General features: G+C 44.3%; 2 protein-coding genes across 2 annotated transcripts; one reads left to right on the forward strand and one right to left on the reverse strand.

The window, feature by feature from the left end:
- Positions 1-12,624: 12,624 nt before the first annotated feature.
- Positions 12,625-68,194, reverse strand: LOC120023115 (BTB/POZ domain-containing protein 7-like). The gene is made up of 11 exons (XM_038967088.1): positions 67,841-68,194; positions 36,817-37,049; positions 34,061-35,197; positions 18,679-18,887; positions 18,025-18,100; positions 17,617-17,777; positions 17,311-17,454; positions 16,992-17,181; positions 16,712-16,890; positions 16,181-16,582; positions 12,625-16,052 (listed from the first exon to the last, which is right to left on the reverse strand). Exons 2-11 carry the CDS (start codon positions 36,896-36,898, stop codon positions 15,306-15,308), a joined length of 3,327 nt encoding a protein of 1,108 aa, XP_038823016.1. The 5' UTR covers positions 36,899-37,049; positions 67,841-68,194; the 3' UTR covers positions 12,625-15,305.
- An 8,194-nt stretch (positions 68,195-76,388) lies between these two features.
- Positions 76,389-119,648, forward strand: LOC120023279 (protein unc-79 homolog). Its single transcript, XM_038967314.1, is given in 52 exon segments — positions 76,389-76,410; positions 77,952-78,072; positions 82,467-82,780; positions 85,463-85,633; positions 85,878-85,973; positions 86,113-86,168; positions 86,473-86,602; positions 87,024-87,088; positions 87,956-88,044; positions 88,242-88,282; positions 88,490-88,518; positions 90,995-91,224; positions 91,636-91,807; positions 92,007-92,237; positions 92,469-92,659; positions 92,932-93,055; positions 94,261-94,404; positions 95,954-96,169; positions 96,483-96,710; positions 96,841-96,991; positions 97,297-97,376; positions 97,540-97,688; positions 97,929-98,086; positions 99,145-99,326; positions 99,661-99,862; positions 100,085-100,264; positions 100,751-100,819; positions 101,408-101,697; positions 101,966-102,148; positions 102,354-102,516; positions 105,452-105,601; positions 105,748-106,408; positions 106,514-107,118; positions 107,857-107,958; positions 110,821-110,995; positions 111,055-111,159; positions 111,277-111,417; positions 111,548-111,586; positions 111,765-111,877; positions 111,975-112,060; positions 112,847-113,020; positions 113,122-113,190; positions 113,887-113,997; positions 116,931-117,035; positions 117,145-117,222; positions 117,345-117,434; positions 117,670-117,845; positions 118,083-118,266; positions 118,423-118,626; positions 119,123-119,200; positions 119,312-119,353; positions 119,460-119,648. Coding segments are annotated over 52 exon segments (8,154 nt in total).
- The last annotated feature ends 15,227 nt before the right edge of the window (positions 119,649-134,875 follow it).

Raw genomic sequence — 134,875 nt, forward strand, 5'->3', positions numbered from 1 at the left:
GGCTCCTTAGTGCCTACTCCTTAGTGCCTACGGAGATGTCTTCTCTACTGGACCCACTGATCTTGGTTGCGCTAGTCTTGTACAACATGACATTCAGACGTTGCCTGGGCTTCCTGTGAAGCAGCACCTGCGCCGGATGGCATTCGAAAAGCAGCTCAATGCAGATCAGCAGATCCAGCAATGTCTTGAAACTGGAGTAGCCTCTCCAAGCCACAGCAGCTGGACTTCACCAATAGTCATGGTACGCAAAAAGGACCAGACATACCGTCTATGTGTGGACTACAGGGCTCTAAATGAGCGTAGTGTTAAGGATGCATATCCTCTTCCTCGTATCCAAGACACTCTAGATACCCTGTCGACGCCAAATGGTTTACCACTTTGGACTTAGCGTCAGGCTACTGGCAGGTAGAGCTTACTCCCAGAGCCCGTAAGGCGGCCGCTTTCTGCAGCAAGAAGGGCCTCTTTGAGTGGAATGTGATGTCTTTTGGGCTCTGCAACGCACCGGCGACGTTTCAACGTCTAATGGACCGCGTCCTGGCTGGAATGCAATGGGAGATGACATGTAGATGACATCATCATCCTGGGAAGGGATGACATGGAGATGCTCCAACGCCTCGCACAAGTGTTCGATTGGTTACGCCAAGCCAACCTGAAATTGAAACCCTCCATGTGCTGTCTCTTCCGCCGACAGGTAACCTACCTTGGACACATCGTTTCCGATCACGGCATTGCCACAGATCACCAGAAAATTCTGAAAGTCCAAGAATGGCCCCAGCCTACCTGTGTTTCAGAAGTCCGTCAGTTCGTCGGCCTGGCCTCGTACTACCGACGATTTGTCAAAGATTTTGCTGCTGTAGCCAAGCGCCTTCATGAGCTTACAAAGAAGCATGCTCGTTTCCGGTGGACGCAAGAGTGCCAAGACGCGTTCAAAGAATGAAAGAAGCTACTCACCACCGCGCCCGTCTTGGGCTATCCACTCGACAGCAGCAACTTCGGCTTTGGAGCCGTCTTGTCCCAAATGCAGGATGGTGAGGAACGCGTACTAGCATAGCGGAAGTGCAGCGTGACTTAGCTGATTATGCTGTGGAAGCTACTTCTCTGGAGCTCTGTTCAGTGGGGGTAGGGGAAGACCCCAGCATACAGCCTGTACTCCATGGAGCTTCTGGAGCTGCCGTCGACGTGGAGTCGGGTCATCGGGAGAGTGAAGGTAACACGCCGGACGTGGAAAAGATTTGCCTCACCAACGCAAGTAACACTGTTCCATTGATGGACTACTGAGAAATTATGTCAAGCTCAGATGGCTGACTGATATAGGCCCCGTCAAGAGATGGCTCGAGGAAGGACAGGAATGCCCATCGTGGGGAGATGTGTCGCCTTTCGGGCCAGCGACTAAGGCCTATTGGAGCCAGTGGAAGAGACTGTATGTCAAGGACGGCATTCTTTTACAGCGCTTCTACTGTACCGAAGGCGCAGTGTTTTACCCACAGATACTCCTACCTCTTGTGTTCCGGACGGACATCATGAAGCAGATGCATGACGGCCCAGTAGGCAGTCACTTTGGTGTAGAACGCACACTTGCCCGGCTGCAGACAAGATACTACCGGCACCGAATGAGAGAGGTTGTCACACTATGGTGTCATACATGTACCAGCTGTGCCGCTAATGTCAGACCTCCGAGGAAGCCCCAAGCACCTATGGGCACTGACCGCGTGGGAGTAACCATGGAGAGGATCGCCATTGATCTCATGGGCCCCATGAACGAGACAGAACGCTACAATCGCTACATATTGGTGGTTCAAGACTATTTCACAAAGTGGGTGGAAGCCTACCCTCTGCCAAACGATCAAGCCGTGACAGTGGCTGAAGTTCTGACAGCTGAATGGGACACTCCACAGCGATCAAGGCTCCAAATTCGAGTCTGAAGTCTTCCAAAGAATGTGAACTGTTAGGAATCTAACAGATGGTCGCACAACCGCTTTCAGACCGCAATCAGACGGGCAAGTCGAAAGATTTAATGCCACTCTGTAGAAGATCTTAGCCATCACCACAGAAAGTTGTCATTGGGACTGGGACCTCATGATTCCATTCGCCGTGATGGCCTATACTTGTTTACTTCAAATCAAATCAAAGTTTATTTGTCACGTGCGCTGAATACAACAGGTGTTGACCTTACAGTGAAATGCTTACTTACAGGCTCTAACCAATGGGTCAAAAAAAAGGTATTAGGTGAACAATAGGTGGGTGAAGAAATAAAACAACAGTAAAAAGACAGGCTATATACAGTAGCGAGGCTATAAAAGTAGCGAGGCTACATACAGACACCGGTTAGTCAGGCTGATTGAGGTAGTATGTACATGTCGATATGGTTAAAGTGACTATGCATTTATGATGAACAGAGAGTAGCAGTAGTGCGAAAGAGGGCGCTGACAGAGATGGCCGCCTCGCTTCGCGTATTACATTTACATTTACATTTAAGTCATTTAGCAGACGCTCTTATCCAGAGCGACTTACAAATTGGAAAGTTCATACATATTCATCCTGGTCCCCCCGTGGGAATTGAACCCTGGTCCCCCCGTGGGAATTGAACCCACAACTCTGGCGTTGCAAGCGCCATGCTCTACCAACTGAGCCACACGGGACCACGTATCTTAGGAAACTATGCAGTAATTTGTTTTTTTCTGTATTATTTCTTACACTGTTACCCCAGGAAATCTTAAGTCTTATTACATACAGCCGGTAGGAACTATTGGATATAAGAGCAACGTGAACTTACCAACATTATGACCAGGAATACGACTTTCTCAAAGCGGATCCTCTGTTTGATCCCAGCAGGCCCAAAACAACGAGAAGAGTATACTACTTGCCAATGTCCAGTCTCTTGACAACAAGGTAGACAAAATCCGAGCAAGGGTTGCCTTCCAGAGAAACATCAGAGATTGTAAAATTCTCTGTTTCACGGAAACATGGCTCACTCGGGATACGTTATCAGAGTCGGTACAACCACCTGGTTTCTTCACGCATCACGCCGACAGAAACAAACATCTCTCTGGTAAGAATAAGGGCGGGGGTGTATGCCTTATGATTAACGAGTCATGTGTGATCATAACATACAGGAACTCAATTCCTTTTATTCACCTGACCTAGAATTCCTTACAATCAAATGCCGAACGCATTATCTACCAAGAGAATTCTCTTCAATTATTATCACAGTCGTGTATATCCCCCCCCAAGCAGACACCTCGAAGACCCTGAAAGAACTTCATTGGACTCTATGTAAACTGTAAACCACATATCCTGAGGCTGCATTTATTGTAGCTGGAGATTTTAACAAGGCTAATCTGAAAACAAGGCTCCATAAATTTTATCAGCATATCGAATGCGCGACCCGGGCCGGCAAAATCCTGGATCATTGTTACTCTAACTTCCGCGACGCATACAAAGCCCTCCCTCGCCCTTCTTTCGGGCAAATCTGACCACGACTCTATTTTGTTGCTCCCAGCCTATAGACAGAAACTAAAACAGGAAACGCCCATGCTCAGGTCTGTTCAACGCTGGTCCGACCAATCTGATTCCACGCTTCAAGATTGCTTCGATCACGTGGACTGGGATATGTTCCGGATAGCGTCGAACAACAACATTGATGTATACGCTGATTCAGTGAGTTTATTAGCAAGTGCATCGGTGATGTTGTACCCACGGCGAATAATAAAACCTGCCCCAACCAGAAACCGTGGATTGATGGCAGCATCCGCGAAAAACTGAAAGCGCGAACCACTGCTTTTAATCAGGGCAAGGCGCCCGGAAACATGACCGAATACAAACAGTGTAGCTATTCCCTCCGCAAGGCAATCAAACAAGCTAAGCGTCAGTATAGAGACAAGGTAGAGTCGCAATTCGACGGCTCAGACACGAGAGGTATGTGGCAGGGTCTACAGTCAATCACGGACTACAAAAAGAAAACCAGCCCTGTTGCGGACCCTGATATCTTGCTCCCAGACAAACTAAACAACTTCTTTGCTCGCTTTGAGGACAATACAGTGCCATCGACACGGCCCGCTACCAAAACCTGCGGGCTCTCCTTAACCGCAGCCAACGTGAGTAAAACATTCAAACGTGTTAACCCTCGCATCCCTAGCCGTGTCCTCAGAGCATGCGCAGACCAGGTGGCTGGTGTGTTTACGGACATATTCAATCAATCCCTATCCCAGTCTGCTGTTCCCACATGCTTCAAGAGGGCCCCCATTGTTCCTGTTCCCAAGAAAGCTAAGGTAACTGAGCTAAACGACTATCGCCCTGTAGTACTCACTTCCGTCATCATGAAGTGCTTAGCAAAGGATCATATCACCTCCACCCTACCTGACACCCTAGACCCACTCCAATTTGCTTACCGCCCCAATAGGTCCACAGACGACGCAATCGCAATCACACTGCACGCTGCCCTAACCCATCTGGACAAGAGGAATTGTCACGTTCCTGACCTGTTTTCTCTTGTTTTTGTATGTGTTTAGTTGGTCAGGGCGTGAGTTGGGATGGGCATTCTATGTTTTGTGTTTCTATGTTTAGGTCAGTGGTAATTAGCCTTATATGGTTCTCAATCAGGGACAGGTGTTTGACGTTTCCTCTGATTGAGAACCATATAAAGGTAGGCTGTTCACACTGTTTGTTTGTGGGTGGTTGTCTTCCGTGTCCGTATGTCTACCACACGGGACTGTTTCGTTTGTCGTTCATGTATGTAGTCTGTTCCTGTTCGTGCGTTCTTCGTCTATTGTAAGTTCTCAAGTCAGGTCTGTCTACATCGTTTATTTGTTTTGTAGTCTGTTAAAGTGTTTGTGTTTCGTCTTACTTTATTAAAACTCATTATGTCAAACTATCACGCTGCGCATTGGTCCTCTGATCCTTCTCGCCTCTCCTCGTCTGAGGAGGAGGACGAAGTAGACGATCGTTACAGAACCACCCACCAAACAAGGATCAAGCAGCGGGGAAAAGGGCAGCGACAGCAACAGCAGAAATCCCAGGACTCCTGGACATGGGAGGAGATCTTGAACGGAGAAGGACCCTGGGCACAGGCTGGGGAGTATCGCCGCCCCAAAGCTGAGCTGGAGAAAGCGAAAGCTGAGCGGCGGCGATATGAGGAGGCAGCAAGGCAGCGCGACAGGTACGAGAGGCAGCCCCATAATTTTTTTGGGGGGGGCTAGAGAGGAGTGTGGCTAAGCCAGGTAGCAGACCTGAGCGCACTCCTCGTGCTTGTTATAAGCAACGCGTCACTGGTCAGGCACCGTGTTATGCGGTTAAGCGCACGGTGTCGCCAGTGCGTGCCCATAGCCCGGTGCGCTATAGGGCAGCCCCCCGAAAGTGTCGTGTGAGTGTGGGCATCCAGCCGGGGCGTATTGTGCCTGCTCAGCGCGTCTGGTCTCCGGTACGCAGTTTCGGTCCAGGGTATCCTGCGCCGGCTCTGCGTGCTGTGTCTCCGGGGCGCTGGGAGGGTGCAGTGCGTCCTATGCCTACGCTTCGCTCGTACCGGGCAAATGTGGGAGTGGAGCCTAAGGGAGAGGTGCGCGTAGTAGGCACTAGATCTCCAGTGCTCATCCACAGCCCGGTTCAACCTGTGCCTGCACTCTGGAGGGTACGGGCTGGAGTAGTACTCCAGCCTGGGGGAGTGGTGCCAAGGCTGCGCACCAGAGCTCCAGTGCTCCCTCACAGCCCGGTCCTTCAGGTGCCTTTTAACATCAAGCCTCCTGTAGGTCTCTCCAGCCTGGTGGGTCCTGTGGCAGCCCCACGCACCAGGCTGTCTCTCCGTCTCCTCCCTACAGGTGTGCCAGTCTGCCCAGAGCCGCCTGCACTGCCAGTCTGCCCAGAACTGCCCGTCTGTCCCGAGCTGTCAGAGCTGCCCGTTTGTCCCGAGCCGTCAGAGCTGGCCGTCTGCCCAGCGGCGCCTGAACTGCCCGTCTGCCCAACGCCGTCTGAACTGGCCGTCTGCCAAGCGCCACATGAACTGCCCGTCTGTACTGAGCCTTCAAAGCCGCCCGTCTGTACTGAGCCTGCAAAGCCGCCCGTCTGCCATGAGCCTTCAGAGCAGTCCGCCAGACAGGAGCCGCCAGAGCCTTCCGCCAGACAGGAGCCGCCAGAGCCTTCCGCCAGACAGGAGCAGCCAAAGCCTTCCGCCAGACAGGATCAGCCAGAGCCTTCCGCCAGACGGGATCAGCCAGAGCCGTCCGCCAGCTGGGATCCGCCAGAGCCAGCCAGCCGGGATCCGCCAGAGCCAGCCAGCCGGGAGCCGCCAGGGCCAGCCAGCCGGGATCCGCCAGAGCCAGCCAGCCGGGATCCGCCAGAGCCAGCCAGCCGGGATCCGCCAGAGCCAGCCAGCCGGGATCCGCCAGGGCCAGCCAGCCGGGATCCGCCAGGGCCAGCCAGCCGGGATCCGCCAGAGCCAGCCAGCCGGGATCCGCCAGAGCCAGCCAGCCGGGATCCGCCAGAGCCAGCCAGCCGGGATCCGCCAGAGCCAGCCAGCCGGGATCCGCCAGAGCCAGCCAGCCGGGATCCGCCAGAGCCAGCCAGCCGGGATCCGCCAGAGCCAGCCAGCCGGGATCCGCCAGAGCCAGCCAGCCGGGATCCGCCAGAGCCAGCCAGCCAGGATCCGCCATCCAGTCCGGAGCTGCCCCTCAGTCCGGAGCTGCCCCTCAGTCCGGAGCTGCCCCTCATTCCGGTATTGCCCCTTAGTCCGGTGCTGCCCCTTAATCCAGTGGGGTTAATTTGGAGGGTGGTCATTGGGAGGAGGCTAAAGAAGCGAGGATTGACTATGGTGGGATGGGGACCACGCCCAGAGCCTGAGCCGCCACCGTGGACAGATGCCCACCCAGACCCTCCCCTAGACTTTTGGTGGTGCGTCCGGAGTTCGCACCTTGAGGGGGGGGTTATGTCACGTTCCTGACCTGTTTTCTCTTGTTTTTGTATGTGTTTAGTTGGTCAGGGCGTGAGTTGGGGTGGGCATTCTATGTTTTGTGTTTCTATGTTTAGGTCAGTGGTAATTAGCCTTATATGGTTCTCAATCAGGGACAGGTGTTTGACGTTTCCTCTGATTGAGAACCATATAAAGGTAGGCTGTTCACACTGTTTGTTTGTGGGTGGTTGTCTTCCGTGTCCGTATGTCTACCACACGGGACTGTTTCGTTTGTCGTTCATGTATGTAGTCTGTTCCTGTTCGTGCGTTCTTCGTCTATTGTAAGTTCTCAAGTCAGGTCTGTCTACATCGTTTATTTGTTTTGTAGTCTGTTAAAGTGTTTGTGTTTCGTCTTACTTTATTAAAACTCATTATGTCAAACTATCACGCTGCGCATTGGTCCTCTGATCCTTCTCGCCTCTCCTCGTCTGAGGAGGAGGACGAAGTAGACGATCGTTACAGGAATACCTACAGTTGAAGTCGGAAGTTTACATACACTTAGGTTGGAGTCATTAAAACTCGTTTTTCAACCACTCCACACATTTCTTGTTAACAAACTACAGTTTTGCCAAGTCTGTGAGGACATCTACTTTGTAAAAAAGTAATTTTTCCAAAAATTGTTGACAGACAGATTATTTCACTTATAATTCACTGTATCACAATTCCAGTGGGTCAGAAGTTTACATACTCTAAGTTGACTTTGCCTTTAAATAGCTTGGAAAATTCCATAAAATTATGTCATGGCTTTAGAAGCTTCTGATAGGCTAATTGACATAATTTGAGTCAATTTGAGGTGTACCTGTGGATGTATTTCAAGGCCTACCTTCAAACTCAGTGCCTCTTTGCTTGACATCATGGGAAAATCAAAAGAAATTAGCCAAAAAAAAGAATGTGTAGACCTCCACAAGTCTGGTTCATCCTTGGGAGCAATTTCCAAATGCCTGAAGGTACCACGTTCATCTGTACAAACAATAGTAAGCAAGTATAAACACCATAGGGCCACGCAGCCGTCATACCGCTTAGGAAGGAAACGCCTTCTGTCTCCTAGGGATGAACGTACTTTGGTGCGAAAGGTGCAAATCAATCCCAGAACAACAGCAAAGGACCTTGTGAAGATGCTGGAGGAAACCGGTACAAAAGTGTCTATATCCACAGTAAAACGAGTCCTGTATCGACATAAAATGAAAGGCTGCTCAGCAAGGAAGAAGCCACTGCTGCAAAACCGCCATAAAAAAGCCAGACTACGGTTTGCAACTGTACATGGGGACAAAGATCGTACTTTTTGGTGAAATGTCCTCTGGTCTGATGAAACAAAAATAGAACTGTTTAGCCTTAATGACCCATTATGACCCGCAAAATTCACCCATTATGACCCACAAAATTCACCCATTATATTGTGGGAAGCTTGTGGAAGGCTACCTGAAATGTTTGACCCAAGTGAAACAATTTAGAGGCAATGCTACCAAATACTACAACATTTCACATTCTTAAAATAAAGTGGTGATCCTAATGGACCTAAGACAGGGAATTTTTGCTCGGATTAAATGTCAGGAATTGTGGAAAAACTGAGTTTAAATGTATTTGGCTAAACTTCCGACTTCAACTATATGTAAGAATGCTGTTCATCGACTACAGCTCAGAATTTAATGCCATAGTACCCTCCAAACTCGTTATTCAGCTTGAGACCCTGGGTCTCGACTCCGCCCTGTGCAACTGGTTCCTGGACTTTCTGATGGGACGCCCCCAGGTGGTGAGGGTAGGAAACAACATCTCCAACCCGCTGATCCTCAACACTGGGGCCCCACAAGGTTGCATTCTCAACCCTCTCCTGTACTCCCTGTTCACCCATGACTGCGTGGCCATGCACGCCTCCAATTCAATCATCAAGTTTGCAGACGACACTTGATTACCAACAACGTCGAGATGGCCTACAGGGAGGAGGTGAGGGCCCTCGGAGTGTGGTGTCAGTAAAATAACCTCACACTCAACATCACAACCATTTCGCTACACTCGCATTAACATTTGCTAACCATGTGTATGTGAAAAATAAAATTTTATTTGATTTAGAGCAACAAAGCACAGGTCAACAGGGTTCACTCCAAACATGATGCTCCTTGGAAGAGAAGTAACAGAACCCATTGCCCTGTGGCAGGTTTGCCACCTCATCATGAGCACGCCAAGACCCCTCCACAGTATGTGGCACAGCTACGAGACAGATTGGAACTTGCTCACAAGATTGCAAGGGAAGCGCTGGGTCAGTCTGTGGAGCGTGTCAAAAAACAGTATGACAAGTATATCGCAAGGACACACTACAACGTTGGTGACACAGTATAGTACTTAATTAAAGGAACAAGCGGGTGCGGGACAAAGTTAGTAAGTTCCTACCATCCTATGAGGGTCCTTACTTCATACTGGGACAGCTGGACGACTTGGTTTACCAGATTCAAAAGAGCCCGAGAACAAAGGTGAAGGTTATTCATCATGACAAACTCAAGCCGTACAACTCCCGCACGACTCTAGACAACAGTTGGGTGTTCACACACGCCGAAGCGTGGCAACCTGCAGAGGTCTTATCACCTGATCTGGATCCAGGCCTCCATGATTCTGATCTGGATCTACCCAACCTGTTCATGGACGAACAAAACAGTGACAATGGTAGTGAGAAGAACGCAGAGCTTGCTTCTGATACCACTTCTTTTGTGAGTGGGTCTGCGACACCAGATGGAGTTCAGTCAAGTGGGGTCAGTCAAGTAATGCAACAAGGCCAAACATGGACTGTTACTCACCCTGCTTTGGATCAGACTCCCACAGGGAGACCAGAGGAACAAGAAACCGGTTAGGTGATTGGGTGTTGATGATGAACTGAATGGTTCCATACAAACTGTTCTGGGAGGTAAAAAAGGGCATTTACTTATTGCTGCATTATTATTGTTAAAAAATTTAAAATTCAATATATTAAAAAAACACACTGAAGTAGGCGGGACTGTAAATTGTGACAGTTAGATATTCTATGCATTGAGCCGTGGGCCATTTATGCTTTGGGAACTATTTTATTTTGTATGGGAAGAAAGCCAGGTATTTTTGTAAACGGAAAGTAACATTCTTGAAATAGAACAGTGTTAACCTTTTGACTTTTTCAGGAGAGATAAATTGGGGTCCTGCATTCACACTGGAACTACACAATGTACTACTGCTAGGTACTGGAACCACTGACTTGCCTTTTTCTCTAGGTATCCTCCTCTTAAACCAACAGCCCTTGTATGCTGCTACCCACCGCTCCATGTGCTTTTTGGCAATTAGGGAATATGGACTGTATAGACTATTTGCTCCGTCAAGTGAAGTTATTACTGAACAGGACAAGTTCAGGGAACTTTGTGAACTGAAAAGAAGAAGAAGAAAAAAAATCAAGATCCCAAAGGGGTAACATGTCTAATGTCCATATAACTGAAATGAAAACCATTGGGTGTTGTGCCTTTGTATGAGTGTTGGAGTGGTGTTAGGTCTAATCACCATCCAGAGTGTGGGTAGTGTTGGTAAAGTGGGGGTATAGCTTTAAAACACCGACGTGCATTATGGGTAACGTAGTAAGTTCACTTTCGGTTTTGAATGCAATTGTGTGTGATATGGATATAGCCCGAACTGTGAGCCCACTATATTATTTTGTCTTTTGGACTACCTCAAATGATGGAAAAGTTTTAATAAAAGTTAACTACTTCAGTGGAATTCCAGACTAACTTGTCATTAGCAGCGGATAAGATCCCCAGATGTGACAATTACCCCAGAACATCTGTAAATTGCTCTGGCCCTGGAGCTAGCAAGTGAAGGCTCCCCTGAGCCGTACCGACTACGGTCTGGAGGAACAGCATGAAAGGTAACGCAGGTCTTCCTGTGAAGAGCCAGGTCAATATTGTGTACTGCAGGCTGAGGAAGCTGAAGGCCCACGGCTTGGAGAGCGCTAGGGAAGGGGCTGTGTTCTGGCCTAACCACTGGAGAGTCAAGCTGTGCACCTGCGTCAGTTGCAAGGTGGGCCAGTAAAGATGCTTCTCTCTTGAGATTGTGTGTTTTGCCATGATTTATTCAAAGCACAGTGCAGCCACTGTTGTTTTTAGCTATTTGATGTGGAACAGATTGCTGTAGCTAACCGTTTCATTGGGTTGTATGAGGTAGCAATAGACTACGGGCTCTTCAGCACATTGTAGTCTCAGCCCTTTGGATTGGATAAAGGTGGAGAGCTGTTTCCATTGAATATGTGTTGTCATTTCTGCTCAGAGGGCCTGCTGGATGAGTCAGACACTGTCCTGGCCTGTGAGAACCGAGGCACTATAGAGCAAGGAACTGCTAGTCTCAACAGTCTGCTTATGTCAGGCCTGAGTACTCTGGACAGCATTCAGCAACTGGAGATTGTTTAACTTAAGGATGGGGACCATCTTTTTCATTTATTTGTTTGGCAGCTATTAACTGTAGATGTACACAGGGTTTATACCATTTGATGAACCAGATTGATGAAAGTAATTGTTGTTCCTTCTATCTCTGAGTTTATTGAGATGGAGACTGAACTGATGGCTTTCCTACAGCAGATTGCTGATGAAGGAAAGGTGAGGTGCTGTATGTTTATTGTTTACTGAGGACAAAATGTCTGGTGATAGTTCCAGAATATTTCCAATAATTCTGAGAGCACATAAACACAGCATAAGAAACCAAAATCTATGAGCAGCAGTCCATACTGCAGGTTACTTGACACGTCAGCACTGAATGATTGAATGTATATAATTGATTTGCTTGGGCCCAAACAGTAGCTGAAAAGTAAAACAAGTACTGCAGACCTACTACTTTGGTCGTTCATCTCTAATCTCCATTGAACCACTCCTCCCCTCTCCCTCTCAGGTCATCACAGCAGAAGCCATCCACCAATTCTTTGGGGAGCTGATGAAGAGGCGACATATGAACAGCTGATGTCATTCTGCCCCACGGTGTCCTGTTGTTTACTTGTGCAATTTTGTAATGTTACTTTGGGTTCATAGCAAAACGGTTCTGTCCACCAAACACCTTCTGCTTTAAATAACAGTGCTGCTATAAAATATGCTGTTACTGAGGTTTATGAAGTTGAAAGTTTTGCCAAAAAAGTTGTTCTCGAATGGTTCTCCATGGATTTCAAATGGCGTTCCATGTCTTATGAGAAGCTGAAGTACCATGCAAGTAGCATTCTGTTAGCAGGCTTGGAGAGATGCTGATGGAATCTAGTCATTTTAGTCATGGACTTACTGTTATTTGGTCAATTATGTCCAAGTTGTCATTAGAATTTCATAATGTGACACCTGATGAGGATGCACTGCCATTCATATTGAAACAGATCCAGTATGTGTCCATTTAATGTTGTCACTAGCATTCCTGTTAATTAAACATTTGAATAGTTCATCCAGCATACTCCGTGATGTGATTATGTGGCTAGTGTAAAATACTTTTTACCCCTTTTTCTCGCTAATTTCGTGATATCCACTTGGTAGTTACAGTCTTGTCCCATCGCTGCAACTCCTGTACGGACTCAGGAGAGACGAAGGTCGAAAGCCATACGTCCTCCGAAACACGACCCCGCGAAGTCGCACTGCTTCTTGAACCAGAAAGTACTTCTTAGATGCCTGACTCATTGTTATTCTAGGTTGAACTCAATGACTTAACACAGTCTAGAATTATATTGAAGCAGTTTATTTCAAAGATGCCCAAGTTCATCACTGTTATGCACCTTTTGAGGTAACAGTAGAAAAATAGAACCAGTGAAACTAAATACAACTTAGTACAGGAATCTACAGAAGTGTTTATATAGATCAAACAAGTACAAAGTACCTGTTCAATTATAAAGTTCTCAACAAATAACTAATCACAGTTCCAGAGGGTTCAATTTCAAAGGTAGCAAAAAACCCACTATGTAAACAAATAATTAGCTATATGAGTTTCACAAAGGACTATTTGATGCAGGTTGGTAAGCTTGTAGAAAAGGCTTGCATAGGATATCAGTCACTTCTCCAACAAAAGCCCAGTTTCTGGCAGGGGAAGGCACTGACAGCAAAGAGCAAAAAGAGAATGTGGAGGCTTTTTATTCAAAGGGAACACTGTCCTGGAAAATAAAGCAACTAACCAACATGAACATGAGGAATCTGAAGTTTTGAATTTTTTCCCCAAAGCAAACTGGATGGAAAAAAACATGTTTCTGCCCTGCAACTTCATTACTACATGGCAGAGTGAATATCTACAGATCATCTACATGTTCCTGCGCTAATTTAAAAATCCTGTGCTAGATTTAAAAATAAAATGTATAAAATCTACACAATTGTGGTATTCTCACCAATAACAATATTAGACAATTTCCATAAAACAAAACATTTAAGAACAAAAATTTGAGACTGATTATTCTTTCTAGGTGAAATGTGGTTTTAAACAGCTTCACACTGTAGTCCTCCACAGCTACAAAACAGCTGAATAATTCATCTAAAGCCACTAAAATGTAATAACAAGGATTTCTGTTGTACAGTATATCAAATTATTATTTACAGGCAATGCTCAGGATTTCTGAATGGTAGAATGCAGGTGATGGAGGCCATACAATTTTATTTACTAAAGAATGATTTAGGTGTTCTGGATCCCTTTTGTTCTAAATTAATTTGTTCATATTCCCCCCTGCTCCCATGTGAAATGGATTGTTCCTACAGTGCAATGTTGCATCTTTATGTATCATGGGTTTGTCAGTTTGTCATAGGAGAGACAGGTGTGGCTGATCTTACAGGCTCTGATGTGTGCACTTTGGTTTCTGTAGCAACAGGCCCGATAGCTCTCATTCAGTATGCCATAATCTCTGATGGCAGAGAGAGAGAAAGAGCAGGTCTTTGCAGGTCCAGGATTGGCCAAAAGGTGGCGTGATGGTGGTCACGTAGTGCATGGGAACAACCAAAATGAACATTAGACAGAGTACATTGGAATGGAGTGTGTGTGTGTAGAGAGGGTGTACAGAAGAGTCACACTGACAACTAGGAGAGCCAGTGGTGGCATCACGCTTGTGATGAATCCCGTTTGGTCACTTCAAAATGTGGATTAAGGCTTCTAATTGTTAATTCCATTGAAAGAGCAAGGTGGTTTCAAGCATATTGGCCATACCATTCTATGGTCGGTCACTGGTTAATCATCTCAGAGCCTCGTGTTGATATGTAAATACAGACCTGATTAAAGATGGATACTGAGTCTACAGTACTGACACTGTTTAAACAGTTGCCTGGGAGTACGAAACCACACACACGTTCTGCTGAATACAAACATCTCCTGACTAGCGCGTTCAATCACACACCACTGTACAACAGTTGCCATGGCACCCTTATCTTTCCCAGTGTACCTCAGTCATCAACCTATGCACTCACCCTCCTCTCTCATTCTGAAAACCCTAGGCTCATGCTTTTGTGAGAATATAAAAGCCAGAGACTGTGCAGAAGCAGCACTGGTGAGTTCTGGACACAAACAATAACCCAGAAGACAACCGCGGTATCCAGAGAGAACAATGACAGCCTCCACAGACCTACTTCCCGTCTGATCCACTTCCTGCCTGATCCGAACCAGCCAGAGCCTAGTACTCATCACCAGGAAGGGGAAATCAAATGTAACCAATCAGGTGAGGTACGTACTGGAGGAATGCTACAGGAAGAGAGAGGAAATACAAATGAGAGGAGCAAGAAAATACAGACATGTTTTTACATAACTTTATCATGAAGATAACGCTGTTTTGAGCTATGTGCTGGTGTTCACTAGTTTATACTGAGATCCTATGTATATATCTCCCAGGTAAAGTATATGCTGATGACTACAGTCCTTATGTATATCACATGTCCTCAGCACATATTTCAGCTATATTACACAATTGTTACGATCATAACACATTGTTGTTATGATCGTAATGATATGATCTTCATTCCTGACTCCCACATCTAAGAGGTTACAACACACCTCTGTGTGCAACAAGGCTCAAGGAAAATAGGCAAAACCCCTCCTAAACAGTACTGCTGGAATGATATTGTAAAACTGCAGCACTGAGGTTGGCTTCGGCAAGCTTCAATTCAACAGTCTGACTGCAACACTACAGTCACTGCTGTTTCTCTAACCTACAGACTAGATGCCGCTAGTCTTTAACAATCAGAGGAGACGTGAGGTGAAGACAGTACTATGTCATAAAGGGAGGGCTGGAGGAGGTGGGATATTTACACACACAATATATAAATAGAAATCATTAGCCAACCCTTCACACACTCATTAGTGCTCTGATGTCCATGACTGGAGGTCATTTCCCCCACCTTTCCCTTTAGACAACTCAACCCCCACTCCTCCCCATGGGTTAAAGTGCTGACTTCTTGTAAGGGTAGTCAGGCTTGTTAGGCGACCTGCGGTCTCTGTTAGCCTCCTCGCTAACACTCTTTCTATGAGGCTGCTGGGCCCCTGACCCTGTGGACTCGCCAGTAATCTCCTGGGGTTCACTGTGGGCCGACGGCCTCTCCTCATACCCTTCTAGGTTTCCACTAGCGGAGCCCCACAAGTGGCCAAGGCCGTGAGTGAGGTCAGTCTCATTGTTTGATTGTCCTCTGGGGACATGTCCTGCCTTGGCATGGGAACCAGAGGGATTAGCCAGAGCTCCATCCTGCCGCTGGGGGGGCAGGCCCAGCACGTCCAAGTGCAGGGGGTCAGAGCGTGCCTCAACTGTCCATCCCTGAGTGTCAGACACGTAGGAGGGAGGGAGGCTGCTGGAGGGGCTGTGGCTGTAGAGGTCTGGCCCTGCGAAGGGAGGAGCCAGGGGGTGGCTGGAGGTCGGGGTGGCTGGTCGGCAGGAGAAGTCGTAGAGGTCAGGGAACTCTGCCTGGGCCTCCAGCTTTGGCTCTGGAGCGTGCCTCTTACAGGAGTGCGTGTGGCCATGACTGAGGCGAGTTGAGGGACAGGGTCCGGGGGGGAGGTGTGGGGTCAGGGTGGGGCCATGAGGGTGAGGGTTGTGACCGTCCCTGTTCCCCATACGGTGCTCCCTCAGGGTCATGACAGAGACGCCCAGAGCGATGTCAGGCATGAACTCCCTCATCACAGGCTCTATGCTCAGCTGGAGAAACAAAAAGAAGCACACAAACACAGCTAGTTAGAGCTATACATGACCACAGCACAATACACTTCTACAGCTACACTGACCAAATGCAATCCACACACACAGCATGACATGTGGACCTTCACCTGTGGTTCTGCGAGCAGGGCTCGACCCATGGCCTGGGGTTTGGTGCAGTCTGGAGGTGGAGGCCTGGGGGCAGAGGGGTAGTCAGGGCTACCATGCTTGGCTGAGGCGTGGAGCTGGAGCTGGGTGCGGTTACAGGGGTAGGAGAAGGAGCGGGTGGGGGGTGGGATGGGCACATGGGGCCTCCATGCCCCCTTCAGCTGGGCACGGCTGGGAGTGGCAGGGGGGTGGTATGGGGGTGGAGGGGGAGGCAGCGGGGGGTGAAACCCAGCCAGGCCCTCCAGGTCTGAGAACATGCTGTCCATCGCTGGGCTGCTGTTGACCCGACAATGTCCTGTCTGGCGCAGGGCCAGAACCGGACTCTCGTCTCCAAAACGCTCCTCTGGGAAGAACTTGAAGGGGTTCTGAGAATAAACAAAATAATTTGCATTGGCATCTAAATGGTCTACAACTACAATGCATACAAGTCATCAGCATAGTACACCAAGTCTATCAGTCTATAGCCTGGTTACTTTCTCAGACCTGGTCCTCACCTGCAGTAGCTCAGTAGCCCCGTCCGCCAGGCCAAACTCCCTCAATACACGCAGCTGCAGCTCATAGCTGACAGTGGCCCCCTCGCCACAGTTGAGGGCGTAGGCCCTCTGGACTTGGTCTGTGTGCCTCAGCTCCTGCAGCCTCCGGATCATCTCCTTCACCACCGCCAGATTGGGTACTGACAGGACACACACACACAGAGGATTAGTGGACCATGTCAATGTTACTAATATGTTATACAAAATGGCTTCCTTATTGGCACCAGTCTTCTCCTTTAACCTGGGATCTCATTTGCCACCACGGACGGGACGGTGGACTGGTTGTTGGCCATCTGCTGATGGTTGATCATGTGACAGCACTGTGGCACGGCATTGTTGACCATGTAGAGGGTGTCAGGCACGTTGGACATGCGCACCAAACGCAGACGCACCAGATCTGTCTGCTCCACCATCATCTCATCCAGCACAGACTGAGGGGAGAAGGAGACGGGTTAGGAGTCTGTACGACCTCGGCCTGACCCAAACCCTCAGAGATGAGATCGAACAGAGATAACCTGCACTGCTAATCGTCATTAACCCCTCGATGCTGAGTGTCCTACCTTGGCTTCCTCTACATAGGGAGAGAAAAGACGGGGCCGCACGTAGATGCCAGCGTTCTTCTGTCGCAACCAAGAATTGGCCTTGCCCCCATCTGTTGTGGGCAGCATGTCCGATGGAGGGGTGCTGATCAGACCCCTCTTCGTCTGTGGACGGGAAGATGAGGGGGGTGATTTAAAGAGAACACAAAAGAACACACCTAGAGGGACAGGTCAGTCAACATGATAGATAGATTGATTGCACTTTATGTATTGGCAGCAGAAACTGTATTGAAGCCAACATATGATGAATCATCCATGACTACTGACCGCGTCAGAGAGGACATCGCTGTTGGCAGGGAGGATGTGCTCGGTGCGGATGAAGGGCAGCAGCGGGGACAGGATCTCCTTCAGTTCTTCCACATCCAGGTCCTTCCTCTTCACCCCCCGCTTGTTCACACTGTGGGCCGTCCCACTCAGCACGTTGGGCTCTGGGAAAAGAAACCAGACGCAAAAAACACACAGTTCGTAGTTCATTCTATGGTTAGGACGGCCAACATACACACTACACTCATTATTGTTTTACGATACAGTATTTTCAGTCGGGTTCAGAGCTACACATAAACAAAATACTGCAATCTACAATTGAGGTGCTTCTTTTATAGCCTTTTAGAGCGTATTTTCCCAGAGCCATTAGGGGGCCTGCTCTGAGGGTAATTATGGAGTGTATTATCTTACCCCTGTCTGCCATTCTCTTAATAAGCTGCTGCTCGCCCCACTTAACAACGTACTTGAGAATGTCCTGCTCACTCGCCTGTGAAAGGGAGAGAGGAGGGCAGGGGTGAAAGAGAAGAAGATTGGGGGATGGTGATAGGAAAGGAAAAGAGTAAGGACAGGGTTAAACATTGCAGTGAGGATGCTTGCATATGTGGTTGATGTTGTGACATGGTGTAGTTGTGGCTGAGTGTTGTATTTGTCTGGTTGGATTACAGCGTTTCACCTCAGCCGTCCTGTGTGATACCCAGGGAGTTTGGCACAGCAGAGCAGAACAGAGCTCAGCTTCAATTAGAGTCCATCCTTGAAGGCAATGCCTCCAGGGAATGTTCTCACTCTGTCTGTGCTTATGCATCTGCGTGCGTGTTGCCACTTCACTAAATCATTTTATCAAACCAATCATACCCTAGCTGCCTCGCAAATTTACGTGAAAACTGGATGGTTGAAAATACATTAAAAAGTTGTTTCTTATTTTGTCAGCCATTATAATCAAAGCACTGACTACAAATGAGCCATTTGGACATTCAAATCAAAGCACAGTCTACAAATGGGTAATTTAGACAGGATAACATAATTGGTAAATGCATTCAGTCCAATCACACAGACAGCGGTGGTCACCTGCAGGTAGTCTGACTGGATGGCGGTGAGCAGGTGCTCCTTGCTAAGCTCGTAGAGAACGTCAGAGGTCACGACCTGGCTGAACTCCTCACACAGGAAGTGCAGGGCCTGGCGGTAGACCCACTTGGAGCCGTAAGGCTGAGAGCTCCACTTCAGGATGGGGACCAGAGAGTCCAGGGCCAGGCTCTCCACCACGATGTCCTCACAGCCTGGGAGAGGAGACAGGAACACACACCACAGTGGTTAGATACCTCAGTCTAACACTCATATCACTGAGTGAACAGCCTCTTTAATAGCCTGGTTGTCCAGTCAGTTTGTGCTTCAACCAACTCCTCTCTGTGGCTACAGCACGTACAATATGGGCCCAGGCTAAATGTTTTATATCTATTGTATGGGAAGTCATACTCTGTTAGAATGGTGGTAAGAGTTTTAATGGGTGATTTAATTGAACCATAAATATCCCGCAATACAGTCACACAGCGGTCACTTCTGGAGCCATTCAGATGGCTGCAGTAGTTCCCCTCCTATTTACCACCACGGGGAGCACTCCCCTTCCCCTCGGCTCCCTGCACCACAACCCCTCCCTGCGTTTTCTAAATCAGAGCACATACTAGAACAGCAGGCAGTGTTTTAACTCTGTTACACACAACCCCACAGAAATGCCTTTGATACCTTCATGTGTTTCAGTCACTCTACCTCCCATTCACCACACCAAGTAAACACAGCAGCCAGGGGGAAGAATGCTGCGCAGACACACACATCGTATACGCACACATGCATGTGTGCACATCCGCACACACAAAAAAAACATGGACAAACGCACACACACTCTCATGCACATGCAAACACACACAAATGAATCAAAAACTAATTAGAAGTCGCAGAAGGTTAATGAATTAGGTACCTGATATACTGTAGCTATTTGAACAAATCTGGGGTGAAATGGAATTTCAGAAATGGCTATAGTGGTAGTCATTGTAGCAATTGTAATCGAGATACAAGTAGAATAAACATCAAACAATCAAATTATATTAACGTAGATAGGAAACTAGTACATGTCCACAAGGGCACATCAATAATTTGGCTTTCTTTTTGACAGTCAACACAGTGGAAATGATACCAGGCAGTGTGATGTCAGTGATAGAGCCACACCGTGTGCCAGAGATACTGGTCTGCTTTAAAGTGGCCCTTGCCCAGCCCTGACCCTGCTGGCTGTGTATGGGGCTTGTGGAGCCGAGCAGCCTGCCCTGCCCTGGGAATAGCTGGGTTATGTAGTACCAGCTTTAGTACCAGCGCTCCTATGGGACTCTTATCTGTGGGCTGTGTGAGATCTTGGTGTCCATATCACCAACAAACTATTATGGTCCAAACACACCAAGACAGTTGTGAAGAGGGAACAATGACGCCTTTTCACCCTCAGGAGACTGAAAAAAATTTGGCATGGGTCCTTAGATCCTAAAAAAGTTCTACAGCTGCACCATCGAGAGCATCCTGACTGGTTGCATCACTGCCTGGTATGGCAACTGCTCAGCCTCTGACCGCAAGGCACTACAGAGGGTAGTGCGTACAGCCCAGTAAATCACTGGGGCCAAGCTTCCTGCCATCCAGGACCTCTAAACCAGGCGGCGTCAGAGGAAGGCCATAAAAATGGTCAAAGACTCCAGCCACCCTAGTCATAGACTGTTCTCTCCACTACCGCACAACAGCTTAACAGCTTCAACCTCTAAGCCATAAGACTCCTGAACAGCTAATCAAATGGCTACCCAGACTACTTGCATTGTCCCCCCCCCACCCCCATTTTTACACTGCTGCTACTCTGTTTATTATCCATGCAATCACTTTACCTTTACGTACATGTACATATTACCTCAACTAACCGGTGCCCCCGCACATTGAGTCTGTACCGGTACCCCCTGTATATAGCCTCCATACTGTTATTTTATTGTTGCTCCTTAACTTCTCTAGGGGAGGGGGCAGCATTCGGAATTTTGGATGAAATGCATGCCCAAATTAAACGGCCTGTTTCTCGGGCCCAGATGATATGATATGCATATAACTGGTAGATTTGGATAGAAAACACTCTAAAGTTTCCAAAACTGTTAAAATAGTGTCTGTGAGTTTAACAGAACTGATTTGGCAGGCGAAAACCTGAGAAGGTTTGTAGTTTTCTATTCAATGCCATTACAGTGTCCCTTGACTTAGGACTCAACTTGCAGTTTCTATGCCTTCCACTAGATGTCAACAGTCTTTAGAAAGTGTTTCAGTCTTGTATTCTGAAAAATGAGGAAGTAAGAGCAGTCTGAATGAGTGGACCCTAAAGTTTCATGGAGCTTTTTCTTGCTCACAACCGAGAGAGTGCGTTTCTTGTTTACATTTTATATTGACGACGTTATTGTCCGGTTGAAATAGTATTGATTATTTAGGCTAAAAACAACCTGAGGTTTGAATATAAACATCGTTTGACATGTTTCTATGAACTTTACGGATACAATTTAGATTTTTTTTTGTCTTCCTGTTTTGACTGCGTTTGAGCCTGTGGATTACTGAAGAAAACGCGAACAAAACTGAGGTTTTTGCGTATAAAGAGACTTTATCGAACAAGAGGAACATTTATTGAGTAAATGAATGTCTGCTGAGTGCAACCATATGAATATAATCAAAGGTAAGGGATTCATTTTATCTCTGTTTCTAAATTGTGTAACTGTTCTATCTGGCTGGCTACGGTTTGTAATGATTTGTCTTGTGGGCTATGTTCTCATAATCGTAATGTATGCTTTCGCCGTAAAGCATTTTTAAAAATCTGACACCGTGGTTGGATTCACAAGAAGTTAATCTTTAAACCTATGTAAAATATGTTTTGTTTTCTGAATTTTTATAATGAGTATTTCTGTATTTGAATTTGGCGCCCAGCAGTTTCACTGGCTGTTGAAGAGGTGGGACGCTACCGTCTCACGTGCCCAAGAGAGGTTAATTATTTGTTATTTTTCTATTTTAGTTATTTGTTATTATTTATTTTTTTACTACCGTTTATTTTAGTAAATACTTTAACACTTTTTTTTCAAAACGGCATTGTTGGTTATGGGCTTGTATGTAAGCATTTCACTATAAGGTCTACTACACCTGTTGTATTCGGCGCATGTGATAAATACAATTTGATTTGATCTGCTGCACTACCTTTCGCCTTTGAAACTGCTTTGAAAATGCACTCTGGGAAATTGACTCCTGCCCTCTTGCTTTGGCATTTAAAAGGTTTATTTCCCTTCAACTGTCACACACACTTAAACCTACATGTTCGGTCCCTTCCTTTACTTTTATTAGCTAGGCAGATATTCTAGCAGACCCCCAGTGTTTTAAATGCAGGATGGAAATCGTTAAGAGGACAGATTAAGTTGAAATGTGGACACAGGCATTTTTGCCTTTTTATCTCCCATAAACAGCCTAGAAGAGGGAATGGATTCCACACTTCTCCCTCCCTCCCTCCCTTCCACTCTCTGTATCCCTCAGTTGTCACTAGTTACCATAGCCACAAAGTAAAAATTGTCTATATTGTAAAAATTTATGAAAACAACAATTTGCTTTTGGTTTTAATTTAAGGTTAGAGTTAGGCATAAGGTTAGCAGTGTGGTTAAGGTCAAGATTAGGTTTGAAATCAGATTTTAAGAATAGAAATAGTAGAAATAGGCGGGGTTTAGACATAATTAAGACTTTGTGGCTGTGGTAACTAGTAACGACCGTATCCCTCTCATTTTGTCCTTATCTCTGCATATCTCTGCTCGCACTCTGACCAGGGGTAGACACATAGACAGACACACACACGTTCCTTTTGAAAGGTAAAGATTCCCAATTGGGGACCAGCAGCACATAAAAGCAGACGGCTCTGTTCTCTATTAGCCCATTAGAATTCACAGCACCATTCAGCCTTATAAAGAAAGCTTTGCACTTTTATTATGAGCCGGAGATTAGAATCAGCATTATATGTAATACTAAAGCCATTTCCCCCCTTCCTCCTTCCCCTCCTCTCTCCCTCCACGGGTGGCACTAAGCATTCACTGGAGCCTAGTAGACTGACAAGAATATCAATACAATGAGTGTTATGGCAACCACATCTTTGACACTGCAATAAATGAGGCATTTTGTCTTGCTCTTTTTATTTGGAGCTCTGTGTTTATGGAACACAACATTTCCAGACCCACTTAAACATCAGCCGCACTCAGGACCTGTAAACACTGTGCTGGACTTGAATCATGTCTGATTACTCAAGGACCTAGCTCTTTGCTGTCTCAAACAAAACAAAAAACAGAATGATGGGCTCTGCTCCGACCACCTGAGGTTTAAGTCCAACTTCTAAGTTAACCGATAAGCTGAAGTTCTGCCCAGGAGCAACTGGAAATCCCTCTCTGCTTGGAACACAAGTAGGCCCAAGGCTAACAAAAACACTACTGGACTGATATCTGTGGAGATTCAGTCTCTCTTGGTCCAATTGCATTAGGGTTCACTCACGTCATAGGTCAAGCTCTGCCTGTTAACCAGAGAAATGACTTGATCAGACAGCAATATCACAGACCAAGACTTATCCTTAAAACATAACACAACAGCTGACTGATTCTCTTAATGGAAGGCTGTTAGTCACACACAGGGCCGAGCAACAGCCTCGTAGATGCAACGCCAAGTTTAGATTTAAATTCATATCCCATTCACTACCACTCTTAACACTTTCATATCAGCAAGCAGCTCTGAAGACTAACTTACTAACGTTATTTATTTCCTCCCAAGGTGTGCGGCAGTGTGGTCATTAATCGTATTAATCAATGACTAAAAAAACTCACCGCACATGAATTATGATTGTAATGGGCCGTAGGTCTCCACAGATGAGTCATTACTCTCTCTCTCTGTGTGTGTGTGTGTGTGTGTGTGTGTGTGTGTGTGTGTGTGTGTGTGTGTGTGTGTGTGTGTGTGTGTGTGTAAAGAGAGAGAGGAAGTAGAGAGAAAATCTGCATTGTGTGCTGAGCCACTCATTATCATCACTCTCACTGTGCTTGAAAGGCTTTTAATGTCAGTTAAGTGAGAGTGTGTAAAAGAGTGAGTGATCTCCTCTGGCTAGGAGGCAGGTAGCCTAGTGGTTAGAGCGTTGGGCCAGTAACTGAAAGGTTGCTGGATCGAATCCCTGAGCTGACAAGGTAAAAATCTGTCGTTTTGCCACTGAGCAAGGCAGTTAACCAACCCACTGATCACCGGGCGCCGACGATGTTGTTTAAGGCAGCCCCCCGCATCTCTCTGATTCAGAAGGGTTGGGTTAAATGCGGAAGACACATTTCAGTTGAATGCATTCAGTTGTACAACTAACTAGCTATCCCCTTTTCCCTAATAAGGTTGATAATTGCTGATGGAGAAAGAGGCTGTCAGATTGACCCCTACCTCTAGTGAAAGTGTACCCTGGCCTCAACCAGACGAAGAGAAAGCAGTGAAGTCACATAGAGGAGGAGAAGGAAGAGACTGCCAGATGACAGTGCTCCACCTCAGCCCCTGACATCAGCATACCAAATGTCTCCTGAGATAGCTTGCAGCTACCCAGGTCTCTGACAGGCAGCTGAGGTCACTTAAGGTTGTCACATGGAAATTAAATCATGGGCCTTCCCAGCTGTTTTGACACTTGGGTGAGCATGCCTTTTTGCGTGTGTGTGCAATCATGTGTGTGTGTGTGTGTGCAATCATGTGTGTGTGCATGTTAAAAGGTTAGTCTGTCACTGAGAGGAGGATAACTAACACAGGAAAGAGAAAGAAAAAAAGGAATATGGAGCGATGAAAAGCAGGGAAGTAAATAGAGGGCTATAGCACAGACAAAATGAGAGGACCTTGATACTCAACATACACCACAGCCATTCCACACAACATGGGGTTTCATGGGAACTGATGTTGCTTCTCTGTGGGAGAGAGAGGAGATATAAATACCCTGGAGTAGGGGCTTGGAGTAGGGGGAGGGGAGGTTTGAAGGGATGACAGTTTGCCTGGTGCTAAAGCTGCTTTGGCGACCCTGAGAGTGACAACGCAGGGAGGGGGAAGGAGGATCTGGCCAGCTGTGTGTGGGATCCATCTCTTCCACTGTGCCTTCATAACCGGCAAACTGACTGCACTACTCCACTCCCCCAACCCCTTATCTATTCTCAAGTTTTCCACGTATTAGTGTTGTGTATTATGTGCAGTGACTTCATTTGTGCTCTATGTTCTTTTAACAGTCACTTTGGGATTTACATGAAAAGCTTTATAAAAATGTTATTGTTACTAACATAATGTGTTTGTTGTCTGACAGATTGAGGTTTTAATCATCCCATTGTCTCTGCCTCTATGGCCCAGTAGTGTCCTGCTTGTGATGCTGCTGGTGACAGTAGTGTGACAGAGACCATTTCCACAATACACTAATCCCTAAATGAATGTAAGACAATCGTTATTGAAATAAAAAAACAACTCATATTACAGAGCGGGCGGTAAAGCGTCATATGACACCATTTTATGCTTTGTAGCACCTACAGATGAAACCTTATAGAGTCTTAAAGGAGGTCTGGGTAAGGCCAAAATGTCACAAATGTTCCAACTTCAATTAATTATTTCTTAATTATGCTTTAAGATACAATGTTGTGAAAATCCCCAAAATCATGTTATTTTTTTCTAGTTTCGTGAGGAATCACCCTACACTTTGAGATTTTAATAAAGCGTTTTAGAAATAAAAATATGTTATTGTTAATATGAATAAATATTAACTAATAAATATGTTATTGTTAAAATGTTAACATTTTGTGTTTGTTGTCTGACAGATTGAGGTTTTAATCCTCTCCACGGCCCAGTAGTACATCGTTTCCTGTCTGTGATGCTGCCTAGTGACAGTAGTGTGACAGAGGCCACTTTCACAATACACTAATCCCTGTGCCTGTGTGATGGAGTGGGTGGGCAATGGCCATAATCAGGGACTTTACTACTGAATCTGTAACACAGTCAAAACCACACCGATCTCCAAGAGAGGTGGAATGTAGCTGTTGAAGACAGATGGGCAAATTGAATCTTTTCACCCTCAGTCCTCTATATCGATATTTCAAGGTGTATTTTGACACAAGTTTTTAAAATAATCCAACCTGTCACTCAGCTGTCAGAGAAAGGTGTGAGGGGTCTCTGTTAGCAGCACACCACACATCATCATGACCGCTGCCTAGCGGAGGTGAGAAACAACATACCTCCCATGTGTGACTTAATACATTTCTATTCAACTGAACCTCACAGTCATGAAGAGAGCAACCCCCCCTCAGGTTTAAAACACCATCTCTCATTGAAATGGGAGGCGATGGTAATAAACTGACAACAGCTCCGCTTTCGTCTCCATCTGACATTCTAGGGAGCTCTGGGGGTCAACTCAGAGTGCTGAGAGTGACAGCAGCCAGAGAGAGGGAGAGCAAAGGAGAGAGGGCAGCTGTCTTGTGATAAATAAAGGAGTGATGGAGCCCTGACAGCAGCGCTGGCTGGCTCTCTGCTCAGCAGAGCTGTGTATCAATAAGACTGTCTGTCACTGGAGACCTCTACAACCCCCTGCCTGGAGCAATCTGTTACTGGGACGGAGGGCAGAGAAACAGTCCTGTTTTTTTCCATTTAAACTGGCCTAACGTCTGCAAATGACAAAAACTTTACCAAAACAAGCAGGGAATTTGAGATGAGGATATATGGAGAATACAGCCATAGGAATTATAGTAGGGGTGGGGAACATATGGCTCTGGATCTGGGCCACGAGCCCATTCAATCTGGCCCGCGGGAGGTTTAAGAAAAAAAAACAAGTATACTATATATACAAACGTATGTGGACTCCCCTTCAAACTAGTTGATTCGGCTATTTCAGCCACACCTGTTGCTGACAGGTGTATAAAATTTTGCACACAGCCATGCGATCTCCATAGACAAACATTGGCAGTAGAATGGCCTTACTGAGGAGCTCAGTGACTTTCAACGTGGCACTGTCATAGGATGCCAACTTTCCAACAAGTCAGTTGTCAAGTATCTGCCATGCTAGAGTTGCCCCGATCAATTGTAAGGGCTGTTATTGTGAAGTAGAAACATCTAGGAGCAACAACGGCTCAGCCACACAAGCTCACAGAACGGGACTGCCGTGTAAAAATTGTCTGTCCTCGATTGCAACACTCACTACCGAGTTCCAAACTGCCTCTGGAAGCAGCGTCAGCACAATAACTGTTTGTCGGGAGCTTCATGAAATGGGTTTCCATGGCTGAGCAGCTGCACACAAGCCTAAGATTACCATGCGCAATGACAAGCGTCGGCTGGAGTGGTGTAAAGCTCACTGCCATTGGACTCTGGAGCAGTAGAAACGCGTTCTCTGGAGTGATGAATCACACTTCAACATCTGGCACGCCAACAGACAAATATGGGTTTGGCAGATGCCAGGAGAACGCTACCAGCCCAAATCCATAGTGCCAACTGTAAAGTTTGGTGGAGGATAAATAATGGTCTGGGGCTGTTTTTCATGGTTCGGGCTAGGCCCCTTAGTTCCAGTGAAGGGGAATCTTAACGCTACAGCATACAATGACATTCTAGACGATTCTGTGCTTCCAACTTTGTGGCAACAGTTTGGGGAAGGCCCTTTTCTGTTTCAGCATAACAATGCCCCTGTGCACAAAGCAAGGTCCATATAGAAATGGTTTGTTGAGATCGGTGGATGAACTTGACAGGCCTGCACAGAGCCCTGACCACAACCCCATCGAACACCTTTGGGATGAATTGGAACGCTAACAGTGAGCCAGGCCTAATTGCCCAACCTCACTAATGCTTATGTGGCTGAACGAAAGCAAGTCCTCGCAGCAATGTTCCAACATCTAGAGGAAAGCCTTCCCAGAAGAGTGGAGGATGTTATAGCAGCAAAGGGGAACCAACTCCATATTTATGCCCATGATTTTGGAATGAGATGTTCGATGAGCAGGTGTCCACATACTTTTCATCATGTAGTGTATATATATATACAGCCCTGTACCGTAAAACTTAAATTAAACGCTAAGTCTCAAATAGCTGCCTGTCCCTTTTAATAGCCGGGTAATGGCACACATTTCATCAAATAAATGCCAGTTTCAAATAAACGGCATGTCTAAATTAATTGTTTACGAGGCTACCATGAATTATCATGAATTATTTTATGAGGTTTAATGTTTTCACCAGTAGAAAACTGTTATCCATTATCCACAGCTGAGAAAAACTAGCTAACTGGCAAGCATAAAAACAGTCAACATCTTCGGAGTACAGGCCCTAGTTTGACTCGCAGTCCCCGTGGTTATATCTGCGGTGTGGGGGGGTTTAGGGTCATGATATATTGTCTGGAGGAAGGCAGGTGGGTGGAGGGTGGGGGGCGGGCGGGTTGAATAAAAGAGAAAACAATACCTTACAAAATCCATAAATGTATCATTCTTGTGCAATTTATATCTATAGGCTACATTAATGTTTTTCTTTCATTATCTTTGATTAGTGCATAAGCCTAAGCATTAAGACCTAACTGTACGCGTGCCAAATAGCCTACACGCCAATCGTCAAATGCTTTTGGGAACGGGCAGAAAAAGTCGATACACAGGGGCAATGTCGAAGTTCAATAAGAGAAAATCTGCAAAATGGAGAGTTGAAAATAAAGAGAAGGGACGGCCAGGAAAGTCATGTTTGGGAAAGATTTGGTAAAAGAGGATGATAGTAGTGCCGGCTGTGTTATATGTGATGATTGTGAGGCTCTATACAAATTCCACAGTCACAAGACGAGACTTCAAATAAGCCTATGGCATGTCAAGGGAACTGTAGCCTACTGTTCGGATGGGTTAAATGGAAACTGAAATCTGGACACTGACTGTAGGTCTATAACCTCTCACATAGCAGTAATATTAACTCCTACACAATTAAGCATTTCTTGCAGTAAAATTATAAACCAGATGTAGGTAAATTTTGACTTGGGAACAGGAGTGGAGAAATATGATTTCTTTCTTTCAGCATCTTGAGAGAATGTGAATGTGCAGTTAGATACAATCTGTGGGGGTGCTATCTTTATCAAAATCATACAAGCCGATTGTATTTCTACCACATAAAATAGGCATCCAAACCAAACTGAAATCTGATCAGTTTTCACAGCTTTCTATTTCCTTACAACCGGTCAAACTTATGTAATTTGGACATTTTTTTTGTTATTGCATTTCTCCGCGGTCCATAAACGTCTTTGCTCCGTGAAAGAAGCAGAGATGACAGAGACAACTTTACCAATGTCAACTAGATTAAAGCCTTCATTCTATAATTTATGACATTATTCTGGTGAGTAAGGGTTTATTTAGTCTTCTAAGGCAACAGATAATGACAGAGGAGAAGCTGCATGTATCTAATTAAAGACATGTTGACTAACAAATAGCCTACCAAAATGTCAGAAATTATATAACAGAAACATATCTAAAGGACCGTCCACACCAAGGACGAGAACCATTTGTAATGCATCAGTGCAACAATGTTATGATCACTGGCCAAAGTGATCACACCAACGCACTCTCTCTTTCCTTATCTTTCCCTGACAGTTCCTTTGGCCTAGGCCTATTTTACATTCAGCAATTAGCAAGAGCAAGCGTGCTTCTCTACATGAAAAGGCTATTAGGCCTACTATAAAAAAAGCTAAAAATAAATGTCCTATAGCTTTTGCAGCCTAAAGCTTTTCCTGAGATTTCACATGAAGAGGAATAGCGGAGTGGCTTGCGTAGCCTATTATGCACAGGAACAGCTGGATATGTGTAGCTGAAGTAAGAAGGTAAATCATTGTAATTATTTATTTTACTAGGCAAGTCAGTTAAGAACAATTCTAATTTTCAATTACATTCTAGGAACAGTGGCTTAACTGCCTTGTTCAGGGGCAGAACGATAGATTTTTACCTTGTCAGCTGGGGGATTTGATTTTGCAACCTTGTGGTTACTAGTCCAATGCTCTAACCACTAGGCTACCTGCCACCCTATTATTAGGCTCCTCATTAGCTAAATAGTATAGCTATAAATAGTTACCTGTCAAAGTGCAAGAAAAAAAGTTAAATTATGAAATGGTAGATCTGTACATTCTTCCAGGCAGCAGTCGGGCACGCAAAGCTCCACTATTGATTAGGCCTACGTTGAGACAATAACATTATTCTACCTAGGCTACAACAACACACTGCAATGAGGAAAGTATTATTGTTATCAAGTGAGTACACAATTATTGTCTAGGGCTGTAAACTGCAATGATGTAGGCTCATTTGAATAACTGCTCAAATGTCCTGTTTTGAATGCTTCATGCCAAAAAAACTGCATACAGCCTAGGCCTGATTATGCAACCATATGGATCAGTTTGGTTCTATTCCCGACAGTTTACAAGTTCCAGAACGGTACATTAGCAGGCTACTCATATGGTGTACTTTGATCACACCATCGTGCGCTCTCTCTCCTTTAAAACTCCCCTATTTTACATTCAGCAAGCTGAAATCTCTCCTTGATAGGCTAGTAGTAAATAAACTGCTTGAATTAAATGTACAACAAGCTATTCTAGTCTAGCTTTTCCTGGGACTCCAAGTGTTAGGAGGAATAGCTGTAGCTGAGAAGCAGTGGAGAGGTCAGGTGCGTAATTGCGCAAAGAGAACTGTGAAGACAGACTACCCACTAGGCACAGACGTCAGTTCAACTAATGTGAACTCAACTAAGGTGAACTTTAAAAAAAAGTCACCATGTCACTAGATTTAGATTAAAAGTTAGGTGTAAAAATTACAAAATGCCCTTATGTTGATAACTTTTTGTAAATCCAATCAGTTTTCCACGTTGATTTAATGTCATCACATTGTTTTGGTTGAAATGACTTGGTAACGTCGATTCAACCAGTTTTGCCCAGTTAGTAGAGATGTGTAGCATAAGTTAGAAGTGTATGCAACCCATCATTCATGAGTTAAATATTAGGCCTAATACTGCAGTGAATAGCCTATACCCAATGGATTTACACAGTGAAATAGATATTTTTACATCAGATTATGAAATGACAGGTAGCCTAGGATAGTGTGCTCCCTAGGCTGCGCTCCCAGTCCCCGCAGGCACGCAGCTCGGAAGTCTCCCCAATTGATCCCCAAAAATTATCACACCTAGGCTATAACAACACAATGCAATAATGCATTTTATAAATAATTATATTCTAGGCTGTAAACTACAGTGAATATGCCCTTTCAATATCTGCTAAAAATCCCTGAGTTTTGAATGCATGTTTCATTCCGAAATAATAATAATCTAGTTTTGGCCTGATTAGGCAACCACTTGGATCAGTATTGGGTATTTTCTCGACAGCTAAGGTACAGAAAGGCACATCCTTCTCCCAAGTCGTACTATAATTAATGTGGCCACCAATATGCTCATACATGCCCAGTAATTGAGGCAAGCTTAGCGTGCACTCTGCCTTCTCTCCTCTCTGAGCAGCCTTACGCACCTAGACCGCTTCAATAGAACGTGTTTTTGATCGGTTGTCAATATTTTATAGTCGAAGGGACAGGGAAAAAATACAAATCGCTCTGAAAGTGATCCAAACGATACTGTCGTTATCCACTCTTTTTGTAGTTATCGTTGTAGTCTGAACGCTCCTGTTCACTTGAATACATTTTTATTTTCGTATTTGTTATAGTGACCGTTATAGTTATCGTCCTTGGTTTGGACGGCCCTTAAAATCCGGCATAAAAAAATTGCACCCCCATCAAAAAATCTTTCACTTTCAATATTAGCGGGTTAGGGTCGGTTGCAGGCCTCAGATTTTCACTTTTTCACTTATAGTGGGGCGGTTAACTTCTTATGGCTGCAGGGGCAGTATTGAGTAGCTTGGATGAAAAGGTGCCCAGAGGTGCCCAGAGTAAACTGCCTGCTCCTCAGTCCGAGTTGCTAATATATGCATATTATTAGTAGTATTGGATAGAAAACACTCTGAAGTTTCTAAAACTGTTTGAATGATGTCTGTGAGTATAACAGAACTCATATGTTAGGCAAAAACCTGAGAAAAGATCCAACCAGGAAGTGGGAAATCTGAGGTTTGTAGGTTTTCAACTCATCGTTTATCAAATACACAGTGGGGTATGGGTCATTTTGCACTTCCTAAGGCTTCCACTAGATGTCAACAGTCTTTAGAACCTTGTCTGATGCTTCTACTGTGAAGTGGGGGCGAATGAGAGGGGATTGAGTAAGGTCTACCATGACCTGAACATGCGCTAACCATGCTCTGTTCTATCGCATTTCTGAAGACAAAGGAATTCTCTGGTTGGAACATTATTGAAGATTTATGTTAAAAACATCCTAAAGATTGATTCAATACATCATTTCACATGTTTCTACTGCCAGTAAAATAACTTTTTGACATTTCGTCTGCTTTAAGTGAACGCGCTTCGTGACTTTGGATTTGTTTACCAAACGCGCTAACAAAAGTAGCTATTTGGACATAAATGATGGACATTACCTAACAAATCAAACATTTATTGTGGAACTGGGATTCCTGGGAGTGCATTCTGATGAAGATCATCAAAGGTAAGTGAATATTTATAATGTTATTTCTGACTTCTGTTGACTGCACAATATGGCGGATATATTTTTGTCTTGATTGGGCTCTGAGTGCCGACCTCAGATTATTGCATGGTTTGCTTTTTCCGTAAAGCTTTTTTGAAATCTGACACAGCGGTTGCATTAAGGAGAAGTGGATCTAAAATTCCATGTATAACACTTGATCTTTGATCAACGTTTATTATGAGTATTTCTGGAAATTGATGTGGCTCTCTGCAAAATCACCGGATGTTTTTGGAACTACTGAACATAACGCGCCAATGTATACTGAGATTTTTGGATATAAATATGAACTTTACCGAACAAAACATACATGTATTGTGTAACATGAAGTTCTATGAGTGTCATCTGATGAAGATCATCAAAGGTTAGTGATTAATTGTATCCCTATTTCTGCTTTTTGTGACTCCTGTCTTTGGCTGGAAAAATGGCTGTGTTTTTCTGTGATTTGGCGGTGACCTAACATAATCATTTGTGGTGCTTTCGCTGTAAAGCCTTTTTGAAATCGGACACGGTGGTGGGATTAACAACAAGATTACCTTTAAAATTATATAAGATACTTGTATGTCTGAGGAATTTTAATTATGAGATTTCTGTTGTTTTGAATTTGGCGCACTGCACTTTCACTGGCTGTTGTCATATCGATCTCGTTAACGGGATTGCAGCCATAAGAAGTTTTAAGGATGAGTTATTAGCAATTGCGGGCGGATGTGGGTGAACAAACAGCTGTCTCAAGCACCACTAACAGACCCCCAGAAATCGTCTGATCACCCTCTAGTGGTGAAAGTAAGAACTGCCAAACATGCACAGTCAAAGAGGAGAATAATTATTTAAATTTTTTCGTGACAGAATAATAATTATCTCGAAACAGAGGCATACTGAGACAAAATAAACAGGACAGTGTGTAAATGATAAATTAGTGCAGGAAATTAACACATTTATTAAAAGGCTGGAAGCAAATGCTGGAATTAAACAATTAACTATACAAATGAGCAAAAGCTGTGTGCATTAAGGAAATAGTCACCTGGCTCAAATAGAAGCCCGTCTCTAATGTTGTGTTCAGTGATGGAAAGCAAATAAACACCTGGGCTATTAATTTAAGTTTTACGGTATATCTTCTTGTAAATTATTATTTGGGGTTAAAAAACACTCCAGGCCACTCTTAAACATCTAAAACTAGATAGAAATACGTTGAAATTATAATGGCCTGCAAATTGTTTTTGATGAACAAATTGGTACCCCAAAACAATCTGTGCAGCCCTCCACCAAAATTATTTCCCAACCTTGGATTATAGGGATGGATGGGCATGGATGGATCAATTGAGATAGCTTTTTCAGTTGTGCCAATGCCCAGTCTACATTAAAGCCTTGATGTTGGCTCACACTCCTGTCCTGCTAACCTATGATAGATTTCAGTATGCAGAGATGCAGTTATATGAGGATATCCATCCCCAGTCAGACCCATACTGTCACAGAGCTAAGGGCAATATCATATGGACACCCATGCCATTAAAATAACACTCCTAGCATGACAGATTGATACTCAAATTCATAACGCAGCCCATTTGTTAACCTTAGCAGACCAGATTTAAAAGGATATAAAGCATCAAAGTATATTCTCACTGGCTGCTACAGGCAGCCTCCCAGACTACCATTCATCCTCATATACTGGACAGATTATAAGGGGATCTGGGATGACCTCAACATGTACCGCCAGGTTGAATGTAAACACCAGCTCTCTACTGTGAACCATTCATTCATGGTTGATACTGTAGCTTACCTTGTGCCAGCATGCTGAACTCAAGGAAGAGGGCAATGTGGTAGAGCTCCATGGCCTCCTCAGTGCAGGTGCTGGCTCCTCCCCTGCCCCCGGCAACCAGGACCTGCACCTCCCCCAGGCTCCCGGCTGAGGGGCTCCCCCTCATCACCAGCCCCAGCTCCACCAAGTCTGTATACATGCAGTGCAGGATTACCCGCACGTACTTTCGCGGGATGATGGACTCATCCAGCACGATGTGCGTGGGTGTCTGGAGTGTGCGCTCAGTCATCTCCTCCCCCGTGCGGATGCGCCGCTGCAGAAGGTTCCGGAAAAAGGGCGAGCGGGCCGAGAGCACGGCCTTGTGGGCCCTCAGGTCCTCATCTGGGGAGCCCAGCCCCCCACCGCCCCCTGTGGCCACGCCCCCTCCAGCCCCCCCACTGCTGTAAGCCTCCACCAGCTCCGCGTCGGAGGAGAAGCTGAGCAGGGCGTCATAGTAACACATGTAGTCAAACAGCCCTCTCATGTCTGCCTCCAGGGAGTTGGGCGTGCCAAACTCCTCACTCAGCTGCACCAGCACGTCCACGTTCTGCAGCCTGGTGTCCTCCGCCCCACACACCCCAAACTCCCCCGTGTACAGATAGTGCAGTAGTGCAGAGAACATGGGCACGTCGATGCCTGCCGTCTCGATGTCCATGAGGACCTCGGCACCGTACCCCGGGGAGGAGGACAGCAGGGTCTTGAAGAAGGGACAGCGGGCAGCCAGCACAGCGCGGTGGGCGGGGAAACAGGTGTCCTGGAAGATGAGGTCCAAGTCGGTGCAGTACTTGTGCTGGTAGAGGGCAGACAGATCACGCTGCAGGCTGGGTGCCTCGGCCCGCGCCAGGCTGGCATGGAAGCTCAGCTCCTTGAGGGAGGATGTGCCCTCGTACTCCTCCACCAGGGCGTTGGCATCACGCACATCCCACCCCGACAGGAGCTCCCGCATCAAGCGGGCATGGTCGGCAGAGCGGCTGGACTTACGGCGCTTGATGAACCTCCTCTTGAGGGTGGCCAGGCCCAGGCTCTTCTTCTTCCTGTCATGGGGCTTGTCGTGACCCTGCTCCAGGCTGTACAGCTTGGACTCCCAGCCATAGCCCTGCTGGGAGTATGACGACGTCCCTGCAACACATAACATAACACAGAGGTCAGCTGGTTCAAATGTTGTGGTTGTTTTTTGAAATGGGAAAGAAGTCATGTCAGGATTTTATTAATATGATACACGTATCTTGTTTTTCCACAGCTGTTTTATGAATGCAGTCAATTCCTCGGGCTTGATATTATCCAGTTTGCCTGTTCTATTCTGAAATCATGACCATATGAAACCCAAGCGGTATTTCCTCCTAGGCTGGTCATTTGACCTGGCAGTCTAGACACTCTCCTCTAACTCCCCCATAGTGTGCTTGACACTCCCTTGATCTAGTGCCCCAGTCTCATTTCACAGATAATTCAACTGTCTGTGTCAAGGAACAGGCCATCATTATCAAAATTCCATCAGCTGTCATCACAAGCATCAATAAAGCTGACTATGATTAAGGCATGGATGGAATTAGAGGACAACAGCAAGTAGAACATGGACTACAACGTTTTGGATTGTCAGTCTGGGGGTAGGAAAGTCCCCCTTCCTATGTAGTCTTATGCAATACACTTGTCCAGCCATACACAAATGAACTACCCCTAATAGCAGTGATGTTTGGCTGGAGAGAGGGGACTCTTGCGTCAGAGGCAGCACTGCCAAATAGAAAAGTCTCTCTATGGCCTTCCTTCCCTGAACATCCATCACAGTGACCCACATAGTAGTCATTCTCATACTGTGAATCATCCTCCATCTACGCCTGCACAGCAGCGACTTCAGCTTACAACCAACAATCCTTAGAACTGGAAACAACATCAGTTTATTTCTGAAATCTACAGGGCTTTCAACTCAATCAAATCTCCATGAGCTTGGACCTACTGTATGTCTCTAGGACTACGGACAAGAAAGGCGTAACAGGAAAATGAATATAAAAGCCTGGGGTTTTCCTTAAGCAGACATTGATTGAATCCAAAACTGTCTCAAAAAGCCTATAAAATCTGAGTAAATTCATAAGCAGCCACTCATAAATGGCCATCAATAAGGCCTAGAAAATGAATGAGGGATTGATGCTTGGATTCTGAAATGGAAATTAACATAGAGGCAGCGGTGGATGACTGAGCAGTTCTCTGCGAGAGCCGCCAGAGAAAATAAAACTAATAGAATGCAGCTTGTACACTTCCAACAAACCAGACACAGATGAATTCAACTTCATAAGTCAAGAAAAAAAAGTTGACTGACAGAACTCGGTTTGTAAAAACTAGAGCCTAAATCAGTTGCTGGAACTGAAAAGATCAACTTCAACCAACCACCCTCCACAATGACTTGCACATTCCAGTAGCGCAGTGAAGGCTGCTGAGGGGAGAACGGCTCATAATAATGGCCGGAACGGCGCAAATGGAATGGGATCAAACACCTGGAAACCATGTGATTGATGTATTTGATACCATTTCACAGATTCCGATACAGTCATTACCACAAGCCCGTTCTCCCCAAACAAGGTGACACCAACCTCCTGCGCTGTATCATGCATCATATTTTAAGCATATCGTTTATCTATGTTCATATCCTTGCCATGAGGGTCTGTTGTGGACACTGATGATATGTCCCACTGAGGACTTTGAAGATACATACAGTATTACGGTAAAGTAAGAACATTGAAACTTACCTATGAAGGTCTGTTGTGTCTGTGTGTTTCCCCCTGTACGAGGGGAGCATGAGTGCGGGTAGCTGGATGCATTAGCACCCATCGTCACTCTTCTTCACTTGTTGTTCGGGGATCTCGCCTCCTGCATCTTCATTCTGCCCAGGAGAAGTGCTTAGTTCCTCAGCCGTCGGCTCTCTCTCTCAGGTCCTGGTCCTCTGGAGCCTCTTTAGACACCCAAGCCCAGCCTGCCATGCCTGAGAGAGGGAAAGGAGAGGGAGCAGGGGAGTTAGCAATGGAGTGATTGAATTGTTTTGAGTAACTCTGTTACTGAGTAACGTGCCATGGGGATTAAGGCCTGATGAAGTTGGTCTGTTTGAATTGTATTAGTCAATGCATAACCATACATCCTGTTACTTCGACTGATCTCAACCCCCCATTGTTAAAAAATAACAAATATATATTTTTCAGATAGAGGATGAAAATTCCTTTTGAAAATGAAATCATTAACGTCCTCTTGTATAACACTCCCTATATGTGCTATATATGTGCAAAGGCTAATTGTAACGGCTTTCGTTGGTGGAAGGAGAGGAGGACCAAAATGCAGTGTGGTACGTATCCATAATATCGTTTAATCGAGAATGAATACAAAATACAAAAAAAAAGAACAAGAGAATAAATGAAAACCGACACACAGTCCTGTATGGTGCAAACACTGAAACGGAAAATAACTACCCACAACCCATAGTGGGAAAACAGGCTACCTAAGTATGATTCTCAATCAGAGACAACGATCGACACCTGCCTCTGATTGAGAACCATACTAGGCCAAACACATAGAAATATAACGTACAGACCAAAACATAGAAAAACAACATAGAATGCCCACCCCAACTCACGCCCCGACCAAACTAAAATAAAGACATAAAAAAGGAACTAAGGTCAGAACGTGACAGTACCCATTTACCGCGGTGGCGGCTCTGGTGCGGGACGTGGACCCCACTCCACCATAGTCTCGGCCCACTTATGTGGCACCTTAGGAGCGGCGACCCTCGCCACCGACCCCGGATTGGAGACCCTAGCAGCGGGCCCCGAACAGACGGGAGACTCTAGCAGCGGGCCCCGAACAGACGGGAGACTCTAGCAGCGGGCCCCGAACAGACGGGAGACTCTAGCAGCGCCGGAGTGAAGGGCGACTCTGGCAGCGCCGGAGTGAAGGGCGACTCTGGCAGCGCCGGAGTGAAGGGCGACTCTGGCAGCGCCGGAGTGAAGGGCGACTCTGGCAGCGCCGGAGTGAAGGGCGACTCTGGCAGCGCCGGAGTGAAGGGCGACTCTGGCAGCGCCGGAGTGAAGGGCGACTCTGGCAGCGCCGGAGTGAAGGGCGACTCTGGCAGCTCCGGAGTGAAGGGCGACTCTGGCAGCTCCGGAGTGACGGGCGGCTCTGGCAGCTCCTGACTGACGGGCGGCTCTGGCAGCTCCTGACTGACGGGCGGCTCTGGCAGCTCCTGACTGACTAGCGTCCCTCGTTGGAGGCCTCGTGCCATGGATCCTCACTAGAGGCTTTGTGCCATGGATCATCACTGGAGGCTTCTTGCCATGGATCATCACTGGAGGCTTCGTGCCATGGATTATCACTGGAGGCTTCTTGCCATGGATCATCACTGGAGGCTTCGTGCCATGGATTATCACTGGAGGCTTCGTGCCATGGATTATCACTGGAGGCTTCGTGCCATGGATTATCACTGGAGGCTTCTTGCCATGGATCATCACTGGAGGCTTCGTGCCATGGATTATCACTGGAGGCTTCGTGCCATGGATTATCACTGGAGGCTTCTTGCCATGGATTATCACAAAACGCAGAAATAAAAATATAATTCATGCCTTACCTTTGATGAGCTTCTGTTGTTGGCACTCCAATATGTCCCATAAACATCACAAATGGTCCTTTTGTTCGATTAATTCCGTCGATATATATCCAAAATGTCCATTTATTTGGCGCGTTTGATCCAGAAAAACACCGGTTCCAACTTGCTCAAACGTGACGACAAAATATCTCAAAGGTTACCTGTAAACTTTGCCAAAAAATGTCAAACTACTTTTGTAATACAACTTTAGGTATTTTTTAACGTTAATAATCGATAAAATTGAAGACGGGATGATATGTGTTCAATACAGGATTAAAACGATATGTAGCATGCCTTCTGTTTGATTGAAGCGCATGTCCAGGACACCTGGAGTGCCTCGACTTCAAGATGGCCGTATTTCTTCATTACACAAAGGAATAACCTCAACCTATTTCTCACGACTGTTGACATCTAGTGGAAGCCGTAGGAACTGCAAGCAATTCGCTTAGAAATCTGGTTTCCCAATGAAAACTCATTGAAAAGACAGTGTCCTCAAAAAAAAAAAATCTGAATGGTTTGTCCTCGGGGTTTCGCCTTCTAAATAAGTTCTGTTATACTCACAGACATGATTCAAACAGTTTTAGAACCTTCAGAGTGTTTTCTATCCAAATCTACTAATAATATGCATATCTTATCTCCTGGGGATGAGTAACTGGCAGTTGAGTTTGGGTATGCTTTTCATCCAAACGTGAAAATGCTGCCCCCTACCCTAGAGAAGTTAAGGCACATACAAGTAAGTTCACATGTTCCAGAAGGCATTTCTGCCAAAAAACGCATTTTGATTTTAAAAGAAAGGTTACGTTCAAATGGCTCTCCTGTGAAGTAGTGACCCGCGACATATGCCTAGTTTCCTGAAACGAATCACACATTTCTAAAAAACAGTTTTTGCTTTCTCATTATGGGGTATTATGGGGTAATGTGTAGATTGATGAGGGAAAAAAACTATTGAATCAATTTTAGAATAAGGCTGTAACGTAACAAAATATGGAAAAAGTTAAGGGGTCTGAATACTTTCTGACAAAATTGTATATGTTGCCCTAAGAGTTGTGCAAAGTTGGTAGAATCTTATTCAAAATTATTTACAGCTGTAATTGCTGACAAAGGTGCTTCCACCAAGTATTAACTCTGGGGTGTGAAGACATTACTATTCATTTCAAGCATTTCTATACTTTTTCTTTCACTTTGAAAATGTGGAGCAGGTTGTGTAGGTATGGAGGAAAATAAATCTAATTTAATCCCTTTTTAGATGTAATTATAAGGCAGCAAAATGACAACTGTGCAAGAGGTGTGTAGACTTTCACTAGGCACTGTAGCTCCTCCATTGACCAAACCTGGACCTAACCCTACTTTGAACTGTGGTTGACAGCAGTTTGAGATCTGAAATATGAAGTAAACCATCTGCAAGTCTTTATGTCTGTTGGCAAGTACAAGTCACAGTGGTCTGCTACTGTCAGTTTTCAACCGATAAATGGGGAAGTGGGGATTTCCATCGAAAAGGACCAATTAGCACCAATATGTGAAGCATGGCCGGTCCTTGCCGTTCTGCCGCCCTAGGTGAGACCAAAAGATGCAGCCCCCTCACAAAACTACAATAGTCCCCCATTAAGCAAAATTACATTGAAAAGACGTCTAAAAGACATTTTCCAGACTTTGAGTTACGATTAAATTAAGGTTCTGAATGAAAGGTGAAAATATATTTCCCGTATGTTTAAAATAGATATTTTCAAGGATGTTGAAGAGGCATCTTTTCCGGACATTGAAGAATACGTATTTTCCAGACGATGGATGTTGATATCAAGCTAATTTTTGCTTCTGAATTAAAGTTCAAAATAAGTAATTTCTGAATGTGTCAGGAGTTCACCTAGGGGTCATGATTGGGGATGTACCAAATTATTGATGTATTAGAATAATTGATTATGCTTATGTTGTATTAATAGAGGGGGAGGGGTTACATTTATAGGGTCCTAGACTACAGATTAACAATATATATACATTATGAGGTTTATATATTGTTCCACAGTTGTTTTCTATTTCTCTCTCTCTCTGCCTCTTATAAAGAGACCCCTCTGAGAAATGTGTGACTGAGACAGAACTCTGCAGGGGAGTGTGGGAGATAAGACTAGTCAGACATTCCACTATAAATCAACTTGGACATTTACTGCTAAGCTTTTAGATAACACACTAAAAGCCTTGTTCATATAGCTGTGTAGGCATGGTTTTGGTCTCATGAGTAAAAGATAATGACGTAGGCAGTGACATCACTTCGGGTTTAATAAATAACTTTGGACTTTTTCTTTGATGCAGAACTGACTCGGAAACATGCATTATGTTCCTGATTGTCAACTTCTGTCTGCAATTGCATTAATAAAGGTTTTGAATGATTTAATTAAAGATATTGTCATAATGCTAATTTCACCAATGAGCCAATGATTGACAAGGCACAAGGAGGAACGAACCCCAACAAATGCCCAACTATGTGGTAAGCCTACTGTTTGTAAAACACCAAAAAAAGATGTCCGGTCCAGACAGGAACAAAAAAAGACGTTGGCTCGTGCTTACTGGGGTATAGCCTACCATGTTGGCCCCAATGGAATTTCATGAATGCCCATCCATGTGGTAAGCCCACCGTTTGTAAAACAGGTCACTGCATTGGCTTTATTAACCCTGATTCCCATGACTAATCAATTTGGCCATTTAAGCTCTGAATATCAGCTACCCAACTTTATCAGGAGTTATCGTGAGCCTATTCACAATGTGTTTACACAGCGGGATTTTTTTAAATATATTTTTTATTGAACCTTTATTTAACTGTGCAGAAGTATTTTCTTTTTCGCTATGAACAGCTGATCATGACAATGGGGTGAAACGGCTGGACAAAAGTTGTGATTGTCCCTTCCATACTGTCCATTTTACTTTGACCTGTCCTGTTTTTAGGATATATTGTTTGTTAACATGACAGTGCATTTTTTATTTGATTAAGCACCATTTAGGTTAGGCTATTTGATCGGAGAAACCCGCATGATGTAAAAAGCATCCATCTCACTACATTGTCAAACATTTTATCTCCAGATTGTAGGCTACAGAAAAGGCCACATACTCTTTTTACCATATCCTATACCCGCTACATGCATTATGTTAGATGATTTTTTTGACGGAACGTTGGTGATGAATCTCTCCAACAGCACCTGGAGAGGCGTGCTGGGAATGAACAAGCAAAATATTTTGCACCCCTGCCTTCGATAAAGTGGGAACTGATTATCACAGGGCGGCATCAGCGCTCACCTAAAAAACCATATGCCACTGGTTGAGAGAAAATGTCATTGTTTTTGGGCAGAATTGTGAGGTTTTATGTGTTGTTGTTGGAGGTGCGTCTTGGACAGTTTAGCTCAGAAAATGCCGTCCTCGTCAATATGCCGCCAAAGGCGGCCGCCTAATCCTGCCTTTAAGAGTCTATATTTTAGTGGGGGGGAAATGCATATGTAACGGATGTGAAATGGCTAGCTAGTTAGCGGGTACGCGCTACTAGCGTTTCAATCAGTTACGTCACTTGCTCTGAAACCTAGAAGTAGTGTTGCACCTTGCTCTGCAAGGGCCGCGGCTTTTGTGGAGCGATGGGTAACGACGCTTCGTGGGTGACCGTTGTTGATGTGTGCAGAGGGTCCCTGGTTCGCGCCCGAGGTCGGGGCGAGGGGACGTACTAAAGTTATACTGTTACATTGGTGCCGTGACCCGGATCACTGGTTGCTGCGGAAAAGGAGGAGGTTGAAAGGGGGGTGAGTGTAACGGATGTGAAATGGCTAGCTAGTTAGCGGGTACGCGCTACTAGCGTTTCAATCAGTTACGTCACTTGCTCTGAAACCTAGAAGTAGTGTTGCACCTTGCTCTGCAAGGGCCGCGGCTTTTGTGGAGCGATGGGTAACGACGCTTCGTGGGTGACCGTTGTTGATGTGTGCAGAGGGTCCCTGGTTCGCGCCCGAGGTCGGGGCGAGGGGACGTACTAAAGTTATACTGTTACACATAGATACATTTTTCAACAATTTTCCATCTTAAAAATTCGGCATAAGTAAAAGCTTGGGTTTATGTTGACGTAAACACTCCTGCCAACTAATATAAACACTTATATTTCGTTTTGGAGAAGTTGTTAACCTTCTGCAAGAGGAGGGAGGTGTCACGATCCTCTTCCTGGAAATGACTGGACCAAAGCGCAGCGTGGTACGTGTTCATGATATTTTATTTTATCAGAACACTTGAACAAAAATAACAAAGAGAAAAACGAACAGTTCTGTAAGGTAACTAAACTATACAGAAAACAACTACCCACAAACACAGGTGGGAAAACAGGCTGCCTATGTATGATTCCCAATCAGAGATAACGATAGACAGCTGCCTCTGATTGAGAACCACACCCGGCCAAACACAAAGAAATAGAAAACATAGAAATAAAGAAACTAGAATGCCCACCCTAGTCACATGCCCACCCTAGAGGATAATGAAAGTTTAAGTAATGGTAAATGTACCAATTATTTATAGTGATTTTACTGATTTGAATTTCGTTTATCAATTATTAGGTGGTTAAAACTTGTGAACCAAAAATTCTGTAACAGAATTACTGCAACTGAAATAGCTACAATGGGAAATCATAATAGTGATAAACCACAGTTGGGTCACCTGCTACTGTCCTCCCTTCCACTTGCATACTGTTATTTTCAGCTCATAACGGTTATATTTGTCTTTCTGTTGTCTGGTGGAAAAACCCTCCCTCTCCCTTTCCCCCTCTCCTCCCCCCTCCCTCTCTCTGCCTCTCGCTCTCAATCTTAAGTTAATGTCACCTCTCCCAGCTCTTACTGACAACTACCCAGGTGCCACCTCTCTTTCCATTTACTGTAACCAGCATCTACACCCACTGAGTACCGGCCGACACCGGGCGTCCATGGACGTTGAAAAGTAGTTGAAATTTGGTCAGTCGACCTTGGCCGTTATGTTAATCTCCACAAACGGACCGGACCAAATCCGAACCTATCATAGACGTACATTACCGGTCAAAAGTTTTAGAACACCTACTCATTCAAGGGTTTTTCTTTTTGTGTACTATTTTCTACATTGTAGAATAATAGTGAAGACATCAAAACTATGAAATAACACATATGGAATCATGTAGTAACCAAAAAAGTGTTAAACAAATGATTCAAAGTAGCCACCCTCGCCTTGATGACAGCTTTGCACACTCTTGGCATTCTCTCAACCAGCTTCATGAGGAAGTCACCTGGAATGCATTTCAATTAACAGGTGTGCCTTGTTAAAAATTAAATTTGTGGAATTTCTTTCTTCTTAATGTGTTTAAACCAATCAGTTGTGTTGTGACAAGGTAGGGGGATATACAGAAGATAGCCCTATTTGGTAGAAGACCAAGTCCATATTTTGGCAAGAACAGCTCAAATAAGCAAAGCGAAGCAGTCCATCATTACTTTAACTTCTTTCGGCTGAGATCCCGTTAACGGGATCGACTTGACAACAGCCAGTGAAAGTGCAGGGCGCCAAATTCAAACAACAGAAATCTCATAATTAAAATTCCTCAAACATACAAGTATTTTACACCATTTTAAAGATAAACTTGTTGTTAATCCCACCACAGTGTCCGATTTCAAAAAGGCTTTACGACGAAAACACACCATCTGATTATGTTAGGGCAGTACCTAGTCACAGATAAACACAGACATTTTTCCAGCCAAGGAGAGGGTTCACAAAAAGCAGAAATAGAGATAAAATGTATCACTAACCTTTGATGATCTTCATCAGATGACACTCATAGGACTTCATGTTACACAATACATGTATGTTTTGTTCGATAAAGTTCATATTTATATCCAAAAATCGTAGTTTACATTTGCGCGTTATGTTCAGTAATGTTTTGCCTCCAAAACATCCGGTGATTTTGCAGAGAGCCACATCAATTTACAGAAATACTCATAATAAACATTGATAAAAGATACAAGTGTTTTACATGGAACTTTAGATAAACTTCTCCTTAACTTCTCTAGGATAGGGGGCAACATTTTCACATTTGGATGAACAGCATACCCAAATTCAACTGCCAACTACTCATCCCCAGAAGATAAGATATGCATATTGTTAGAAAACACACTGCAGTTTCTAAAACTGTTTGAATCATGTCTGTGAGTATAACAGAACTTATTTAGCAGGCGAAACCCCGAGGACAAACCATTCAGATTTTTTTTGTTTGAGGTCACTCTCTTTTCAATGGATTTTCATTGGGAATACAGATTTCTAATTGACCTTCTTGCAGTTCCTACCGCTTCCACAGGATGTCAACAGTCTTTAGAAATTGGTTGAGGGTTTTTCCCTTGTGTAATGAAGAAGTACGGCCATTTTGAATCAGGTTCACTTGTTGTGTCCTGTTTGTTAGAGGCGCATGACCAGAAAGCTAGCTACAGTTTGTTTTAATCCTGTATTGAACACATATCATCCCGTCTTCAATTTTATTGATTATTTACGTAAAAAAAGACCTAAAGTTGTATTATAAAAGTAGTTTGAAATGTTTTGGCAAAGTTTACAGGTAACTTGTGAGATATTTTGTAGTCACGTTTCACAATTTGGAACCGGACATTTTGGATATATATCGACGGAATTAATCGAACAAAAGGACCATTTGTGATGTTTATGGGACATATTGGAGTGCCAACAACAGAAACTCGTCAAAGGTAAGGCATGAATTATATTTTTATTTCTGCGTTTTGTGTTGCGCCTGCAGGGTTGAAATATGCTTCTCTCTGTTTACTATGGTGCTATCCTCAGATAATAGCATCGTTTGCTTTCGCCGAAAAGCCTATTTGAATTCTGACATGTTGGCTGGATCACAACCAGTGTAGCTTTAATTTGGTATCTTTCATGTGTGATTTAATGAAAGTTAGATTTTTATAGTAATTTATTTGAATATGGCGCTCTGCATTTTCTCTGGCTTTTGGCCAAGTGAGAGAGTAGCGTCCCGCCTAAACTCAGATTTTTGGATATAAATATGAACTTTACCGAACAAAACATACATGTATTGTGTAACATGATCTTCATCAGATGACACTCATAGGACTTCATCAAAGGTTAGTGATTAATTTTATCTCTATTTCTGCTTTTTGTTACTCCTCTCTTTGGCTGGAAAAATGGCTGTGTTTTTCTGTGGCTATGTACTGACCTAACATAATCGTTTGGTGTGCTTTTCCCGTAAATCCTTTTTGAAATCAGACATGTTGGCTGGATTCACAACAGGTGTAGCTTTAATTTGGTGTCTTTCATGTGTGATTTCATGAAAGTTAGATTTTTATAGTAATTTATTTGAATTTGGCGCTCTGCATTTTTACTGGCTTTTGGCCAAGTGGGACGTTAGCATCCCACATATCCCAGAGAAGTTAATGCAACCGCTGTGTCAGATTTAAAAAAAAAAAAAATCTTTACGGAAAAAGCACACCATGCAATAATCTGAGTACGGCGCTCAGACACAAAAACAAGCCATACAGGTACCCGCCATGTTGTGGAGTCAACAGAAATCAGAAATAGCATTATAAATATTCACTTACCTTTGATGATCTTCATCAGAATTCACTCCCAGGAATCCCAGTTCCACAATAAATGTTTGTTTTGTTCGATAAAGTCCATAATTTATGTCCAAATACCTCCTTTTTGTTTGCGCGTTTAGTTCAAAAATCCAAATTCATGACGCGCAGGCCAGACGAAAAGTCAAGAAATTCCGTTACAGTTCGTAGAAACATGTCAAATGATGTATAGAATCAATCTTTAGGATGTTTTTAACATAAATCTTCAATAATGTTTCAACCGGAGAATTCCGTTGTCTTTAGAAATGAAAAGGAACGCAGCTACCTCTCACGGGGTGAGCTCATGGTGAGTGAGTGAGCTGAGTGAGCTCATGGCACTCTGCCAGACACCTGGTTGAAACAGCTCTCATTCCCTCATCCTTCACAGTAGAAGCCTGAAACAAGGTTCTAAAGACTGTTGACATCTAGTGAAAGCCTTAGGAAGTGCAATTTCACCCCATAGACACTGTATATTGGATAGGCAAACCTACAAACCTCAGATTTCCCACTTCCTGGTTGGATTTTTTTCTCAGGTTTTTGCGTGCCATATGAGTTCTGTTATACTCACAGACATCATTCAAACAGTTTTAGAAACTCCAGAGTGTTTTCCATCCAAATCTACCAATAATATGCATATCTTAGCTTCTGTGCCTGAGTAGCAGGCAGTTTACTCTGGGCACCTTATTCATCCAAGCTACTCAATACTGCCCCCAGCCATAAGAATTTAAGACATGAAGGTCAGTCAATTCAGAACATTTCAAGAACTTTGAAAGTTTCAAGTGCAGTCACAAAAACCACCAAGCGCTATGATGAAACTGGCTCTCATGAGGACTGCCATAGGAATGGAAGACCCAGAGTTACCTTTGCTGCAGAGGATAAGTTCATACCAGCCTCAGAAATTGCAGCCCGAATAAATGCTTAACAGAGTTCAAGTAAAAGACTAATCTCAACATCAACTGTTCATAGGAGACTACGTGAATCAGGCCTTCATGGTCGAATTACTGCAAAGAAACCACTACTAAAGGACACCAATAAGAAGAAGAGACTTGCTTGGGCCAAGAAACACGAGCAATGGACATTAGACCGGTGGAAATCTGTGCTTTGGTCTGGAGTCGAAATTGGAGATTTTTGGTTCCAACCGCAGTATCTTTGTGAGACGCAGTGTGGGTGAATGGATGATCTCCGCATGTGTATTTCCCACTGTAAAGCATGGAGGAGGTGTTATGGTGTGGGGGTGCTTTGCTGGTGACACTGTCAGTGATTTATTCAAGGCACACTTGACCAGCATGGCTACCACAACATTCTGCAGTGATACACCATCCCATCTGGTTTGGGCTTAGTGGGACTATCATTTGTATTTCAACAGGACAATTACCCAACACACCTCCAGGCTGAGTGATGATGGAGTGTTGCATCAGATGGCCTTGCCTCCACAATCCCCCGACCTCAACCAAATTGAGATGGTTTGGGATGAGACGGACCACAGAGTGACTGAAAGCAGCCAACAAGTGCTCAGCATATGTGGGAACTCCTTCAAGACCGTTGGAAAATAATTCCAGGTGAAGCTGGTTGAGAAAATGCCAAGAGTGTGCAAAGCTGTTATCAAGGCAAAGAGTGGCTATTTGAAGAATCTCAAATGTAAAATATATTTGAACACTGTTTTGGTTACTACATGATTCCATATGTGTTTCTACAATGTAGAAAATAGTCAAAATAAAGAAAAACCCTTGAATGAGAACGGTGTTCTTAAACTTTTGACCGGTAGTGTATGATTCACAAGTTTGGATAGCACAGTACAGTACTGTACAGTGTGTAGAGCACAGTAGAGTACAGTCCAATACAATACAGTGAAGAAAAGTAGAGTATAGTTCAGTAATCTATGCTGTACTCTACTGCACTGTGATGTCCAAACTTGTGAAACATCAGGAGAATAATTATGCAGCGACTAGGAGACCCATGAGGCAGCGCACAATTGGCCCAGCGTTGTCCGGTTAGGGGAGGGTTTGGCCGGCCGGAATGTCCTTGTCCCATCGCGCTCTAGCGACTCCTGTGGCGGGCCGGGTCCATGCATGCTGACACAGTCGGCAGTTGTACGGTGTTTCCTCCAACACATTGGTGCGGCTGGCTTCGGGGTTATGCGAGCAGTGTGTCAAGAAGCAGTGCAGGCTTAGCAGGGTCGTGTTTCAGAAGACACAAGGCTCTCGACCTTGGCCTCTACCGAGTCCGTACGTGAGTTGCAGCGATGGGACAAGACTGTAACTACCAATTGGATATCACGAAATTGGGGAGAAAAAAAGGGTCAAAAGCACAAAAAAAGATATATAATAAGAAAAATAAAGTAAAAATAGCTAACATGCAGTTATTTCTGCAGACATCTTTGAATCTTAATTCGGAGCAGATATTTAAGAGTTTTTGTAATTACGTTTCCAAAGTTACTGTAATTACATTACCAAAGTTTGCATCTGCATAGTTCTTCTACTAAATTAGTTTTTGTACATGTTTCTGTGGAAATTGTTAAGAGTTGTATGGTTTGTTAAACTTTGAAATCAAATGGTTTTTGTTTGGCATACATTTTAAAGTGAATAAACTGAGTCAAAGCGTAATTCCGTTACCATGGACTTGCCCTAATACATCACATAATTTACATTGCCTATAGCAAAACAATGTTTGATACAAAACTAAAGATTATATAACCATCAACAACCCCATCTCCCCATCTCCCCAAAACCAACAAAGACACACACACAGTCTAGCAGCTCCTGACCCTCTGGGAGGCTGGCGGGGAATTCCAATGTGATGGGAGATCTGCTTTATCTCAGAAGGCAGTTTTTCCTCCAGCACTCTAATACATCACTGTGTCTGCTCCCATTGAGCAGCACTTTAACCAGCCTCCCAGGGGCTCCCAGGAAAACCACACGCTCTTAATCAATACACACAATGGTAAACCAAATATCCACACTGCAATACACTAAAACCTAATAAAACTGTGCCAGGCTTAAGAGGGATTTGTGTAGAGAATTTGAATATCCAGGATGAAGAGAAAACCCCTGAGATGTGCCGTCTTGTTTGCAGACAAGAGTCCTCTGAGGGGCAGGATAGATGCAGAGTAAACAATACATCCCTTAACGCCAGCTAAACAATACACCCCCCCCCCCCCCATACACAGCTAGAGCCCAAACAACAATCAACTTCAAGAACCACAATTACCACATGTTCAACTAGGATCCTGGAAGCACATCTTAATGTTTGTAAAACAACAATTTCCTTGAGACCTGGACACAGTGTCTCCTCAGCTTACTAAGTCTAACCCCAGACGCTCTCTTTCTCGCTGATGTTGAATGGGAAGAGGAAGGATGTCTGGGGGTGTGGGGGAGGGAGACAGCTGGGCTGGAGCAGGGTGTTGGGACTGGGACTGGGATGGGCCTGTGGTGGGTTTGGGGAGGGGAGTGGCAAGGATAGCTGGGCTATGTGTCACTAATGAGAGGTGACAGGGGAAAGGCTAGCCTACACGCCACCACACTCGCCATCCCCCATTTTTCATTCTGTAGCTTGCAAACACACACACACCACACACACACACCTCACCAGAGTGGGTTGGGTCTCTGTATTTAAATCAGCCATTTACAGAGCAGACCGAGTACCTCAGCCTCCCACAGCACATTACCATACAAAACGGCAGGCAGAAATAGGATCAATGCATTATTCAAATTACAGTGAAGTCACTTTATCAATCATTTATATGGATTTCTTCCTCCGAAATTGCAGAAAGACAAAAGAGGAGACTCAAATCAAATCAAATATTTTTTGGGGGGGTCACATACACACATTTAGCAGATGTTATTGCGGGTGTAGCGAAATGCTTGTCTTTCTAGCTCCAACAGTGCAGTAGTATCTAACAATTCACAACAATACACACAAATCTAAAAGTAAAAGAATGGAATTAAGAAATATATACATTTTAGATTGAGCAATGTCGGAGAGGCATTGAATAAAATACAGTAGAATAGAATACAGTATATAAATATGAGATGAGTAAAGTAGTATGTAAACATTATTTAAACATGATTAAAGTGACTAGTGTTCCATTATTAAAGTGGCCAGTGATTCCAAGTCTTTGTACATAGGGCAGCAGCCTCTAAGGTGCAGGGTTGCGTAACTGGGTGGAAGCCGGCTAATGATGGCTATTTAACAGTCTGATGGCCTTGAGATAAAAGCTGTTTTCCAGTCTCTTGTCCCAGCGTTGATGCACCTGTTGATGCACCTGACCTCGCCTTCTGGATGATAGCAGGGTGAACAGGCTGTGGCTCGGGTTGTTGATGTCCTTGATGACCTTTTTGGCCTTCCTGTGACATTGGGTGCTGTAGGTGTCCTGGAGGGCAGGTAGTTTGCCCCCAGTGATGCATTTGGCAGACCGCACCACACTCTGGAGAGCCCTGCGGTTGCGGGCGGTGCAGTTGCCGTACCAGGTGGTGATACAGCCCGACAGGATGCTCTCAATTGTGCATCTGTAAAGGTTTGAGAGGGTTTTAGGGGCCAAGCCAAATTTCTTCAGCCTCCTACAGACACCCTGGTTCGAATCCAGGCTGTATCACAACTGGCCGTGATTGGGAGTCCCATAGGGCGGTGCACAATTGGCCCAGCATCGTCCGGGTTTGGCCCGTGTAGGCCGTCATTGTAAATATGAAATTGTTCGTAACTGACTTGCCTAGTTAAATAAAAAAAATCTACACACAATACCCCATAATGACAAGGCAAAAACAGGTTTTAGACATTTTTGCAAATGTATTTAAAATAAACTGATAAAACATTTACATAAGTATTCAGACCCTTTACTCAGTACTTTGTTGAAGCACCTTTTGGCAGCGATTACAGCCTCGAGTATTCTTGGGTATGACACTACAAGCTTGGTACACCTGTATTTGGGGAGTTTCTCCCATTCTTCTCTGCAGATCCTCTCAAGCTCTGTCAGGTTGGATGGGGAACGTCGCTGCACAGCTATTGCACCTTCTTCACCACACTGTCTGTGTGGGTGGACCATTTCAGATTGTCAGTGATGTGTACACCGGGGAACTTGAAGTTTTCCACCTTCTCCACTGCGGTCCCGTCGATGTGGATAGGGGCGTGCTCCCTCTGCTATTTCCTGAAGTCCACAATCAGCTCCTTTGTTTTGTTGACGTTGACTAAGAGATTATTTTCCTGGCACCACTCTCCCAGGGCCCTCACCTCCTCCCTGTAGGCTGTCTCGTTGTTGTTGGTAATCAGGCCTACTACTGTTGTGTCGTCTGCAAACTTGATGATTGAGTTGGAGGTGTACGTGGCCACGCAGGTGGGTGAACCGGCATTACAGGAGGGGGCTGAGCACGCACCCTTGTGTGGCCCCTGTGTTGAGGATCAGTGAAGTGGAGGTTTTGTTTCTTACCTTCACCACCTGGGGGCGGCCCGTCAGGAGGTCCAGGACCCAGTTGCACAGGGCGGTGTTCAGACCCAGGGCCTCAAGCTTAATGATGAGCTTGGAGGGTACTATGGTGTTGAATGCTAAGCTATACTCAATGAACAGCATTATTACATAGTTATTCCTCTTGTCCAGATGGGATAGGTTAGTTCAGTTACCTTTGCTTTCTTGGGTACAGGAACAATGGTGGACATATTGAAGCAAGTGGGGACAGCAGACTGGGATAGGGAGAGATTGAATATTTCCGTAAACACTCCAGCCAGCTGGTCTGCGCATGCTCTGAGGACGCGGCAAGGGATGCCGTCTGGGCCGGCAGCCTTGCGATGGTTAACACACTTTAATGTCTTACTCACATCGGCCAGAGAGAAGAAGAGCCCACAGTCCTTGGTAGCGGGCTGCGCCGGTGGCACTGTGTTATCCTCAAAGCGTGCGAAGAAGGTGTTTAGCTTGTCCGGAAGCAAGACGTCAGTGTCCGTGAAGTGGCTGGTTTTCACTTTGTAGTCCCTGCCACATACGTCTCGTGTCTGGGAGATCTCTGGGTCCAATTTATATCCTCCTAAAATTTCAGCTCTCCCAAAACCCTCCAGTTCAACCTTTATCAGATCATTAACAGTGGCTGTCATCTGACGCCACAGTACAGCTCACACGTGCGCACAGCCATGAATTTGCATAAGGTAGACAGTAACAATTGGGATAACTTGACCTACTAAGTGTTCTATAGCTAAAGCAGAGGCCAAATGCCGATTTGACTACTGTTTATGCAATGCCCCAGATAGTCCAGAGTTGCAGATTGGTCTAGTTCTTCAACTGGTTACTCTGCCATTTAGTTCAACATTCCAAAAGGCACTGCGCATTGAGATTTTCTCATTGAATCAGTGTTCTTCACACACACATGCATAAACACTCCACACGCTTGGATGTGTCAAAGACATATGTGTGCTGGTGACCTCACCTGACCCATACAGAATTTGCACTGAATAAAAATGAGGATTAAATCACTTCATATATTCCTCTTTTAAAAGAGCTTCAAAATCTCTTTAGGACCAATCAACATGTCATTGACACAAAGAAAGAAAGCGGATGACAAACGCCAGCAGTAGAAAAATACATACATTCACTGCATTGTAAGGTACCAAGTAGCACATTTTATCGTCATTAAAAAGTGTCAAAGACAAGGTTCTCTTTCAGCACCTTATCAAATTTATGCTAGGTTATATTATTTTCCCTGTCATCAATAAAACTATTCTAGAAGCCGGTCATCAGGGTGCTGATTATCCCGCACACCTGTCACCATCGTCTCGCACACCTGTCACCATCGTCTCACGCACCTGCGCCTCATGACACTCACCTGGACTCCATCACCTCCTTGATTATCTTCCCTATATCTGTCACTCCCCTTGGTTATTGACTCTGTTTTCATGTCGGTGAGTTGTTTGTGTTTCGTGTTCATTGTTTATTTTATTTATTAAAACACTCACTCCTTGAACTTGCTTCCCGACTCTCAACGCACTCGTTACAAAAACACCAAAGCCTTGAATTGATACTATAACAGTTCACTCATTCATAAGGCTATAGCCTTTAGCGCTCCATAACCCACAGGGATTTTCTCTTCATTTACTTACAATGAAGATGTAGAAGAAGGCTATTGATTTCTAAGATCTTCTTTAATCATTTAAGGTGCCCTACCAGTTCATTGCTCGAACATCCAAATTAGCATTATCTTAGAGCAAAGCTGTCCCAAGTTATCGTCAAAAGAGTCAGGACGTGTGGCTCCCTGAGCTGGAAATGGAGGTTTGGGACACCAAACCTCAGAAGAGAAACTCTGTACTGGTCTTCTACCAACAAATCTCAGCTGATTGTTGACTAGGATAGTGCTGGGGGAATAACAAGTAGGCTCTCTCTGCGTCATTCTCATTGAGAGCTTTGCTTTACTACTGTGCTAACTAATGAGCCGGACTCTAACTTCACAGCATCATCTCAGGCAGGATGGCAGACAGTCCAAATCCCCACTCCCCAGGCCAGCTGCGGAGCATGTACTAAAACAGCTGGTTCACCATCAGTAGATCAGCTGTCTGCTCCGGGAGAATGAGCAAGTGGTTTCACCATTGACACTGCTGCTGAGTTCAGACTTGACACACACCTGTGGTGTGTTTACGGACATATTCAATCGCTCCCTATCCCAGTCTGTTGTCCTCACATGCTTCAAGACAGCTACCATTGTTCCTGTACCCAAGAAGGCATAGATAACTGAACTAAATGACTACTGCCCCGTAGTACTCACTTCTGTCATCATGAAGTGCTTCGAGAGACTAGTCAAGGATCATATCACCTCCACTTTACCGGCCACACTAGACCCACTTCAGTTTGCATACCGACCCAACAGGTCCACAGACAACCCAATCGCCATCACACTGCACTATCCCATCTGGACAAAAGGAATACCTATGTAAGAATGCTGTTCATTGACTACAGCTCAGCATTCAACACCGTAGTACCCTCCAAGGTCATCATCAAGCTGGAGGCCCTGGGTCTCAACCCCGCCCTGTGCAATTGGGTCCTGGACTTTCTGACGGTAGGAAACAACATCACCACTTCGCTGACCCTCAACACTGGGGCCCCACAAGGGTGCGTGCTCAGCCCCCTCCTGTACTTCCTGTTCACCCACGACTGCGTTGCCATGCACGCCTCCAACTCAATCATCAAGTTTGCAGACGACACAACAGTAGTGGGCTTGATTACCAACAACGACGAGGTGAGGGCCCTCAGAGTGTGGTGTCAGGAAAACAACCTCTCACTCAACGTCAACAAAACAAAGGAGATGATCGTGGACTTCAGGAAACAACAGAGGGAGCACCCCCCTATCCACATCGAAGGGACAGCAGTGGAGAAGGTGGAAAGTTTTAAGTTCCTCGGTGTACACATCACAGACAAACTGAAATGGTCCACTCACACAGACAGTGTGGTGAAGACGGCGTAACAGCGCTGAGGCTGAAGAAATTTGGCTTGTCACCCAAAACCCTGACAAACTTTTACAGATGCACAATAGAGAGCATCCTGTCGGGCTGTATCCCAGCCTGGTATGGCAACTGCACCGCCCTCAACCGCAAGGCTCTCCAGAGGGTGGTGCGGTCTGCACAACACATCACCAGTGGCAAACAACCTGCCCTCCATGACACCTACAGCACCCGATGTCACAGGAAGGTCAAAAAGATCATCAAGGACAAGAACCACCCGAGCCACTGCCTGTTCACACTGCAACCATCCAGAAGGCGAGGGCAGTACAGGTGCATCAAAGCTGGGACCGAGAGACTGAAAAACAGCTTCTACTTCAAGGCCATCAGACTGCTAAATAGCTATCACCAACTCAGAGAGGCTGCTGCCTACATTGAGACCCAATCACTGGCCACCTTAATAAATGGATCACTAGTCACTTTATACAATTCACTCTAAATAATCGCACTTAATAATGTTTACATATCTTACATTACTCATATCACATGTATATACTGTATTTTATACCATCTATTGCACCTTGCCTATGCCGCTCGGCCATCGCTCATCCACATTTAAACTCAGTTTTTCACAATTCCTGACATTTAATCCTAGTAAAAAGTCCCTGTCTTAGGTCATTTAGGATCACCACTTTATTTTAAGAATGTGAAATGTCAGATAGTACAGAGAATGATTTATTTCTGCTTTTATTTCTTTCATCACATTCCCAGTGGGTCAGAACTTTACATACACTCAATTAGTATTTGGAAGCATTGCCTTTAAATTGTTTAACTCGGGTCAAACGTTTCGGGTAGCCTTCCACAAGCTTCCCACAATATAATGGGTGAAATTTGGTCCATTCCTCCTGACAGAGCTGGTGTAACTGAGTCAGGTTTGTAGGCCTCCTTGCTCGCACACGCTTTTTCAGTTCTGCCAACAAATTTTCTATAGGATTGAGGTCAGGGCTTTGTGATGGCCACTCCAATACCTTGACTTTGTTGTCCTTAAGCCATTTTGACACAAATTTGGAAGTATGCTTGAGGTCATTATCCATTTGGAAGACCCATTTGCGACCAAGCTTTAACTTCCTGACTGATGTCTTGAGATGTTGCTTCAATATATCCACATAATTCTCCTTCCTCATGATGCCATCTATTTTGTGAAGTGCACCAGTCCATCCTGCAGCAAATCACCCCAACAACATGATGCTGCCACCCCTGTGCTTCACGGTTGGGATGGTGTTCTTCAGCTTGCAAGGATCCCCCTTTTCCCCCCAAACATAACCATGGTCATTAAGGCTAAACAGTTCTATTTTTGTTTCATCAGACCAGAGGACATTTCTCCAAAAAGTACTTTGTCCCCATGTGCAGTTAGTATGGCTTTTTTATGGCAGTTTTGGAGCAGTGGCTTCTTTCTTGCTGTGCGGCATTTCAGGTTATGTCGATATAGGACTCGTTTTACTGTGGATATAGATACTTTTGTACCGGTTTCCTCCAGCATCTTCAAAAGGTCCTTTGCTGTTGTTCTGGGATTGATTTGCACTTTTCGCACCAAAGTACGTTCATCTCTAGGAGACAGAACGCGTCTCCTTCCTGAGCGGTATAACGGCTGCGTGGTCCCATGGTGTTTATACTTGCATACTATTGTTTATACAGATGAACGTGGTACCTTCAGGCATTTGGAAATTGCTCCCAAGGATGAACCAGACTTGTGGAGGTCTGCAATTTTTCTTCTGAGGTCTTGGCTGATTTCTTTTGATTTTCCCATGATGCCAAGCGAAGAGGCACTGACTTTGAAGGTAGGCCTTGAAATACATACACAGGTACACCTCCAATTGACTCAAATTATGTCAATTAGCCTATCAGAAGCTTCTAAAGCCATGACATAATTTTCTGGAATTTTCCAAGCTGTTTAAAGGCACAGTCAACTTAGTGTATGTAAACTTCTGACCCACTGGAATTGTGATACAGTGAATTATAAGTAAAATAATCTGTCTGTCAACAATTGTTGGAAAAATTAGAAGTAGATGTCATGCACAAAGTAGATGTCCTAACCGACTTGCCAAAACGATAGTTTGTTAACAAGAAATTTGTGGAGTGGTTGAAAAATGAGTTTTAACTTCTCTAGGGTAGGGGGCAGCATTCTGAATTTTGGATGAAAAGCATGCCCAAATTAAACTGCCAGCTACTCATCCCCAGAAGATAAGATATGCATATTATTAGTAGATTTGGATAGAAAACACTCTGAAGTTTCTAAAACTGATTGAATCATGTCTGAGTATAACATAACTTATTTAGCAGGCGAAACCCCGAGGACAAACCATTCAGATATTTTTTTGTTGTTGAGGTCACTCTCTTTTCAATGGATTTTCATTGGGAATCCAGATTTCTAAGGGACCTTCTTGCAGTTCTTACCGCTTCCACAGGATGTCAACAGTCTTTAGAAATTGGTTGAGGTTATTCCTTTGTGTAATGAAGAAGTACGGCCATCTTGAACGAGGGTCACTCGAAGTGTCCTTTTTGTTAGAGGCACGTGACCAGAAAGCTAGCTACAGTTTGTTTTAATCCTGTATTGAACACAGATCATCCCGTCTTCAATTTTATCGATTATTTACGTAAAAAAATACCTAAAGTTGTATTACAAAAGTAGTTTGAAATGTTTTGGCAAAGTTTACAGGTAACTTTTGAGATATTTTGTAGTCACGTTTCACAAGTTGGAACCCGTGTTTTTCTGGATCAAACGCGCCAAATAAATGGACATTTTGGATATATATCGACGGAATTAATCGAACAAAAGGACCATTTGTGATGTTTATGGGACATATTGGAGTGCCAACAACAGAAGCTCGTCAAAGGTAAGGCATGAATTATATTTTTATTTCTGCGTTTTGTGTCGCGCCTGCAGGGTTGAAATATGCTTCTCTCAAACAATGCTACTATCCTCCGATAATAGCATTGTTTGCTTTCGCCGAAAAGCCTATTTGAATTCTGACATGTTGGCTGGATTCACAACTAGTGTAGCTTTAATTTGGTATCTTTCATGTGTGATTTAATGAAAGTTTGATTTTTATAGTAATTTATTTGAATTTGGCGCTCTGCATTTTCTCTGCCTTTTGGCCAAGTGGGACAGTAGCGTCCCGCCTAAACTCAGATTTTTGGATATAAATATGAACTTTACCGAACAAAACATACATGTATTGCTTAACATGAAGTCCTATGAGTGTCATCTGATGAAGATCATCAAAGGTTAGTGATTAATTTGATCTCTATTTCTGCTTTTTGTTACTCCTCTCTTTGGCTGGAAAAATGGCTGTCTTTTTCTGTGACTTGGCTCTGACCTAACATAATCGTTTGGTGTGCTTTCGTCGTAAAACCTTTTTGAAATCGGACACTGTGGCTGGATTTACAACACGTGTATCTTTAAAATGGTGTGAAATACTTGTATGTTTGAGGAATTTAAATTATGGGATTTCTGTTGTTTTGAATTGGGGCGCCCTGCAGTTTCACTGGCTGTTGACGCTAGCGTCCCACATACCCTAGAGAAGTTAATGACTCCAACCTAAGTGTATGTAAACTTCCAACTTCAACTGTAGATGGTTACATTCAGAAATTATACAACTATTGAGAAATATCCCACAATCCTCTACAAACAGTCTGCATTATCCTCTGTCTGAAGGAAATTAGCCAATCAATTTTGTGTGCAAAATATTCAGTAATAGAATGGTCATTCCAACTCAGAAAGCAGCACAGGAAAGAGAAAAAAAGACACCCACCATCTCAGATTGTTCTGAAATCGTTTCTGTATGTGTGTATGTATGTATGTAAACTTCCGACTTAAAACTGTACATAAGTCTAGAAACTAAAGCTTTGGTTGTCTTCCTCTCAGGCTTCCATGTCTTCTCCCTGGACCTCCTCAATGTCCACCTCTTGAACATCAGACTCTGAGCCCTCATCTTCACTGTCATTTTCCAACCTTGTTGAGGATGGCTCGTTGTCAGGCTCAAAAAGCCACAAATTTGCCCAGATGGCCACCAATTTTTCAATCTTTGTATTGGTCAGCCTGTTGTGTGCTTTGGTGTGTGTGTTCCCAAACAAGGACCAGTTGTGCGGCCTTAGGCGGCTGATGTTGGTGGAATTTGGAGGATGGAGGCAACAGGGGAAAGAGCCTCAGATCCACAAAGTCCCTTCCACCAGGTGGCTGATGAGATATGTTGGCACGACTGCCATATTGCATCTCCATCCCAAAGCCCTTGCTTGGAAGTGTACTTCGCCAGACTGCCAAGAACCTTGCCCTCATCCAGGCCAAGGTGGCAAGACACGGCAGTGATGACACCATAGGCCTTGTTGATCTCTGCACCAGACAGTATGCTCTTGCCAGCATACTTGGGATCCAACATGTATGCTGCGGCATGTATGGGCTTCAGGCAGAACTCCTCACGCTTTTTGATGTATTTCAGAACTGCAGTTTCCTCTGCTTGGAGCAACAGTGAAGTGCGCAGGACAGTACAGATTTCTTCTCTTACATCTGCAATCAGAGTCTGAACATCAGACAGGATGGCATTGTCTCCCTCAATCCGTGCAATGGCTACTGCTATAGGTTTCAGGCTGCTTTACCACTATCTCCCAAAATGCATCATCCAGGAGGATCCACTTGATGGGGCTGTCCATATCGGCAGACTGTGATATGGCCTTTTCTTGGAGAGACTCCTTCCCCTCCAGGAGACTGTCAAACATGATGACAACACCACCCCAAAGGGTGTTGCTGGGCAGCTTCAATGTGGTGCTCTTATTATTCTCACTTTGCTTGGTGAGGTAGATGGCTGCTATAACTTGATGACCCTTCACATATATAACCATTTCCTTGGCTCTCTTGTAGAGTGTATCCATTGTTCTCAGTGCCATGATGTCCTTGAGGAGCAGCACAGCCAATGGGTGTGATGTGAGGGTAGGACTCCTCCACTTTAGACCAAGCAGCCTTCATGTTCGCAGCATTGTCTGTCACCAGTGCAAATACCTTCTGTGGTCCAAGGTCATTGATGGCTGCCTTCAGCTCACACAGAACCCAAACCGGCTGTGTGCATGCGCCATCGTGCATAAATGTATTTTGTCCCCCCACACCAAATGCGATCGGGTTAAAATATCAAAACAATCTCTAAACCAATTACATTCATTTGGGGACAGGTTGAAAAGCATTAAACATTTATGGCAATTTAGCTAGCTAGCTTGCAAAACTGACTTCTATTTTAGCCCTTGTCATCACAGACACTCGTTGACGGGCGCGAGCAGAGTGGGTGCAATAATTTAATAATATAGATTTCTACATATATTTTGCAACACTCACGCACGCGACGCGAGTGGTGTAGTAAGTCTATCATCTGCAATGTAAAGACTGGTGTGTCTGTTGTCCCTTGTGTCTGTGCTCTTGTAGAATACTGGTGGAGGGGTGGAGATGATGTAGTTAATTATTCCTTGCCCACGAACATTCGAACACCCATCAGAGATGATTGCAATACAGTCCGCTTTCTCTATGATTTGCTTGACCTTCACTTGAACTCTGCATCCAGCAAATGAGTAGATAAAGCATGTCTGGCTGGAGGGGTGTTGTCACACCCTGGCCATAGAGAGGCTTTTATTCTCTATTTTGGTTAGGCCAGGGTGTGACTAGGGTGGGCATTCTAGTTTCTTTATTTCTATGTTTTCTGTTTCTATGTTTTGGCTGGGTATGGTTCTCAATCACGGACAGCTGTCTATCGTTGTCTCTGTTTGGGAATCATACTTAGGCAGCCTGTTTTTCCACCTTAGTTGTGGGTAGTTGTCTTCGTTAATGCATGTATAGCCTTACGGAGCTTCACGTTCGTTTTGTTGTTTTGTTGGTGACATTAAAAAAATAAAGGAAAATGTGCGCTTACCACCCTGCACCTTGGTCCTGTCATTTCCACCCTGACAACGTTTGTGACAGAACTACCCACCACAAACAGACCAAGCAGCGTGGTAAGTAGGAATGGACATGGGAGGATATCCTGAACGGGAAAGGTTCCTGGACGTGGGAGGAGATCCTGGCGGGAAAGTATCGCATGCCAAGGAAGCAGGTGGAAGCAGCGAGGAAGGCGGAGGAAGCGAGTAAAAGGGCCCAGGATTACACAGGGTCACGGCTGGCACGAAAGACCGGGAGGCCACTCCCCCAAGTTTTTTTTGGGGGGCACACGGGGAGATTGGCTGAGTCAGGTTGGAGACCTGAGCCAACTCCTCGTGCTTACCGTAGGGAGCGTGGTACTGGTCAGGCACCGTGTTATGCGGTGGAGCGCACGGTGTCTCCAGTGCGTGTTCACAGCCCGGTGCGCTACATTCCAGCTCCCCGCATCGGCCGGGCTAGAGTGGGCATCCAGCCAGGACGGATGGTGCCGGCTCAGCGCATCTCGCCGCCAGTGCGTCTCTACGGCCCAGGATATCCTGCTGTGTGTCTCCGGTGCGTCTGCACAGCCCAGTGCGTCCTGTGCCAGCACCCCGCCTTTGCCGGGCGAAGGTAACCATCCAGCCAGGACGGGTTGTGCAGGCTCTACGCTCGAGACCTCCAGTGCGCCGCACTGGCAGATGCGGGGAGCTGGAATGTAGCGCGCCGGGCTATGCACGCGCACTGGAGACACCGCGCGCTCCACCGCATAACACGGTGCCTGACCAGTACGACGCTCGCCACGGTAAGCACGGGGAGTTGGCTCAGGTCTCCAACCTGACTCAGCCACACTCCCCGTGTTCCCCCCCAAAAAACTTGGGGGAGTGGCCTCCCGGTCTTTCGTGCCAGCCATGACCCTGTGTAATCCTGAGCCCTTTTACTCGCTAACTTTTTTGATGAATTTAAGCAAAATTCTTAACTTCTAATGGAAAATTTCCCGGGAAAATTACAGAAATTTACTGGAAAGTTTCCGAGCCTTTGCAACCCTAGACCTGACATTCTACTAGCTTCTACTTTTAAAAATCCACCTTTCCAGAAACAAGTCTCTCACCGTTGCCGCATGCTATAGACCACCCTCTGCCCCCAGCTGTGCCCTGGACACCATATGTGAATTGATTGCCCCCCCATCTATCTTCAGAGCTCGTGATGCTAGGTGATCTAAACCGGGACAAGCTTAACACCCCGGCCATCCTACAATCTAAGCTTGATGCCCTCAATCTCACACAAATTATCAATGAACCCACCAGGTACAACCCCAAACACGGGCACCCTCGTAGATATCATCCTAACCAACTTGCCCTCCAAATACACCTCTGCTGTTTTCAACCAAGATCTCAGCAATCACTGCCTCATTGCCTGCATCTGTAATGGGTCCGCGGTCAAACGACCACCCCTCATCACTGTCAAACGCTCCCTAAAACACTTTAGCGAGCAGGCCTTTCTAATCGACCTGGCCCGGTATCCTGGAAGGATATTGACCCCATCCCGTCAGTAGAGGATGCCTGGGTATTCTTTAAAAGTGCTTTCCTCACCATCTTAAATAAGCATGCCCCGTTCAAAAAATGCAGAACCAGGAACAGATATAGCCCTTGGTTCTCTCCAGACCTGACTGCCCTTGACCAGCACAAAAACATCCATTGGCGTTCAGCATTAGCATGGAATAGCCCCCGTGATATGCAACTTTTCAGGGAAGTTAGGAACCAATATACACAGGCAGTTAGGAAAGCAAAGGCTAGCTTTTTCAAGCAGAAATGTGCATCCTGTAGCACAAACTCAAAAAAGTTCTAAGACACTGTAAAGTTCATGGAGAATAAGAGCACCTCCTCCCAGCTGCCCACTGCACTGAGGCTAGGAAACACTGTCAATTAGCATTTTTCTACGGCTGGCCATGCTTTCCACCTGGCTACCCCTACCCCGATCAACAGCCCTCCACTCCCCACAGCAACTCGCCCAAGACTCCCCATTTCTCCTTCACCCAAATCCAGATAGCTGATGTTCTGAAAGAGCTGCAAAATCTGGACACCTACAAATCAGCCGGGCTAGACAATCTGGACCCTCTCTTTCTAAAATTATCTGTCGAAATTGTTGCAACCCCTATCACTAGCCTGTTCAACCTCTTTCGTATCGTCTGAGATTCCCAAAGATTGGAAAGCTGCCGCGGTCATCTCCCTCTTCAAAGGGGGAGAAACTCTAGACCCAAACTGCTACAGACCTATATCTATACTACCCTGCCTTTCTAAGGTCTTCGAAAGCCAAGTTAATAAACAGATTACCGACCATTTCGAATCCCACCGTACCTTCTCCGCTATGCAATCTGGTTTCAGAGCTGGTCATGGGTGCACCTCAGCCACGCTCAAGGTCCTAAACTATATCATAACCGCCATCGATAAGAGACATTACTGTGCAGCTGTATTCATTGACCTGGCCAAGGCTTTCGACTCTGTCAATCACCACATTCTTATCGGCAGACTCAACAGCCTTGGTTTCTCAAATGATTGCCTCGCCTGGTTCACCAACTACTTCTCTGATAGAGTTCAGTGTGTCAAATCGGAGGGCCTGTTGTCCGGACCTCTGGCAGTCTCTATGGGGGTGCCACAGGGTTCAATTCTCGGGCCGACTCTCTTCTCTGTATACATCAATCATGTCGCTCTTGCTGCTGGTGATTCTCTGATTCACCTCCAAGCAGACGACACCATTCTGTATACTTCTGGCCCTTCTTTGGACACTGTGTTAACTAACCTCCAGACGAGCTTCAATGCCATACAACTCTCCTTCCGTGGCCTCCAACTGCTCTTAAATGCAAGTTAAACTAAATGCATGCTCTTAACCGATCGCTGCCCGCACCTGCCCGCCCGTCCAACATCACAACTCTGGACGGTTCTGACTTAGAATATGTGGACAACTACAAATACCTAGGTGTCTGGATAGACTGTAAACTCTCCTTCCAGAATCACATTAACTTCTTATGGCTGGGGGAGCTATTTTCACATTCGGATGAAAAGCGTTCCCAGAGTAAACTGCCTGCTACTCAGGCCCAGAAGCTAAGATATGCAAATTATTAGTAGATTTGGATAGAAAACACTCTGAAGTTTCTAAAACTGTTTGAATGATGTCTGTGAGTATAACAGAACTCATATGGCAGGCAAAAACCTGAGAAAAAATTCAACCAGGAAGTGGGAAATCTGAGGTTTGTAGGTTTTCAAGTCTTTGCCTATCCAAGATAGTGTACATTTGGTACGATTGCACTTCCTAAGGCTTCCACTAGATGTCAACAGTCTTTAGAACCTTGTTTCAGGCTTCTACTGTGAAGGGGGGGGGGGGGGGGGGTGAATAAGAGCTGTTTGACTAAGGGTTGGAACATTATTGAAGATTTATGATAAAAACATACTAAAGATTGATTCTATACATTGTTTGACATGTTTCTACGAACTGTAATGGAACTGTTTGACTTTTCGTCTGGACCTAGTGCTCGCGCCTTGTGAATTTGGATTTTTGAACTAAACGCGCAAACAAAAAGGAGGTATTTGGACATAAATTATGGACTTTATCGAACAAAACAAACATCTATTGTGGAACTGGGATTCCTGGGAGTGCATTCCGATGAAGATCATCAAAGGTGTGTGAATATTTATAATGCTATTTCTGACTTCTGTTGACTCCACAACATGGCGGGTATCTGTATGGCTTGTTTTGGTCTCTGAGCGCTGTACTCAGATTATTCCATGATGTGCTTTCGCTGTAAAGCGTTTTTGAAATCTGACACAGCGGTTGCATTAAGGAGAAGTATATCTTTAAACATCTCCAATCCAAAATGAAATCTAGAATCAGCTTCTTATTTCGCAACAAAGCATCCTTCACTCATACTGCCAAACATACCCTCGTAAAACTGACCATCCTACCGATCCTCGACTTCGGTGATGTCATTTACAAAATAGCCTCCAACACTCTACTCAACAAATTGGATGCAGTCTATCACAGTGCCATCCGTTTTGTCACCAAAGCCCCATATACTACCCACCACTGCGACCTGTACGCTCTCGTTGGCTGGCCCTCGCTTCATACTCGTCACCAAACCCACTGGCTCCAGGTCATCTACAAGTCTTTGCTAGGTAAAGCCCCGCCTTATCTCAGCTCACTGGTCACCATGGCAGCACCCACCCGTAGCACGCGCTCCAGCAGGTATATCTCACTGGTCACCCCCAAAGCCAATTCTTCCTTTGGCCGCCTTTCCTTCCAGTTCTCTGCTGCCAATGACTGGAACGAACTGCAAAAATCACTGACGCTGGAGACTCCTATCTCCCTCACTAGCTTTAAGCACCAGCTGTCAGAGCAGCTCACAGATCACTGCACCTGTACATAGCCCATCTGTAAATAGCCCATCCAACTACCTCATCCCCATACTGTATTTATTTATCTTGCTCCTTCGCACCCCAGTATCTCTACTTGCACTGTAATATATATACACTGCTCAAAAAAATAAAGGGAACACTTAAACAACACAATGTAACTCCAAGTCAATCACACTTCTGTGAAATCAAACTGTCCACTTAGGAAGCAACACTGATTGACAATAAATTTCACATGCTGTTGTGCAAATGGAATAGACAACAGGTGGAAATTATAGGCAATTAGCAAGACACCCCCAATAAAGGAGTGGTTCTGCAGGTGGTGACCACAGACCACTTCTCAGTTCCTATGCTTCCTGGCTGATGTTTTGGTCACTTTTGAATGCTGGCGGTGCTTTCACTCTAGTGGTAGCATGAGACGGAGTCTACAACCCACACAAGTGGCTCAGGTAGTGCAGCTCATCCAGGATGGCACATCAATGCGAGCTGTGGCAAGAAGGTTTGCTGTGTCTGTCAGCGTAGTGTCCAGAGCATGGAGGCGCTACCAGGAGACAGGCCAGTACATCAGGAAACGTGGAGGAGGCCGTAGGAGGGCAACAACCCAGCAGCAGGACCGCTACCTTCGCCTTTGTGCAAGGAGGAGCACTGCCAGAGCCCTGCAAAATGACCTCCAGCAGGCCACAAATGTGCATGTGTCTGCTCAAACGGTCAGAAACAGACTCCATGAGGGTGGTATGAGGGCCCGACGTCCACAGGTGGGGGTTGTGCTTACAGCCCAACACCGTACAGGATGTTTGGCATTTGCCAGAGAACACCAAGATTGGCAAATTCGCCACTGGCGCCCTGTGCTCTTCACAGATGAAAGCAGGTTCACACTGAGCACATGTGACAGACGTGACAGTCTGGAGACGCCGTGGAGAACGTTCTGCTGCCTGCAACATCCTCCAGCAAGACCGGTTTGGCGGTGGGTCAGTCATGGTGTGGGGTGGCATTTCTTTGGGGGGCCGATACAGCCCTCCATGGGCTCGCCAGAGGTAGCCTGACTGCCATTAGGTACCGAGATGAGATCCTCAGGCCCCTTGTGAGACCATATGCTGGTGCGGTTGGCCCTGGGTTCCTCCTAATGCAAGACAATGCTAGACCTCATGTGGCTGGAGTGTGTCAGCAGTTCCTGCAAGAGGAAGGCATTGATGCTATGGACTGGCCCGCCCGTTCCCCAGACCTGAATCCAATTGAGCACATCTGGGACATCATGTCTCGCTCCATCCACCAACGCCACGTTGCACCACAGACTGTCCAGGAGTTGGCGGATGCTTTAGTCCAGGTCTGGGAGGAGATCCCTCAGGAGACCATCCGCCACCTCATCAGGAGCACGCCCAGGCGTTGTAGGGAGGTCATACAGGCACGTGGAGGCCACACACACTACTGAGCCTCATTTTGACTTGTTTTAAGGACATTACATCAAAGTTGGATCAGCCTGTAGTACTCCAAATCCAGACCTCCATGGGTTGATAAATTTGATTTCCATTGATACTTTTTGTGTGATTTTGTTGTCAGCACATTCAACTATGTAAAGAAAAAAGTATTTAATAAGAATAGTTCATTCATTCAGATCTAAAATGTGTTATTTTAGTGTTCCCTTTATTTTTTTGAGCAGTGTATATATTCTGCACATCTACCATTCCAGTGTTTAATTGCTATATTGTAATTACTTTGCCACCATGGCTTATTTATTGCCTTACCTCCCTTATCCTACCTCATTTGCACATACTGTATATAGACTTTTCTACTGTATTATTGACTGTATGTTTGTTTATTCCATGTGTAACTCTGTGTTGTTGTATGTGTCGAACTGCTTTGCTTTATCTTGGCCAGGTCGCAATTGTAAATGAGAACTTGTTCTCAACTAGCCTACCTGGTTAAATAAAGGTGAAATAAATAAAATAAAAAAATACAAATTCTAATCAGATGCCTGTGTGAGCCATTCTGACGCAACTCAATGGCATACTGGTGGATTTCACACTCCATAGGGTCCTCTTATACACTAAACATCCTAAAGCAGACAAGTAAACACTCTGCTACCTGAGATAAGCCCAAAAACTACATTCAAGTTGCCATAGAAGGAAAGAGGTTATTCAAATGGCGTTACTGTTGGAGTCAAATGTAAGTTTAAGTTTTTTTTTAATGTTTGACGTTGACAAAATTGGGACATCACTCATTGCAACGCCGCATCCGTCACTTCAACAGTAAAGAGGCGATGTATAGGCTAGCAATAAATAACAACAATGTTTCACTTTTTATTGAATAATAGTAGAGGCCTTTATTTTTATTTTTTTGTATGTACAATCTAACAAGAGGTGTTCTAGTTAGGGGAATAGCATACGGATTAGACCGTTCTGTGTCGCTGCAACTTTGCCGACAAAACGGCTACATAACAAGCCAGAAGAATGCAGTTGAAAGGCTTTGTTAGTAAACTATCGTAATCCATTAGCCATACCACGGAGCTATTGTTGCCTTGCTGACAGCAGTTCGATTATTCCTGCTAAAACCTTCGCATGCCCATTCCTCGTGTGGAATAGGTTCGGTTGAATCGGAAATTAATCACAGTAAAGGTGGCCATTAAAACAAACAAGTTCAGTGCAAAAACGTTAAGAAACATTTCGGTAGCCTGTTAGCCACGTTCATAACCCTGTAATTACATGTCGGTTGCTACGTCCGCTTTGACTAGTGCGCGGAGACTTGACAACTTTGGTAAATGTTCATTAATAATATAGGTCGTTGATTGAATAGTTTGAGATGTCATACCTTGAGCAGACTTCAATATGCTCGAGCCTTCCTTTCCTTCTCTTCTTACAGAAATTATTCTTCCTTTCAAGTTGATTCCCGACTCAAGTTATGATAATTCCTTTTAGAAAAAAAATTGTCAACGGCACAAATCCCCTTTGTAACACCGAGCATCACGCATAGATCGACGCCATATCCAACGAGAGAATGCAGTATGTGCCTTTCGATCCACTTTGCCTCGACTTCTCAACAAATTGCATGTTTTTTTGCGAGAAAACAAACTCAAGACGCGACCCTTTGCTTGGATTTGTTTTCCTGAAGAAAAAAAACATCCTTGCGCGGCGCTTGGTTGGGTGGGTGGTATGGCCTATCCGGAGGCAGTTTGCTGACTGGTTCAAATCTGTAATGAGTCGGGAATTGTCAGCTTGCGAGCGCCGTCTAGCTGTATGTGCGAGCAATATAGGTAGGTCATATAATAGGCCTCCAGTACTCATGAAATATTTAAAGTGCAGTTTATGAGTATTTAAAAGCCACAGTCTGGAAAATTGTAAACAATCAAAGAGTGGGTTACCAACATGTTAACAATGGAGCAAATGCATGCAATGACAGCTACACATGCACTTTCACTGGATTTCTCTGTTATAGGCCTATTTGTAAACAGGGAATTACACTCCATGAGCGCAACAATGAGCTACCATGAAGACCACACAGTGTGCATAAATACACCTGCATCTTCTCTAGGGATTTCAGATTCTTTACCGACTGACACCTGTGCAGTTGCGGTGTGAAGATTGTAGATCAGAACCTTTTAAACAATCAAACAAGCCTAAATAATTCAATAATATGCTATACACCTAATACATTATTTACTTTTGTGTTTTGTCTTATGTGTTTTCTTACACAATAAGTGGCTAGGCCACAATGATAGTTGATTGCACTTAATGGTCTTCAGTGTGGAATTTACAGTCATCACTGAAGTACCACTGTCCTCCAACTGAGGGCAACCGGTTACATAAAATTTATCCTGTCCATGGATTCTGACTTCTCCAGAGAAAGAGTATTCGGCTTCTGTAACTATTTTCAAAATTATACTTATTTTATAAAGGAAAATGTGCATTCTTCCCGATTGCTTAAGTTCATTTCTTATCAAAAAAGCCTAGGTGATTATTCAAATATGACATTTTTACAATGATTATCATGTGGTTGGCACAGGCCATCAGTTCCTAAATCCATTCTCTTCTGCACTCTTCTATTCACGCTGACATCCTATAACATTTCCTGAATGACAATATGAATGTGCATTTAGAGCAATACAATCTGGTCAAATGTGTTGTTATGGATGTCACATGTCTGAGTTTGTCTGCACAAACTGTATTGTAGCACATGCCCTGAGAATAGCGCTTTCTAACTTGAGTGCATCATATCTAGACCTTTAGATAAGTATGTTTACAGTAACCAGGCTGTATGTTTACTCTTGAAGAGTCTCATAATGACGAACATACGTTTCAGCAATACCTACAACCTCCTGGTTCCTAGCGACCTATGGCACATGACACAGCTTGCTGTTATTTTTGTTGTGTTGACCTTATGTCTTCCCATGTAATCTGATTATACATTACAAATGTGATATGGTCATTCTGCACTAGCTAAATATTAATGTAGAACTCATCAACTGTGAACCATTGCCATAGTGGGCTGCAGTCAGTGTTTATTTTCTCAAGGTATCAAGCAAGCAGGCTTCATTTTAAGGTGAAACATTTCGATACCATTTTTCAATACCATTTGATTGCAATTAAACCAAATTATATAAAACCAGTCCTCAATATGATTGCATGTATAGTATGTTTTTTGTACTATGGTGTGTTTTTTAGTCTGGGCCCTGTTATAGTGACTCCTCACTTTGGATGATGATGATGGGAAGGCTTGATAAAGGCCCAGTGTCTATCTGATTCTATCACACAGGATGTGCTGCTGGAAAGTGTTTGTGTTACTAAGAAAGGGTCTGTTGTCCAGAAGCTGAGAGAACCTGACGTTAGCCACATAGGACTAAGTAGAGCAATGTTTGCTCTTTTTAGGGGACTCACTGGGTTCCTTGTTCGAACAAAGGCGGTTCTGCTGGACCACAGATCAAATATCTACAGCAAGCCACCAAAGGACAAGATTGGGCCTGGTGTAGGAACCAAAGCTTCCCATGTCTCTGTCTAACCTATATATATATATAAAAGGTAATCTTATTACCAAAAAAACATTGTTTTGGAAGTGTCTCTTTTGGCATTTATTTCGTTATGTCAATGTTAAGAATTTATTTAGATCTTTTGTATTCTTTTTTTGTTGTTGTCTGCAAATATTTTAAAGTGCATGGTACACTATATTACCATCCAATGTCAGAATTGTAGGGTCAGGCAGATTTAGGCAAAGCTCAAAGCTCATACTAATTTAATTAAAAGAAAGCTAACTTTTACAAGTTGTTGCCCACTGAACTCCTAAAATTACACAAACATCACACAAGAAACTACAACATAACAACAAAGTTTCGGTCTCAGGCAGCCATATCTGTAACATATCACTTTACATTCTCTAATGTGGTGAATTCAAGTGAGGTGGGTTTTCCAGCCGAGAGAGAAATATGTTTTATTTATTTGTTATTTATAAGTTAGTAGAGCCAAGCTTTCCCCTCGGAAAAGAGATATGATGACTGAGATGTGAGACAGAGCCCAATGTTGGTCCAGCTGTCCGCTCTGCTCTCCTCAGGGACATCCACAGGGTTTTTAACGGATCATTTATGGGTGTTGCTATGAAGTTTACAGTGCCAGGGGAGGATGCTATGGAGGCAGGGGGATGGGGACTGTGCTAGGGAGACAACGATATATTATCATCAGAGCCAAGGTTCATGAGCCTCTGGGGGGAAGGTCAATTGGTCCGCCCAGCTGTAAACCTACAGCTTGAGGGGAAGTTGGTTTCTATGAGAGAAAGAGAGAGAGTGAGAGAGAGGGAGAGAGGGAGAGACAGAGCGAGAGATGGCTTTACACAAAGCATAAAAACCTGAACAAGGTAATTACAGTGTAATTACACTGTAACGTAGCCTAGCAGTTAGCGCGTTGGGCCAGTAACCGAAAGGTTTCTAGTTCGAATCCCCAAGCCGACAAGGTGAAAAATCTATAGATGTGCCCTTGAGCAAGGCACTTAACCCTAATTGCTTTAGGGTCACCAATGATAATGGCAGACCCTGACCATGACCCCACTCGCAGAGGGTGTCTCAGTGAGAATTGGGATATGCAAAAAACATATTTCCAATTTACACATATTATATTATTAATAAACGCTTGTACATGTGTGAAATAGGACAAATATAAGCACCCATCAAATTACAGTGAACAAATATATAAACGCAACATGTAAAGTGTTGGTCCCATGTTTCATGTGTCTCACAACACAATTCCACAGATGTCTAAAGTTTGAGGGAGCGTGCAATTGGCATGATGACTGCAGGAATGTTCACCAGAGCTGTTGGAAGCGAATGTAATGTCAATTTCTCTAGCATAAGCTGCCTCCAACGTCATTTTAGAGAATTTGGTAGTATGTCCAACCCGCCTCACAACCGCAGACCATGTGTGTAGCGTCGTTTGAGCGAGCGGTTTGCTGATGTTGTCACGCCCTGACCTTAGAGATCCTTTTTATGTCTCTATTTTTGTTGGTCAGGGCGTGAGTTGGGGTGGGCGTTCTATGTTTTGTTCTATGTTGTCCTTTTCTATGTGTTTGGCCTGGTATATGGTTCCCAATCAGAGGCAGCTGTCAATCGTTGTCTCTGATTGAGAACCATACTTAGGTACCCTGTTCCCACCTGTGTGTAACGGATGTGAAATGGCTAGTTAGTTAGCGGGTACGCGCTAACAGCGTTTCAATCAGTTACGTCACTTGCTCTGAAACCTAGAAGTAGTGTTGCCCCTTGCTCTGCAAGGGCCGCGGCTTTTGTGGAGCGATGGGTAACGACGCTTCGTGGGTGACTGTTGTTGATGTGTGCAGAGGGTCCCTGGTTCGCGCCCGAGGTCGGGGCGAGGGGACGGTTTAAAGTTATACTGTTACATGTGTTTGTGGGTAGTTTTTTCCTGTTTTGTGTTTCTTCACCTTACAGGACTGTTTCGTGTCGTTCACTCTCTTTGTTGTTTTTTGTCATTCAGTGTTCAGTTTATTTGATTCAATTTACTATGACCACTTACCACGCTGCGTGTTGGTCCGATGATTCCTATTCCTCATCATCAGACGAAGAGGAGGAGCGTTACAGAACTACCCACCACCAAAGGACCAAGCAGCGTGGTAGGAAGAAGCAGCAATTGATGGACTCCTGGACATGGGAGGAAATTTTGGACGGCAAGGGACCTTGGGCACAGCCGGGAGAGTATCACCGTCCTAAAGAGGAGCTGGAGGCAGCCAAAGCGGAGCGGCGACGCTACGAGGAGTTAGGTCGAGGAGAGGTGCACGAGAGGCAGCCCCAGATTTTTTTTGGGGGGGGGAGGCACACGGGGTGATTGGCGGAGTCAGGTAGGAGACCTGAGCCAACTCCCCGTGCTTACCGGGTGGAGCGTCGTACTGGTCAGGCACCGTGTTATGCGGTGGAGCGCACGGTGTCTCCAGTACATGTTCATAGCCCGGTACATCGCAGCTCCTCGCATCGATGCCCACTCTGTATCTGTAACCAACAGAAGCATATCTGTATTTCCGGTCATGTGAAATCCATAGATTAAGGCCTAATTAATTTATTTAAATTGACTAATTCCCGCATATGAACTGTAACTCAGTAAAGTCGTTGAAACTGTTACATGTTGCGTTTATATTTTTGTTCAATTTATTATTATTACAAGACTAAGGCGTTACATTCAGGTGGTGCCTGTTGACCGTTTGATTCAGTATTTGCATAGCAATGTTTTACATGCTAAATTTGTATGTGATCTCCTTGTTTCCCTCACAGCAATGTTTTACATGCTAAATTTGTATGTGATCTCCTTGTTTCCCTCACAGCAATGTTTTACATGCTAAAAATGTATGTGATCTCCTTGTTTCCCTCACAGCAATGTTTTACATGCTAAATATGTATGTGATCTCCTTGTTTCCCTCACAGCAATGTTTTACATGCTAAATATGTATGTGATCTCCTTGTTTCCCTCACAGCAATGTTTTACATGCTAAATTTGTATGTGATCTCCTTGTTTCCCTCACAGCAATGTTTTACATGCTAAATATGTATGTGATCTCCTTGTTTCCCTCACAGCAATGTTTTACATGCTAAAAATGTATGTGATCTCCTTGTTTCCCTCACAGCAATGTTTTACATGCTAAAAATGTATGTGATCTCCTTGTTTCCCTCACAGCAATGTTTTACATGCTAAAAATGTATGTGATCTCCTTGTTTCCCTCACAGCAATGTTTTACATGCTAAATATGTGTGATCTCCTTGTTTCCCTCACAGCAATGTTTTACATGCTAAATATGTATGTGATCTCCTTGTTTCACTCACAGCAATCTCTCTTCACAATGTCAGTGTTTGCGTTCACTCTCGTAGTCCCGGCTGGATGGATCATGCACCGTATCCCAGTTTACCGCCAGAGACCCCTCCAGAACACTGACTCGGCTCCACCAAAATGCATAAAAGGACATCACTGAAAAATCAATGAGCCACAAAAACTCTGCCTAAATGTAGCTTATCTTAATAATGTATTAGATGAATTAATGTATAAACACAAACTAAACCACAATCATTTACCAGGTGGATGGTATAATGTTTAATATTTGTAATTTATTTTGTTTCTAAAGAGGTTGAATCATGAAATGTAGTATTTTTGTCTTGATGGCATTGAATTGTTGCTTGTCTTTATTGCAGGCTCTTAACATTGTTTCAGCAGACTGACACCCGGCCCACGCAGTTTTCATCTTCAAAATTCCAATCTGCATGTGCCTTCAGTTGAATGAGTGATTTTTGAGATCTTCTAGTGGACATACAGAACCAGGAACCAGTGAGTCCACTCAGAACCAGGCTCCAGACACAGGATGTTGTTACTTTATCAGCTGGAGATGGGAAGGGGAATACTCTAGTCCTGGTTCTTGGCAAACACTGAGATCTGTTGAGAAGTATAGTTAAGGTTGTAGTGTCTATTCTCTTTGCCTCAGAACTGAAATTCTTGTTTATCTTTTAGCTGGGGTGAACTGGGAATAATTCTAATTGCTTCCTGTAAAGAAAAGAAAACCGTTCCTGATATACTGTACCAGTCAAAAGTTTGGACACACATACTCATTCAAGGGTTTTTCTTTATTTTTACTATTTTTTACATTGTAGAATAATAGTGAAGACATCAAATCTATGAAATAACACATATGGAATCATGTAGTAACCAACAAATAAAGTGTTAATCAAATCAAAACATATGTTATATTTGAGATTCTTCAAAGTAGCCACCCTTTGCCTTGATGACAGCTTTGTACACTCTTGTCATTCTCTCAACTAGCTTCATGAGGTACTCACCTGGAATGCATTTCAATTAACAGGTGTGCCTTGTTAAAAGTTAATTTGTGGAATTTCTTTCCTTCTTAATGAGTTTGAGCCAGTCAGTTGTATTGTGACAAGGTAGGGGTGGTATACAGAAGCTAGCCCTATTTGGTAAAAGACCAAGTCCATGTTATGGCAAGAACAGCTCAAATAAGCAATGAGAAACAACAGTCCGTCATTACTTTAAGACATGAAGGTCAGTCAAAGATTAGAGAAAATTCTGAAAATTTCAAGAACTTTCAATGTATCTTCAAGTGCAGTTGCTAAAACCATCAAGCGCTATGATGAAACTGGCTCTCATGAGGACCGCCACAGGAAAGGGAGACCCAGAGTTACCTCGGCTGCAGAGGATAAGTTCATTACAGTTACCAGCCTCAGAAATTGCAGCCCCAGAAAATGCTTCACATCTCAACATCAACTGTTCAGAGGAGACTACGTGAATCAGGCCTTCATGATCAAATTACTGCAAAGAAACAACTACTAAAGGACACCAATAAGGAGAAGAGACTTGCTTGGGCCAAGAAACACGAGCAATGGACATTAGACCGGTGGAAATCTGTCCTTTGGTCTGGAGTCCAAATTGGAGATTTTTGGTTCCAACCACCGTATCTTTGTGAGACGCATTGTGGGTGAATGGATGATCTCCAAAATGTGTATTACCCACTGTAAAGCATGGAGGAGGTGTTATGGTGTGGGGGTGCTTTGCTCGTGACACTGTCAGTGATTTATTTAGAATTCAAGGCACACCTGACCAGCATGGCTACCACAGCATTCTGCAGCGATACGCCATCCCATCTGGTTTGCACATAGTGGGACTATCATTTGTTTTCAACAGGACAATGACCTCCAGGCTGTGTAAGGGCTATTTGACCAAGGAGAGTGCTGCATCAGATGACCTGGCCTCCACAATCACCTGGCCTCAACCCAATTGAGATGGTTTGGGATGAGTTGGACCGCAGAGTGAAGGAAAAGCAGCCAACAAGTGCTCAGCATATGTGGGAACCCCTTCAAGACTTTTGAAAAAGCATTCCAGGTGACTACCTCATGAAGCTGGTTGAGAGAATGTCAAGAGTGTGCAAAGCTGTCATCAAGGCAAAGGGTGGCTACTTTGAAGAATATCAAATATAAAATATATTATGATTTGTTTAACACTTTTTTGGTTACTACATGATTTCATGTGTAATTTCATAGTTTGATCAAATCAAATCAAACTTTGATGTCTTCACTATTATTCTACAATGTAGAAAATAGTAAAAATAAAGAAAAACCCTTGAATGAGTCGGTGTGTCCAAACTTTTGACTCATACTGTAAATAGTCAGTTGCCATAACTCCCCAGTGACAATGGAAAGACTGTTAGAAAAGCAAAAAACTATAGGAAGCAATTTCCCTTCACCACTACTTACTGCGGTTCTCAAATTGCCTACAGTAGTTTGATAGTATCCTTCCTAAACATGGTCTTTGTGCATACTGTCAAAATTCATTGTTTAAAAATGCTACACCTGATGCTCTTTATAAATTACAGTTACAAAATCTCTGACAACCATCTGGATTATAAATGATGTAAAATAGTGATATATAGCCTATAGTTTAAGAGGAGTAAGTATACCACCACCTTTGAAACTCACTCTTTGAATCTCAGCTGATGCAAAAGAGCATTAGCAGCTTCGTGTTGAGTCGGGTGTTAAATATCACTTTCTTGAATGACAATTTGTCAGAGTCGGACCAGTCCATTTTGAAAGGTATGTGTGATTTGGGTCTGGCTTTTCTATCAGCACAATGACATATACATTCCCAAATTACAAAAATGTCCACGAAAGACACCGCATGCATTTAAATGATTTACAAGGCCAATGCAATCGATTGCAATTTCTGTTAACATGCTTTTTATGGAAGCAGTGGTACAACCAGAGCGAGCCTGTGAGCGAGGGGGGATTATTCACTTTTTCAAGACTGAGGGGGAACAACACCGTAGGGGAGAAAAAACAAACATTTGACAGTGTTTGTTTTAGGATTCGTGAAGTGTTTCCACAATGTCTACGAAAGCAGAGCAATGTAAGTACCATTATTTAAAATGTTCCTGACATATCATTATCCACCCATTTTTAGGTGTAATTTTCTAGTAAGAAAGCGAAGGAGGGGAGGTGTCCTTGGTGATGAAACCGCGGTTGCTAAGGCAGGTTGCAACACGTACTCGCTCTGCAGATGATGGCTCTAGGTAGGGGCTAGTGTAGGGGATGCGCTATTTTTTTGGCGGTGGTCAACACAACGATATGGGGAAAACATAATAGATATTAACCTTTCATTTTTGATTGACACGTTGAAAGAAAGGCCGGTGCGGAGAAAGAGATGTAGGTTATTGGTTTCAAGGTCGATTTGACAAATGCTCCACTAAACAATATGGTGGCATTGGTGATCAGTAATGTGGTTGCTTTGCTTGTTCTTTTACTTACTTGACATAATATGAGACGACTTTTTTTCTTCGTCATTTGCCTCTGAAACAGGTGGATAAGCATACTGCGGTAACACTGTATTTGATCAACTGAATCAATGCACAGTGTAATAAACAATTGGTGGTTTGTTGTTGTTGTCAATTAACACACCTTGGAGAACTCAACATTACTCAAGTAGGCATGTGTTACTTGGTTTCGAATAGGCCTATAATAATAACTGGAAGAAACAAGTTAATATAGGCCCATCTACATTTATTTGGTAGAAAGCCTGCTCAATATCGACTTGAAATATACTTGGCCATGTTTGGGGCAAAATATAATGTTCTATAGGCTACTCTATGGTCCCATGTAGGCTATGTATTGTAAACATCACAAGAAAGGGAAATAATCACCATTTGAACTCTAGCCTATAGACGATTTGTGTTGTTTCTCCTTCCTTCAGTACATAGACATTACTGAATTGGTCGGACATTAGTTTGCACAAGTTTCACAAATTTTAGCCCTTCAAAACAACAGTTGAAATTGTTTTTTGGCAGGCAAAAACTAGAGACAGTAGATGTCCAGATTTTGCTAGCCTGTGAATGAGGTTACACCTTTGCTCACATTTCTTGTTTTGCAAAGTGTGTCTGAAGGTAGCCTATTCTGGCAATGCAGTCATTCATTGCTATGAAATTTGCAAAAAATAACACACTCATACACCCACGTAGATTTCCTAAACACACTAATTGACTTACACACACACGCACGCATGCACGCATGCACGCACGCACGCACGCACACACACACACACACACACACACACACACACAAAAACAAAGTCTGTGGGTGTTATTGTTATTTTTGGGATTTGTCATTTGCAGGTCAGCGAAGGCTAACCAATATTCCTCTCTGAGTCACAAAATGGCACCAAAACGACCCATTCTAGGGCTGGTTGTGACCTAGCTGGCCAAACACAAAGGCCACTTGAAGAGAGACAATGAAGGTGCCACAGAGACCCTCGCCCTTTGCCATGCTTATGGGGCAGCATATCAATGACCAGGCTTATACTGTACCAACCATAACCCATTGCCCCCCCCCCCCCTGATTTGATAAAGGCTTCATCAGATGTCATATGTTTGTTACTCTGCTCTTTATCTTGTTTAGTTGCCTCTAAGATAAGATACTTGCAAGAGTATCACAACCGCGTGCAACACAATATATACCCCGTGCCCTCCGGAACAGACATTGCAAACACATTGAAATACTTTTCCCAAACCCTGCTCAGGTAAGTAGCCTGCGCTGGAACCACAGGTGAAGTAAAGGAGTGTAACAGTATTTGATGTTTAGTTTCAGAGGAGAGGTGACTGGGGTTAAGCCTAATTCTAATACATGCACAGCATCATGACAGCATTACTGCTGGTAGGAAGTCAGTTGGAATTAAAAGATAGAAGTGGAAATATTGGAAACGGTATTCTACAATGTAACTTTATAGTGCTCATCATCATTTAAGAATCCTAGTTGAAAACCCTCAGGTAATTTTCAGAGAGGGTATTGTTTTGCTCCATCCTCTGCCTTTGTGATACCATATGCTTCATGTTGCTGTATGAGGACCATGATCCTACAGTATCTCATCCCTGCACTGTAACATTCTGACCAAACTGGATGAGTGCGTGCGCCATCGCGCCATGTTGATTTTGTACCCCCACACCAGACATGATGATCAGGACATGCAGGTTGAAATATCAAAACAAACTCTGAACCAATTATATTAATTTGGGGCCAGGTCGAAAAGCGTTAAACATTTATGGTAATTTAGCTAGCTAGCTTGCTGTTGCTAGCTAATTTGTCCTGGGATAGAAACATTGGGTTGTTATTTTACCTGAAATGCACAAGGTCCTCTACTCCGACAATTAATCCACAGATAAAACAGTATATACCGAATTCCTTTCACGTTATCTCTCCTCTCTTCTCAGTTTTCCAGTTTACTTCTTTGGACTTTATATAGCGGTTGGCAACCAACTTTATGGTGCATTACTACAACCGACTGGAGTGTGTACGTCAGTTCATCTTTCAATCACCCACGTGGGTATATGCCCATAAACACCAATGAGGAGATGGGAGAGGCCGGACTTGCAGTGCATTGAGCGTCACAAATAGAACCTATTTCTATTTTACCGCCTGGCCATGCAGACGCTCGCTGAGGCGCGCAATGATTGAATAACATGTATGTGTACATTTATTTTTGTAAAGCTTGCGCACGCAATGCGAGCGGTGTGGTCAGCATGTTAGAGTCAACAACATGTTCCCCCTCTTATCATGCCATGGCTGTTTGGAATAGTATGCTCAAATTGAGACAAGCCAATAATGGCAATTTTGGTAGATTTGAATTGTGCTGATGTTGTCTGCAAGTAGGAGGTTATAAATGTTAATAATGATGTTATCTTGCTGATTATACCAGGTATGGTTTGTATTATATTTGAGAAAAAACGAACAAAAAGAAATAGGCAATTTCAACCCCTCTGTAGGTTCAGTGTTAGCTTTCTATATGTACATGTCCATGGGATGTCCTGGAGTCTCACTCCCAGAGGGGCTAGGGGAGGTCTGACAAGTCCCCAATGTGCTGTGACAGAGGACGGGAAGGAACAACACGTCCCCTCAGAACAGGTCAAGAAGCCAGGGCAGCCATTATGGCCATAAGCAGTATGTGACATTTAGGGCTTTGAGTTTGAGCAGAGCTCTCTGTGAGAATGAGCTGTGCTTTGATCATTGGCTACAGAAATCCTCATCATTAGGCACAGTTATCTAAAGGGATGTGCATGAGGGAGACAGAACTTTCATGTTCCACTTTCATGAAAATTATGGGATTATGACGATCCCTTTAATTTCATCACACAGTGGACATACAGTAATAGTGTATTGTAAATACATTTTACTGTGGCCAAATTCGGATTATTTTCAAGTCAAACATTGGTAAAGTGTCCTGGATCTTTCTGACTTTGCTGAGAGAGCTAGCAGTCCTTGTGAGTGTGTTGTTACAAGCCTGGCATCCTATTTGTCCTTGGCACAGATGGAGCGTGATGGGGGCTGTGATTGTACGAGCCTGTGTTGTGGCAGCATGTTAACTCGAATGACAATTGTGTCTGTGAGGCGCAGTATCGTTGGGGTGTGAAGGGAATCCTGCTGGTATGATACTGTAACATTCGTCTCGTGTTTTCCTTGAGCTAAATCTCTTCCCTCCCAACTCACACATCAAGCCATGCCTCCCACATTGAAACCACTCTGCACTGCTCAGTAGAGTCTCAGACATTCAGACAGACACCTGTGTTTCATTGGCCTGGGGTGCACTGAGGCTTGAAAACTGTAACGAGCATATGTCAGGTTCCTGAAAAGAAAGAACCCTGCACAGACAGAGGATGGAGCGGCCAAATTAATATTTCATGAATTCTGCAGCATAGAAAGATATCAGTGTAAGACATTGACGGTATTGGTTTAAAGGGATGGGGCTACCCATGGGCTCAATTTAAGGAGGTTTACCCAAAGGGGGTGCTATGTAACATGTCATAAATTAGTCAAGTATGTTATAGTTGCCAGATTTTCCTCCCAGCCAGTCATCTAGAAAGTAACACATACCAGCCAAGCTCTCTAGCTCTCTGCATCAATGAGCCATGGATTCACAGTCGCCCTGACCCCATGCCAAATTCCATCGCTCATTAGAGTGACTGTGAGGAATCAAGATTCAGTCTGACACTGAAAACAGATAATGTAACGTATCATAGTATAATGGAATGTTGAATCTGGCATGAACAAGTCACACTCAAAGGAAATCAAAAATATCACATCTAGCTATTTGAGACACAAAAACAGGGGCTATTACGGTATTGTATCCCCTAGCTAATGCTTCGTTACAGTAATGCTACTTATAATCAGTGGCTCACTCATGCTTGAGAGCAACTACACATTGCCACAGTTAGAGAAAACATTTGGAAGATAGTGTTGCTTTGATTGGAAGTGTAGGATGTTTTATCTGATCTGAGATGTGTGTCTAACTGTGTGTGCATAACGTGAGTCTGCGCACTGGATGTGGGTTTGTCTGTGTGCGTGTCTGTGCGTTTGTGTGTGTGTGTGTGTGTGTGTGTGTGTGTGTGTGTGTGTGTGTGTGTGTGTGTGTGTGTGTGTGTGTGTGTGTGTGTGTGTGTGTGTGTGTGTGTGTGTGTGTGTGTTTGCTCAATTGAATTCTGCAGTTTGATATGTGCAAAGGGGTCAGTGATATTAAGTCATACTCCACAAGATATAAACCTGACCCCCCCCTTTGTTAAACTGACTATCCATTCCAACTCCCCGAAAAAAACGTGAACGTTTTTCACACTTTGATTACTGGTATTTGAAATTGTCCAACATAACCAAATTCTTGCGGAGTATAACTTTCAGGGGAATTGTCAGAGAAAAGAAAGTGTTAAATGATGTTGATATTGTAAAATGTTATAATAGTAGGCTATTCTGTATTTCTACACTATAATCCCCTTACTCACTGCCTCTCTAGAAATGCTGTACCTCTACCTCTATGAATGACCTTTCAAAAAAACAATACATCAGCATTTGTAATCTGTGCTCTCATGCTAAGTACCTCCAAATAATTTTGCTGATAGAAAAGCTTAGTTCTTTTACATAATGTTTGGTGAAAGAGAAGGGCTCTCCACCCCCCTTCCCCCTCCCCACCGCTAGAATCCTCACACACTAACCAACCAACTAGTTCTCCGTCTCTCTAAATGGTGAGATTTCCACCTTGCCAGGGGACAGAAAACACAAACGTCCATCCCACATTAGCTCACAAACATAATGCTACCGGTCATCCCGTTTGAAACAACCTATTCCTTTGTCATTATAGTTTCTCCCCTACCGTAGATGAGTTCTTACAATTATTTAAGAGACTTGAATCCATATGCCTGTTGGATCTCATTATTTCTCCTGATGATACTGATACAGTATCATAATGTATGTGTACAGACATTTCTCTGGTGCAATAAACATGTGTTGTGACCCAGGAATTCTTATCTAACCTCACACACATATTTATTACTAGCTGAAGCATGTTTCAAAAGTGCCACCTCTGTATTTTTCCTAAACGATTTGGTGTAGCTCCCATCCTTCACGACAGCCCCACAAAACAGGATATATATCCCTGAGAAACATCATGGCCCATTGGCCTCACTGTATGGCTGTTGCTGAATAGATCTGATTGGAATATAGCAGCCATAGAGGGAAAACCATTTGTAGTTTCCCCTTTGGAGAAGTATGGGGTTGCCACTGAAAACATGCCATTTTTTACATTCTTGCTCCTTGTCACCAGATACGCATGAGATGCAGTGATCATTGCAGTTTTTGCAAACGTTTCTGTTCATATGTTTTGTTTTTAGAAGACAAAGTTGTACAAAAAGTGAAATAGAAAATGTAAGTAATTCTATATGACACTGAACAGATAAAGCAGGGAGCAATTCCCCATGCCTTCAGTGAAATATTACAGACACTGCATCCTATGTGGGGTCTATCTGGGTTAGTTTTTTTCTATTTACCCTGTCTCTGTAGTGCCATTTCAATGTAATGTGCTGTTTCTTTGTTTCTTTGTTGTCTCTTTTTTCCCTTGTTCCCCCCTCCCCCCCTACCCCCTCACCCCCGGAGCAGCATTCTGTCCCGCACAGGCAGGAAGGAGAACCAGGAAGCATCCAATTTGGCCGTGCCCATGACCATGTGTCTTTTTCCTGTGCCATTCCCACTCACCCCATCTCTAAGACCACAAGTCAGTTCCATCAACCCTACAGTTACTCGCTCCCTCCTTTACAGCGTTCTGCGTGATGCCCCGTCAGACCGCGGGGGGCAGGGGCAGCAGAGTCGGGACGCTCAGCTCTCAGAGTACCCCTCTCTGGACTATCAGGGGCTCTATGCGACCCTCGTGACCCTGCTTGACCTGGTGCCCCTGCTGCAGCACGGTCAGCATGGTGAGTGAAGCCAGGGTGATCTCTGTACATGTCCATCACCCCCCCCCCCCCCCCCCTGACTGTCTTTCTTGACCACATGAAGCTGCCTTTTCTGGCCTCATTTCCACCAAGAGAGGAGTCCCACAGAGGATCTAAAGGGATGCATGGGGTGATGGGGAACACGCTGGATCCTGACAGCTCACTTTGTTGATAACATAGAATAACCTGGAGTTTAAAAACATACTGTAGTACTGTATACATGTATTAACTGTTTGCTTTCTCTTTTTAAATGAGAATGTGAAATTGGAAAAATGCATTGAAAATGGAAATGTATTTGCAAAAAAGCCATTTAAAGGTTAAATTGCTATGGCTAGCATATGTTGTGTATTTATTAACTGCACCAGGGAATAGTAATCTGTCAATAGCAAGTCTGTGAATACAGTTGAAGTCGGAAGTTTACATACACCTTAGCATTTCAACTCAGTTTTTCCACAATTCCTGACATTTAATCCTAGTAAAAATTCCCGGTCTTTGGTCAGTTAGAATTACCACTTTATTTTAAGAATGTGAAATGTCAGAATAATAGGAGAGAGAATTATTTATTTCTGCTTTTATTTCTTTCATCACATTCCCAGTGGGTCAGAGGTTTACATACACTCAATTAGTATTTGGTAGCATTGCCTTTAAATTGTTTAACTTGGGTCAAACATTTTGGGTAGCCTTCCACAAGCTTCCCACAATATGTTGGGTGAATTTTGGCCCATTCCTCCTGACAGAGCTGGTGTAGCTGAGTCAGGTTTGTAGGCTCGCACACGCTTTATCAGTTCTGCCCACACATTTTCTATAGGATTGAGGTCAGGGCTTTGTGATGGACACTTCAATACCTTGAATTTGTTGTCCTTAAGCCACGTTCATCTGTACAAACAATTGTACGCAAGTATAAACACCATGGAACCACGCAGCTGTCATACCGCTCAGGAAGGAGACGCGTTCTGTCTCCTAGAGATGAACCTACTTTGGTGCAAAAAGTGCAAATCAATCCCAGAACAACAGCAAAGGACTATGTGAAGATGCTGGAGGAAACAGGTACAAAAGTATCTATATCCACAGTAAAACGAGTCCTAAATCGACATAACCTGAAATGCCGCTCAGCAAGGAAGATGCCACTGCTGCAAAACCGCCATAAAAAAGCCAGACTACGGTTTGCAACTGCACATGGGTACAAAGATCGTACTTTTTGGAGAAGTGTCCTCTGGTCTGATGAAATTGTTTGGCCATAATGACTATCGTTATGTTTGGGTGAAAAAGGGGGAGGCTTGCAAGCCGAAGAACACCATCCCAACCGTGACGCACGGGGGTGGCAGCATCATGTTGTGGGGGTGCTTGGCTGCAGGAGGGACTGGTGCACTTCACAAAATAGATGGCATCATGAGGCAGGAAAATTATGTGGATATATTGAAGCAACATCTCAAGACATCAGTCAGGAAGTTAAAGCTTGGTCGCAAATGGGTCTTCCAAATGGACAATGACCCGAAACATACTTCATAAAGTTGTGGAAAAATAGCCTGAGGACAACAAAGTCAAGGTATTGGAGTGGCCATCACAAAGCCCTGACCTCAATCCTATAGACAATTTGTGGGCAGAACTGAAAAGCGTGTGCAAGCAAGGAGGCCTACAAACCTGACTCAGTTACACCAGCTCTGTCAGGAGGAATGGGCCAAATTTCACCCATTATATTGTGGGAAGCTTGTGGAAGGCTACCTGAAATGTTTGACCCAAGTGAAACAATTTAAAGGCAATGCTACCAAATACTAATTGAGTGTATGTAAACTTCTGACCCACTGGGAATGTGATGAAAGAAATAAAAGCAGAAATAAATCATTCTCTCTACTATTATTCTGACATTTCACATTCTTAAAATAAAGTGGTGATCCTAACTGACCTAAGACAGGGAATTTCTACTAGGATTAAATGTCAGGAATTGTGGAAAAACTAAGTTGAAATGTATTTGGCTAAGGTGTATGTAAACTTCCGACTTCAACTGTATAGCTGAGTATATAGAATGTTTGCAACAGAAGTGTTTCATGAATAATTGCTTAGTTAAAAAAATATAAAAGCATGAAAGCCAACCTTCTTGACTGGAAAGCCCTACCCTTTGCTGAGGGTAAGCATCAGTTTCACAACGCTCTCTCAGGATGTTATTGTTTTTATACCAAACCTGGGTTCAAATACTATTTCAGGTATTTTAATTACTTTTCAATATATTTCAAGACAAGTATTCAGATACATATTTATTTGAAGTACTTGAATATTGGAACATATTTGGAAAATACACTCAAATATACTCCCATGCATTTAACCCAGCAGTTTGGAAAATAGTATTTGAAATAAAGTATGAAAATACTTTCAAATACAAGTTGGTCGTCTATTTGACTTTTACAAATAACCATTCAAATACTCAAATAAAAGTACTTGTTTTGGGATGTGTATTTGAAAATACTCAAACACAGATTTAAAAAAAATAGAAAATACTCAAATACACAAATATCTGAACAGATCTGATTTATACAAATTCTATATATGTATGCGTTTCCTTTAAGTTTTAATGCTATATTTTTCATTTACTTTGCAAAATATGTACATTTCATTGAATTTCTGTCTCTCTCTGTGTTTGTGCGTTTTGGCTCTCCCTTCTCCCATCAGATCTTGGACAGTCCATATTTTACACAACAACTTGCCTCCTGCCCTTTCTCAGTGACGATATTCTCAGCACTTTACCCTACACTATGATCTCCACTTTAGCTACATTCCCCCCATTCCTTCACAAAGACATCATTGAGTACCTGAGCACCTCTTTCCTCCCCATGGCTATATGTGAGTACAGCCACTCTGTATCAAACATCCATCTACATGCATATGCATGTGAAAAAAAAACACTTTGTTGAATTCAAGACAAGTCATTAAGTGGGATAAGTCTAATTTAATATGAGTAGTCATATCTTTTTAGCAGAAATGTCAATGTGCATCACCATATCAAAGGAAGTGTTTGGTTAGTGTCCTACCGTAAACACTACTTCATGAGGTTAGGTTGTTTCGTCTCTTTTCTCTCCTTTTTTAGTGGGTTCCACTAGAAGAGAAGGGGGCGTCCCAGCATATGTCAATCTCTCTGCCTCCTCCATGCTAATGATTGCTATGCAGTACACTTCCAACCCAGGTAAACATGTAACTTAGGTTATTCCCAACAAGTACAGTACGTCACAGTTTTTCTGTCATGTAGCACAGCCTGTCTTTTGATTCATACTGTGTTGTACCTGCCACCTATGTGACTTAAATCTTTGTCTATTTGTTTCCAGTATACCACTGTCAGTTGTTGGAGTGTCTTATGAAGCACAAGCAGGAAGTGTGGAAGGTATATGTTCACAAATTGACTGTGTCATAATTCATATAGATTAGATGCCCAAACAACTCTCTCATACAGATGTAGGATCTTAATTTGATCACCCTGTAGAAGGAGAACTGCAACAGGGTGATGTCCATTAATTATAATCCACATAATCATTTGCATTTTCTGTTGCTGCAGGATTATTTACCTGCTGTAGCAAACTTGCTCAAATTAAGATCCTACATCTGTAGATATGGAAAGTGTCAGTGAAAAACTTTGTGACGGTCTTACACATTAGCTCATCACTATGGCCTGTGTTGTGCTGTGGCAGGACCTGCTGTATGTCATATCGTACGGACCATCCCAAGTCAAGCCTCCAGCCGTGCAGATGCTCTTTCATTACTGGCCAAATCTAAAGCCCCCAGGAGCCATCAGTGAATACAGTGGACTGCAATACACAGGTGAGGTTGCTTATGGTCTGCCTGTCAGGCTGTGCTTGTATGCAATACAGGTGTAGGATTTTTATTTGATCACCCTGTTGCAGAAGAACATTCCAGCAATACAGGACATAAAGGACATTTAAATTGTATAGTGTATTTGATGTTTGAAAAGGCTTCTGAAGTTTGTAATTTCCACTTTGAAATTTCAGACTTGATTTTCCCTTACGAAAAATGTATCATTCTCTAAAAAAATGTCCATTAATTATAATCCACATAATAATTCACATTTCCTGTTGCAGCAGAATTATTTTCCTGCTGTAGCAAACTGTCTCAAAATAAGATCCCACATCTGTAGATCTCAGGTTGCAGCAGTCTAACCCTCCTCCCACACTACCTTTTCCCCTTTCCTTCTTTCCCTCTATTCTATTTCCCCCTGCCACAGCCTGGAACCCCATCCATTGCCAACACATTGAGTGTCACAATGCCATCAATAAACCTGCTGTCAAGGTAACGTCTGAGTAACTACTGTGCACTGTAGCCAATATAAAACACATACAAGACCGATATACTCAATGAGAACATCCATTGTGTACACAAACATAAAGGGAATACACACAGTATGTGCCAGATTGCCATGGTGTGTTAAAGCGTCTTGGTGTTTGCTGCTGTAAGCGCAACGTTAAATGAGCCAGAGATTGCTTGAGTCACCGTGGTAGTACCGTGGGGTAATGATATCAGTGGCCACCCGACTGAAGGGCTGTTTGCTATGCTCAGCCTGTCTCTGCTCAACTGTGCTAAAAACGGACAAGTAGAGCAGAGACAGGAACAGGGGCAGGGACAGGGACCGGATTTCAATTACCCAGCATTACAGAGGGTGTGTGTGTGTGGGGGGGGGGGGGGGGGGGGGTAATTGGAAGCGATGACCCCATGCCGCTCCTGAGGATAGGGCGCCTGTAAGCGAGAGCAGTAAATTACAGAACACCATCTGAGCATCTAGGCCATAAGCACTGTAGCTTAATATAGGGCCATGCACAGATCATAGATAACTAAACAGAACCATATGCATGCAGCCAGCTGCAGAGACAGGTAAAGGGGACATTATATACACACACACACACACACACACACACACACACACACACACACACACACACACACACACACACACACACACACACACACACACACACACACACACACACACACACACACACACACACATGTATTTGAGTTTGAGGTGTTATCACGTGTCAGGGCACAAGCAGTGGAGAAATACGGTGTGGTATACACTTCTTATGACCCCTACAGCTAGATATCACTGCTACTACTGTATATTCCATCTGGATTCTGTAACTGTCTGTTGTCGCCCTATAGATGTGCATCGACCCCACCCTCTCCGTTGCACTGGGAGACAAGCCCCCCCCTCTATACATCTGTGAGGAGTGCAGCCAACGGATAGCAGGGTATGTTGTTGTAACCTCTTTCTCTCCACATAGATGCCATTCCAAACATCACCTGCTGTCTGCTTCATTATTCTGGTCTTTATCCCAAGGGAGAAGCATCACCATGGTTGCATAATTCCATTGCTGGAAGTGTATTTTCAACTGAGGTATTCTCAGCTAACTATAATTTGATTTACATATTCGTGTGACCTTTACAGAGACCATTCAGAATGGCTTGTTGATGTGCTCTTGCCCCAAGGTGAGTGTTAGCAAACAAGTATTAGCATTCAGGTTGCCATCTGTCTCTCTCTCCCTCTCTCACACACATATACAAGTAAATACACGCACACATGTACCTCAAAATACCCCCAAAATAGAGTCAATCAGAGGGGAGTTATTTAGGCTGAGTGAACCCATTGTCTGTCTGTATGTTATATTGAATACTTCTGTGGCCTCATTTTTACAGCTGAGATATCTGCTATTTGTCAAAAGAAGGTAAGACATGAACGTTGGTGCATTGATATGTGTTTGTGTTTGTGCTCTCATCAGCTCATGCAGTATTCATAGTGGTAAAACTCATGGCTAAACAAGAGTACCCCTTTCTTCTTCATATTAGAGCAACAAGTGAAGTAGACTGGTGAATAGAATTGTTTGCTAGTATTTGTTACTTCTCTGTTGGATGGCTTTGCGTACATAATCATGGAATGTGGCAGTGCCTCCCTTGCTATGTCATTGCTGGTTGTGTATAAATATCATGCCTTCATGCCAACATCCACCCAGTGTTCATTTAACCATGAGCAGTAAAACGGCTGTGTAATTGATTTGAGGACAGGAGAGAGATAACCACTTGGGTCATTTTAAGTGGTGGAGAAAGAAACACTATGCTAGCCTGCTACAGGCTAATGAGGCCCAAAGAAGCTACAACTTGCACTTCGACATTTCATACAGCAGACCATTACATTTATCTCTGAAGTGTTTAAGGATCGTGCACTTTCATTTGGAGAGTCCATTCACTCGAACACTCCGTTCATTACTTGTCTAATGGATGGTCCAGTCTTAATGGAACTGGCAGGGCATGATGTTTGTTCCGGAACACAGTCCAAAGGCATAAAAGTTCCCCCTTGGTTCCCACGGAGACTGACACACAAATCTGTCAGGTAGTGTATCAAATCAAATCAAATGTTACGGGTGTAGACTTAACCGTGAAATGCTTGCTTATGAGCCCTTCACAAAGATGCAGAGTTAAAAAAGTATAATAAAAAGAAAAGACTAAGCTGAGCAGCCCAGGGTTGTCATGGGAAACAGCTGTCCTACATCTAGTTCATCCAGCAGTAGTTTTAATCCTCCCACAGCCTTTTCAATAGGCTTTGTCCCACTGCAGAAAGCTCTTACCTGGATCCACGCCAGCTCTCTCATTATCAGCACACACATTATTGTTCTATCTGAGATGTGATTGCTTGTCAGAGTTACAGCTAGAATAGGGATTGCTTTCACAATGCTCTGCAGTTACAGTATAAGATATACTGTAGTGCGGTGTTCCCCAACCCGCAGGTGATTTTATTTGGTCCCCCAAATTATCTGAGCAAAATTGTTTTTTATTTATTTTTGTTTGACATAGAAGATTGTAAAAACACCAGTAGATCAGCTCCAAGTGATTAGAATTTTGGAAATCTGTTCCAAAGGATTCCCATGCATAATAGCGAGATATATGTGATCGTATACAAATGTAAGCAAGGTTTGAAATGATGATGTTTTAGTATCTGTTTGGGCTTCTTGCAGTCAATTTGCTGTACTGTATCCATTGACCAGGTTTTCACCATTGTCAGTTGTATGTTTTTGTAAAGATTACAGAGAGAGAGGGGAGAAGACAGGAAGAGAACAGAGAGAGAGAGGGGAGAAGACAGGAAGAGAACAGAGAGAGAGGGGAGAAGACAGGAAGAGAACAGAGAGAGAGAGGGGAGAAGACGGGAAGAGAACAGAGAGAGAGGGGAGAAGACGGGAAGAGAACAGAGAGAGAGGGAAGAAGACGGGAAGAGAACAGAGAGAGAGGGGAGAAGACAGCAAGAGAACAGAGAGAGAGAGGGGAGAAGACGGGAAGAGAACAGAGAGAGAGGGGAGAAGACGTGAAGAGAACAGAGAGAGAGGGGAGAAGACGGGAAGAGAACAGAGAGAGAGAGGGGAGAAGACGGGAAGAGAACAGAGAGAGAGGGGAGAAGACAGGAAGAGAACAGAGAGAGAGAGGGGAGAAGACGGGAAGAGAACAGAGAGAGAGGGGAGAAGACGTGAAGAGAACAGAGAGAGAGGGGAGAAGACGGGAAGAGAACAGAGAGAGAGGGGAGAAGACGGGAAGAGAACAGAGAGAGGGGGGAGAAGACGGGAAGAGAACAGAGAGAGAGGGGAGAAGACGGGAAGAGAACAGAGAGAGAGGGGAGAAGACGGGAAGAGAACAGAGAGAGAGGGGAGAAGACGTGAAGAGAACAGAGAGAGAGGGGAGAAGACGGGAAGAGAACAGAGAGAGAGGGGAGAAGACGGGAAGAGAACAGAGAGAGAGGGGAGAAGACGGGAAGAGAACAGAGAGAGAGGGGAGAAGACGGGAAGAGAACAGAGGGACAAGATCTGTTCATTTGAAAGGCTGGAGGTTTCAGTGGCTGATCAGATTAAACCAGTCCCCGTGTTGCCACACTTGTTATGTTTTTGAAGATAAGACACCATATGTACAGTCTCTATCTAAGAATGATGCTATCTGTCCCATGGCAGCCTATTCATTAGCATACACATTCAAAAAGAACACCACTCGTTCTTTTAATTTAGGACGTTTACACATCAATTTATTTATTGATGGCATAGGCATAGGACCTTTTAAGGATAGCTTTTTTTCACAGTGAAAACAGTTTATTAGGATTCTTATATTTTCTCAGTTTCTAAATGATACGAGGAGTTGTTTTATGTCATTGTCCCCTCTGTCTTGTAGAACTGTAGCTCTCATGTCAGGAGGGCAGTTGTCACCTGCTTCTCAGCTGGTTGCTGCGGGCGCCATGGCAACCGACCCGTCCGCTACTGCAAGCGTTGCCATGTCAACCACCACAGCAGCGAGGTGGGGACTGCGGCGGAGACCCATCTGTACCAGACCTCCCCACCTCCCATCAACACCCGCGAGTGTGGGGCAGAGGAGCTGGTGTGTACTGTGGAGGCTGTTATCAGGTATTTTTATTTGTATTTGGTGCATTTTTATTTTTATTTTTTTAAATGTAACCTTTATTTAACTAGGCAAGTCAGTTAAGAACAAACTCTTATTTAAAATGACGGCCTACCCTAACCCAGACGACGCTGGGCCAATTGTGCGCCGCCCTATGTGACTCCCAATCACAGCTGGTTGTGATACAGCCTGGAATCGAACCAGGGTCTGTAGTGACGCCTCTTGCACTGAGATGCAGTGCCTTAGACCGCTGCGTCACAGCATCACAGACAACACAGGCAACCAACCGCATACTTCACGGTAGCACTGTATTCAACCACAGTTATCTCTCTATCACTATCTGTCTATCTCCCTCTGTCTTTCTGTCTGTTTCTCTCTTTTTTCCCCCTCTCTCTCCATCCATCTATCAACATCAGTCTACTGAAGGAGGCAGAGATCCACGCGGAGCTGCGTGAGTTTGAGCTGAACAGGCGTCGTCAGATGGGCCTGTCTGCCTCCCACCACTCCCTGGACAACATCGACTTTGACAACAAGGAGGACGACCAGCACGACCAGAGGCTCCTCAGTCAGTTTGGCATCTGGTTCCTGGTGCGTGGCTCGCTGGTCTATTACTCACTGTCACAGTCGAGAGATTAGGATGTTGACACACCTGTCTGGGCTCTTATTACCAGCCTGTGCTGTACTCTCTTCATAGTGCAACATTATAATGCTTTAACCATATCCGTCTCCGATCTTGGAAGCCCCTGACTGACCATGTTACACCCCATCCTTGCCCACACCCCTGAAGGTGAGCCTGTGCACCCCCAGTGAGAACACGCCCACTGAGAGCCTGGCGCGGCTGGTGAGCATGGTGTTCCAGTGGTTCCACTCCACAGCCTACATGATGGACGACGAGGTGGGCTCCCTGGTGGAGAAGCTCAAGCCCCAGTTTGTCACCAAGTGGTTGAAGACCGTGTGTGACGTGCGCTTCGACGTCATGGTGATGTGCCTGCTGCCCAAGCCGGTGGAGTTTGCCAGGGTGAGGATGAGCGGGGAAGGAGAAGGGGTGTTGGAGGGTAAAGGCGGCTCAGGAAGTGTTAGTGAGGGGTTGTAGGGTGTAATGTTGGGTGTAGGGTAGTATGAGGTTAGGAATGTTTCTCTGGGGACCATGCACACTGGAGGGACAGTGTGTGATGGTTGTGTTTCTTGGTGAATATCCCCCTTGGTTATACCTGACCTTGTGTATGTGTCTATGTACCCATATCCCCAGGTGGGGGGTTACTGGGATAAGTCTTGCAGCACGGTGACCCAGCTGAAGGAGGGGCTGAACCGCATCCTGTGCCTGATCCCCTACAATGTGATCAGCCAGCCGCTGTGGGAGTGCTTCATGCCAGAGTGGCTGGAGGCCATCCGCACTGAGGTGCCTGACCAGCAGCTCAAGGAGTTCAGAGAAGTGCTCAGGTACTGTATACTGGACCTCCTCCAAGTCACCTAGTTCACTGTACCACCTCCTCTACTTCAATGGTGTCCTATGGTTCCTGATCTCGCACAAATCATTTTCTGTCTTGGGAGAATAATAGAATGTTATGTGAAATGATATGTGACTATGTGTAACACAGTGAAAATGGTTTCCATTGTCCCACCGGCTAGTGATACACCTGAGAGGGGATATACCAAATGCTCAACTCTAAAAGCATGGCCCCTCCCTCCTCACCCCTCTGTTCCCCCTGCAGCAAGATGTTTGACATTGAGCTGTGCCCTCTGCCCTTCTCCATGGAGGAGATGTTTGGGTTCATTAGCTGCAGGTTCTCAGGCTACCCAGCCTCTGTGCAGGAGCAGGCTCTGCTCTGGCTGCATGTGAGTATAAGGCCTGTGGCTTTTTATGAGGATCCATTTCATATTGTGTGGTTGGAATTAAATGAAATGAACAGGTTGTCATGATGTGTGAGTGCCTGTGCAGGGGCTGTACTGAATATGGAACTGGGTCACAAGGCTAGCATGAGACTGGAGTTCTGAGAGTGAGAGAGGAGGGATTTTGCTTTTGATTCCATATGCACTCACAGCCTGCTGTCCTATATACGTGGAAGGGTTTATTTCACGACTGTGATAACAGACACCAAAGTAATTCAATCTGAATATATACAGTTGAAGTCGGAAGTTTACATACACTTAGGCTGGAGTCATTAAAACTAGTTTTTCAACCACTCCACAAATTTCTTGTTAACCAACTATTGTTTTGGCAAGTCGGTTAGGACATCTACTTTGTGCATGACACAATACATTTTTCAAACAATTATTTACAGACGGATTGTTTTACTTATAATTCACTGTATCACAATTCCAGTGGGTCAGAAGATTACATACACTAAATTGACTGTGCCTTTAAACAGCTTGGAAAATTCTAGAAAATTATGTCATGGCTTTAGAAGCTTCTGATGGGCTAATTGTCATTATTTGAGTCAATTGAAGGTATACTTGTGGATGTATTTCAAGACCTACCTTCAAACTCAGTGCCTCTTTGCTTGACATCATGGGAAAATCAAAAGAAATCAGCCAAGACCTCAGAAAAAAAATGTGTAGACCTCCACAAGTCTGGTTCATCCTTGCGAGCAATTTCCAAACGCCTGAAGGTACCACGTTCATCTGTACAAACAATAGTACGCAAGTTTAAACACCATGGGACCACGCAGCCGTCATACCGCTCAGGAAGGAGACGCTCGCAAGGATGTCAGGAATTGTGAAAAACTGAGTTGAAATGTATTTGGCTAAGGTGTATGTAAACTTCCAACTTCAACTGTATATAGGTCACACATACTACAGGAATATGTGTAGAGTACTACATCCACATTTCTATCTGCTTATATATGTCTTCTCTTTTGCCTCTCTTAATGTCTCTGTTGTCTGTTTGTGTGTTTTATATGTGTGTGTGTGTGTAAACCTGTTAACCTAAACCTGTTGTCATTAATGTGTCTTGTGTGTGAGTTTGGTGTGCATCTTTGCATGATATCTTGTGTGTTTGTGTACCTGTTGGTGTATGTGTGTGCGTGTCTGGTTGGACACAGGTGTTGTCAGAGCTGGACATTGTGGTGCCTCTGCAGCTGTTGATCGGGATGTTCTTTGACGGGGTGAACTCAGTGAAGGAATTGGCCAATCAGAGAAAGACTCGAGTCTCAGATCTAACTGGTGAAAATACTGAGGCTCGGAGGGTGAGATATCGTACTAGTCATCAACTCCCATGCAAAATTACCTAAATTACACAGAAATAAGCTATTATCACTCAAATGTCCTCTCTCAATGAAACCGTAAGAGCAGAACAAATGAGCTGAGGAACTATACAGTTTACATCCACAATCTGAAAATGCTTGTGATCTATTTGCCCAGCTAGCACATAATGTTCTGAGAACCATATGTTTCTTAAAGCTTGGTGAGTGTGGTTGGCCTATGGTTATTTTGCATACAACCTCCCCACAACTTTCTGGGAATGGTGCAGGATAGTTGCTTGGTTGCTTGGCAGCACATTTAAGGAACTTGACATAAAAACATTATTTGCTCGGTATTTCATTACTTTAACAGAATGTTTCCTAAAAGTTCAAGCATATTTTGGTAATGTTCTTGGAACGTTCTCCAACTGGTTTGGCATTGGGAATGTTCTCAAATAGTTCAGAGAACGTTAAGAAACAATGTTCTTTTGTGGGAATTTCAATACTTCAGCATAACATTTCCTACAGGTTTTCTCATGGTTCTATTTAAAGTCATGTTCTCAGAACATTAAGAACACTTTTTTTTTTAAACACAAGAAAACCTTAGTAACGTTCAAAGAACATTTTAATAATGTTATTTAAAAACATACATTCCATTCTCAGCATCAACAAAACTCTCTCTATCCTCTATCTTGTTAAGTGTGTTCAGGTGTGTAGGCCACACCCAATTATTGACCATACCTGATCTTAATGTGTCCTTGTTTCCTTTGAAATGGGGTCTGTTTGAATAGACTGAAATTAACAGCTTTGTATAAGTAAAAACATGTCTACATTCCATGGATAGAGAACAGAAGATCATAGGTTTTCAATCTCCCTGACGCCATGCAACAATAAAAAAGAAATGTGTATGCGTGATTAATGCCTAAGCAAATCAATGTCCATGTGTCCTATTTGTGATTGGAGTTCAAAACAGTTAACCCAAGCTGAGCTAGCAGTGTTATTAAAAGTATGATTGAAACATGTTCTCAGAACGTTATTTAATTACCTTAAAATAACCTATCAAACCTCCCAGGAAAACTTTCAGGGAACCGTAGTAAAACATTCTCAGAACCTCCCTGCAATCTAAAAATGTACTTCCCAGAACAGGCAACATTTTCACTTCTGTTCCCAGAACGTTAAAAAAACGTTCAGTTTTACCAGTCAGGGAACTTGCCTTCGTTCCCAGAACCAATGGGAAACCAAAAAAGTATGTTCCTACAACTTCCAAGGAACCAAATATGCTAGCTGGATACCCTCTATTGTCAACCATCCACAGGCATGTGCGTTGCCCTGGTAACTGCTGAAGTCTAAATATAGTTCTATTTAAGGGGCTTAATTGAGCTCTGCCATCATTCAGATTTATCTGTAAAAGTTAAAGCCTTTGGCTCATTTATCCACAGTATATTTCTACACCTGAATACACCTTGATAACTTGGAGGGTAGATCTCATGACAGTACAATTATGGAACGATGATACCTGTTTTTGTGTGTGTGGGTGTGTGTGTGATGTCCCTAGGAAAGCGTGGTTTCAGATCCAGGCCATCTTGGGCCGCACAACACTGTGAGCCCATTCCCCAGTCCGTTCCGGAGCCCATTCCGGAGCCCCCTGCACTGCAGCCCCTTTAAGAACCTGGGCCATGCTACGGGACACTGTGCCCTGGACCTGGACTGTGACGACGATGACATGAACCTGGGCTGTTTCATTCTCATGTTCGACCTCATCCTCAAACAGGTGGCAAGCCCATACACTGCAGACATGGGTTCAATCATAGAGTAATGTTACATTTTACAATACCTCATTGAATACCTCAGAGCCACCAAGCTGAGATCTGTCCCACTTTCTATTTCTGTGGGTTCTCCTGTTCAACAATGTTGTAGTGGTTCCTTACTACTACTAATAATTTAATCCATTTGTAAAGCACTTTCCATTATACAGAATAATCTCAAAGTGCATAATCTAAAAAGTAAAAAGCAAATAGAAAAAAATGGACACAACTAGACAGGGCAACTGACACAATAAACCCAGCTACAATGTCCTTGTCCAGATGGAGCTCCAGGATGACGGTGTGATGCTCGGTCTGGAAAGCAGCCTGGGGAAGGACATTGTGGGCATCATCAACAACGTCTTCCAGGCCCCATGGGGGGGCTCCCACACCTGTCAGAAGGACGAGAAGGCCCTGGAGTGCAGCCTGTGCCAGTCCAGCATTTTGTGCTACCAGCTAGGCTGTGAGCTCCTGGAGAGACTCACCCCCAGGGAGGAGATACGTCTGGTGGTGAGACACACAAGCAGACTCCTGTAAAAACAACATGAAGGATGTCCTGAATCGGTCCAATTGTTTTTCAATGGTTTGTAATTCTTACTGTATTTGGTTGTCAGTAGACATTATTGTGTCTTGACTATAGGAGTCAACAGACATCTTGGAGGACACATTGCTGTTGCCTCAAGTGTTTGGGCCTGAACAACGGACAAAGCAAGGGGCAGAGGAAGCGGACAACCCTGCCAGCACACACACTGACAACCCTACAATTCAAAGTTACTCTCCTGACAACCCACGTATGTATCCATGGCGAAATAAGGCTTGGGTTGGAAGGGTTTTGGATTGAGTACAGAATATCTCAGTGTACTGATACAGATCTGATGAAACACAAGCAGAACAGTTCTCAGTTGTGTAGGTGTAAACACCTCAGCATTACCAAAATCTAATCCCAAATATATTTTATGACATGAAGAAAAAAATATGAGATGAACACTTCTCTGTAACAGTTCAGAGGCTGCGTGCAACATGAAAAGGAAACACTGCATAGTTTCTCCTCTGCTGGGGAATTCTCTCTTTTACAGCAAAGATTTCTCTCTTACAGCAATGAAGAATAATGCTGATAAGAAGTTTTCCTACCAGCAGCTCCCTGTGTCTCTCAAGCTAATATACACTATTCTGCAGGTACCTGCCAGTCCACCTTTATCCAGTGTTAAGGCATCTTGTCATGTACAGATATAAATTGTCTATAGAATATAATAGATGCCTAATCAAAGACAATAATCCTGTATCCTCATTAGAAAAGACTGAGTGAGCAAAGGAAATGTATCTTTTGTTCCCTTTGTAGGAAATGTCTAAGTTTGAGGAGCCTGATATCCTGTTCAACATGCTGAACTGTCTGAAGATCCTGTGTCTCCACGGAGAGTGTCTGTACCTGGCCCGTAAGGACCACCCCCATTTCCTGGCCCACATCCAGGAGAAGATGCTCATTCCCAGGTCAGCAAAGTCACCATCACCGAATGCTGCCCCTCCTACAGTTTCACACGTAGCTTGTTGTTTGTTTACAGAAATCTCTACTAGTACTTTCTTTAAACATGCCTTGAGCCATGAGATGTAGCTACATGCAGAAACTGAAATCGTTGATCACGATCTTGATGTCAGTTGTACTAGATCATCAAATACGTGAAGAGCAGCCAGGTATGTGTGTGTGTGTCTAATGTGATACGTGTGTTCCAGCCTGTGGACCATGCTGAAGTCCGAGTTCTGCCAGCTGGCCTCCCTGGCCGTGCCCCAGCTTCTGCATGCCCTCTCCCTCTCCCACGGAGCAGACATCTTTTGGAACCTGGTGGACAGCAACTTTAACAGCAAGGACTGGAAGATACGCTTCGAAGCAGGTGAATTATATATGAGCCTTCACCTCACGTATGTGTGTGTGTGTGTGGGGGGGGGGGGGGGGGGGGGGAGGGGGGGGGGGGGGGGTACTGTATGTGATGATATGAATGAATCATGAGGGGAGGATCTCCACCTCTGTCCTATAATCCCCCCCAACAAACCACTGTCTACAGACATCTTCTCCCTGCATCACCATGGTTACTACAGTATGCGTCTCTAGCATGCAGCGCAGAGGAATTGTGGGATTATTAATCAGACCCTTCTCTCCCTGTGATTGGCAGAGAGGAGCAATGTGTGACCTTGAGACAGAGTCAGAGGACAGTGTCTCTGGCAGCATGGATATACTGTAGACACTGATCATTACTAAAATATAAGTTAGGTTAGATACAAATATCTATCTTTGATTTCATTTTTTGCTGTTTTATTGTGTCATTGTCACAGAACACCAATAAAGGGAAAGGAAGGGGGATATCTAGCCAGTTGTACAACTGAATGCATTCAACTGAAATTGAAGCGTATCTTCCAATGTGTCTTCCGCATTTAACCAAACCCCACTAAATCAGATTAGAATATAATAATATCAGTCGGTTAAATTCACATGAATTTTCATTTAACAGACTCTGACTTTAAACAGCATAGAAAGTAGATGTTTATTGCAAAATAACATGAACAATTGCTAAGGGAAATGATGTGTCATGACTACAGGTTGTGTACACATGTGAACCGTAGGATGATGATCATGAATTTTAATTATCTAATTATGGCCTCATATTAGCTATTCTGAAACAGATGGTAATTTACCTGTCTGTGTAAATTAACCCCAAAAGACACCAGTTGGGTGCCAAAGCATCACTATGGCCCACAGGCAATCTGGCTACAATAATACTATCTCCACTCCCTCTACTGCCACACTGCCATCTAGTGACACTGTACATTACCCATCAGTGTTAGAGTGATGCTGCTTTTAACATTATCCTTTGCAGTGTCCTATCAAACTAAATGTGACATGGCACTGAGATGTTGTCTTGTGCCCTGTCTGTGTTGTCATGGTAACTCCCAGTGGAGAAGGTGGCTGTGCTCTGTCGGTTCCTAGACATTGATTCTTTGACGAAGAACCACCTGCTGAAGTACTCCCTGGCCCACGCCTTCTGCAGCTTCCTGGCCTCTGTGGAGGATGTCAACCCGGCCGTGGCCACACGCGCCAGGCTGCTGCTGGACACCATCAAGAGCCCAGCACTACAGGTGATTAACAGATATCTATCTAGGCCAAGATAAATACTATTAAACTGCCATACAACCACTTTTCATGTGCATGTGACAATTGATAAGGTGTATGGAGTCTTTCTTGTCCTGGAGGACAAATTGCTTCGCAGCAAGTCAGCAAACAATTTTTTATTGATGAATAACACAAAAACATGTAAGTGCAGTGCTAACACTTGTGTATGTGTGTGTTTGTGTGTCTGTTTCTGTATGTCTGTGTGTTTGTGTGTCTGTGTCTGTGTGTTTGTGTGTCTGTGTCTGTGTGTTTGTGTGTCTGTGTCTGTGTGTTTGTATGTCTGTGTTTGTGTGTCTGCAGGGCTTGTGTCTGTGCCTGGACTTCCAGTTCGACACGGTGGTGAGGGACCGGCCCATCATCCTCAGCAAGCTGCTGATGCTGCACCACCTGAAGCAGGAAGTCCCTGCCCTCAGCTGGGAGTTCTTTGTCAACCGCTTCGAGACGCTCTCCCTGGAGGCCCAGCTCCACCTGGACTGCAACAAGGAGTTCCCTTTTCCCACCAGTACGCCCAGCTGGGGGATTTTATCAGTTACATAGTCTGCAGAATAGAATTTTCACTATGACTTATGTTCAATAGAACAAACCAACCATGTGGGGAAACATAAACCTGTGAAATCAGAACATTACAGTTCATGTTCGTGTGGTGGAGGTGTGTTAAGTGTTATAAGACATAGGCACATTGATGTATGTTATTTATCTTTCCTTCCTTGCCTCTCCTTGTCAGCCATCACAGCTGTGCGCACCAACGTGGCCAACCTTAGTGATGCAGCGATGTGGAAAATCAGACGGGCGCGCTTTGCCAGGAACCGCCAGAAGAGTGTGCGTTCCCTCCGTGACAGCATCAAGGGCCCGTCCACAACCAAGCGAGCCTTCTCCCTCCCAGAGACTCTGTGTAACCGACTACGTGAGTGTTCATCGGTTGGTTAGGCTACTAGTCCGTAGGTCTCAGCTTTTGTCTGTCCCATGCTTCTACTGTTTCTCTCTTCATCAATTCACCTCTCTGTTCTGTTAGTATACCTACAAAATCTTTATTCCTGTTTGTTTCACTCAATTGCATATTTTCTCAGTGATTTGTTATCTTGCTGGAGGTAAGAGGTTTGTCTTCTCTGTGATTTCCTCATTGACCCTGCAGAGGATGCGGTCTGAGTTTCTGGGAGAGGGGGTCTACTGTTGGCTTTAGACTGTGTGGTTGTTGAGATTGAGTAAGCAAGTGGAGGTTAAATTATTAATAGAATAACTTGGAAAAGTCTCAGCATCCAAATTAGGATCACTTTATGTGAATGGTGTGAGACATTGGGATGTATAGGGTTATCTGGAAGCTCAGACTTGTGTCCTGTGCTACCTCCCAAGAACATTCTCCTAAATTGCATTCTTCATGTGTGGTTTTTAGCTTTAAGGCTTACGAGGCAAGAGCACTCTGCCCCGACTCTGGGAGATATGATAGAGAAAGTCCTGCCAGGTAAATAACAACCCAAATCTAAATCTAGAAACAGATCAACATTCCCTTCAGCATAATCGCATCATATGACTAACTTATGGCTACTAACAAAGTTGTTGGGCATCAGGAAACTTGATGGAAAAGCAATGTTTGCTCTTCACTGACATTCATTGCTTTTCATCCAAAATTCATAGATACCCTCTGGGCATACACTGGTTGAATCAATGTTGTTCCCACGTCATTTCAATGAAATTACGTTGAACCAATGTGGAGGAGACGTTGAACTGACATCTGTGCCCAGTGGGTAGTCCGTTCGTTTTTAGTCTCAAAAACAAATAATGTTGGAATTGGAGAAAACTGTTACTCTTGCTATCTTGATAGCTTGTCACATTTTCTGTTTGCATTTTACATATTCCATGACTATGTTAAAGTGACGTCCATATATGTAATCACCCTGCCAAATGTAGACCAAGTTAGATGACTGTCGTACCCTCCCCCGAGCTTTGTTCCCCTGCTTCACCGCCCCTCTCCTCTCCTCTCCATCCGCTCCCCTGTCGGCAGCACGCTTCCTCCCGCCTTTTAACCCTGATGCTTCGGCCCCTCTCCAAGGCCACAGCCCCTCAATGGAGGATGACTCGGTCATCAGGGACCTGCTCCCAGAGGATGCTGGGATAGATCACCAGACGGTGCACCAGCTCATCATGGTACTCATGAAGTTCATGGCCAAAGACAAGAGCAGTGCCGAGGCAGACATCGGCAGTGCCAAGGCCTTCAACTCGGTGAAGCGCCACCTGTATGTGCTGCTGGGCTATGACCAGCAGGAGGGTTGCTTCATGATCGCACCGCAAAAGATGAGGACCTCCACCTGCTTCAATGCTTTCATTGCTGGCATCGCACAGGTCAGAGGATATCATTAACCCTATCAATGACTCTGAGTTAATGCTGTACTAGTTCTAACATTTGTTTTAAAGACAGTCCTTGAGTAAATCTAGAGTTTAATCCCGAGAGAAATCCTGCTTCAGTTGGGAGTAAATGAAAGATGGGAGTTTTTCAGTTTGTTTCCCACTGTAAAGTTTTAAGTATTGTGTTGCTGCTGCTGAATGTTGTGAATTATGACAATCTGTCAAGCATCAAGAAGAACCTGGTGTGGTGTGATATCTCCTGCAGGTGATGGACTACAACATTGGGCTGGGGAAGCAGCTGCTCCCCCTGGTGGTCCAGGTGTTGAAGTACTGCACCTGCCCCCAGCTCAGACACTACTTCCAGCAGCCGCCGCGTTGCTCTCTCTGGGCCCTGCAGCCACACATCAGACAGATGTGGCTCAAAGCCCTGCTGGTCATCCTCTACAAGGTACACACCACCCACAGTTGGAATATAATGAAATCTTATTCACTATGTGAATGTGTTTACATTGTAAACTTTATAGATGCAGTGTGTCTATAATTGATTACCTGTAATTGTGAAAATGTAATATTGAGGACAGCTAATTTATATATATTAAGCTGCTTTGTACTCTCTTACCCTTCACTTCTATCGATCCTGTGTGTGGTCTCAGTACCCCTACAGGGACATGGATGTAAGTAAAGGAGTTCTGCACCTGATCCACATCACCATCAACACCCTGAATGCCCAGTACCACAGCTGTAGACCCCATGCCACTGCTGGACCCCTCTATAGTGACAACTCCAACATCAGCCGCTACAACGAGAAAGAGAAAGGTGATAACAACAGAGGTTATCACATGCCTGGATTGTAAATATAGGCTTTTATTTGAAATTAATCAGGAATAACAATGAAGAGTTTTGGACATGCATTACATTTACGTGACATTTTAGTCATTTAGCAGACGCTCTTATCCAGAGCTACTTACAGTTAGTGCATTCATCTTAAGATAGCTGGGTGATACAACCACATATCTCAGTCATAGTAAGTACATTTTCCTCAATAAAGTGAGGAGGGGATGCGAGGGTGGTGCTGTGGGATTATTTAAGATACTCTTTGAAGAGGTAGGGTTACAAATGTTTTTGGAAATATGGGCAAGGACTCTGCTATACTAGCTTCAGGGGGTGCCAAGACAAAGAGCTTGGACTGGGCTGAGTGGAAGCTGCCCCCCTGTAGGGGTGGGAGGGCCAAGAGACCAGAGTTAGCAGAACGGAGTGCTCGGATTGGGGTGTAGGGTTTCAGCATTTAACCTTTATTTAACTAGGCAAGTCAGTTAAGAACAAATTCTTATTTACAATGACGGCCTACCCCAGCCAAACCCGGACGACGCTGGGCCAATTGTAAGCCACCCTATGGGACTCCCAATCATGGCCGGTTGTGATACAGCCTGGAATCAAACCAGGGTCTGTAGTGACGCCTCTAACACTGAGATGCAGTGCCTGAGATGCAGTCCACTCGGGAGCTCTGAAGGTAGTGAGGGACTGTTCCTCTTGCGGCTTCGTAGGCAATACCATGGTCTTGTAGTGGATGCAAGCTTTGACTGGAAGCCAGTGGAGTGTGCGGAGGAGCGGGATGAAATGGGAGAACTTGGGAAGGTTGAAAACCGCTGCTGCGTTCTGCAAAAGTTGCAGGGGTTTGATGGCACAAACGGGGAGCCCAGCCAACAGCGAGTTGCAATAGTCCAGACGGGAGATGACAAGTGCCTGGATTAGGACCTGCGCCTCTTCCTGTGTGAGGTAGGGTCGTATTCTTCGGACGTTGTAGAGCATGAAGGAGGATATGACAGCGCCGAGTGACTTGGTGTATAGAGACAAGAGGAGATGACCTAGAACCGAGACCTGCGGGGCCTCAGTAGTGAGACTATGTGGTGCAGACACAGATCCTCTCCACGTCACCTGGTAGGATCGGCCTGCCAGGTAGGATGCAATCCAAGAGTGTTCAGAGCCTGAGACGCCCAGCCCTGAGAGGGTGGAGAGGAGGATCTAATGGTTCAGTGTCGAAGGCAGCGGATAGATCTAGGAGGATGAGAACAGAGGAGAAAGAGTCAGCTTTGGCAGTGCAGAGAGCCTCCATGACACAGAGAAGAGCAGTCTCAGTTGAGTGACCCGTCTTGAAGCCTGACAGGTTAGGGTCAAGAAGATCGTTCTGGGAGAGATAGCGAAAGAGTTGGTCAGAGACAGCACACTCAAGTGTTTTGGAAAGAAAAGAAAGAAGGGATACCGGTCTGTAGTTTTTGACGTCAGAGGAGTCGAGTGTAGGTTTCTTGAGGAGGGGAGGGACTCGGGCCGTTTTGAAGTCAGAGGGGACGCAGCCAGTGGTCAGGGATGAGTTGATGAGGGAAGTGAGGAATGGGAAAAGGTCTCCAGAGATGGTCTGGAGAAGGGAGGAGGGGATGGAGTCGAGCGAGCAGGTTGTCGGGTGGCCGGACTTCGTTAGTCGCAGGATTTCATCTAGAGAAAGATGGGAGAAAGAGATTAAGGCGTAGGGTACTTCTGTGCAAGTGGGACCAGAGGACTCAATAGGCTGAGTGTATGAGGAGTGGTTGACAAAGTGGTTGACAAAGTTGTCTGCAGAGAGGGAGGAGGAGGCGGTGGAGGATTAAGGAGGGAGGAGAAGGTGGAAAAGAGTTTCCAAGGTTAGAGGCAGAAGCTCAGAATTTAGAGTGATAGAAAGTAGCTTTAGCAGCAGATACAGAGGAAGAGAAGGTAGAGAGGAGGGAGTGAAAGGATGATAGATCCTCCGAAAGTTTAGTTTTCCAAAATTGTCGCTCAGCTGTACGCAGAGTAGGGTCCAAGAGGCAGAATCAGGAGACAGGAGTGAGAAGGATTTAGCAGAAGGGAGAGATGATAGAATAGAAGAGGAGAAAGTAGTGGGAGAGAGAGAGCGAAGATTGCGACGGTGCATGACCATCTGGGTAGGGGCTAAGCGGCTAGGGTTGGAGGAAAGGGAGACAGAAAAGAAAACAAAGTAGTGATCAGAGACCTGGAAGGGGGTTGCAGTGAGATTAGTAGGCGAACAGCCTCTAGTAAAGATGAGGTCAAGCATATTGTCTGTCTTGTGAGTGGGAGGGCACTGGGAAAGGGTGAGGTCAAAAGAGGCAAGAGGGTTGGAAAGAAATTAATCGAAGGCAGATGTCAGGAGGTTGAAGTTGTCAAGTACGAAGAGCAGTGAGCTATCATCAGGAAATTAGCTTATCAAGGTTTCAAGCTCATTGAGGAACTCTCTAAGGACACCTGGTAGGCGGTAGATGACAACAATGTTAAGCTTGAGTGGACTTCAAATGAGGAGATGGACAGGTGAGAGAGGGAGAAAAGAGAAAATCTCCACTTAGGAGATTCCTACCACGATGACCAGATGCTCTTGGACTATGAGAGAAATTAAGAGAGAGCAGCTGGAGTAGCAGTGTACTCTTGGGTGATCCAAGTCTCCGTCAACGCCCAAAAATACAGATGTAGGATCTTAATTTGACCTATATTGTTGCAGCAAAATAATCCATCAGCAACAGGTGGTTAGGTTATTAGCTGGCCCAAAAAATAGGCTGCATGAAAAGGAAATACTGTTAATATAACTGTGTGTTAATGTGGGTTTTCAGTGAATTTATGTAAATCACAAAGCTCATCCGCATTTCCTGCAGTGCAAGAAAATAGTTAGCAACAAAAGACTGATCAAATTAAGATCCTACATATGTAATGTGTATGATGTTTTTTTCAGAGGAGGACAGTGTGTTTGATGAGTCTGACGTTCATGACACACCAACTGGAGCAGGCAACAAGGAGTCTCAGACCTTCTTCGCCCGTCTGAAAAGGATCGGTGGCAGCAAGTCTGTCAAGTACCAGCCGGTAGAGCTGAATGCCCAGAAAAGTATGAAAATAGTCTCAAAGGATGACCTATTTTATCCAGCAATTAAATTAATTGAACTTAAATGCTTCGCTGACATGAATTGAGCATTCACAGATTTTCCCAATCAGATATGATCTATCTTTTGATCCTCTCTCTGTCTGCGTCAGGTGAAATTGAGCTGTCTGAGTACCGTGAGGCCAGTGCGCTACAGGACAGCATCCTGCACTGTGTGAGGGAGGAGAGCATCAGGAAGAAGCGTCTGCAGGCCATGCACAAGCAGAAGTCCCTGGACATTTCCAACACCGACTCCATCCTCTACAACCTGGACGAGCACCGACGCAAGTCCTGCATAGACCGCTGTGACCTGCAGCATGGTACCCCCGGGCCCCCCTCCTCCACCACCTCCCACCCGAGGCGGACAGGGGGCCATGGGAAGGGCTCGTCAGACGGCTCCTCAGGCCGAGCGGAGGGCAGTGACCACCAGGACCGTTCAGGAACCCGGGGGGGCCACTCAGACTGCTCGAGGCCTGTCATCCCAGAGGTGCGTCTCAGCTGCATGGAGACGTTTGAGGACAAGGCCGACTTGGACTCCCCTCTTACAGGCGGCTCTTCTGCAGAGAAGGAGGACCAGGACCTCATTGACCTCTCCTCCGACTGCACTTCAATCCCAGAGAAGCACTCCATCCTCTCCATGTCCGACAGTGACTCCCTGGTGTTTGAGCCCCTACCACCACTGAGGATCGTGGAGAGTGACGAGGAGTTTGACCTGAACATGGTGATGGGCCCCAGGCTGAATGGGAGTGCCAGGCCCCCTGCTTCCCCTGCCAGGCCTGCTGCTTCCCCTGCCAGGCCCCCTGCCTCCCCTGCCAGGTATGCTGCCTCCCCTGCCAAGCCCGCTGCCTCCCCTCCCAGGCCCACTGCCTCCCCTGCCAGCAGCAGCACCGTGTGCCTGTCCACCATGGTGCAGGTGAGCGTGGAGGACTGTTCTAAGGAGAAGAGGACCACAGACTCCCCATCAAAAGAAACCCCCCAACAGCCTCTACAGAGGAGACCACACTATGCAACCCCCACCACCTCCCTGGAGCTGCCTGACCGGTCGGAGCACCCTGGCCTGGAGAGCCCCATGACTCTCAGCTTACAACAGAAGAGGGACCTGCTGAGGAAGACCCCTGCTGTCCCTGACACCTCCCTGGATGACTTTGTGCATCCTGAGGACTTAAAGGCAGGGGTGGGTCTGGGGACCAGTCCCTCTGGCAGGATGATCTTCCTGGACATCCCTGAGGACACAGTTGAACCCCTCACCTCTCTGGAGGGGAACAACAACGACGAAGAGGAATATTATGAAGAAGATGATGAGGACCTTGATGACAGTGACTTTAAACCTGATGATGATGAGAACGACGAGGCAGAGTTTAAGATCCAGATAGTTCCCCGGCAACGCAAACAGAGGAAGATAGCTGTGAGTGCCATCCAGAGAGAGTACCTGGACATCTCCTTCAACACCCTGGACAAGCTGGGTGAGCAGCCCACTGACACAGGTAAGAGAGATCAGGGTCAGGGAAGACAGGAGCCTAAGTTCAGAGAGAGGGGTCCCTCTGTATGGACTTACAGCTGCTGTATCCTTTTTCTGTGCCCCTGAGATAAGTATGCTGACTTCATGCACAATGTGCCTTTGGATGTATGTGTGTTTCAGTGATGACATCTCTAAGGTTTGAGGGGGCTTATGAGATATGATTGATAAAATAAGTTTTCTACTGAAGTGTCTGCTTAGAAGTGCAGAACCACATGAACAAAATATAAATTGTCTAGTCGCATATCCATGCTACCTCCAATCTTTAGTCAACTGGTCACCATTGCTGTTTCCTGTCCTGTGGCTTTGTCTCTCCCTTTTCCCATTCCAACCCATGGTAAACTTCTGAAAAGCCTACTGTAAAAGAAAGTCTGAGAAACCGAATAAATATCAGTACAGCGCCTTCAAATTACTGCAACACACTTTCCATAAATAGTTGTCCATATAAGAACTAGTAATAGCCTAAATGAGAAATTTCTTTTTTTACTAAATAGTACATCAATAAACCACATCTTCATTTTAGATTGCTCTTGCACTAGGACTCAATGTATACTTGCAGTTAATTACTTGTAGCTCAACTACATTTGTATTGGGTGTCTGCAGCATCCCATGCGCTAACCAGTTGTCTACATGTGAGGTAAGGAGGAGGCTGAGATGCTGAAGCAGCCACTATTCCGCACCATCACTCACCCACATTGCCTTGCAGATCACAAAGTTCTGTCTACCCTGGAAAAGCCACGGGAATCCGCCTCAGCCCCCACCCTTGAAGCTGCTATCCCAGAAACAAGCAACCGCTCTTCAGTATCAAGTAGGATCCAAATACTTCCACATTGTCATGTGTTTTAAATCACCCCCAAAAACAGGTGTGGTCATTACACCAAGAACTTTACACTGTTCAGACATTTGGCCTTGACTTTTAAAGGTGTAAAATACTATTTTTTGAGTAGTGTTTTTCTCAGCCTTTTGTATAAGACACCAGTGCAGTTTTTTCATGGTTATTTTATTTTTCTTATCAATAGATCAGGATTCTACCAATCCGACTATATATAAATTAATGAATATATACGCAACTAAGCCATTAAATCATTTCATTTTTATATTTACCTCTGTGAGTGTCTTCTACTCCCCATTTTCCTGACAGTTGCTTTAAAGGGTAATTCCACCACTTTTCAACCTCATATTCATCATCTCCAGCACCAAACCAGTGTCTACATTATGTGACCGACCGGTTCGATTTGGTCTTATGTTGCAAAATTTGAAATGGTGTTTTTTACATTAGATAAAAGTAGAGACTCAGAGCTAGAAAATGATATACCATATACTGCAGTTGAGGAACAATGGGAAAGTAATTCTGCTCTGAAAGTTGATAAACTTGTTACCACACTTTTGAGAAAATGGCCCTTGAATGTTTTGGTACCTTCTTTGTCTATACCCATTCAGCATCGTTCACACCCTTTTAAGCTTTAGCCCCACCCATCTCTTTAATGATTCACATGTGAGGCTATTAAACAACCAAAGATTTCAAGACTAAAGGCTGGTTTATACTACGGGTGTGTTAAAAATTGGCAGTCCGTAAATTCAGAGTGTTTCGCTCTCGGAGCATTCAGATTGCAGACAGGACGCTCTGGACAAAAAGTAGTCTTGATCCGAGCGTTCTGACCTAACAACAGCAGTCAAGCACCCAAGCTAACTGGCTGACTTTGGCTAGCTACTTCCAGACACCAATGAGAGAACAGCTCACTCTGACCATTTTACTCGCCCTTGCAGAGCTAGTTAGGCTGTTTTTATGTTATCCAGAGCGTTGGTGACTGCAACTGTGCTGCTGGCTACAATTTAAATTAAAAAATTTGCCAACGTTTACTAACACCGGCCATATTTAACGGGTGTTGAGCGTTCATAAATGTGTCAGTTATTCTGTGCTTTGACACATTCAGACGAAAGTACTCTGAAATTGGCATAGGTTGCCAGAGCGAATTTATCAGCTGCCAGCGACAGATGTCGCAGTGACATCATAAGCATTTTATTGAAATAGGTACTTGCATAGTGGAGTCTTTTGTTTAGACATGTAGCTAGCTAACTAAACATTGAACCATAATCCCAACTCATAACGTTACTACCCTACAGTACACTTTAACTTGAAATGAAAACGACTTTCGGACAAAATTAGAAACATGTAATATCTGACCAAACGCTCTAATTCCACTGATTTCAAAACTCGGTCCTGCGTTAGAAAGGATTACCTACACATACTGACCAGCTCATATTATAGACAGAAGCGTGCTACATGGCAGACCAATCCAAACTCATCTCTCAGCATGTCCAGCCCTTCATTATCTCAGCCAATCATGGCTAGCAGGTTGCAGTTGCTGACATTTTTTTATTTTTTTATTTGAATTTTTTCACCCCAATTTCATGCTATCCAATTGGTAGTAGTTACAGTCTTGTCTCATCGCTGCAACTCCCGTACGGACTCAGGAGAGGCAAAGGTCGAGAGCCATGCATCCTCCGAAACACAACCCAACCAAGCCATACTGCTTCTTGACACAATGCCCATCCAACCCAGAAGCCAGCCGCACCAATGTGTCAGAGGAAACACCGTACACCTGGCAACCGTGTACTGCCCCCGGCCCGCCCCAGGAGTCAATAGTGCGCGATGAGACAAGGATATCCCTGCCGGCCAAACCCTCCCCTAACCCAGACCAATTGTGGGCCGCCCCCAAGGGACTCCCGGTCGCGGCCGGCTGCGATAGAGCCTGGACTCGAACCCAGAATCTCTAGTGGCACAGCTAGACCACTGCCTTAGACCACTGCGCCACTCAGGAGGCTGCTGACTTTTTCCATGACTAAACCAACTAGGCTCGTAATTTAACAATTTCATTTGTATTTACAGATGGCATACAAGTTTGTTATTAAGGCACATGACAGGTCACATGTTCCAGAAGGCATTTCTGCCCCAAAAATGTTTATGTTCAAATGGTGCTCCAGTGAAGTAGTAACATGCAACACACGCCTAGTTTCCTGAAAAGAGTCACATGTGAAACAGCATGAACAAGTATTTGAAACACTGCCGATTTTGCAGGTAATGAGTGGAGAACAGGAGGGCTTCTTAAAGAAAAACTAACAGGTCTGTGAGAGCCGGAATTCTTACTGGTTGGTAGGTGATCAAATACTTATGTCATGCAATAAAATGAAAATGAATTACTTAAAAATCATACAATGTGATTTTATGGATTTTTGTTTTAGATTCCGTCTCTCACAGTTGAAGTGTACCTATGATAAAAATTACAGACCTCTACATGCTTTGTAAGTAGGAAAATCTGCAAAATCTGCAGTGTATCAAATACTTCTTCTCCCCACTGTATTTCTATGATCGGTGGTTAAAAATATAAGAAGAAAGATCCTAAAAAATGATTCTCTGTGACATCACAGGGTAGGATTAAAAGTAAAAAACAGGGATTTTCAAAACCTGCAACGAGTTTCTAGCCCAAGGTAGAAATGCACCGTTGTCACATATGTTGGTACTGGCATTGTGCTGGAGATAATGAAAATGAGGTTGAAAAGTGATGGAGTTGCCCTTTAAGTAAACCAGACATTGAAATTAAAATAGTGGCTATAGAGGGAAAGTACCAGGCAGCTCAATCCTTTGGGTGTGTGTTTGTCGCACCCCCAGCTCAGTACCGTCAGGCAAAGCGAGGCTCGTTGGGAGCTCTAACCATGAGCCAGCTGATGAAGAGACAGCTGGAGCACCAGTCCAGTGCCCCTCACAACATCAGCACCTGGGAGACAGGTTAGTCACTGCTAACTATCTCTGGTCCACCTCTCCAGAGGGAAAAATATCAAAACAGATTTTTAATGACTGTGCTTGATTGGGTTTGACTGGGCTGATTTTAGTGTTTCTCTCTACAGGCCCCACCAAGACCAGCCTCCTATCTGCCCCCAGTACAGTCAGCATGTTTGTGCCTGCCCCTGAGGAGTTCATTGATGACCAGCCCACCACCATGACTGACAGGTGAGAGAACCTACCGCCAACCACCAACACTGACTGGTGTGTCATTCAGGATCGCAGACACTGTATACATGAATGGTTATTCAGTGTTATTAATGATAATACTGTGTGGTCACTCAGGTGTCGTGACTGTGGTGCGGTGCTAGAGGAGTATGATGAGGAGACCCTGGGCCTGGCAGTGGTGGTGCTCTCCATGTTCATCCACCTCAGCCCTGACCAAGCTGCTCCACTGCTTCTGGACATCATGCAGTCTGTTGGCAGGTCTGGCAACTACAGCAGCTCCTGCACCAACCCTATTATACATCCCCATACACAAACCTGATTGTTCAGTAACATTTTTGCACACTCTCTGTCATGTCTCCGATGTTAAATTCAGATTTGTGTCTTTCAGGCTGGCGTCTAGTGCTAATTTCTCTGGGCAAGCTGAGAGGTATGACACATCACAACCAGACATACTAAGTATATTATTATATTGTGTGTGCTAAACTCAGGTGTAATGTGGATGCTGATGATTTGTTCACGCTGGCTGTATTCTTGTACACAAATGAGAATATATGCCAACATGAGGTGCAGACGTTCTATGTGTGTTGATGTCTCTGTTGGTGTAGCATGCTGATCCCTGGCAACGCAGCAGGTGTGGCTAAGCAGTTCCTCCGCTGTGTGTTCCATCAGCTGGCCCCCAATGGCATCCTGCCCCAGCTCTTCCAGAGCAACATCAAAGGTCTACTCATACACACCACAATATGTCTGCTGTTAGGAGCAGCTCTCTGAGGGATATGGTTGGATCCTTACCATCATTCTTTTCTGTGCATTTTCAGATGGAGGTTTTCTGAGAACATTGGCCTTTTCCCTGATTGATTTTAATGAACTGAGTTCTGTGGCTGCACTGAACCAGCTGCTGGAGGTGGGACGTTTTCCTGCTTAGTGTAATGCTTAAAGCTCAGCACTTGGCTGAAGGTACTATGCGGTGTGTGTTTGTATGTGGGCTTTTTATTTGTAACTTTTATTTTATTTAGTAACTATTTTCTTAACTCTATTTTCTTAAAACTGCATTGTTGGTTACGGGCTTGTAAGTAAGCATTTCACGGTCTACACCTGTTGTATTCGGCGAATGTGACAAATAAAATTTGATTTGATTCAATCAGTAACGCAGAAGAACAGCGTTATAACGGGATTGACATTAAAAGCAATTTTTTCGCATTCATAGTAAATTCTGCATATGTCGGCTCTATCGGAAATGACCTTTAAATTTCAATTGCGCTACAACGCACATCTTCCAGATCTTGAATTGAATCGAGCCCTCTGTCTTGAATCTCAAGAAAAATCTTCACTTTCATCATGTATCCAGCTGGAGGAGCTCTTGTAAAAGTTGACAAGACTAACACTGCTGTTTGGATAGCATGATACCAAAGCAGATAATGAGTACTGCTGAAGAGCATGCCTCTGCATGGTTATTCACAATATTTACTCTGCACTCTTAACTTGGTTTGTTTTATTTAGCAATCTTAAACTGTTACAATGTTAAAGCAATAGCACTTATCATAGTCTATCTCAGTTCACTCCTTTGGCTCATAACAATCAATAGTCCAAACCACTTTTAGAATATATTTTGAAACAAAATTGTAACAGCTGGTAAGGGCTCTATGGCAATAAATTGTAACCCTGTTATCATTTATGCCACTGTCCTCAGGGTCTGAACAACAAGAAGAGTCTACCAGCAGGGGGCACCATGCTGCACTGCCTGGGGAACATCGCCACCTTCATGGAGGCCCTGCCCATGGACTCCCCCAGCAATTTGTGGACCACCATCTGCAATCAGTTCCAGACCTTCCTCACTAAACTACCCTCTGTGCTGCCTCTGAAGGTACTGGACCTCGCTCTGCATATAGGCTGCATTGACTGTTTTTTGACTGTGATCAATATAGAGCTATAGCCTTATGAAGAATTTGATGACGTCTCTCTCAGTGTCCCCTGGACTCCAGTTTGAGGATCATCATTTGCCTGTTGAAGATCCCCACCACAAGTGCAACACGGGTGAGTCTGTCTGTGTGTGCTTGATATACATTAGGACTACTAACCAAATGGTGAGGTCAGTCTTCATTTGAGTGTCATAAATAACTACACGCAATAACCACACACACACACACACACACACACACACACACACACACACACACACACACACACACACACACACACACACACACACACACACACACACACACACACACACACACACACACACACAAACACACATGCGCATACCGACACAACACACACACCTATGTTCTTTATTTTATTATTATTATTATTATCTATCCTGATGCCTAGTCACTTTACCCTGCATTCATGTACATTTAGTGTCTACCTCATATTCCTCCACATTGATCTGGTATTAGTACTGCCTGTATATACCTCTATTGAGCATTTTATTTTTCGTGTTACTATTTTTCTTTTTATTATGATAATTTTTTAACTCTATATCATTGGGAAGGGCTCGTCAGCAAGAATTGCATGGTTAAGTCCACAACAAATAACCTTTTGATTTGATTTGAGATCTTGTTCAGTGAACAGCTCACTCACATTGACTGTCATTTGCATGACTGAACCCAGAAGTCTTACTCATTTGGAATAAGCAGAAAATATAACAAAACCACTGGTATGGTAAGATCCCCTCACCCACCCACCAGGCATTGACCCTTAACTCCCTCTCTTCCTCTTCTTCCTCAGAGCTTACTGGAGCCCTTCTCCAAACTGCTGAGCTTTGTCATCCAGTATGGAGTGTTTAGCCTCTCTTACCTGGTGGAGCTGTGTGGCCTCTGCTACAAAGCCTTCAATAAGGTAAGATATGTACAGGTTAGCTTACATTTGATATTAGTATATTTGTTTATTATGTACAGATGTAGGATCTTAATTTGATCACATTTGTTGCTTTATTTTACCTTTTTCCATTTTAACTGAGAGCTGCACTATCTTCCTCTATGTGCCCCTCGACCTCTCCTTTGTCCTTGCTCTCGGCCTCTTACTTGGTCCATTTTTACAATAAGCAACTCAGAAGTGACCTCTTTTATGCACGAATAAGGACTGATTGCTGATTGAACAATTGTGCAAAGAAGTTTTGCACACGTGCAGAAGAGGTTCACATTCATGGGAGTAATTTGTATCAGCTCTGACCAAATGTTTACATTTTGTTTGACATGATTTACTCAACTGACTTGCGCATTTTGTGGAAAGTTGTGTTTACTCTTTTGTGAAAATGTGCTTAGCATTTGCATTGTGTGTGAAAGCAATGAGAAATGACAGTTTTGCAAAAAATAAAACTGTTGTGCTCATTAGGTTATGATGGAAAGCAAGTGGACCCCAGTTTCATTAACAGTGTCTTAGCAATCGAGAAAAACTGTAAAATTATTTGTCGCAACGATTTGCTTTAATGAAAAATGTATAAATCCTTACAAAAAATGTACATTATAATCCACATAATAATTCACATTTCCTGTTGCTGCAGGATTATTTTCCTGCTGTAGCAAACTGGCTTAAATTAAGATCCTTCATCTGTAGCAATGCATTGATCTCATGTGAAAGGCCCAATTAGAAAAGCGATACAGAAATATAACTTTTCCACATTGTTAAATATTAAACCATGTCTGCAGACCTTTGTATACAGTAGTTCTTGGTTGTAATACTTATCTCCAGCCTCTCCCGCTAGACAGCAAGGTGGCTGTGTGTCACAGATGATTAAGTAGGCAATCAGCCAGTATTGATTTACATGATTAATTGGGGCTCTGGGCTGAGGATGTATGGTGTGTATCTGAGGGCAAGCCTCCCTCTGTTAGAGCTGGGGCATTGGCTGTCTCCTGCTGCAGGAATGATGGATCCTCACCCTGCTACTGCTGTCACAGCGCCATGCTTTATGTCTCCAGCTCTATTGATTTCCTCTCGCCTTTTAAATCCCCGCTATATAACATCCGTTTCTCAATATGCAAGTCAACATGACTGATAATGTCTATTTAACTGTTTCCTGTGCAGTTAGTCTTATGAGGTGAGCTTTCTCAAATACAAGTTTAAGGAGGATTTTTCACTGGGTTATTGTAGACGTATGGATGTTTGGGATGTTATGTTTATCACTAATGCACTATACATTGAACATTTTAACAAATGTGACCCCAAATCAACTGTACTGTATATATTGGGGTTTCATGCTAATGAGAAGGCAATGATTTATTTTGTAATATACACTATATATACAAAAGTATGTGGACACCCCTTCAAATGGATTCAGCTATTTCAGCCACACCCGTTGCTGACAGGTGTATAAAATTGAGCACAAAGCCATGCAATCTCCATAGACAAACAATGGCAGTAGAATGGCCTTACTGAAGAGCTCAGTGACTTTCAACGTGGCACTGTCTCAGAATGCCACCTTTCCAGCAAGTCAGTTCATCAAATTTCTGCCCTGTTAGAGCTTCCCCGGTCAAATGTAAGTGCTGTTATTGTGAAGTGGAAACGTCTAGGAGCAAGCACTCAGAACGGGACCGCCGAGTGCTGATGCGCATAAAGATGCGCATAAAGATCTTCTGTCCTAGGTTGCAACACTCACTACCGAGTTCCAAACTGTCTCTGGAAGCAACGTCAACACAACAACTGTTCATCGGGAGCTTCATGAAATGGGTTTCCTGTTTCAGCATGACAATGCCCCTGTGCACAAAGCGAGGTCCATACAGAAATGGTCTAGATCAGTGTAGAATAACTTTACTGGCCTGTACAGAGCCCTGACCTTAACCCCATCTAACACCTTTGGGATTAATTGGAAAGCCAACTGCAAGCCAGATCTAATCGCCCAAGATTTTTTTTTAATGTTTATTTATCTAGGCAAGTCAGTTAAGAACAAATTCTTATTTTCAATGACAGCCTAGGAACAGTGGGTTTACTGCCTTGTTCATGGGCAGAACAACAGATTTTTACCTTGTCAGCTCGGGGATTCGATCTTGCAACCTTCCGGTTACTAGTCCATTGCTCTAACCACTAGGCTACCTGCCGTGCCTGACCTCACTAATGCTCTTGTGGCTGAATGGAAGCAAGTCCCCGCAGCAATGTTCCAACATCTAGTGGAAAGCCTTCCCAGAAAGGTGGAGGCTGTTATAGCAGCAAAGGGGGGACCAACTCCATATTAATGCCCATGATTTTGGAATGAGATGTTCAACAAGCAGGTGTCCACATACTTTTGTAGTGTAGTGTATGAACCAATATGTACCACTACCAACGTGTATAATAAGGTAATAATAAGGTAACTACTGTATGCTATGCCATAAGTATACTAGAGAGAGAGAGAGAGAGGATGACAGTCTAGTTGGTAAACAGGCAGCAGGCAGAGCTTTGTATTGAGTGGATGATTTAACAGAGAGCAGTGGCTTCTCAGGCTGACAGGCTCATCTGAACTGGATCTCTGGGAGAGAGGAGATCTAGACTGGGTGCCATGCTAATCAGCTCCTCTGTCTCTCTGTCTTTATTCAGAACACAGACAGCCTTTATACTCCAGTACACACAGGCAACACTGTATGAGCACTGGAGAGGCAGAGAGATATAGTGTACAACCCTGTAATATTAAATAAGACAACCACTAGGCAAACCTTCGTCCCCCAGTATGCCTAAGAGTTTATCTAACATGGTTCCTCTAAAATTAATTACAACATTTGTACACAGTGGTTTTCTATATTCTCTCTCCACTATCCTTATTTTCTCTCTCCTGAGCTATTTTGTGTGTTTTGTTTGCCCAGGAGCGAGATAAGTTCTATATGTCTCGTATTGTGGTGCTGGAGCTTCTACAGGCTCTGAAGTTCAAGTCTCCTCTACCCGATACTAACCTGCTACTGCTTGTCCAGGTAAACAGTAGTACAATCAAATCTACTTGTGGAAAAGACTTTAACTCCAAAGTACCTAAGATGACTTTGCATATTTATTTATGTTAACTGCATCCGTGTATGTTGTCAGTTTGTTTGTTCAGATATTGGTACGAGGCTAGCAGAGTCTACTGTTCTCTCAAAGCACATGATCTCATCTCTTCCAGGGGTAAGACAGTACATCATACATTACATTGGTTCTATGGGTCCCTTTATGATGACCTAATGAAACCAAATGAGATACAGATATTGTCCATTTGATTGTTGCACTATTCTCTCTGTCTTTTTCAGTGCACGACAGCAGCAATGGAATGCATGAGGCAATACATCAGTGAACTTCTAGACTTCATAGCGGATATGCACACACTGACCAAACTAAAAGTGAGTTTCCTCCTCATTCACCTATCTTACATAAGTATCACCTCCAGCCATCTTGTCATGTGGGTGGGTGCTTATATTTGTCCTATTTCACACATGTACAAGTGTGTATTATACGCAGGTGTGAATTAGATTTTTTTTTGCGTATCCCAACTCTCCCTGAGACACCTTCGGAGAGTGGTGTCACTGCCAGGCCCTAGTCATGTGACCTATCCTGTGATCATGTGACACTCTCCAGAGCCATATGAAGGCGTGTTGTCAGCCACTGCACGAGGACACGTTCGGAGGGAACCTGAAAGTGGGCCTGGCACAGGTAGCTGCCATGGAGATCAGCAAAGGCAATCACCGTGACAACAAGGCAGTGATCCGTTATCTGCCCTGGCTCTACCATCCCCCGTCCGCCATGCAGCAGGGGTGAGAGGCACAGACAGTTACAGCACAGATGTCACTTTCAGTGATCTCACTATTTATAACCATGAAGATAGAACTATATGTCATAAATGGTATAGCAGACTTGATCAGTTAGATTTCTGTAGTTTTTAGTGGAATGCTATCAGTAGAAGTGCTTCTATACGACATTATAATACATTGGGAGTCTAATAAGACTGTAATGTATGCTCAAAAAGTGTTTAACCTCTGTCCTCTCCCTAGACCTAAGGAGTTCATTGAATGTGTGTCCCACATCCGCCAGCTATCCTGGCTGCTCCTGGGCTCCCTGACCCACTATGCCCTGCACCAGGGCTCCACCTCCTGTATGCCTATCCCCCTGGACGCTGGCTCACACATCGCTGACCACCTCATCGTCATCCTCATCGGCTTCCCTGAACAATCCAAGGTCTGGACAATGTCTAAATGTTATATGCATAAATGTTGAAGTAAATGCTACGTAAACGTATGAAGATTTTATTTGTCCTCCCTCAACCGAAGTCTAGGATAAGATAAAGACCAAAGTGCCACTGACCTCTCTCTTCTTTCCATCCTCTGTCTGCAGACGTCAGTGCTGCACATGTGCTCCCTGTTCCATGCCTTCATGTTTGCCCAGCTGTGGACCATCTACTGTGAGCAGTCGGCGGCCACTCCGGCCCTGCAGAACCAGAATCAGACAGAGTTCTCCTCCAACGCCATCCTGACCGGCCTGGAGTTCTGGAGCCGCGTCACACCCAGCATCTTGCAGCTCATGGCCCACAACAAAGTGGTGAGGAAGATCCACACGCTTATCTCTCTGTCAGCTGCAAGAGGGGGTGGGCTGGAAATAGGATGTGCACGGAGATATGTGCAACAGTTGAATATGAAATGTAAAGCCAGGCTATTGTCACCTCGGCAAACTACTACCCAGATTTTGGTAGTTGTAAATGTGGCAGAGGAGTTGGCTAAAGCACAAACAGATCCTTGTTGTGTCTGACAGGACATTGCTGTTATGTAAGGCCGGGATTCAATCCAATTGCGCTTTGTCCACAATGCACGTTTTAAAGGCAATGTTCCTGCGTTCGCGGAGACCACATTCACGGTAAACATCGGCCCAATCGGAAATAACCTTTAAAGCATTGTCCAAATACACAGTCAGATTGAATCCCGGCCTAAGAATCTGCTTTGCCATGATATATTTTGATTCATATTTGGAAGCGGGGTGATCATAAATCATGTTCTGATCCCTTGCAGTAATACAAATGTGTTATTTCTAACTTCCCAAGATGGTGGAGATGGTGTGTCTACATGTCATTAGCCTGATGGAGGCTCTACAAGAATGCAACTCAACTATCTTTGTGAAGGTAAGAGGGGCATTTACCCACAATTTCCCAAAACATTTGATTTGACACTTTATTTTGCCTCTTCATGTTGCTTTCTATTTCAACTCAAAATTCCCCTCTTCTCTCCATCAGTTAATACCTATGTGGTTGCCCATGATTCAATCTAACCTAAAGGTAAGAGTTAAATTGCAATTCAAATATGATTTGTATTATGTTTATATATGGATATAGATGCTCAAATTTTCTTCAGAACAAAAAACTCTCACCCTGTCCCATGCAGCACCTGTCTGCAGGGCTACAGCTGCGGCTGCAGGCCATCCAGAACAGAGTGAACCACCAGTGTGTGCAGGGCCAGGCGGCTGGGGCCCTGCCCTTCACCCTGCGCAAGTGGCTGCAGTGCACACAGTTCAAGATGGCCCAGGTGGAAATCCAGTCATCCGAGGCTGCCTCACAGTTCTACCCCATGTGACCTGCCCACCTCTCACTATGGGAGATCCTCCAAGACCCAGTCCTCCTCAGGACCAGCATGCATCTGTTTGCTGCCTGCCTGACCATAAACATCAGGAAGTCGACTCCTGCATAAACTGACTCTCGCCGTCTTAAGACACTGCTTCCGACGTAATCATCTTCAGCACCTTCTAAACTTTGTATATCTATACTATTCTTTGGTGCAATGAAAGGATAGGTGAGTACAGGTTGGGCAGGTGTGCAGATGTAGGGGGATCACAGTTCTGTAGATAGCAGGTTAGGTGTCCAACATGCTGTGTGCTGCATCAAAGGTCAGAACAGATGGAGAGAATATATAGCAGCAGATGATAGTCTGGATGAGGAATGCTGAAGCAGACTTGTTCACTTGGTGATTCTCATGGTCTATATCGTTATGTTCAGTTGCTTGGTTGCAAGCCTGATAAAAATAATAAAATCAAGACACATTTTCTAAATCTTGTCTCTGTCATTTCTACAGAGGACAGTTAAAGTGCACAAAGTGTGATATGATTGCACATCTGCACAGTAACTACTACAGTATATCTTCACTAAGGTTTATGGGAAAACTAAATGACTGCAAGAGGATCTGTTAAACCCAAAGACTGTATAGGAACCACCCATATCCTAGCTCAGAAGAAACCAATAGCAATCATACTATATATCTTATCAGTAAATCCAATTACACTTTAGAGCTCCTGTCTCACCTCTTCCTCTGCTCAGTTCCAACAGGTTGCCTCTCGCCATCAGAGCCCAGATCGATCAGACACAATGTGGGTTGCAGTAGCAACAGAAGCAGCAGCGTTGTAACTCGATCAGGATGAAACCAAACAGGGGAGGTAAACAAGACAAGCTAGTCCGTGTTGACCGCCCCCTGTAGAGCCTAGCCATCATTTCCCACAGACATGGACCAAATACAGTTACCTCTGGTCTAATGTGGTTTGTCATGATAAAGCATTGTTGTGGAATCTAATCACATTATGGAAAGGGCACTTGTCAGGGAATACCACGCCACATGAGAGCTGGACTATACCGTATATTTAAATCAAAGCTTGATCTCACTCACTTATTTTCTCTACATTGTTTCCCCTTTATTTTCAAGTTGAATTAAAAAGCTATTTAATGCCATGGTTGTCGGACACAAACGGAAAACAAGCAGGGTAGAATTAGATGAGTCCTGTAGAATGTATCATATTTCATAACTTCTCTACGCCTGCACTTTGTAAAGGGATCCTATGAGAGGCGTGTGTCAAATGAGTCACCAGCTTTGTGCTGTCTGATGGTGGCAACTGCAGCCCCGGTGCAAGGGGATTTCACTTGATTAAACACACACACACACACACACACACACACACACACACACACACACACACACACACACACACACACACACACACACACACACACACACACAGGTGACTCCATCAATCTCTGTGCTTAGCTCATCAAATAGCCTCTCTGCAACAGTGTTCCTGTGTGTGTGTGTGTGTGTGTTTAATCAAGTGAAATCCCCTTGCACCGGGGCTGCATCTGCCAGCCGTTGCCACCGTCATGATCATTTGAACTTGCAGCTCTTTTTTAAAGAACCTCTCTTATTAGCAGCTGCTTATCTAATCAATGTCCCACAGGTACCCAGCACTCTCCCTGCCTGCCGGCCTGCCTCCTCCTGGAGGACCATATGGGAGCACTGACCTGATGAGCAGGCAGTTGGAGATCTAGTGGGTAATTAATGCTGACCAAGGGCTCTCAGGCAGAGAGTGTCCCCAGAGCAAGCAGCCCTAGATTGCGAAGGTCAGCTTTGAGACACACACAGCAGCATGGACATGCATGGATTTTCCCTGATATAAAGGGTAGCCTGTTTACTGCTCAACAGCAAACAGTTCCGCCTTGAGCTAACAGCCACAAATAAGAGACACACAGAAGCACTCACTGGATGTCTAATAACAATTAAAAACTGGGTGGTTTGAGCCCTGAATGCTGATTGGCTAACAGCCGTGGTATCAGACTGTATACCACTGGTATGACAAAAAAAATATTTTTACTGCTCTAATTAAGTTGGTAACCAGTTTATAATAGCAATAAGGCACCTCGGGGGTTTGTGGTATATGGCCAATAAACCACAGCTAAGGGCTGTATCCAGGTACTCCGTGTTTCGTCGTACTTAAGAACATCCCTTAGCCTTGGTATATTGGCCATATACCACACCCCCTCGTGCCTTATTGCTTAAGTATATACTCATATATAACCAATAGTGCAAGTGTCCTCTGATTGGTCATAATCAGTCAATAGCACATAAGAAGCCTAAACTCTTGTAATGATAGAAATGATCTAAGACCACAATAGCTATATTACTGTCAAGAATGGATCGAATTTGCTGCTAAACAAATAACAAGGTGATTATTTTCCCATTTACCCTCTTGGAATACATTGTATTTTATCTGGGCGAGCCACACAGAGCTTGTTGAGATAGAGAGGATCCCTGGCCTTCCTCTTCAGGCCTGTCAGATCTTTTTTATTACAGAGCAACTCAGAGTGCCCTGGCTGGACAATGCATGAATGTTTAAATTGCCCAGAGTGTCCCATGGCATTATCATCAAGTGGCACATCTAAAGCAGGAGAAGGCAGACTAGTGTATGGTCTCTCATTCCCATTCCTCTCTCCCTCTCTACATGGCTCAGCTTGGACCCTGCTGGATTTCTCCCCCTCTGAAGTGGTTGTGTTTCTAATGGTTTCTTTTTTTAAAGGAGGAAAATTCTCAAGAATATGGACTAATTGATTCCTTGATGACCTACCAGAGCCCATAGCTTTTCCCAATTCTATTATCTATTGACAAAATTTATGAGGAGAGTACATATTCCCAGATTGTGTGATTTGGGTTTGTCAGCTGCTCTATTCACCCATGTGTCACAATTGCCAGAGTGGTAGCAGAGCAGAAGTGGCTGACCAGTCCTATGTACATAATGTAGTCTGTGTACAGAGATTGGGCCGTGCCATACCCTGACATCAAAAGAACCCCAGTGGCCCACAAGTTATCCTCTTTGCATGACCGAGCCCCAGGGAGATGGCCGTGTTTGATAATAGCTGTTCATTAAAAATGAACAGTGTGAGACAGACTGAGAACACGTCCTGTACACAGGGGGAGCTCAGAAGAAGACCAGCACAGAGCTCTCTGAGACACGGAGAGGAGAGGCACCATGGGTACAGGCAAAAAAAAAACACCTTTATCATTAACACACACTGGCTTTATCAATGTTGTACTGTACGCCATTCAATTAAACCATGTTCTAATTTTGTCTCTCCTTTTGATGCTTATGTGATAAGACTATAGGCCTGTCATTCTGTTCACTTTTATTTACAACTGAAAAAGTCAGCAATTAAATCAACTGAATGAACATTATCGATGTATACATGGGACTCTATGTATCCTTTTGGTATATAATGCATCAATTGTGCAATAACTTTCATTGCCAAATATACATGAATGGCTTGCTCCATAAACATGATAACATTGATTTAATTCTAATTGGTAGCACATTGTTTAATTTCTACTATGTATAAACATATTTTCTGTTACACTGTACATGTAATTAACAGTCCAGAAGGCAGATATTTTTAAATATCAATATTTACATTCATGCATCCAAGGTTATTTCCCTCAATGTACAGTATTAGCGACGTATCTTCAGTTTCTGGATACATTATAGGTAAGATATGCTAATTCCTATGCATTTCACAATGCAAGGTCTGTGTTTACAAAATTCAACAGTAATGGAACATTTTCAGAGATACTGCCAGCCATACATGTATTGTGCTCTCTCTCACGCACACAACACGCACTAATATACAAATTAACTGCACCTATGCCAACACGCTGCGTAATAATTGAGTGATGCTTTAAATCAACTGTGCACTGTTTATTGCAGAAGGATGTTGGGGATGCCTGCGAGTGTGAGTGCACTGAGTCACATGTTCCTTTTGAGGCCATCCTCTCTGCAATTTGATATCCAGATTAGCCTATGTTTGGAATCCCGTCCTCCACCAATCAGCATGTCAGTCCTGGGATCATGTGCACTGTTTCTATAGTGATGGGTTCTCTCCTTGCTGGGAGGTGGAACAATTAAGACTGTAAAAATCACATCAGAACACGGCAAAGGGCTTCCCACTGTCCCCCACTACCTCCCCCTGACTGTCTAACCAGTGAGATGTGACAACACAAAATGTAATACCATGTTAGTCTTGTGATAAAGAATTGAGGGGTAGAATAAGCTGCTAAAAGCATGGTCAGAAAACACACATTCACAAACTCGCATCACAGAAATCCCCATCATATTCACGGAAGTCACAGGGGAACACAGAAAGGCATATCAAACAGCAAGAGATGAACAATTGATAGCCAAAACTCTTTGCAGATGTGTTTTCTGCATCAGTGTCTGTAGCAAATTAAAAGTGGGCTTGAAGCGTCAGACCATTAAAATGAATGATATGATTACTAAATAATTCATATAAAAAGAAAACATTTCAAATCATTAAACTGACTGAATTAAACAATAATGACATACATACGCAGACAAATGAATGAATAAATACAGTAAATAAATAAATGAACAAATTAGATAAGTAGATAAAGTTTGTCCTCAGGCTGTTCTCAGTTGTGTTGTTGGTATGGAACATAGGAACTGACTTGATCTTGTTGTTTTACTTCCCACTTGGTATGACCTGTAAATGTATGTTTTAATTGCATAGTCAGATGAGCACTATACATCTCAAACCACAGCAAGAACCTGCAACTGTGCCAGTATAACACAAATTCTGCTTTAATAAATTAAAAAGAAAAATGGTCAGATGAGAATAGAAGAGACAGCCCGACCGCAGAATTTTTTTTTGCATTTTCCATAAAAACTGCGTGCACATTTTGTTCTTGATCTGGTCCTCCGCAACCTCCTATCCCATCGCAGTGCTTCAGTGTCTGTTCCTACATTGAAGTTGTCTGTAAGAAGTGTGGAGCTGTGTAGATTGACAGATTAGCAGTCAACCATTCCCCTGTCAATGACACTTCATGTCGACAATCTGCTGTTCAGTCTGGTGTAGAACTTCTCAATTCACTTTTTTACTCATTCTCTGAATCCACTTCCATGTTTAGTTTTTCTCTCTCTCTGGTTCTCGCTACTCTCCTTTATCTGGATGTTGTCTTTCATTCAGGCAACATGCTAGGAGAGAAGGAAAGGTGTTTATGCATTTTTAACAGGTCAACCCCCTGTTGCGTTCTAGGTAATAGGAGTTTTAGGTAGGATAGGGTGGATAGTGGGGGTGATGGTGATGTCACTTCCTCTTTCTGTCAGTGGACAGTCTACACCACAGTGTTGTTTGGGCCCATGGCCTTCTTGTTGCGTACACTCATGGCATACTCCCCACGACTTGTCCCGTTCTCCTCTTTCCGTAGTGGTTTCCTGCAAACAGACACAATTTATGTCAGGACAGTAAAGGGGCTTTAGTCAATTTCAGGAAAAACATAAATCATTCTACTAAAGACTGTGTCTGGTCACCTACGGAGAGGTTGGATTCCATAGGCTATTGTATTTGGAAGCACTGGTCAGCCATGCTCTCTAATAAGCTGAACATTAAAAGGTCACATTACTCTCAGAGCCATGAAAGTAAAGACGAGATACAAATCAAACAGAAGAGTTGGATGTGGCATTTAGACACACTCTCCATTGATGGTGGATTATATGTTGTTTTACCTCAGAAGAGCTTGTTATGTATACATTGGACACAGAAGAAATACTGCTCGGGTTTCAATTCAAACCCACCCTAATACAGTAATACTCTATGTGAGATTCTCTAACTCTGGTTATGCTGTAATGCTACCTTTTCTGTGATTTAGATACACTCTCCATTGATGGTGGTGAGCCATATTCTGGATAAAAACAAGCCGAAGCACATGATCCTCCACTGTAATTGGTCTGTGAAAAGCAGTATCCTTCAACACAAGACCTTTTCATGCATCCCTCAGTGCTTTTGTGGTTATTATATTTGTCCAGTGTACTGTGTCTTTTGTGCCGACCCCTTCAGCTGCTCTCCTCTGTCCAGGCTTATATAACCCAGAGACAGATCTGAATACAGTCAGTACAGTCATTGTCCCACTCAATACTGTACACAGCCTTCAGTGGCACAGGGGACCCTTAAGCTACATCTCAGGTCAGTGTCTCCTTCCCTCTCTTCTTAAAGCCACAGCTGGCTAGTCTTACCTGGCAGACAGTCATTCTCAGTTTAATCCACAAATGCTATGTCCACAACAAACCTTTTTAATTTTTGCATTTATATATTGTATATTGTTTTTTTGTGGTATGGTTTTTATATATAAGCCCTTGGGCTTCCAACCGCACCTGCACACCGTATTTTTAAAAAAAAGAGAAAAAAAAGATGTATTGTTGTTTATCACTTAGTTCCGTTGGTGCAAATAAACTAAACAAATCATCAACAACAAATGCTATGTCTTCTTGTAAAAAGAGCATGTTTAATCTCCATGGTTAATGTTCTGTGTTAATGTCTCTGAACCCATTCCCTCTTTCCAGTACTAACTTAGAAACACTTAACTTGGAGTCACTCGTTAGTATAACTGAATAGTCACTAATGAGTACTCAGTAGCTTCCTTACTAGCTTCCTGTCTGGGGGTGACCGTTGGCTTCCTAAATCTCAGGCAAGGTTACCCATCACACGAGACAGTGATAGTGACTCAGTGCACTTCCTGTGCTTTCTGTAAATGTATCCTGTAGTGCCGTAGTTAGTCCAATTTGTAAGTCGCTCTGGATAAGAGCGTCTGCTAAATGACTTAAATGTAATGTAATGTAAATGCCGGACGGTGGTGGTGGTGATGGCTAGACAGAAGCCAGCCCTGCTGATAAACAGATGCTGTGTTCTCTCTCTGGGACAACCTGCTTGGGAGAGGAAACTCCTGGGTCCAAGTGTACCAATGCATCCTGCTGGGACATGATTTGCTACTGCTGGGGTGTATGTGTGTGTGTGCGTGCATGCATGTGTTCGTGATTGGAGGTAGCTAGGGGAGATGGGATACACCAGACTTCGCCACTGCAGTCTCCACAGACCACTAAAGAGGTGTTTTAACATTCTCAAAAGGCACTGACCTAGTCTCTAGTCAATGATCAATGTTTTTCTAGCAGGCCACCATAGAGGGCAGGGTGTTTGGGCCTCACAGCAACCTCTCCCCAGGCCTTCAATAATAGATGTCATGCTGTTGACACGTGGCAGGTGGCTACACAACACTTCACAGGTCAGATTCATTTCAGATTTCATATCAAAGCTGTGCAATCGCAGCACACATCCGTTTGAAGTTTGGGGAAGGGATAATGTTGAGGTTGGGACATGTGTTGAGCTGTTTACAGTTATTCTCATCCCATCAGGATATTAGAGGAACAATCTACTGTTCATAGACCCCTCACATAGTGGTTTTCACTTTTCACTGTTTTGAAAGTGGTTGTGGTAATTAAATATCATAAAACCATAATAGATAACATACTATGTAATATATTTATTACAGATACAGCTTCCTCATTAAATCTTTCCCTAACTGAATGGTTATGGTGGATTTACCCTGAACACAAACTGTCCTGATTTATCCTCCTTGTTGGACAGAAATCCCTGAGGAGCAAGTAGTTGAGAAAACATACTAATGAATCTGTTCTGGGTTATCTTGTGGTGTTTAGACTCCCTGCATTGCTGACAACATGGACTGCAGCATCATGTCGGCGGTTTGGATAGCACCGCACTGTCACACAGCGTGGCTGAATCTTCCTCTCTATGCTCACTAACAGCAGCTCCCCATATGCTACAAACCTAATTGAATTGAATGGAATGGGTTTCGTCCAACCTCATTCACTCTGGCAGATGACTGGCGGAATAAGATTATGAGACAAAAAAACAAAAGGCGGAATGTGTGCAGCCCGAGCTAAGGGACGGCCGGGGCTTACAGAGATAGCTCCTCTAGAGTCTGTGCTGCTGGGGCCTTGGGAAAGCCCTGACCACTGAGGGGCCGGAAGGGCTATATATAACAGGCTCTGTTTTTCTCACTGACAAACCCACTATCACATTGTTATTGACAAAGACATCCAATTACTGTGGTTTCACAGCTTTGGTAGACAACATCCGTATCTGTTCCTGTATCTTTCATCTATCTGGCTGTTTCTCTCTCACACTCAGCCAGAGAGGATGCATGATTATAGCACCAGTGACAATTTTCAAATCAATATTTTCTATTTTTAATTTCCTCAGTTTCCTCAGACTGCTTTTTCATTGGCTCAGGACTAATGAGTATTCAATGTGGGCAATCAGACTGGACCTTAGAGAGTTTTTCCCTCCTCACTCAGTCAGAGGGGATGGAGGCTTGGCGTTTCACATTCTGCAGTCACAGAGCCCACTTCCATCAGAGCTTCAGGACACGACCTGCTTGCATGTATAAAAGATGTGGCCTGCGACTGAATGACTGCGCAAATTAATTCATAAATAATGACTTGGGTTTGAGGCTACAGCGGCCCATATTGCAACAACACTTTCCTGCCATCGCTGCATTAAAAAAGGTGCCCCTTGGCGACAGAGGGGGCTGGAGAATTGCCATAATGAATTCCTCAGCCAACCGCCCATTAGTTCCACTGCCTGACCTTGCCTGTTTGTCGTTTGAGAAAAGTAGAAATATAATCCTGAGGAAAGACATATGTAGCATCCACTCTTTACACAGTTTTATGATTAACAATTTGATGTCTTCAAACAATGTGCAGAAACGTATCTACAGCTGTGTCTGTATGCATTTCTTTGCGCACATTCATATCTTCTTTAGTAACACTGTCTGTTAGCATGTGTTTGTGTGTTTATCATGCGTGACTGTGTCCAGCACCTTGCTCAGTATCTGTGTGTTTTTAAGTGTCTGAACGTGTGTGTCTGGGTGCCTGTGTGACACACTGTGCTGCCTGAATGTCAGACAGGGAATTGGGTCTTGGTTGTGCTGCAGGCTAAAATCCCACATGGCCTTTCCTTTGATGAACCAATCGAAACAGTACACATCTTCTCTATGGCGAGAGGGACAGGGGTCATGGGCTTTCTCCGGTAACCCATCTTGCCTTTACTTTCACAAACATTCAGCTGGTAGTCTAAAAAGCTCTGTACAATTACACAATTGAAAAATCCGCCCACTCCGAGAAATAGAACACGCCGGAACGGCTCATAGGAGCAGGAGCCTATCTCCTGTTTCTGTAGCGTGAGGCAACTTGATGTACAAGTACATCCCCTAGACAGGACGCTAGTCTATCGCAGGGCCTTACCCACAATCCATCTCCTTAATGCTTAACGTCAAGTTAACAAACAGATCACTGACCATTTCGAATCCCACCGACCTTCTCTGCTATGCAATCTGGTTTCCGAGCTGGTCATGGGTGCACCTCAGCCATGATCAAGGTCCTAAACGATATCATAACCGCCATCGATAAGAGACAATACTGTGCAGCTGTATTCATCGACCTGGTCAAGGCTTTCGACTCTGTCAATCACCACATTCTTATCGGCAGACTCAACAACCTTGGATTCTCAAATGACTGCTTCGCCTGGTTCACCAACTACTTCTCAGTTAGAGTTCAGTGTGTCAAATCGGTGATTCTCTGATCCACCTCTACGCAGACGACACCATTCTGTATACTTCTGGCCCTTCTTTGGACACTGTGTTAACTAACCTCCAGACGAGCTTCAATGCCATACAGCTCTCCTTCCGTGGCCTCCAACAGCTCTTAAACGCAAGTAAAACTAAATGCATGATCTTCAACCGATCGCTGCCCACACCATGCCCGCCCCTCCAGCATCACTACTCTGGACGGTTCTGACTTAGAATATGTGGACAACTACAAATACCTAGGTGTCTGGTTAGACTGTAAACTCTCCTTCCAAACTCACATTAAGCATCTCCAATCCAAAATTAAATCTAGAATCGGCTTCCTATTTCGCAACAAAGCATCCTTCATTCATGCTGCCAAACATACCCTCGTAACACTGACTATCCTACCGATCCTTGACTTCGGCGATGTCATTTACAAAATAGCCTCCAACACGCTACTCAGCAAATTGGATGCAGTCTATAACAGTGCCATCTGTTTTGGCACCAAAGCCCCATATACTACCCACCACTGTGACCTGTATGCTCTCATTGGCTGGCCCTCGCTTCATATTCGTCGCCAAACCCACTGGCTCCAGGTCATCTACAAGACCCTGCTAGTTAAAGTCCCCCCTTATCTCAGCTCACTGGTCACCATAGCAGCACCCACCTGTAGCACGTGCTCCAGCAGGTATATTTCACTGATCATCCCCAAAGCCAATTCCTCCTTTGGCCGCCTTTTCTTCCAGTTCTCTGCTGCCAATGACTGGAACAAACTGCAAAAATCACTGAAGCTAGAGACTCATATCTCCCTCACTAACTTTAAGCACCAGCTGTCAGAGCAGCTCACAGATCACTGCACCTGTACATAACCCATCTGTAAATAGCCCATACAACTCCCTCATCCCCATACTGTTATTTATTTTGCTCCTTTGCACCCCAGTATCTCTATTTGCACACTCATCTTCTGCACATCTATCACTCTAGTGTTTAATTGCTATATTGTAATTTTCTTGCCACTATGGCCTATTTATTGCCTTAGTAACTCTGTGTTGTTGTTTGTGTTGCACTGCTTTGCTTTATCTTGGCCAGGTCGCAGTTGTAAATGAGAACTTGTTCTCAACTAGCCTACCTGGTTAAATAAAGGTGAGATAAAAAATAAATAACATTTTTAAAAATGCTGAATGCTGATCATTTGGTTATTCCCTGTAAAATTATAAATATACATTTCAATCTGACTTCCTTCATGGTGATAGCTGCATTGTGTAACATTATGTATGACAAACAGTACAGTATTGATGAGTGACAGTGTAATGACTCTTACAGTGTAAATTACAGTGTAATGACCTATTCCATTTCCCTGACCTTTGAACTCCCTTTGACCCAACATACTTTGTTGTGTATTCTGAATGGATGTAGGCTATAAGAATGTCACCACAGTCTCTTCCATGCCAATCGCTTTGACAGCTAACCAACATACCTCTTTATGGCCTTGTAGCAGATGATCATGGCTGAAAGGAGGAAAACAGCTGAGGCACAGCCCACTGTCCCAAGCACTATGATCTCCATCCACCACGGCCTCAACAGGGGCAGAGGGGACTCAACTACTGGGAGGGAAGAGAAGAGGGGGGGGACAGGGGGTAAAGAGAGAGGGGGAGGACAGGGGGTAAAGAGAGAGGGGGAGGACAGGGGGTAAAGAGAGAGGGGGAGGACAGGGGGTAAAGAGAGAGGGGGATGGACAGGGGGTAAAGAGAGAGGGGGAGGACAGGGGGTAAAGAGAGAGGGGGAGGACAGGGGGTAAAGAGAGAGGGGGATGGACAGGGGGTAAAGAGAGAGGGGGAGGACAGGGGGTAAAGAGAGAGGGGGAGGACAGGGGGTAAAGAGAGAGGGGGAGGACAGGGGGTAAAGAGAGAGGGGGGGACAGGGGGTAAAGAGAGAGGGGGAGGACAGGGGGTAAAGAGAGAGGGGGATGGACAGGGAGTAAAGAGAGAGGGGGAGGACAGGGGGTAAAGAGAGAGGGGGATGGACAGGGGGTAAAGAGAGAGGGGGATGGACAGGGGGTAAAGAGAGAGGGGGAGGACAGGGGGTAAAGAGAGAGGGGGATGGACAGGGGGTAAAGAGAGAGGGGGAGGACAGGGGGTAAAGAGAGAGGGGGAGGACAGGGGGTAAAGAGAGAGGGGGAGGACAGGGGGTAAAGAGAGAGGGGGAGGACAGGGGGTAAAGAGAGAGGGGGATGGACAGGGGGTAAAGAGAGAGGGGGGGACAGGGGGTAAAGAGAGAGGGGGATGGACAGGGGGTAAAGAGAGAGGGGGAGGACAGGGGGTAAAGAGAGAGGGGGGACAGGGGGTAAAGAGAGAGGGGGAGGACAGGGGGTAAAGAGAGAGGGGGAGGACAGGGGGTAAAGAGAGAGGGGGAGGACAGGGGGTAAAGAGAGAGGGGGGGAGGACAGGGGGTAAAGAGAGAGGGGGATGGACAAAGGGAGAAAAAGACACAGTAGTTTCATTTTTCAAACATCATTAGCATTCTAACAGCATCAGCACTTGGCCGCTTATCGAGATTAGCTTATCATGCAAACTGCTTTAGCCTAGATACTGTGTTTGTTCTATGTATTACATCATAACTGCTTCATAGACAGCCATTATAGCTTAAGATAGCATGATGAAAGCTCATCATTAATGCAGCCCAACCACCGTCCATGTTGTAAATCAACTTGCTGAATAAAAATGTATTGATTCTCAGAAACCTTGTATTACTATACCATTAAGTGCGGAAGACACATTTCAGTTGAATGCATTCAGTTATTACACCATTATTACACCACACCATTACACCATAAAGCTCTGGATCTGATTTGCTTCCTAAATCTGGGTAGCAGGGTGGTGCTCACTTGTTCTAAGGTTCAATGTTCAGAGATATCTAACCCTGCTCCATGAATCATTTAAAATGCAGTCAGTCTTTATTACAAAAGCACTCCGTGTCCAAACGGATTTCACCTGCAGGAGCACCATGTTCTGGTCACATTATGTCTGACTGAGGGTAGAACCATGTACAAGGAGCCATGCCAGGGACATTGTATTACACTCAGTGCAGCTTAGCAACTTACAGTATCAAGAGTGTTCTCTCTCTCTCCATGGAGACCGATTTGAACTATGTGGCACTAACAATACTGCTCATTTTGACAGGAGGGAGGTTCCCAGCAATAAGCATGTCTCATTCTGTCAGAGAGGGGATATATTTGATTATATCTAAGTATGAATGTGGCTGTATTCTGGGTATAATAATCTAGATCAGGGATGGGCAACTTGATTTACATTTGTAGGAACTCAGTCAGTCTCAACTTACTGTTGAGAGTTAGAATACAAAAGGTGCAATTTCGATATTTGGTAGTGTATCAGCAGTTTCTCTCTTGTTATGTCAGTCACCGACAGTCACTCAATTAACCCATGTCAGCTAACATTTCTTATATTGGTAAGTTAGTTTAGCCAGCTATCTAAAATTGTAGTAATCATGGTCAAATTACTGACCGAGGGGCCCCCGTGGATTTTGTTAGTCACTCTCATACAGATATCATATTAAGAACTGCAAACATTTCTCCCCACTTTATGGCAAAATGTTTAGGATTGCAGGAAATTAACTCTAAAACATATATTTTCTCTCTCTGCTGTCAAGAGGGCGGCCACTAAAATGTTTTGTTCACACAATTTCACTTAGGGCCCCCAAAAGGTCAGGGCTGGCTTTGACTGCATGTGTGGGTATGGATGTGGGTATGGATGTGGGTACGTAGGCCCGCAAGCCACTGCGGCCGCTCATGATGAGTTCAGATTTTTTGTGGCCCCAACCTCCATCAAAGTTGCCCATCCCTGATCTAGGTTTACCATCCAGTAACAGAGAGAAATGCAATAATCACATACCCATGTATTTGGAGTATAGTTATGTTGTGAATGAGAGGGAGGAATTGACTCCATGGTAACACATAACCCTTAGTAATGCTGTGGAATATTCCAACACTGCATATTTATCCAGAGCAAATGACAAGGCACGTTTCTCCCCAGTACACCACGTCATGAGTCACTATGAAGGTAAAATCTCCTCTTTGCCCAACTTCGGTTTTAATCCTACGTTTTGTCAACGGCTGTAGGATTTAATTCAGTCAGGGGTAAGGATCTACTTCCTTGTGATAAACCTCTCTCCTTTGAAAGGTCTTCTGAGCCATTTTTAGAGCACAGATTCTTACTCAACACTGCCAATTTCCCTTATTTGAAACTTTTTGTAGATACAGTCTCTCTCATTGTCCCACTTTCATGCATACTTCATGCATATTCATGTATTATTTTGGAACCTCTGAAAACTCCAATCAGCTCCCTTATGCATCTGGCACATACCAAAACAAACAGATTTTATAGCAGCAATGATTACAGTTAAATCATTTAGAAAAGGAGTACGCCTCTCATTTATTCAAAAAACTCTCACTAAGGCCAGATGATACATGCTTTGCCTCCCTCCCAATACATAAACAACATAAATAAGGGCCTACTTCCAAACCTATCATAGGCTATTATAAAAAGCTGCTATTTTCAAAATTTACTCTAAAAATGAATACTTCTTTTGCTGGGGCAAAGAGGTTTTCCTTCGCAGTTGTAATGGTTCTCTTCTTGTCAAACCACATAACAAACACAGACTGACATGCTGCAATGTACAGTCAGAGAATCTCATAAAATGATTCTGAGAATCTTCCATGCAGAGGCCTTGACAGCAGTCACACACACAGAGGTCTATAACCAAAGAAATAGAATAACATACATACAGACCGTAGATAACTCTCTAGATTCAGAAAAAGGGAATTACAATATGGTGAGAAGATACACAACCAATACTAGACTGTAGACCAAGTTTGCAGAAAACACCCAGTGGAAGAGTCCTGCGTTCATGATGGACATTGTGGACTCATAAATCAACAGGTGGCAGATAGGTCAGGTAAGTTAGAGACACAGTGGTCAATTAAAGCCCTATCTATATATTCATAGATGCCTCACGTGGTGATGCAGAATGAAAAGAGGCTGAGTTGAGTTGACCAAATCTGACTTGACCAAACAGAGGAAATAATTTAAGCTGATTGATTGAACCCGTTCCACTGCTGTCTGTCGAGCATCTGATGAAAGAGTGCTCCTCCTTACTCTCAGCATGAAGTCTTCTGGCTGACTGATTTTTAACAGTCTCAGTTGTGACCTGGGATGACTGCACCAGCAATGCCTGTCCCATATTTCATAGCTTCTCATTACAGTATTCATGACAACATACAAATCATATCAACTGTCATATTAACAAACTATCCTCCTTTCCACCATCGCAATGTCATACACTGATTCATATAGTTGATACAACTACTTTGTCAATGACAGGAATGTCACAGTTTCAGATTGGATACATATCTCATCATTAATTAAGCACTGAAGTATGTTGAAGGAGACATGGAGACCAGTAAGGAAAGAAAACTGCGTGACAACAGACACACACACGCACGCACACCCAGTGCCCCCGGCTCGACTTTAAAACACAGACGGGAC

Source organism: Salvelinus namaycush, chromosome 28 (assembly GCF_016432855.1).
Source record: "Salvelinus namaycush isolate Seneca chromosome 28, SaNama_1.0, whole genome shotgun sequence".
In the NCBI taxonomy this organism is placed as follows: Eukaryota; Metazoa; Chordata; class Actinopteri; order Salmoniformes; family Salmonidae; genus Salvelinus; species Salvelinus namaycush.

Bases quoted from the DNA above. Each gene is read 5' to 3' on its own strand.
- LOC120023115 (XM_038967088.1), bottom strand. From the start codon at position 36,898: ATGGGTGCTAATGCATCCAGCTACCCGCACTCATGCTCCCCTCGTACA. The intron at 17,182-17,310 runs GTAGGACACTCA...TTCTCCCCTCAG, and splicing joins CCTATGTAGAGGAAGCCAAG to TCTGTGCTGGATGAGATGAT. The intron at 16,891-16,991 runs GTTAAAGGAGAA...GTGTCCTGTCAG, and splicing joins GGTGGCAAATGAGATCCCAG to TACCCAATCTGGCGGTGGTG.